Genomic DNA, 120,968 nt, shown 5'->3' on the forward strand with positions numbered 1-120,968 from the left:
AGACAGTATCACACTGGATAGGATTAGATACACGGCTCAGCAGACAGCATCACACAGGATAGGATTAGATACAGCAGCTCAGCATCACACAGGATAGGATTAGATACACAGTTCAGAAGACAGTATCACACAGGATAGGATTAGATACACGGCTCAGCAGACAGTATCACACAGGAGAGGATTAGACACACGGCTCAGCAGACAGTATCACACAGGATAGGATTAGATACATAGCTCAGCAGACAGTATCACAGAGGATTGGATACACTGCTCAGCAGACAGTATCACACAGGATAGGATTAGATACACGGCTCAGGAGACAGTATCACACAGAATAGGATTAGATACACGGCTCAGCAGACAGTATCACACAGGATAGGATTAGATACACGGCTCAGCAGACAGTATCACACAGGATAGGATTAGATACACGGCTCAGCAGGCAGCATCACACTGGATAGGATTAGATACAGCAGCTCATCAGACAGTATCACACAGGATAGGATTAGATACACGGCTCAGCAGACAGTATCACACAGGATAGGATTAGATACACGGCTCAGCAGACAGTATCACAGGATAGGATTAGATACACTGCTCAGCAGACAGTATCACACAGGATAGGATGAGATACACGGCTCAGCAGACAGTATCACACAGGATAGGATTAGATACACGGCTCAGCAGACAGTATCACACAGGATAGGATTAGATACACGGCTCAGCAGACAGTATCACACAGGATAGGATTAGATACACGGCTCAGCAGACAGTATCACAGAGGATAGGATTAGATACACGGCTCAGCAGACAGTATCACACAGGATAGGATTAGATACACGGCTCAGCAGACAGTATCACACATGATAGGATTAGATACACGGCTCAGCAGACAGTATCACACAGGATAGGATTAGATACACGGCTCAGCAGGCGGTATCACAGAGGATAGGATTAGATACACGGCTCAGCAGACGGTATCACACAGGATAGGATTAGATACACGGCTCAGCAGACGGTATCACACAGGATAGGATTAGATACACGGCTCAGCAGACAGTATCACACAGGATATGATTAGATACACGGCTCAGCAGACAGTATCACACAGGATAGGATTAGATACACGGCTCAGCAGACAGTATCACACAGGATAGGATTAGATACATGGCTCAGCAGACAGTATCACACAGGATAGGATTAGATACACGGCTCAGCAGACAGTATCACAGAGGATAGGATTAGATACACGGCTCAGCAGACAGTATCACACAGGATAGGATTAGATACACGGCTCAGCAGGCAGTATCACACAGGATAGGATTAGATACACGGCTCAGCAGGCAGTATCACACAGGATAGGATTAGATACATGGCTCAGCTGGCAGTATCACACAGGATAGGATTAGATATACGGCTCAGCAGACAGTATCACACAGAATAGGATTAGATACACGGCTCAGCAGACAGTATCACACAGGATAGGATTAGATACACGGCTCAGCAGACAGTATCACACAGGAGAGGATTAGATACACGGCTCAGCAGGCAGCATCACACTGGATAGGATTAGATACAGCAGCTCATCAGACAGTATCACACAGGATAGGATTAGATACACGCTCAGCAGACAGTATCACACAGGATAGGATTAGATACACGGCTCAGCAGACAGTATCACACAGGATAGGATTAGATACACGGCTCAGCAGACAGTATCACACAGGATAGGATTAGATACACGGCTCAGCAGACAGTATCACACAGGATAGGATTAGATACACGGCTCAGCAGACAGTATCACACAGGATAGGATTAGATACATGGCTCAGCAGACAGTATCACACAGGATAGGATCAGATACACGCTCAGCAGACAGTATCACACAGCATAGGATTAGATACATGGCTCAGCAGACAGTATCACAGGATAGGATTAGATACACGGCTCAGCAGATAGTATCACACAGGAGAGGATTAGATACACGGCTCAGCAGACAGTATCACACAGGAGAGGATTAGATACACGCTCAGCAGACAGTATCACAGGATAGGATTAGATACACGGCTCAGTAGACAGTATCACACAGGATAGGATTAGATACAGGGCTCAGCAGACAGTATCACACAGGATAGGATTAGATACACGGCTCAGCAGGCAGTATCACACAGGATAGGATTAGTTACACGGCTCAGCTGGCAGTATCACACAGGATAGGATTAGATACACGGCTCAGCAGATAGTATCACACAGGAGAGGATTAGATACACGGCTCAGCAGACAGTATCACACAGGAGAGGATTAGATACACGCTCAGCAGACAGTATCACACAGGATAGGATTAGATACACGGCTCAGCAGGCAGCATCACACTGGATAGGATTAGATACAGCAGCTCATCAGACAGTATCACACAGGATAGGATTAGATACACGCTCAGCAGACAGTATCACACAGGATAGGATTAGATACACGGCTCAGCAGACAGTATCACACAGGATAGGATTAGATACACGGCTCAGCAGACAGTATCACACAGGATAGGATTAGATACACGGCTCAGCAGACAGTATCACACAGGATAGGATTAGATACACGGCTCAGCAGACAGTATCACACAGGATAGGATTAGATACATGGCTCAGCAGACAGTATCACACAGGATAGGATCAGATACACGCTCAGCAGACAGTATCACACAGCATAGGATTAGATACATGGCTCAGCAGACAGTATCACAGGATAGGATTAGATACACGGCTCAGCAGATAGTATCACACAGGAGAGGATTAGATACACGGCTCAGCAGACAGTATCACACAGGAGAGGATTAGATACACGCTCAGCAGACAGTATCACACAGGATAGGATGAGATACATGGCTCAGCACACAGTATCACACAGGATAGGATTAGATACACGCTCAGCAGACAGTATCACACAGGATAGGATTAGATACATGGCTCGGCAGACAGTATCACAGGATAGGATTAGATACACGGCTCAGCAGATAGTATCACACAGGAGAGGATTAGATACACTGCTCATCAGACAGTATCACACAGGATATGATTAGATACACAGCTCAGAAGACAGTATCACACTGGATAGGATTAGATACACGGCTCAGCAGACAGTATCACACAGGATAGGATTAGATACAGCAGCTCAGCATCACACAGGATAGGATTAGATACACGGTTCAGAAGACAGTATCACACAGGATAGGATTAGATACACGGCTCAGCAGACAGTATCACACAGGAGAGGATTAGATACACGGCTCAGCAGACAGTATCACACAGGATAGGATTAGATACACGGCTCAGCAGACAGTATCACACAGGATAGGATTAGATACACGGCTCAGCAGGCAGCATCACACTGGATAGGATTAGATACACGGCTCAGCAGACAGTATCACAGAGGATTGGATTAGATAGAGCAGCTCAGCAGACAGTATCACACAGGATAGGATTAGATACACGGCTCAGCAGACAGTATCACACAGAATAGGATTAGATACACGGCTCAGCAGACAGTATCACACAGGATAGGATTAGATACACGGCTCAGCAGGCAGCATCACACTGGATAGGATTAGATACAGCAGCTCATCAGACAGTATCACACAGGATAGGATTAGATACACGCTCAGCAGACAGTATCACACAGGATAGGATTAGATACACGGCTCAGCAGACAGTATCACACAGGATAGGATTAGATACACGGCTCAGCACACAGTATCACACAGGATAGGATTAGATACATGGCTCAGCAGACAGTATCACACAGGATAGGATTAGATACACGGCTCAGCAGACAGTATCACAGAGGATAGGATTAGATACACGGCTCAGCAGACAGTATCACACAGGATAGGATTAGATACACGGCTCAGCAGACAGTATCACACAGGATAGGATTAGATACACGGCTCAGCAGACAGTATCACACAGGATAGGATTAGATACACGGCTCAGCAGGCAGTATCACACAGGATAGGATTAGATACACGGCTCAGCAGGCAGTATCACAGAGGATAGGATTAGATACACGGCTCAGCAGACAGTATCACACAGGATAGGATTAGATACACGGCTCAGCAGACAGTATCACACAGGATAGGATTAGATACACGGCTCAGCAGACAGTATCACACAGGATATGATTAGATGCACGGCTCAGTAGACAGTATCACACAGGATAGGATTAGATACACGGCTCAGCAGACAGTATCACACAGGATAGGATTAGATACACGGCTCAGCAGACAGTATCACACAGGATAGGATTAGATACACGGCTCAGCAGACAGTATCACAGAGGATAGGATTAGATACACGGCTCAGCAGACAGTATCACACAGGATAGGATTAGATACACGGCTCAGCAGGCAGTATCACACAGGATAGGATTAGTTACATGGCTCAGCAGTCAGTATCACACAGGATTGGATTAGATACACGGCTCAGCAGACAGTATCACACAGGATAGGATTAGATACACGGCTCAGCAGGCAGTATCACACAGGATAGGATTAGATACACGGCTCAGCAGACAGTATCACACAGGATAGGATTAGATACACGGCTCAGCAGACAGTATCACACAGGATAGGATTAGATACAGGGCTCAGCAGACAGTATCACACAGGATAGGATTAGATACACGGCTCAGCAGACAGTATCACACAGGATAGGATTAGTTACACGGCTCAGCTGGCAGTATCACACAGGATAGGATTAGATACACGGCTCAGCAGACAGTATCACACAGAATAGGATTAGATACACGGCTCAGCAGACAGTATCACACAGGATAGGATTAGATACACGGCTCAGCAGACAGTATCACACAGTATAGGATTAGATACACGGCTCAGCAGGCAGCATCACACTGGATAGGATTAGATACAGCAGCTCATCAGACAGTATCACACAGGATAGGATTAGATACACGCTCAGCAGACAGTATCACACAGGATAGGATTAGATACACGGCTCAGCAGACAGTATCACACAGGATAGGATTAGATACACGGCTCAGCAGACAGTATCACACAGGATAGGATTAGATACACGGCTCAGCAGACAGTATCACACAGGATAGGATCAGATACACGCTCAGCAGACAGTATCACACAGGATAGGATTAGATACATGGCTCAGCAGACAGTATCACAGGATAGGATTAGATACACGGCTCAGCAGATAGTATCACACAGGAGAGGATTAGATACACGGCTCAGCAGACAGTATCACACAGGAGAGGATTAGATACACGCTCAGCAGACAGTATCACACAGGATAGGATGAGATACATGGCTCAGCACACAGTATCACACAGGATAGGATTAGATACACGCTCAGCAGACAGTATCACACAGGATAGGATTAGATACATGGCTCAGCAGACAGTATCACAGGATAGGATTAGATACACGGCTCAGCAGACAGTATCACACAGAATAGGATTAGATACAGCAGCTCAGCATCACACAGGATAGGATTAGATACACGGTTCAGAAGACAGTATCACACAGGAGAGGATTAGATACACGGCTCAGCAGACAGTATCACACAGGATAGGATTAGATACATAGCTCAGCAGACAGTATCACAGAGGATTGGATTAGATAGAGCAGCTCAGCAGACAGTATCACATAGGATTGGATACACTGCTCAGCAGACAGTATCACACAGGATAGGATTAGATACACGGCTCAGCAGACAGTATCACACAGAATAGGATTAGATACACGGCTCAGCAGACAGTATCACACAGGATAGGATTAGATACACGGCTCAGCAGGCAGCATCACACTGGATAGGATTAGATACAGCAGCTCATCAGACAGTATCACACAGGATAGGATTAGATACACGCTCAGCAGACAGTATCACACAGGATAGGATTAGATACACGGCTCAGCAGACAGTATCACACAGGATAGGATTAGATACACGGCTCAGCACACAGTATCACACAGGATAGGATTAGATAAATGGCTCAGCAGACAGTATCACACAGGATAGGATTAGATACACGGCTCAGCAGATAGTATCACAGGATAGGATTAGATACACGGCTCAGCAGATAGTATCACACAGGATAGGATTAGATACACTGCTCAGCAGACAGTATCGCACAGGATAGGATTAGATACACGATCAGCAGACAGTATCACAGGATAGGATTAGATACACGGCTCAGCAGACAGTATCACACAGGATAGGATTAGATACATGGCTCAGCACACAGTATCACACAGGATAGGATTAGATACACGCTCAGCAGACAGTATCACACAGGATAGGATTAGATACATGGCTCAGCAGACAGTATCACAGGATAGGATTAGATACACGGCTCAGAAGATAGTATCACACAGGATAGGATTAGATACACTGCTCAGCAGACAGTATCACACAGGATAGGATTAGATACACGGCTCAGCAGACAGCATCACACAGGATAGGATTAGATACAGCAGCTCAGCATCACACAGGATAGGATTAGATACACGGTTCAGAAGACAGTATCACACAGGATAGGATTAGATACACGGCTCAGCAGACAGTATCACACAGGAGAGGATTAGATACACGGCTCAGCAGACAGTATCACACAGGATAGGATTAGATACACAGCTCAGCAGACAGTATCACACAGGAGAGGATTAGATACATAGCTCAGCAGACAGTATCACAGAGGATTGGATTAGATAGAGCAGCTCAGCAGACAGTATCACATAGGATTGGATTAGATACACGGCTCAGCAGACAGTATCACACAGGATAGGATTAGATACACGGCTCAGCAGACAGTATCACACAGAATAGGATTAGATACACGGCTGAGCAGACAGTATCACACAGGATAGGATTAGATACACGGCTCAGCAGACAGTATCACACAGGATAGGATTAGATACACGGCTCAGCAGGCAGCATCACACTGGATAGGATTAGATACAGCAGCTCATCAGACAGTATCACACAGGATAGGATTAGATACACGGCTCAGCAGACAGTATCACACAGGATAGGATTAGATACACGGCTCAGCAGACAGTATCACAGGATAGGATGAGATACACGGCTCAGCAGACAGTATCACACAGGAGAGGATTAGATACACGGCTCAGCAGACAGTATCACATAGGATTAGATACACGGCTCAGCAGACAGTATCACACAGGATAGGATTAGATACACGGCTCAGCAGACAGTATCACACATGATAGGATTAGATACACAGCTCAGCAGACAGTATCACACAGGATAGGATTAGATACACAGCTCAGCAGACAGTATCACACAGGATAGGATTAGATACACGGCTCAGCAGACAGTATCACACAGGATATGATTAGATACACGGCTCAGCAGACAGTATCACACAGGATAGGATAAGATACACGGCTCAGCAGACAGTATCACAGAGGATAGGATTAGATACACGGCTCAGCAGACAGTATCACACACGATAGGATTAGATACACGGCTCAGCAGACAGTATCACACAGGATAGGATTAGATACACGGCTCAGCAGACAGTATCACACACGATAGGATTAGATACACGGCTCAGCAGACAGTATCACACAGGATAGGATTAGATACACGGCTCAGCAGACAGTATCACACAGGATAGGATTAGATACACGGCTCAGCAGACAGTATCACACAGGATAGGATTAGATACACGGCTCAGCAGACAGTATCACACAGGATAGGATTAGATACACGGCTCAGCAGACAGTATCACACAGGATAGGATTAGATACACGGCTCAGCAGACAGTATCACACAGGATAGGATTAGATACACGGCTCAGCAGACAGTATCACAGAGGATAGGATTAGATACACGGCTCAGCAGACAGTATCACAGAGGATAGGATTAGATACACGGCTCAGCAGACAGTATCACACATGATAGGATTAGATACACGGCTCAGCAGACAGTATCACACAGGATAGGATTAGATACACGGCTCAGCAGGCAGTATCACACAGGATAGGATTAGTTACATGGCTCAGCAGTCAGTATCACACAGGATAGGATTAGATACACGGCTCAGCAGACAGTATCACACAGGATAGGATTAGATACACGGCTCAGCAGGCAGTATCACACAGGATAGGATTAGATACACGGCTCAGCAGACAGTATCACACAGGATAGGATTAGATACACGGCTCAGCAGACAGTATCACACAGGATAGGATTAGATACAGGGCTCAGCAGACAGTATCACACAGGATAGGATTAGATACACGGCTCAGCAGACAGTATCACACAGGATAGGATTAGTTACACGGCTCAGCTGGCAGTATCACACAGGATAGGATTAGATACACGGCTCAGCAGACAGTATCACACAGAATAGGATTAGATACACGTCTCAGCAGACAGTATCACACAGGATAGGATTAGATACACGGCTCAGCAGACAGTATCACACAGTATAGGATTAGATACACGGCTCAGCAGGCAGCATCACACTGGATAGGATTAGATACAGCAGCTCATCAGACAGTATCACACAGGATAGGATTAGATACACGGCTCAGCAGACAGTATCACACAGGATAGGATTAGATACACGGCTCAGCAGACAGTATCACACAGGATAGGATTAGATACACGGCTCAGCAGACAGTATCACACAGGATAGGATTAGATACACGGCTCAGCAGGCAGCATCACACTGGATAGGATTAGATACAGCAGCTCATCAGACAGTATCACACAGGATAGGATTAGATACACGGCTCAGCAGACAGTATCACACAGGATAGGATTAGATACACGGCTCAGCAGACAGTATCACAGGATAGGATTAGATACACTGCTCAGCAGACAGTATCACACAGGATAGGATGAGATACACGGCTCAGCAGACAGTATCACACAGGATAGGATTAGATACACGGCTCAGCAGACAGTATCACACAGGATAGGATTAGATACACGGCTCAGCAGACAGTATCACACAGGATAGGATTAGATACACGGCTCAGCAGACAGTATCACAGAGGATAGGATTAGATACACGGCTCAGCAGACAGTATCACACAGGATAGGATTAGATACACGGCTCAGCAGACAGTATCACACATGATAGGATTAGATACACGGCTCAGCAGACAGTATCACACAGGATAGGATTAGATACACGGCTCAGCAGGCGGTATCACAGAGGATAGGATTAGATACACGGCTCAGCAGACGGTATCACACAGGATAGGATTAGATACACGGCTCAGCAGACGGTATCACACAGGATAGGATTAGATACACGGCTCAGCAGACAGTATCACACAGGATATGATTAGATACACGGCTCAGCAGACAGTATCACACAGGATAGGATTAGATACACGGCTCAGCAGACAGTATCACACAGGATAGGATTAGATACATGGCTCAGCAGACAGTATCACACAGGATAGGATTAGATACACGGCTCAGCAGACAGTATCACAGAGGATAGGATTAGATACACGGCTCAGCAGACAGTATCACACAGGATAGGATTAGATACACGGCTCAGCAGGCAGTATCACACAGGATAGGATTAGATACACGGCTCAGCAGGCAGTATCACACAGGATAGGATTAGATACATGGCTCAGCTGGCAGTATCACACAGGATAGGATTAGATATACGGCTCAGCAGACAGTATCACACAGAATAGGATTAGATACACGGCTCAGCAGACAGTATCACACAGGATAGGATTAGATACACGGCTCAGCAGACAGTATCACACAGGAGAGGATTAGATACACGGCTCAGCAGGCAGCATCACACTGGATAGGATTAGATACAGCAGCTCATCAGACAGTATCACACAGGATAGGATTAGATACACGCTCAGCAGACAGTATCACACAGGATAGGATTAGATACACGGCTCAGCAGACAGTATCACACAGGATAGGATTAGATACACGGCTCAGCAGACAGTATCACACAGGATAGGATTAGATACACGGCTCAGCAGACAGTATCACACAGGATAGGATTAGATACACGGCTCAGCAGACAGTATCACACAGGATAGGATTAGATACATGGCTCAGCAGACAGTATCACACAGGATAGGATCAGATACACGCTCAGCAGACAGTATCACACAGCATAGGATTAGATACATGGCTCAGCAGACAGTATCACAGGATAGGATTAGATACACGGCTCAGCAGATAGTATCACACAGGAGAGGATTAGATACACGGCTCAGCAGACAGTATCACACAGGAGAGGATTAGATACACGCTCAGCAGACAGTATCACAGGATAGGATTAGATACACGGCTCAGTAGACAGTATCACACAGGATAGGATTAGATACAGGGCTCAGCAGACAGTATCACACAGGATAGGATTAGATACACGGCTCAGCAGATAGTATCACACAGGAGAGGATTAGATACACGGCTCAGCAGACAGTATCACACAGGAGAGGATTAGATACACGCTCAGCAGACAGTATCACACAGGAGAGGATTAGATACACGGCTCAGCAGGCAGCATCACACTGGATAGGATTAGATACAGCAGCTCATCAGACAGTATCACACAGGATAGGATTAGATACACGCTCAGCAGACAGTATCACACAGGATAGGATTAGATACACGGCTCAGCAGACAGTATCACACAGGATAGGATTAGATACACGGCTCAGCAGACAGTATCACACAGGATAGGATTAGATACACGGCTCAGCAGACAGTATCACACAGGATAGGATTAGATACACGGCTCAGCAGACAGTATCACACAGGATAGGATTAGATACATGGCTCAGCAGACAGTATCACACAGGATAGGATCAGATACACGCTCAGCAGACAGTATCACACAGCATAGGATTAGATACATGGCTCAGCAGACAGTATCACAGGATAGGATTAGATACACGGCTCAGCAGATAGTATCACACAGGAGAGGATTAGATACACGGCTCAGCAGACAGTATCACACAGGAGAGGATTAGATACACGCTCAGCAGACAGTATCACACAGGATAGGATGAGATACATGGCTCAGCACACAGTATCACACAGGATAGGATTAGATACACGCTCAGCAGACAGTATCACACAGGATAGGATTAGATACATGGCTCGGCAGACAGTATCACAGGATAGGATTAGATACACGGCTCAGCAGATAGTATCACACAGGAGAGGATTAGATACACTGCTCATCAGACAGTATCACACAGGATATGATTAGATACACAGCTCAGAAGACCGTATCACACTGGATAGGATTAGATACACGGCTCAGCAGACAGTATCACACAGGATAGGATTAGATACAGCAGCTCAGCATCACACAGGATAGGATTAGATACACGGTTCAGAAGACAGTATCACACAGGATAGGATTAGATACACGGCTCAGCAGACAGTATCACACAGGAGAGGATTAGATACACGGCTCAGCAGACAGTATCACACAGGATAGGATTAGATACACGGCTCAGCAGACAGTATCACACAGGATAGGATTAGATACACGGCTCAGCAGGCAGCATCACACTGGATAGGATTAGATACACGGCTCAGCAGACAGTATCACAGAGGATTGGATTAGATAGAGCAGCTCAGCAGACAGTATCACACAGGATAGGATTAGATACACGGCTCAGCAGACAGTATCACACAGAATAGGATTAGATACACGGCTCAGCAGACAGTATCACACAGGATAGGATTAGATACACGGCTCAGCAGGCAGCATCACACTGGATAGGATTAGATACAGCAGCTCATCAGACAGTATCACACAGGATAGGATTAGATACACGCTCAGCAGACAGTATCACACAGGATAGGATTAGATACACGGCTCAGCAGACAGTATCACACAGGATAGGATTAGATACACGGCTCAGCACACAGTATCACACAGGATAGGATTAGATACATGGCTCAGCAGACAGTATCACACAGGATAGGATTAGATACACGGCTCAGCAGACAGTATCACAGAGGATAGGATTAGATACACGGCTCAGCAGACAGTATCACACAGGATAGGATTAGATACACGGCTCAGCAGACAGTATCACACAGGATAGGATTAGATACACGGCTCAGCAGACAGTATCACACAGGATAGGATTAGATACACGGCTCAGCAGGCAGTATCACACAGGATAGGATTAGATACACGGCTCAGCAGGCAGTATCACAGAGGATAGGATTAGATACACGGCTCAGCAGACAGTATCACACAGGATAGGATTAGATACACGGCTCAGCAGACAGTATCACACAGGATAGGATTAGATACACGGCTCAGCAGACAGTATCACACAGGATATGATTAGATGCACGGCTCAGTAGACAGTATCACACAAGATAGGATTAGATACACGGCTCAGCAGACAGTATCACACAGGATAGGATTAGATACACGGCTCAGCAGACAGTATCACACAGGATAGGATTAGATACACGGCTCAGCAGACAGTATCACAGAGGATAGGATTAGATACACGGCTCAGCAGACAGTATCACACAGGATAGGATTAGATACACGGCTCAGCAGGCAGTATCACACAGGATAGGATTAGTTACATGGCTCAGCAGTCAGTATCACACAGGATTGGATTAGATACACGGCTCAGCAGACAGTATCACACAGGATAGGATTAGATACACGGCTCAGCAGGCAGTATCACACAGGATAGGATTAGATACACGGCTCAGCAGACAGTATCACACAGGATAGGATTAGATACACGGCTCAGCAGACAGTATCACACAGGATAGGATTAGATACAGGGCTCAGCAGACAGTATCACACAGGATAGGATTAGATACACGGCTCAGCAGACAGTATCACACAGGATAGGATTAGTTACACGGCTCAGCTGGCAGTATCACACAGGATAGGATTAGATACACGGCTCAGCAGACAGTATCACACAGAATAGGATTAGATACACGGCTCAGCAGACAGTATCACACAGGATAGGATTAGATACACGGCTCAGCAGACAGTATCACACAGTATAGGATTAGATACACGGCTCAGCAGGCAGCATCACACTGGATAGGATTAGATACAGCAGCTCATCAGACAGTATCACACAGGATAGGATTAGATACACGCTCAGCAGACAGTATCACACAGGATAGGATTAGATACACGGCTCAGCAGACAGTATCACACAGGATAGGATTAGATACACGGCTCAGCAGACAGTATCACACAGGATAGGATTAGATACACGGCTCAGCAGACAGTATCACACAGGATAGGATCAGATACACGCTCAGCAGACAGTATCACACAGGATAGGATTAGATACATGGCTCAGCAGACAGTATCACAGGATAGGATTAGATACACGGCTCAGCAGATAGTATCACACAGGAGAGGATTAGATACACGGCTCAGCAGACAGTATCACACAGGAGAGGATTAGATACACGCTCAGCAGACAGTATCACACAGGATAGGATGAGATACATGGCTCAGCACACAGTATCACACAGGATAGGATTAGATACACGCTCAGCAGACAGTATCACACAGGATAGGATTAGATACATGGCTCAGCAGACAGTATCACAGGATAGGATTAGATACACGGCTCAGCAGACAGTATCACACAGAATAGGATTAGATACAGCAGCTCAGCATCACACAGGATAGGATTAGATACACGGTTCAGAAGACAGTATCACACAGGAGAGGATTAGATACACGGCTCAGCAGACAGTATCACACAGGATAGGATTAGATACATAGCTCAGCAGACAGTATCACAGAGGATTGGATTAGATAGAGCAGCTCAGCAGACAGTATCACATAGGATTGGATACACTGCTCAGCAGACAGTATCACACAGGATAGGATTAGATACACGGCTCAGCAGACAGTATCACACAGAATAGGATTAGATACACGGCTCAGCAGACAGTATCACACAGGATAGGATTAGATACACGGCTCAGCAGGCAGCATCACACTGGATAGGATTAGATACAGCAGCTCATCAGACAGTATCACACAGGATAGGATTAGATACACGCTCAGCAGACAGTATCACACAGGATAGGATTAGATACACGGCTCAGCAGACAGTATCACACAGGATAGGATTAGATACACGGCTCAGCACACAGTATCACACAGGATAGGATTAGATACACGGCTCAGCAGATAGTATCACACAGGATAGGATTAGATACACTGCTCAGCAGACAGTATCGCACAGGATAGGATTAGATACACGATCAGCAGACAGTATCACAGGATAGGATTAGATACACGGCTCAGCAGACAGTATCACACAGGATAGGATTAGATACATGGCTCAGCACACAGTATCACACAGGATAGGATTAGATACACGCTCAGCAGACAGTATCACACAGGATAGGATTAGATACATGGCTCAGCAGACAGTATCACAGGATAGGATTAGATACACGGCTCAGAAGATAGTATCACACAGGATAGGATTAGATACACTGCTCAGCAGACAGTATCACACAGGATAGGATTAGATACACGGCTCAGCAGACAGCATCACACAGGATAGGATTAGATACAGCAGCTCAGCATCACACAGGATAGGATTAGATACACGGTTCAGAAGACAGTATCACACAGGATAGGATTAGATACACGGCTCAGCAGACAGCATCACACAGGATAGGATTAGATACAGCAGCTCAGCATCACACAGGATAGGATTAGATACACGGTTCAGAAGACAGTATCACACAGGATAGGATTAGATACACGGCTCAGCAGACAGTATCACACAGGAGAGGATTAGATACACGGCTCAGCAGACAGTATCACACAGGATAGGATTAGATACACAGCTCAGCAGACAGTATCACACAGGAGAGGATTAGATACATAGCTCAGCAGACAGTATCACAGAGGATTGGATTAGATAGAGCAGCTCAGCAGACAGTATCACATAGGATTGGATACACTGCTCAGCAGACAGTATCACACAGGATAGGATTAGATACACGGCTCAGCAGACAGTATCACACAGAATAGGATTAGATACACGGCTGAGCAGACAGTATCACACAGGATAGGATTAGATACACGGCTCAGCAGACAGTATCACACAGGATAGGATTAGATACACGGCTCAGCAGGCAGCATCACACTGGATAGGATTAGATACAGCAGCTCATCAGACAGTATCACACAGGATAGGATTAGATACACGGCTCAGCAGACAGTATCACACAGGATAGGATTAGATACACGGCTCAGCAGACAGTATCACAGGATAGGATGAGATACACGGCTCAGCAGACAGTATCACACAGGAGAGGATTAGATACACGGCTCAGCAGACAGTATCACATAGGATTAGATACACGGCTCAGCAGACAGTATCACACAGGATAGGATTAGATACACGGCTCAGCAGACAGTATCACACATGATAGGATTAGATACACAGCTCAGCAGACAGTATCACACAGGATAGGATTAGATACACAGCTCAGCAGACAGTATCACACAGGATAGGATTAGATACACGGCTCAGCAGACAGTATCACACAGGATATGATTAGATACACGGCTCAGCAGACAGTATCACACAGGATAGGATAAGATACACGGCTCAGCAGACAGTATCACAGAGGATAGGATTAGATACACGGCTCAGCAGACAGTATCACACACGATAGGATTAGATACACGGCTCAGCAGACAGTATCACACAGGATAGGATTAGATACACGGCTCAGCAGACAGTATCACACACGATAGGATTAGATACACGGCTCAGCAGACAGTATCACACAGGATAGGATTAGATACACGGCTCAGCAGACAGTATCACACAGGATAGGATTAGATACACGGCTCAGCAGACAGTATCACACAGGATAGGATTAGATACACGGCTCAGCAGACAGTATCACACAGGATAGGATTAGATACACGGCTCAGCAGACAGTATCACACAGGATAGGATTAGATACATGGCTCAGCAGACAGTATCACACAGGATAGGATTAGATACACGGCTCAGCAGACAGTATCACAGAGGATAGGATTAGATACACGGCTCAGCAGACAGTATCACAGAGGATAGGATTAGATACACGGCTCAGCAGACAGTATCACACATGATAGGATTAGATACACGGCTCAGCAGACAGTATCACACAGGATAGGATTAGATACACGGCTCAGCAGGCAGTATCACACAGGATAGGATTAGTTACATGGCTCAGCAGTCAGTATCACACAGGATAGGATTAGATACACGGCTCAGCAGACAGTATCACACAGGATAGGATTAGATACACGGCTCAGCAGGCAGTATCACACAGGATAGGATTAGATACACGGCTCAGCAGACCGTATCACACAGGATAGGATTAGATACACGGCTCAGCAGACAGTATCACACAGGATAGGATTAGATACAGGGCTCAGCAGACAGTATCACACAGGATAGGATTAGATACACGGCTCAGCAGACAGTATCACACAGGATAGGATTAGTTACACGGCTCAGCTGGCAGTATCACACAGGATAGGATTAGATACACGGCTCAGCAGACAGTATCACACAGAATAGGATTAGATACACGTCTCAGCAGACAGTATCACACAGGATAGGATTAGATACACGGCTCAGCAGACAGTATCACACAGTATAGGATTAGATACACGGCTCAGCAGGCAGCATCACACTGGATAGGATTAGATACAGCAGCTCATCAGACAGTATCACACAGGATAGGATTAGATACACGGCTCAGCAGACAGTATCACACAGGATAGGATTAGATACACGGCTCAGCAGACAGTATCACACAGGATAGGATTAGATACACGGCTCAGCAGACAGTATCACACAGGATAGGATTAGATACACGGCTCAGCACACAGTATCACACAGGATAGGATTAGATAAATGGCTCAGCAGACAGTATCACAGAGGATAGGATTAGATACACGGCTCAGCAGATAGTATCACAGGATAGGATTAGATACACGGCTCAGCAGATAGTATCACAGGATAGGATTAGATACACGGCTCAGCAGATAGTATCACACAGGATAGGATTAGATACACTGCTCAGCAGACAGTATCGCACAGGATAGGATTAGATACACGATCAGCAGACAGTATCACACAGGATAGGATTAGATACACGGCTCAGCAGACAGTATCACACAGGATAGGATTAGATACATGGCTCAGCACACAGTATCACACAGGATAGGATTAGATACACGCTCAGCAGACAGTATCACACAGGATAGGATTAGATACATGGCTCAGCACACAGTATCACACAGGAGAGGATTAGATACAGCAGCTCAGAAGATAGTATCACACAGGATAGTATTAGATACACTGCTCAGCAGACAGTATCACACAGGATAGGATTAGATACACGGCTCAGCAGACAGCATCACACAGGAGAGGATTAGATACAGCAGCTCAGCATCACACAGGATAGGATTAGATACACGGTTCAGAAGACAGTATCACACAGGATAGGATTAGATACACGGCTCAGCAGACAGTATCACACAGGAGAGGATTAGATACACGGCTCAGCAGACAGTATCACACAGGATAGGATTAGATACATAGCTCAGCAGACAGTATCACAGAGGATTGGATTAGATACAGCAGCTCAGCAGACAGTATCACATAGGATTGGATACACTGCTCAGCAGATAGTATCACACAGGATAGGATTAGATACACGGCTCAGCAGACAGTATCACAGAGGATAGGATTAGATACACAGCTCAGCAGACAGTATCACAGAGGATAGGATTAGATACACGGCTCAGCAGACAGTATCACACAGGATGGGATTAGATACACAGCTCAGCAGACAGTATCACATAGGATTAGATACACGGCTCAGCAGACAGTATCACACAGGACAGGATTAGATACATGGCTCAGCAGACAGTATCACACAGGATAGGATTAGATACACGGCTCAGCAGACAGTATCACACAGGATAGGATTAGATACACGGCTCAGCAGACAGTATCACACAGGATAGGATTAGATACACGGCTCAGCACACAGTATCACACAGGATAGGATTAGATAAATGGCTCAGCAGACAGTATCACAGAGGATAGGATTAGATACACGGCTCAGCAGATAGTATCACAGGATAGGATTAGATACACGGCTCAGCAGATAGTATCACAGGATAGGATTAGATACACGGCTCAGCAGATAGTATCACACAGGATAGGATTAGATACACTGCTCAGCAGACAGTATCACACAGGATAGGATTAGATACACGGCTCAGCAGACAGCATCACACAGGAGAGGATTAGATACAGCAGCTCAGCATCACACAGGATAGGATTAGATACACGGTTCAGAAGACAGTATCACACAGGATAGGATTAGATACACGGCTCAGCAGACAGTATCACACAGGAGAGGATTAGATACACGGCTCAGCAGACAGTATCACACAGGATAGGATTAGATACATAGCTCAGCAGACAGTATCACAGAGGATTGGATTAGATACAGCAGCTCAGCAGACAGTATCACATAGGATTGGATACACTGCTCAGCAGATAGTATCACACAGGATAGGATTAGATACACGGCTCAGCAGACAGTATCACACAGGATAGGATTAGATACACGGCTCAGCAGACAGTATCACAGAGGATAGGATTAGATACACAGCTCAGCAGACAGTATCACACAGGATAGGATTAGATACACGGCTCAGCAGACAGTATCACACAGGATGGGATTAGATACACAGCTCAGCAGACAGTATCACATAGGATTAGATACACGGCTCAGCAGACAGTATCACACAGGACAGGATTAGATACATGGCTCAGCAGACAGTATCACACAGGATAGGATTAGATACACGGCTCAGCAGACAGTATCACACAGGATAGGATTAGATACACGGCTCAGCAGACAGTATCACACAGGATAGGATTAGATACACAGCTCAGCAGACAGTATCACACAGGATAGGATTAGATACACGGCTCAGCAGACAGTATCACATAGGATAGGATTAGATACACGGCTCAGCAGACAGTATCACAGAGGATAGGATTAGATACACGGCTCAGCAGACAGTATCACACAGGATAGGATTAGATACACGGCTCAGCACACAGTATCACACAGGATAGGATTAGATAAATGGCTCAGCAGACAGTATCACAGAGGATAGGATTAGATACACGGCTCAGCAGACAGTATCACACAGGATAGGATTAGATACACGGCTCAGCAGACCGTATCACACAGGACAGGATTAGATACACCGGTTACGTGCGTACTTGACATTTGTGGGGTCACCTCCCTTCTTTTTCGTGCCCCCCCGGTCCCTGTACGTTGTGGGCAGCGGCGGCTCCTCTGCTTTTCCTGGGCCGGTCTCGGCTCTGCAATGTTGGATGGCACCGGCCTGCGGCCCTCCAGACTCAGTCATGTAGTTGCGGTGTCGGCGCAGTGTGACGGCAGACAGGACGCTTCCTGTGTGACTCCAGGTTCTACACTTGGACATTTCTTGATAATTTATAAATCCTTATGGTATAATATTTTGTTGCGATTTTATTTTGGGTTAAAGTTGCAGGACTTCTGCACCTCTGATAACACCTACTGAGAACAGGGACAGGAAGTGTTATCAGGGCTGTGGAGTCGGTAAGCCAAACTGCCTCCACAGCCCAGGGTGTTATTATACCGATACGAGTCTTCTCACAAATATAATTCTGATTTTATTTCTTTCTGTGCTGGAAAAATTGAACCTGCTCCACTGAAGTCAAAGCGGCTGTGAAGGAAAGCAAACGACTCGAGGCGTGACCGCAGCTGATCCAGGAACCTTCAGCGATCACTCGATCGGCAGCCGAACATGTGCGCTGCTACGTGATGTGAAGTGTGTGGGTGGCATTTATCCACAGGATCAGCAGGGGGTCTGACCACTGACTGCCAGAACACAGCTCCCCCGAGTGCCGAGAGTGATGGTCACTGCTGCTCTGCCCAATCTCTAAAAGGCTGCTGTTACCCATAGACTGAGCACCATAGGCGGATTATAATGAGGGCAATCTGGGCTACCACCCGGGGCTCCGGGGGGCCCATGGCCAAATTGCCCTCATTATAATATGTGCGGCGCCGTTGCCAATGCGGCACATACCGGCAGGCAGAGGCGGGGGGGCCCCTGGACCGCTCCCCAGCAGCTGCGCAGGGCCGCTGCTTCTTCTTCGGCCGGGCCAGCACTACACCTGTTAACTTCCATGTGTGCTGGCCCAGCAGCGTCATAGCTAGGAGACACGGCCCTGTGCGCGACCGTGTCTGCTAGCATGACGTCACCCAGTGTGCGCCCTGCACTGCTGCACCGGAGAGGAGCTGGACGACTGGAGCCGAGCCGGGGGATGGTGAGTGTGTGTGTGCAGGCAGATATCATTGTGTGATGTCTGTTTATATGTATTTTTGTGTTTCAAATGTGTTTATGCGTGTATGTATATGTCTGTATATGTTTGTATGTGTGCGTGACTGCGTGCGGCCTCCCGCTGTGTTTAGATGGCTACGTGCAGCCTCCCGCTGTATCTGGGGGGCGCCGTGAGGCCTCCCGCTGTGTATAGATGGCTACGTGCTGCCTCCCGCTGTGTATAGATGGCTACGTGAGGCCCCCCGCTGTGTATAGATGGCGTCGTGCGGCCCCCCGCTGTGTATAGATGGCTACGTGCGGCCCCCCGCTGTGTATAGATGGCTACGTGAGGCCCCCCGCTGTGTATAGATGGCTACGTGAGGCCCCCCGCTGTGTATAGATGGCTACGTGAGGCCCCCCGCTGTGTATAGATGGCTACGTGAGGCCCCCCGCTGTGTATAGATGGCTACGTGTGGCCTCCCGCTGTGTATAGATGGCGCCGTGAGGCCCCCCGCTGTGTATAGATGGCGCCGTGAGGCCCCCCCGCTGTGTATAGATGGCGCCGTGAGGCCCCCCCGCTGTGTATAGATGGCTACGTGCGGCACCCCGCTGTGTATAGATGGCTACGTGAGGCCCCCCGCTGTGTATAGATGGCGCCGTGAGGCCCCCCGCTGTGTATAGATGGCGCCGTGAGGCCCCCCGCTGTGTATAGATGGCGCCGTGAGGCCCCCCGCTGTGTATAGATGGCTACGTGCGGCACCCCGCTGTGTATAGATGGCTACGTGCGGCACCCCGCTGTGTATAGATGGCTACGTGCAGCCTCCCGCTGTATCTGGGGGGCGCCGTGCGGCCTCCCGCTGTGTATAGATGGCTACGTGCGGCCCCCCGCTGTGTATAGATGGCTACGTGAGGCCCCCCGCTGTGTATAGATGGCTACGTGAGGCCCCCCGCTGTGTATAGATGGCTACGTGAGGCCCCCCGCTGTGTACAGATGGCTACGTGAGGCCCCCCGCTGTGTATAGATGGCTACGTGAGGCCCCCCGCTGTGTATAGATGGCGCCGTGAGGCCCCCCGCTGTGTATAGATGGCGCCGTGAGGCCCCCCGCTGTGTATAGATGGCGCCGTAAGGCCCCCCCGCTGTGTATAGATGGCTACGTGCGGCCCCCCGCTGTGTATAGATGGCTACGTGCGGCCCCCCGCTGTGTATAGATGGCTACGTGCGGCCCCCCGCTGTGTATAGATGGCTACGTGAGGCCCCCCGCTGTGTATAGATGGCTACGTGAGGCCCCCCGCTGTGTATAGATGGCTACGTGAGGCCCCCCGCTGTGTATAGATGGCTACGTGAGGCCCCCCGCTGTGTATAGATGGCTACGTGAGGCCCCCCGCTGTGTACAGATGGCTACGTGAGGCCCCCCGCTGTGTATAGATGGCTACGTGAGGCCCCCCGCTGTGTATAGATGGCGCCGTGAGGCCCCCCGCTGTGTATAGATGGCGCCGTGAGGCCCCCCGCTGTGTATAGATGGCGCCGTGAGGCCCCCCGCTGTGTATAGATGGCGCCGTAAGGCCCCCCCGCTGTGTATAGATGGCTACGTGCGGCCCCCCGCTGTGTATAGATGGCTACGTGCGGCCCCCCGCTGTGTATAGATGGCTACGTGCGGCCCCCCGCTGTGTATAGATGGCTATGTGCGCCCCCCCGCTGTGTATAGATGGCTACGTGCGCCCCCCCGCTGTGTATAGATGGCTACGTGAGGCTTCCTGCTGTGTATAGATGGCGTATTGCTATTATAATTAATATTGTGGCAAATTAATTTTACGTGAACTATCACATGATCGATCACAGGGGATCATGTGACATGTCACGTGATACATCAGGTGTGTGTGTCTTTGTGAGGGGGGCCGCGCCTTCTAAACTGCCCTGGGCCCTTGCTACTCTTAATCCACCCCTGCTGAGGACTCATTGCATTCCCACCCCTCATTCCTGTGATTGACCCCCATGGATGGATCCTAACCTCTGAGCAGGTACTACATGTGTTGGTGGAATACCCCTTTTGTATTTTATGGCACTGCTTTGATTAAAGGGGTAGTCCCTGCCCGGCCGGACATCCTCTATCCATTAGACAACTCCGTAAGACACCAGTCCGCGCTCAATAATCCCTTGCCGATTAGTGAAAAGATAAAATTAGCTCTTTATTTTGTGTAGAGTGCTCTGTAAGACAACACACAAAAGAGGAATATGTGGGGGATACAGCACCGTCACCAGGAGGGGACCCCCTCATGTGAGTATATGGTCCTGGCAGAGAGGGGTTAATAAAGGGATGCTCTGGCGCCGCTCACTCCTGGCAGAACAAGTGCAGAGCAGGCGCCTGCTGACGGGACGTTACCAGCTCTGCACGTCGGGAGGCTCAGTTGAGTGGCGTCAGAGCGTCCCTTAATCAGGAACGTATTGTTCACAGCGGCCATGCCAGATGAGTGGTCGGAGTGACACCCTGGAGTCTCAAAATAATAATAATCGGCCAATGGAGCGAAGCAAAAACATCAGATGGAGCTCAGGACAAATCGCACAGGGTCTATGCATGTTCTTAAAGTGGTACACCTCTCTCATTATTGACGATTCCTTTAAAGGGGCGCTCACCTCTACCCTTAGATATGCTAAACCCACTTTAGTAAAATGCAATTGGGCCACAGACTTACTGCAGTGCCCTGTCCTGATTACTGTCCTATAAGGACGAAGCTTCTGATACGTGGGGAACGTTTTTACCTCTATGGCCGACTTTAAGGGGGAAGGGTTTGTGCTTTGGTCATGTGACGTTCCGTCAGAAAGGGGGAGGAGGCGGCTGCAGAAGAAACGCTGCTCCGGTGGTGAAGAATGAGTAATGGACGCACACGGACACGTTTAAAAAGACATTCATAAAAGCATCAAATATCCAAAGCTGCCGCCGGTCCGGACGATATATTCAGTATGTACATCCTCGATATCTGCAGGACGAGCGGCGGCGGCTCACACAGGACACGCTACAGTGGACGGGCCGCAGCTCAGTGGTCATTTGTCTTGGTATTCAGACTTGGTCCCACCAGTGTCCAGAGACATTTTCATGGCAGCTCTAAGCATGTCATCTTCACTCATCACAGAATCTGCAGAAGGAAAGGAAATCTACCTGTAACATCACAAGCCAATCATCCAGCCTAAATGTCACCAGAGATCAGCGGTGACATCACTGAGAATGCCGCCTATCCATCACCAGAGATCAGCGGTGACATCACTGAGAATGCCGCCTATCCATCACCAGAGATCAGCGGTGACATCACTGAGAATGCCGCCTATCCATCACCAGAGATCAGCGGTGACATCACTGAGAATGCCGCCTATCCATCACCAGAGATCAGCAGAGACATCACTGAGAATGCCGCCTATCCATCACCAGAGATCAGCGGTGACATCACTGAGAATGCCACCTATCCATCACCAGAGATCAGCAGAGACATCACTGAGAATGCCGCCTATCCATCACCAGAGATCAGCGGTGACATCACTGAGAATGCCGCCTATCCATCACCAGAGATCAGCAGTGACATCACTGAGAATGCCGCCTATCCATCACCAGAGATCAGCGGTGACATCACTGAGAATGCCGCCTATCCATCACCAGAGATCAGCGGTGACATCACTGAGAATGCTGCCTATCCATCACCAGAGATCAGCGGTGACATCACTGAGAATGCCGCCTATCCATCACCAGAGATCAGCAGTGACATCACTGAGAATGCCGCCTATCCATCACCAGAGATCAGAGGTGACATCACTGAGAATACCGCCTATCCATCACCAGAGATCAGCGGTGACATCACTGAGAATGCTGCCTATCCATCACCAGAGATCAGCGGTGACATCACTGAGAATGCCGCCTATCCATCACCAGAGATCAGCGGTGACATCACTGAGAATGCCGCCTATCCATCACCAGAGATCAGCAGTGACATCACTGAGAATGCCGCCTATCCATCACCAGAGATCAGCAGTGACATCACTGAGAATGCCGCCTATCCATCACTAGAGATCAGCCGTGACATCACTGAGAATGCCGCCTATCCATCACTAGAGATCAGCGGTGACATCACTGAGAATGCCGCCTATCCATCACCAGAGATCAGCAGTGACATCACTGAGAATGCCGCCTATCCATCACTAGAGATCAGCGGTGACATCACTGAGAATGCCGCCTATCCATCACCAGAGATCAGCAGTGACATCACTGAGAATGCCGCCTATCCATCACCAGAGATCAGCCGTGACATCACTGAGAATGCCGCCTATCCATCACTAGAGATCAGCGGTGACATCACTGAGAATGCCGCCTATCCATCACCAGAGATCAGCGGTGACATCACTGAGAATGCCGCCTATCCATCACTAGAGATCAGCGGTGACATCACTACGGATGCACAGTGGCTGACACTGGTTACCTGTGCCTGCAGATACGGCGGCATCCGTCGTTGCGTTGTTGACATCAGAGGAGTGTTGGTGTTTTATCTGCTGTTGTCTATAAGAGAGATTTGCGCTGTTAGTTTCCTCCATGAAGCTGCAATAATTTCTCCGTTTTATGATACAATGTAATGAATGAAATGAAAGTGGTTCGTTACTTTTCAAAATACATCTGTCGTCTTTGGCGCAGTTCCTCCTGTGAGAGCGATGCTGTGGAGGTCCCTGATGTCTGTGGCACGATGGGGGCTGAGGTTCCTGTGTATTCGCTGCGTTGTCCGCCTGCAATGAAACACATGGATCATATTATAGATGGGGGGGGGGGTTTAGTGTCAGAGGAGCACATGCAAAAAAGTGCTGCCTTAGAAATTGTAGAATCCCATACACATTAAAACTGAGGCTGGAGATAAGCAGGATTATAGTTTGTTAGATTTTATTAATTTATTACATAATTTTCCCCTTTGTTCACTTTTTTCAGAAATTCCTTCCCTTATCAGGTAAATTTTTCAACCTCCAGTAATTTGCATTCATTCTCAGTTAGCAGAGATATTAAAAATGACTAGGAATTGATACGCTAAGGTGCACATCTCTATGGCGGTGCAGTACCTTGCATGCTGAGCCGAATCGCTCTACGGAGATCGGCCTCCTCGTCCTCCATGTCTATCTGCTGCCTACTGAGGGCCAGCGCCCTCTGCAGGTTCTCTTCATCTTCGTCCATCATGGGTGATCCATCGTACACCTGAGAATCCTCCATGCCGGGAACCGTCCTCTGTGAACTAACCGCGAATTACAGATCAAATCTAGAAAATCCCTTGTGAGAGGGCAGTGACAGGTTCCTCCCTGGATCCTCCTACAGGTCTCCGCCACGTATGGGGTATGGTATGGGGTCTGTGGCGCGCCCTAGTAGTGGGGTCAATATCACCCCCTACTTCCTGCCTGAGCCCATACAGCACCTTCATCTGATCCAGTAAATCTCTGATAACCGCCCTGTTATAAGGACTGTTTGGCAGGTTCCAGGTCCAGGGGCCGAGTTGATAGTCCACGACCACCGGATGGGTCCTCCTAGCTGCCGGAATCTGCCGTTCCTCTTCTGATTTATAGGCCCAGCATTGTGGCATGTTCACACATGACATCTGGACCTACTAATCAGAAGCGGTGGTGGGAGGGCTCCCATCTGACAGTCACAGACTGCTGACGTGGCGGCTGGACCAGGGATCTTTGAATCGATCCCCTGTGACACAACTTGATCTGGTCAGATCCCACCCGCGCTACCTTTGGTCTCTTAGTGCTGCATCCTCTCCAATGAGCCGCGGTCGCTGCGTCTGCTGCACGCGGACCATTTGTAGGATCTGGTCGGCTTCACAGTCGGGTAGATCTCCTTTTACTACAAATATGGAGTAACCTAAAAAAAAAGGATTTACAATGTCATAGATTTATCGCACACGTCATATCCTCCTCCCCCATCGGAATAAATTTAAACTTTAATAGAGAAATCGGTCCTATCACGGTTGGATCTTCCTTGGACCCAGCTGTAGACCGGAGACCCAGGCAGACAGCACAAAATCCAGTGATCGGTCCAGTGTGAATCCACATTATGATGGGAAAATACAGCGATCAGGGCTACTTGGAACGAGGTTTGGTCATAGATGCTAGACTAGCCACGGCTAGGACTTCGCTGCCAACCTTTACAGGTGTTGCCGTGTGGATTGTATACTAAGAATGGTGTGATCAAGGAAAAGAGATCTCGAGAGAGAGGACCTTGTGGACTTTATGAAGCATTAAGGAAAAATGTGAAGAATCATTCTGATTAAAAGATCAGAGAAGAATATGATGACTTGTTCAGATTACAGAGGTCTGAGGATGTAAATACTCGTTCTGATGAAAGATCAGGGTAGGACGTGAAGAATCAATCAGATGAAAAGAGTCAGAGAAGGATGTGATGAATCGTTCTGATGTAAGGGGGAGTGGAGGATGTGAACAATCGTTCTTATGTAAAAATGAATGAAAGGTTCAGAGAAGGATGTGAAGAATCTTTCTGATGAATGGAGCAGAGGAGGATGTGAATAACTGTTCTGATGCAAAAAGCCTTAGTTACTTACCGGTAACGGGATTTTTCGGAGCCTGTGACAGCACCACGAGAGAGAGGATCCGCCCATCAAGGACAGGAAACCTACAGGTTAAAAAGGGCGGCACCTCTCTCCCGCCTCAGTTTAGTTAACAGAGCATGAGCGGACCGCCAAGGTTAATAACAACACAAATTCATTTTAAGCCAATTACTTTAAGTAACTTCTCCCGAAGGTGCAAAAAAGAAGAAAACAACTCTACGGGAGTGCAATAACACAACCAGTGTAGGGAGAGAATACAAGGGTGCTGTCATGGGCTCCGAAAAATCCTGTTACCGGTAAGTAACTAAGGCTTTATTCGTACTCCCATGACAGCACCACGAGAGAATTACAGAGACGAAAGGAGATTAGGGAGGGACCACAGCTTGAAGCACCCTTCTCCCAAAGGTGAGGTCAGAAGAGACACCCAAGTCCAATCTATAATGCCTATAGAAGGTGGAGGGAGAAGACCAGGTGGCAGCCTTACATATGTCCTCGATGGAAACCCCCGTCTTCTCGGCCCAGGAAGTCGCTACCGCTCTGGTGGAGTGTGCCCTCAACCCTTCCGGTACTTCCTTCTCCCCCGAGGAGTAGGCGAGGGAGATGGCCTCTCTAATCCACCTTGCGATTGTGGATTTTGAAGCTTTACAACCTTTTCTGGTCCCCTGATGGCATATAAATAGGGAACTATCTTTCCTAAATTTGTGTGAAACCTCCAGATATTTAAGCACGCACCTTCTAACATCTAATGTATGTAGTTTCTCCTCTTTCTGATTTTTAGGGGAGAAACAAAAGGTTGGAAGATTTACCTCTTGAGTTCTATGAAACCGCGAGACTACTTTTGGGAGAAAAGCTGGATCAGGCTTTAACACAATTCTATCATCCATAATTTGGGTAAATGGAGGGGATATAGAAAAGGCCTGTATGTCACTTACTCTTCTGGCCGAAGTTAGGGTCACTAACAGGGCTGTTTTAAGAAATATAATTTTATGGGTGGCTGAATCTAGAGGTTCGAAGGGGGGGGGGGGGGGGGGGGTTAGTCAAGGCATTTAAGACTAGGTTTAGATCCCAGGGAGAGGGTTTGGATTTAATGATAGGTCTACATCTGAAAGAGGCCTTTATAAACCGTGCTACCCAATAATTTGCTGCTATATCAGATGCAAATAAGGCCCCTAAAGCCGACACCTGTACCTTCAAGGTACTAGTGGTTAGACCCTGTTCTAACCCCCGTTGTAGGAACTCTAGCATCTTCCCAATAGGGATCCCATCCTCCAGCTTGAATTCTGTAAAAGATAGGAATTTTCTCCAAGTTCTGGCATAGATGCGGGTAGTAAAGGGCTTTCTGCTACTTAAGAGAGTGTTTACCAAATTTGAGGAAAACCCTTTGCTGGCTAACAGTGCCCTCTCAAATTCCATGCCGTCAAATGGAGATTTGAGGCTGGAGGATGGGAAACTGGGCCCTGAGTAAGAAGGTCCGGGATTTCCGGAAGGATCCAGGGGTCTGATACGGACATCCTGCGGAGACAAGAGAACCATGGCCTCTTGGGCCAAAAGGGGCATATGAGGATCACCCTGGCTTCGTCTGTCCTGATCTTTCTTAGGACTGACGGAAGCAGGACCATGGGAGGGAAGGCGTACGCCAAAGGAAACTCCCAGGGTATCATGAGGCCATCCACTGCCAGGGGCTTTTCTCTGGGGTCTAGAGAACAAAATGCTGTCACTTTCCGGTTGGACTTCGTTGCAAACAAGTCCACTGCTGGAAGACCCCACATTGCCACGATCCTGGAGAATACTCGAGGGTTCAAAGACCATTCTCCTTCCTTTAGGGAATTGCGGCTGAGAAAATCTGCCCTGATGTTTTCTTTTCCTCTTAGATGAACCGCGGAAAGGGAGAGAAAATGATCTTCTGCTTTCTGAAGAAGTCTGTCTGCTACTCTCACCAAGTCTCTTGAACGGGTCCCCCCTTGATGGTTTATATACGCTACCGAGACTTGATTGTCGGAGAGTATACGGACATCCTGGCCCTGTAAATATACAAGGAACCCATTGAGTGCATATTCAACCGCCAAAAGTTACTTAACATTTGAGGAAAACCGTACCTCATTTTCTGACCAGGTTCCCTGAATTGAGCTGTTTTCAAAATGAGCTCCCCAACCTGTAGCACTTGCGTCTGTAGTTACCACTGCCGTAGGTTTATTTTCCCAAGGGACTCCCCTAGAAAGATTAGTGTAAACTAACCACCAGCGAAGGGATTGTAAGGAGCAAGGGCCCAAGGTAAACTCCCGGTCTAGATGACCATCTAGGAGTGAATCGTTATACAAGACATCCCATTGAAGAGCCCTTGAATGAAATTGGGACCAGCGTACCACCGAAAAACTTGAGGTCAGGGTCCCCAATAAGGACATGGCTTTGCGCAGTGTCATGGAGGGATTATATATACAGTGTTTCACTAGCCCCTGAATTTTAGTAATTTTCTCATCTGATAAATTACATATCTGTTTGTCTGAATCTAAAATGACCCCCAGGAACTGTTGGGCTTTTTGTGGAATTAATCTAGATTTTTCTAAATTTAGGAACCAACCTAGTCTTTGTAGGATAGAAATTGTTACCTGAAGGTGGGCTTCGCATTGCGCAAAGGAGTCCCACACTATCAGGAAATCATCGAGGTACGGGATTATTAAAATATCTTTTCCTCTTATGTGGGCCATCACTTCTGCCACCAGTTTAGTAAAAACTCTTGGGGCTATAGCTAATCCAAAGGGAAGGGCGGTGTACTGGTAGTGTTTTATCACCCCTTTGATTTTGATGGCTAATCTTAAATACTTTTGATAATCCTTATGAATGGGGACATGGTAGTAAGCGTCTTTAAGATCCAGGACAACCATAAAACAGTGGGGGAAAAGTAATTTTATTATTGTTTTTAACGATTCCATTTTGAAGGTGTCTATTCTAAGAAACCTATTTAAGGATTTTAAATTTCTGATAGTCCTGAAACAGCCATCCGGCTTGGGAACCAAGAAGAGCGAGGAGTAGAATCCGTCTCCCTCTTCTGTTTTCGGAACCTCAATCAAGACGTTTTTCTTTGTTAGGTCTTGTATTTCCGATACGAGGGCAGCATGCCGCTCTGGGGAGGAACTAGAGGGAACAATTACAAATCTCCTGTAAGGAAGGGTTTGGAATTGAAATTTAAGACCAAATCTAATTAGGCCCAAAATCCAACCGCTATGTGAGATACGTTCCCAAGCCGGGAAAAACAATGACAATGCCCCCCCCCCTCACCTGGGTGGATTGTGGTTCCCCTGGCTTCCGCTCATCTCTGGAAGAAGAACCAAAGAGTAGGCCTCTACCTTTGCGACCCCTTTCCTCGAATTTCTCCTGTTCTCTAAAGAATTGCCTACGGACAAACTTCTTTCTCCGAAAGGATCTTTTAAAAGAGGGTAGAGTTACAGATGGAAAGCCCTTCTTAGGATCTCCTGCTTTTTCCAACAGATCATCCATAGTCTGGCCAAAAAGATATTCACCCTCACAAGGAATTGTACAGAGTCTAGACTTTGTTTGTACATCTCCCGGCCAGCATTTTAGCCAAAGGGCTCGCCGAGCAGCGTTTGAAAGAGCTGACGATTTTGCTGCTAGTCTGACTGAGTCCGCAGATGCGTCAGCAAGAAAGGCCGCTGCACCCTGGACTAGGGGGAGAGAAGAAATGATTTCCTTCCTGGGGACACCTTCTTTCAATTGGTTGTCCAGCTGTTCCAGCCAGACCATCAGGGCCCTGGATGTGCAGGTGGCAGCCACTGCTGGTTTCAGGGCTCCTGTAGTGGTCTCCCAGGTACCTTTTAAAAAGGTATCTGCTCGTCTGTCCAAGGGATCTCTTAAAGCTCCCATGTCGTCGAAGGGGAGGGAAGCCTTTTTTGAAGCTTTGGCAATGGCTACATCAAGCCTTGGCGCCTTTGACCAGGAGGAGCATGCGGAATCGTCAAAAGGATACCTCCTTTTGAAAGAGGGGGGGATGCTGCCCTTTCTGTCCGGTTTCTGCCACTCTCTTTCAATAAGATCCTTAATTTTTGTGTTCATGGGAAAGGATCTTTTCTTTCTTTGACCTAAACCTCCAAACATAACATCTTCCCGGGACCTCTCTGGTTTAGCGTCCACAATGCCCATAGTAGAACGGACAGCTTTCACCAAGGCATCCACCTCATTTAAAGGGAAACATGGTCTCTCAGATTCGCTATCAGAGGAGGATAGGGAAGAGGAAGAAATGTCCGAGATGTCGGCGTCTGAGCCCGGTCAAGGGTCCTGAGGGGAATGCCTGACCTCAGAATTCTCACGCAAGGCCTTGCCTACTTCTTCTTTAATTAAGGTTTTAAGGCCTAAAGAAAACCCCGGCGTCTCTTCCACCATCACCTTGTCAATACAAGGCTGGCACAATTTTTTAGTATATGCATCAGGGAGCGGGCTGCTACATAGGCACATTCTTTATGCCTTGCTTTAAACGTACATTTCTTGCTCTGAAAAAAAAATTCCATAGACAGAGAAGAAAAAAAGAGGAGCAATTAGTAGAACTTTCATGGAGAGTCCACTTACCCCCTGGCATATGTGGTACCGTAGAAGCAGAGGAATCCTTCTTAACCGGCGGAGGATCACGCCGAACGACAGGACCTTCCTTCCTGCTCTTAGCGGTAAACTTCTTAGTAGAACGGCTGGACCCGGTTCGGGAACGACGTTGCACCGCCTGTTGTGAGGGCTCCCCAGAGGGCTGCTCCTGCAGCAGTTGTTCTTGCTGAGGTGAAAGCTCCTGTGTATCTCTCATTGTATACGAGAAAACAAAGGGCTGGGAAGCACCTCTGCATGTAGCCAGCCTTCTTATATACTGGCCATGCAGGTACCTTTTTTTTTTTTTACATGGGGGGGGGCCTCTTTTTCCTCCTGCCCCCTACCCCCTCCCCAGGCTGGGCAGAACACCTGCGGGCTCATCCATTCCGGGACGCCCCTACTGTTCCGGCATCCCCACTGCTTGCATGCGGCCCGCACTTCCGGGCCGCACGCGAGCTGCGTCCACTTCCGGTGGAGGCCCGCACACCGGAAGTACGTCATAGGCCCGCCCCAACATGGCCGCACCTGTACATTCTACAGGCCAGGGACCGACCAGGGGAGGAACCTCATCGCTCCAGGTACCCTGTCTATCCCCCTGGGCAAGAGACCGCTCCAATATTCCTCCTGCAGTAACCTGATAGGTCTCCCATCATGGACAGGAAACCTAAACTGAGGCGGGAGAGAGGTGCCGCTCTTTTTAAGCTGTAGGTTTCCTGTCCATGATGGGTGGATCCTCTCTCTCGTGGTGCGGTCATGGGAGTAGGAATAAATGAAAGGTTCAGAGGACAATGTGAAAAATCGTTCAGATGAAAAGGATCAGCGATGGAAGTGATGATTGTTCAGATTAAGGAGGTCTGAGCAGGATATAAATTGTTCAGAAAAAAGGAGCAGAGAAGGATGTGAAAAAATTGTTTTAATATAAAGATGTGAAAAATCGTTCAGATGAAAAGAATCAGAAGAATGTTATGAATCCTTCAGAGTAAAAAGGTCTGAGCAGGATAAGAAGAATGGTTTACATAAGAAAGATCAAAAGGAGGAAGAATTGTTACGTTGAAAAAAAATCAGGAGGATGTGAAGAATCATTTAGAAAAAAAGGATCAGAGGAGGATGTGCAAAATCGTTTTGATAAAAAGATCAAAAGGCAATTTTGAAAAATCGTTCAAAATAAAAAGGTCTGAGGATGAAAATAACTGTTTAGTTGAAAGATCGGAGGAGGATGTGAAGAATCATTTTGATGAAAAGGGTTAGAGGAGGAATGTGAAAATCTATGAGATGAAAAGATCAGAGAAGGATGTGAGGAATCATTATGATGCAAGGAGCAGAGGAGGATGTAATAAGCTGTCATGATTTAAGAATCAATGGAAAATGTGAAGAATTGTTCAGATGAAGAGGATCAGAGAAGGATGTGAAAAATCATTCTAAGGAAAGGATGTGAAAAACAGTATAGACGAAAGAATCAGATAAGGATGTGAAGAATTGTTCTTATACAAAAAAGGTCAGAGGAAGATATGAGGGATTGTTCTGATGAACAGGCGGGGCAGACCAAACAACTCCTCATTTCGTAATACAGATTTGCTATCACATTAATTGTCCAGTTCTTGTGCTATTATTAAGGAAAACGGAAAGATAAACCCAAAGAAGAAACGAGCGTAAATTGTATCGCTGAGAAGAGGAAACCACTGACCGGTCAGATGGACCCTGATTCTGTGCTAATGGGTGGACAAGCGGCTCCAATGGACGACCCCTTCCAATCAGGCTGGCGGAGGAGGTGTATTGTGTGGCGGATGTCCACATGGACCGATCTTCCTGCAGAACGATCTCATCTAGTGAGATCTAGGCCACCACGAATGGTGCAACGCCCGACTAGAGGCTCTAATACAGCGGCCATTCTGACCGTCATCTGCTCTTTCTGGAGGAGAACAGCTTATGGTGTAAATTAGGATAAGGCTGGACTCGACGCTCGGCGTATGATAGGGGTTATACATATTAACAGGAGGCGATGCGTTCACCCCTTCAGATGTAGGAGACATAGACACAATATGGAGCGTTACCTTCCTGTTGCAGCTGAGCTAAGAAGAGTGCAAGATAGGTGTCTGATATGAGCTCGGGGCCGGTCAGCAGGGAATTCAAGTTGAACCACTGCAAAAAGTGTAAAAAAAAAAAAAAATTGTAAAAAAAAAAAAAAATGAACACACACACATGACATGTATATGACCGCCACCATCTGCTGTCACGCACGGACTATCAGCAGCTTCCCAGGTATCCAAATCCCAGGATAAAAAGCGCATTATAGATATATAGGGGCAGGATGAATATAATCAAGACGAAAAGTCACAGTATAACATGAACTCCCCAGTTCTAGGAGCCCCCAGTGTAAAGAATGGAGGTTTTCATGCCAATTATCAAGGGACAAGGACAGACTGTTCTACTATAAAAGGTATTTTTCTTTACAAAATATGTGAGTAAATACAAAACAGAGGGAAATACTCTATGCAAATGCACAAAAGCCATCAAAATCAGGATGAAAACCGTCATGCTTTACACTGCAGGCTGCAGCTATAAACTATAAAATCTTGCAAATTACAAACAAGGTTTATGTTACAGAGAGTGCATGTAATATTAGATGTAGTTCCCTGTGTTCTTCCGCATCCGGGCAGTGACTTACCTGTTTACCGAGCTTCCGTACAGTGAACCAATGCTCCTTGTAATTACAAATGAAGGCGTGCTCATTTCTGGAGAAGAAGAAAGACGCAACGATTTATTAGATAAAATGGACTCAAACATCCTGCATCAGTCACTCGTCATTCAGCAAACGTAAAATAACGGAAATGTTCAAAAATCCGGAGTCTCACATGGGATCGATGCCGAGCGTCTGATACTCAGGACTGTTAAAGAGAATGAGTTCTAGTCCCCAAACCCTGAGGGCGTCACTGATAACCTGCAGAAAGGAAGAAAGCGAGAAAAGCCGAGATAGGAGACAGTATTGTAGTGGACGGAGAATTCAGAACATATTTCTATATTTCCAAAGAAAATGCATACATTACTCATCCTGTACTAATCCTAAATTACATCCTGTATTACTCTCCAGAGCTGCACTCACTATTCTGCTGGTGCAGTCACTGTGTACATACATTACATTATTGATCCTGTACTGATCCTGAGTTACATCCTGTATTATACTCCAGAGCTGCACTCACTATTCTGCTGGTGGAGTCACTGTGTACATACATTACATTATTGATCCTGTACTGATCCTGAGTTACATCCTGTATTATACTCCAGAGCTGCACTCACTATTCTGCTGGTGCAGTCACTGTATACATACATTACATTACTGATCCTGAGTTACCTCCTGTATTATACTCCAGAGCTGCACTCACTATTCTGCATGTGCAGTCACTGTGTACATACATTACATTACTGATCCTGAGTTACCTCCTGTATTCTACTCCAGAGCTGCACTCACTATTCTGCTGGTGCAGTCACTCTGTACATACATTACATTACTGATCCTGAGTTACCTCCTGTATTATACCCCAGAGCTGCACTCACTATTCTGCTGGTGCAGTCACTGTGTACATACATTACATTACTGATCCTGAGTTACATCCTATATTATACTCCAGAGCGGCACTCACTATTCTGCTGGTGCAGTCACTGTGTACATACATTACTGATCCTGAGTTACATCCTGTATTATACTCCAGAGCTGCACTCACTATTCTGCTGGTGCAGTCACTGTGTACATACATTACATTACTGATCCTGAGTTACATCCTGTATTATACTCCAGAGCTGCACTCACTATTCTGCTGGTGCACTCACTGTATACATACATTACATTACTGATCCTGAGTTACATCCTGTATTATACTCCAGAGCTGCACTCACTATTCTGCTGGTGCAGTCACTGTGTACATACATTACTGATCCTGAGTTACATCCTGTATTATACTCCAGAGCTGCACTCACTATTCTGCTGGTGCAGTCACTGTATACATACATTACATTACTGATCCTGAGTTACATCCTGTATTATACTCCAGAGCTGCACTCACTATTCTGCTGGTGCACTCACTGTATACATACATTACATTACTGATCCTGAGTTACATCCTGTATTATAGTCCAGAGCTGCACTCACTATTCTGCTGGTGCAGTCACTGTGTACATACATTACATTACTGATCCTGAGTTACATCCTGTATTATACTCCAGAGCTGCACTCACTATTCTGCTGGTGCAATCACTGTGTACATACATTACATTACTGATCCTGAGTTACCTCCTGTATTATACTCCAGAGCTGCACTCACTATTCTGCATGTGCAGTCACTGTGTACATACATTACATTACTGATCCTGAGTTACCTCCTGTATTATACTCCAGAGCTGCACTCACTATTCTGCTGGTGCAGTCACTGTGTACATACATTAAATTACTGATCCTGAGTTACCTCCTATATTATACGCCAGAGCTGCACTCACTATTCTGCTGGTGCAGTCACTGTGTACATACATTACATTATTGATCCTGTACTGATCCTGAGTTACATCCTGTATTATACTCCAGAGCTGCACTCACTATTCTGCTGGTGCAGTCACTGTGTACATACATTACATTATTGATCCTGTACTGATCCTGAGTTACATCCTGTATTATACTCCAGAGCTGCACTCACTATTCTGCTGGTGGAGTCACTGTGTACATACATTACATTATTGATCCTGTACTGATCCTGAGTTACATCCTGTATTATACTCCAGAGCTGCACTCACTATTCTGCTGGTGCAGTCACTGTGTACATACATTACATTACTGATCCTGAGTTATCTCCTGTATTATACTCCAGAGCTGCACTCACTATTCTGCTGGTGCAGTCACTGTGTACATACATTACATTATTGATCCTGTACTGATCCTGAGTTACATCCTGTATTATACTCCAGAGCTGCACTCACTATTCTGCTGGTGCAGTCACTGTGTACATACATTACATTACTGATCCTGAGTTATATCCTGTATTATCCTCCAGAGCTGCACTCACTATTCTGCTGGTGCAGTCACTGTGTACATACATTACATTACTGATCCTGAGTTACATCCTGTATTATACCCCAGAGCTGCACTCACTATTCTGCTGGTGCAATCACTGTGTACATACATTACATTACTGATCCTGAGTTACCTCCTGTATTATACTCCAGAGCTGCACTCACTATTCTGCATGTGCAGTCACTGTGTACATACATTACATTACTGATCCTGAGTTACCTCCTGTATTATACTCCAGAGCTGCACTCACTATTCTGCTGGTGCAGTCACTGTGTACATACATTAAATTACTGATCCTGAGTTACCTCCTATATTATACGCCAGAGCTGCACTCACTATTCTGCTGGTGCAGTCACTGTGTACATACATTACATTATTGATCCTGTACTGATCCTGAGTTACATCCTGTATTATACTCCAGAGCTGCACTCACTATTCTGCTGGTGCAGTCACTGTGTACATACATTACATTATTGATCCTGTACTGATCCTGAGTTACATCCTGTATTATACTCCAGAGCTGCACTCACTATTCTGCTGGTGGAGTCACTGTGTACATACATTACATTATTGATCCTGTACTGATCCTGAGTTACATCCTGTATTATACTCAAGAGCTGCACTCACTATTCTGCTGGTGCAGTCACTGTGTACATACATTACATTACTGATCCTGAGTTATCTCCTGTATTATACTCCAGAGCTGCACTCACTATTCTGCTGGTGCAGTCACTGTGTACATACATTACATTATTGATCCTGTACTGATCCTGAGTTACATCCTGTATTATACTCCAGAGCTGCACTCACTATTCTGCTGGTGCAGTCACTGTGTACATACATTACATTACTGATCCTGAGTTATATCCTGTATTATCCTCCAGAGCTGCACTCACTATTCTGCTGGTGCAGTCACTGTGTACATACATTACATTACTGATCCTGAGTTACATCCTGTATTATACTCCAGAGCTGCACTCACTATTCTGCTGGTGCAGTCACTGTGTACATACATTACATTACTGATCCTGAGTTACATCCTGTATTATACTCCAGAGCTGCACTCACTATTCTGCTGGTGCAGTCACTGTGTACATACATTACTGATCCTGAGTTACATCCTGTATTATACTCCAGAGCTGCACTCACTATTCTACTGGTGCAGTCACTGTGTACATACATTACATTACTGATCCTGAGTTACATCCTGTATTATACTCCAGAGCTGCACTGACTATTCTGCTGGCGGAGTCACTGTATACATACATTACATTACTGATCCTGAGTTACATCCTGTATTATACTCCAGAGCTGCACTCACTATTCTGCTGGTGCAGTCACTGTGTACATACATTACATTACTGATCCGGAGTTACATCCTGTATTATACTCCAGAGCTGCACTCACTATTCTGCTGGGGCAGTCACTGTGTACATACATTACATTACTGATCCTGAGTTACATCCTGTATTATACTCCAGAGCTGCGCTCACTATTCTGCTGGTGCAGTCACTGTGTACATACATTACATTACTGATCATGAGTTACCTCCTGTATTATACTCCATAGCTGCAGTCACTATTCTGCTGGTGCAGTCCCTGTGTACATACATTACATTACTGATCCTGAGTTACATCCTGTATTATACCCCAGAGCTGCACTCACTATTCTGCTGGTGCAGTCACTGTGCACATACCTTACATTACTGATCCTGAGTTACCTCCTGTATTATACTCCAGAGATGCACTCACTATTCTGCTGGTGCAGTCACTGTGTACATACATTACATTACTGATCCTTTGTTACATCCTGTATTATACTCCAGAGCTGCACTCACTATTCTGCTGGTGCAGTCACTGTGTACATACATTACATTACTGATCCCGAGTTACATCCTGTATTATACTCCAGAGCTGCACTCACTATTCTGCTGGTGCAGTCACTGTGTACATACATTACATTACTGATTCTTTGTTACATCCTGTATTATACTCCAGAGCTGCACTCACTATTCTGCTGGTGCAGTCACTGTGTACATACATTACATTACTGATCATTTGTTACATCCTGTATTATACTCCAGAGCTGCACTCACTATTCTGCTGGTGCAGTCACTGTGTACATACATTACATTACTGACACTGAGTTACATCCTGCATTATACTCCAGAGCTGCACTCACTATTCTGCTGGTGCAGTCACTGTGTATATACATTACATTACTGATCCTGAGTTACATCCTGTATTATACTCCAGAGCTGCACTCAGTATGCTGCTGGTGCAGTCACTGTGTACATACATTACATTACTGATCCTTTGTTACATCCTGTATTATACTCCAGAGCTGCACTCAGTATGCTGCTGATGCAGTCACTGTGTACATGCATTACATTACTGATCCTGAGTTACATCCTGTATTATACTCCAGAGCTGCACTCACTATTCTGCTGGTGCAGTCACTGTGTACATACATTACATTACTGATCCAGAGTTACATCTTGTATTATACCCCAGAGCTGCACTCACTATTCTACTGGTGCAGTCACTGTGTACATACATTACATTACTGATCCTGAGTTACATCCTGTATTATACTCCAGAGCTGCACTCACTATTCTGCTGGTGCAGTCACTGTGTACATACATTACATTACTGATCCAGAGTTACATCTTGTATTATACCCCAGAGCTGCACTCACTATTCTGCTGGTGCAGTCCCTGTGTACATACATTACTGATCCTGTCTTTGGGTGGGGGGGGTGAGTTGGGATGTCACTGGCAGACCCCTGTGATCTCAATGTACAAGACTCACCTGGATGGAGAAGAACCCGCTGTCGTCCATGTTTCCTGACGGCTGCTGCAAAAAGCCAACAGTGGAGTAATCAGTGATGACATTATTCCTGCGCAGACACGAGGGGTCGGACCCTCCTTACATATTCTAATGGTCTACAGGTTTGCAGAAGAAACCCCAGTCCTGCTCACAGACCTGAGGATTTGTTACAGTGTATCAGTCCAGGACAGGGAGAAGGGGGATGTGCTGTGAGACTGCTGATGTGGATTACTTACAATTATAAACACTGATACATTGTACCAAACACCCAGAGAGAAGAATTTGGTCGGTGCAGGTTATATGAGGATGTAACCACAATGTTTCCTTGCACTGAAAACAAGCAGAGATCCATCCAGCTTACACGCAGGTCTGTGGAGAGCCAGACACAGCCCCCCGTCCAGCGCACCATCCCTTTAACATGCGTTCAGGTGGGACAACCGTACCTCCACGAAGGTGCGGTACTCAGCAGTGGCCAGGCCGCCCTCCGCCATCCTCATCCTCTCCTGCTCGTCCAGCTGCATGGCGATGGTGGACAGCTCCACAGGACTGAAGTACTCCCCCTGCAGGAGGTTATTCAGGCAGTGCTGGGCGCAAAGCGAGCCTTCTTGCTGAAAAAGACGACATTATATACAACAGTGACATCACATCCTTTGTATAATAACATTATATACTGCGCTGTGACGTCACATCCTCTGTATAATAACATTATATACTGCGCTGTGACGTCACATCCTCTGTATAATAACATTATATACTGCGCTGTGACGTCACATCCTCTGGATAATAACATTATATACTGCGCTGTGACGTCACATCCTCTGTATAATAACATTATATACTGCGCTGTGACGTTACATTCCCTGTATAATAACATTATATACTGCGCTGTGACGTCACATCCTCTGTATAATAACATTATATACTGCGCTGTGACGTCACATCCCCTGTATAATAACATTATATACTGCGCTGTGACGTCACATCCTCTGTATAATAACATTATATGCTGCGCTGTGACGTCACATCCTCTGTATAATAACATTATATACTGCGCTGTGACGTCACATCCTCTGTATAATAACATTATATACTGCGCTGTGACGTCACATCCTCTGTATAATAACATTATATGCTGCGCAGTGACGTCACATCCTCTGTATAATAACATTATATGCTGCGCTGTGAAGTCACATCCTCTGTATAATAACATTATATGCTGCGCTGTGACGTCACATCCCCTGTATAATAACATTATACACTGCGCTGTGACGACACATCCTCTGTATAATAACATTATATACTGCGCTGTGACGTCACATCCCCTGTATAATAACATTATATACTGCGCTGTGACGTCACATCCCCTGTATAATAACATTATATACTGCGCTGTGACGTCACATCCTCTGTATAATAACATTATACACTGCGCTGTGACGTCACATCCCCTGTATAATAACATTATATACTGCGCTGTGACGTCACATCCCCTGTATAATAACATTATATACTGCGCTGTGACGTCACATCCCCTGTATAATAACATTATATACTGCGCTGTGACGTCACATCCTCTGTATAATAACATTATACACTGCGCTGTGACGTCACATCCCCTGTATAATAACATTATATACTGCGCTGTGAAGTTACATCCCCTGTATAATAACATTATATACTGCGCTGTGACGTCACATCCTCTTTATAATAACATTATATACTGCGCTGTGACGTCACATCCTCTGTATAATAACATTATACACTGCGCTGTGACGTCAAATCCCCTGTATAATAACATTATATGCTGAGCTGTGACGTCACATCCTCTGTATAATAACATTATATGCTGAGCTGTGACGTCACATCCTCTGTATAATAACATTATATACTGCGCTGTGACGTCACATCCTCTGTATAATAACATTATATACTGCGCTGTGACGTCAAATCCCCTGTATAATAACATTATATACTGCGCTGTGACGTCACATCCCCTGTATAATAACATTATATACTGCGCTGTGACGTCACATCCTCTGTATAATAACATTATACACTGCGCTGTGACGTCACATCCCCTGTATAATAACATTATATGCTGAGCTGTGACGTCACATCCCCTGTATAATAACATTATATACTGCGCTGTGACGTCACATCCTCTGTATAATAACATTATACACTGCGCTGTGACGTCAAATCCCCTGTATAATAACATTATATGCTGAGCTGTGACGTCACATCCTCTGTATAATAACATTATATGCTGAGCTGTGACGTCACATCCCCTGTATAATAACATTATACACTGCGCTGTGACGTCAAATCCCCTGTATAATAACATTATATACTGCGCTGTGACGTCACATCCCCTGTATAATAACATTATATGCTGAGCTGTGACGTCACATCCTCTGTATAATAACATTATATGCTGAGCTGTGACGTCACATCCTCTGTATAATAACATTATATGCTGAGCTGTGACGTCACATCCTCTGTATAATAACATTATATACTGCGCTGTGACGTCAAATCCCCTGTATAATAACATTATATACTGCGCTGTGACGTCACATCCCCTGTATAATAACATTATATACTGCGCTGTGACGTCACATCCTCTGTATAATAACATTATATGCTGAGCTGTGACGTCACATCCCCTGTATAATAACATTATATACTGCGCTGTGACGTCACATCCCCTGTATAATAACATTATATACTGCGCAGTGACATCACATCCTCTGTATAATAACATTATATACTGCGCTGTGACGTCACATCCCCTGTATAATAACATTATATACTGCGATGTGACGTCACATCCTCTGTATAACAACATTATATACTGCGCTGTGAAGTCACAACCTCTGTATAATAACATTATATACTGCGCTGTGACGTCACATCCTCTGTATAATAACATTATATACTGCGCTGTGACGTCACATCCTCTGTATAATAACATTATATACTGCGCTGTGACGTCACATCCTCTGTATAATAACATTATATACTGCGCTGTGACGTCACATCCTCTGTATAACATTATATACTGCGCTGTGACGTCACATCCCCTGTATAATAACATTATATACTGCGCTGTGACGTCACATCCCCTGTATAATAACATTATATACTGCGCTGTGATGTCACATCCCCTGTATAATAACATTATATACTGCGCTGTGACGTCACATCCCCTGTATAATAACATTATATACTGCGCTGTGACGTCACATCCTCTGTATAACATTATATACTGTGACGTCACATCCTCTGTATAATAACATTATATACTGTGCTGTGACGTCACATCCTCTGTATAACATTATATACTGTGACGTCACATCCTCTGTATAACATTATATACTGTGACGTCACATCCTCTGTATAATAACATTATATGCTGTGCTGTGACATCACATCCTCTGTATAATAACATTATATACTGCGCTGTGACGTCACATCCCCTGTATAATAACATTATATGCTGCGCTGTGACGTCACATCCCCTGTATAATAACATTATATGCTGCGCTGTGATGTCACATCCCCTGTATAATAACATTATATACTGCGCTGTGACGTCACATCCTCTGTATAATAACATTATATACTGCGCTGTGACATCACATCCCCTGTATAACATTATATACTGCGCTGTGACGTCACATCCCCTGTATAATAACATTATATACTGTGCTGTGAGGTCACATCCCCTGTATAACAATATTATATACTGCGCTGTGACGTCACATCCCCTGTATAATAACATTATATACTGTGCTGTGATGTCACATCCCCTGTATAATAACATTATATACTGCGCTGTGAGGTCACATCCCCTGTATAATAACATTATATACTGCGCTGTGAGGTCACATCCCCTGTATAATAACATTATATACTGTGCTGTGATGTCACATCCCCTGTATAATAACATTATATACTGCGCTGTGAGGTCACATCCCCTGTATAATAACATTATATACTGCGCTGTGACGTCACATCCCCTGTATAATAACATTATATACTGTGCTGTGATGTCACATCCCCTGTATAATAACATTATATACTGCGCTGTGACGTCACATCCCCTGTATAACATTATATACTGCGCTGTGACGTCACATCCCCTGTATAATAACATTATATACTGCGCTGTGACGTCACATCCTCTGTATAATAACATTATATACTGCGCTGTGACGTCACATCCTCTGTATAATAACATTATATACTGCGCTGTGACGTCACATCCTCTGTATAATAATATTATATACTGCGCTGTGACGTCACATCCCCTGTATAATAACATTATATACTGCGCTGTGACGTCACATCCCCTGTATAATAACATTATATACTGTGCTGTGACGTCACATCCTCTGTATAACATTATATACTGTGACGTCACATCCTCTGTATAATAACATTATATACTGCGCTGTGACGTCACATCCCCTGTATAATAACATTATATACTGCGCTGTGACGTCACATCCCCTGTATAATAACATTATATACTGCGCTGTGACGTCACATCCCCTGTATAATAACATTATACACTGCGCTGTGACGTCACGTCCTCTGTATAATAACATTATATACTGCGCTGTGACGTCACATCCCCTGTATAATAACATTATATACTGCGCTGTGACGTCACATCCCCTGTATAATAACATTATATACTGCGCTGTGACGTCACATCCCCTGTATAATAACATTATATACTGCGCTGTGACGTCACATCCCCTGTATAATAACATTATATACTGCGCTGTGACGTCACATCCCCTGTATAATAACATTATATACTGCGCTGTGACGTCACATCCCCTGTATAATAACATTATATACTGCGCTGTGACATCACATCCCCTGTATAATAACATTATATACTGCGCTGTGACGTCACATCCCCTGTATAATAACATTATATACTGCGCTGTGACGTCAGAGCCGTCCTATAATAACAGTATATACTGTGCTGTGACGTCACATCCCCTGTATAATAACATTATATACTGTGCTGATGTGACATCCCCTGTATAATAACATTATATACTGCGCTGTGACGTCACAACCTCTGTATAATAACATTATATGCTGCGTTGTGACGTCACATCCCCTGTATAATAACATTATATACTGCGCTGTGACGTCACATCCCCTGTATAACAAAATTATATACTGCGCTGTGACGTCACATCCCCTGTATAATAACATTATATACTGCGCTGTGACGTCACATCCCCTGTATAACAACATTATATGCTGCGCTGTGACGTCACATCCCCTGTATAACAACATTATATGCTGCGCTGTGACGTCACATCCCCTGTATAATAACATTATATACTGCGCTGTGACGTCACATCCCCTGTATAATAACATTATATACTGCGCTGTGACGTCACATCCTCTGTATAATAACATTATATACTGTGCTGATGTCACATCCCCTGTATAATAACATTATATACTGCGCTGTGACGTCACATCCTCTGTATAATAACATTATATAATGCGCTGTGACGTCACATCCTCTGTATAATAACATTATATACTGCGCTGTGACGTCACATCCTCGGTATAATAACATTATATACTGCGCTGTGACGTCACATCCTCTGTATAATAACATTATATACTGCGCTGTGACGTCACATCCCCTGTATAATAACATTATATACTGCGCTGTGACGTCACATCCTCTGTATAATAACATTATACACTGCGCTGTGACGTCACATCCCCTATATAATAACATTATATACTGCGCTGTGACGTCACATCCCCTGTATAATAACATTATATACTGCGCTGTGACGTCACATCCTCTGTATAATAACATTATACACTGCGCTGTGACGTCACATCCTCTGTATAATAACATTATATACTGCGCTGTGACGTCACAACCTCTGCATAATAACATTATATACTGCGCTGTGATGTCACATCCTCTGTATAACATTATATACTGCGCTGTGACGTCACATCCCCTGTATAATAACATTATATACTGCGCTGTGACGTCACATCCCCTGTATAATAACATTATATACTGCGCTGTGATGTCACATCCCCTGTATAATAAAATTATATACTGCGCTGTGACGTCACATCCCCTGTATAATAACATTATATACTGCGCTGTGACGTCACATCCCCTGTATAATAACATTATATACTGTGCTGTGACGTCACATCCTCTGTATAACATTATATACTGTGACGTCACATCCTCTGTATAATAACATTATATACTGCGCTGTGACGTCACATCCCCTGTATAATAACATTATATACTGCGCTGTGACATCACATCCTCTGTATAATAACATTTTATACTGCGCTGTGACGTCACATCCCCTGTATAATAACATTATATACTGCGCTGTGACATCACATCCCCTGTATAATAACATTATATACTGCGCTGTGACGTCAGAGCCGTCCTATAATAACAGTATATACTGTGCTGTGACGTCACATTCCCTGTATAACATTATATACTGCGCTGTGACGTCACATCCCCTGTATAACAAAATTATATACTGCGCTGTGACGTCACATCCCCTGTATAATAACATTATATACTGCGCTGTGACGTCACATCCCCTGTATTACAACATTATATGCTGCGCTGTGACGTCACATCCCCTGTATAACAACATTATATGCTGCGCTGTGACGTCACATCCCCTGTATAATAACATTATATACTGCGCTGTGACGTCACATCCCCTGTATAACATTATATACTGCGCTGTGACGTCACATCCTCTGTATAATAACATTATATACTGCGCTGTGACGTCATATCCCCTGTATAATAACATTATATACTGCGCTGTGACGTCACATCCCCTGTATAATAACATTATAAACTGCGCTGTGACATCACATCCCCTGTATAATAACATTATATACTGCGCTGTGACGTCACATCCCCTGTATAATAACATTATATACTGCGCTGTGACGTCAGAGCCGTCCTATAATAACAGTATATACTGTGCTGTGACGTCACATCCCCTGTATAATAACATTATATACTGTGCTGATGTGACATCCCCTGTATAATAACATTATATACTGCGCTGTGACGTCACAACCTCTGTATAATAACATTATATGCTGCGTTGTGACGTCACATCCCCTGTATAATAACATTATATACTGCGCTGTGACGTCACATCCCCTGTATAACAAAATTATATACTGCGCTGTGACGTCACATCCCCTGTATAATAACATTATATACTGCGCTGTGACGTCACATCCCCTGTATAACAACATTATATGCTGCGCTGTGACGTCACATCCCCTGTATAATAACATTATATACTGCGCTGTGACGTCACATCCTCTGTATAATAACATTATATACTGTGCTGATGTCACATCCCCTGTATAATAACATTATATACTGCGCTGTGACGTCACATCCTCTGTATAATAACATTATATACTGCGCTGTGACGTCACATCCTCTGTATAATAACATTATATACTGCGCTGTGACGTCACATCCTCTGTATAATAACATTCTATACTGCGCTGTGACGTCACATCCTCGGTATAATAACATTATATACTGCGCTGTGACGTCACATCCTCTGTATAATAACATTATATACTGCGCTGTGACGTCACATCCCCTGTATAACAACATTATATACTGCGCTGTGACGTCACATCCCCTGTATAATAACATTATATACTGCGCTGTGACGTCACATCCTCTGTATAATAACATTATACACTGCGCTGTGACGTCACATCCCCTGTATAATAACATTATATACTGCGCTGTGACGTCACATCACCTGTATAATAACATTATATACTGCGCTGTGACGTCACATCCTCTGTATAATAACATTATATACTGCGCTGTGACGTCACATCCTCTCTATAATAACATTATATACTGCGCTGTGACGTCACAACCTCTGCATAATAACATTATATACTGCGCTGTGATGTCACATCCTCTGTATAACATTATATACTGCGCTGTGACGTCACATCCCCTGTATAATAACATTATATACTGCGCTGTGACGTCACATCCCCTGTATAATAACATTATATACTGCGCTGTGATGTCACATCCCCTGTATAATAACATTATATACTGCGCTGTGACGTCACATCCCCTGTATAATAACATTATATACTGCGCTGTGACGTCACATCCCCTGTATAATAACATTATATACTGTGCTGTGACGTCACATCCTCTGTATAACATTATATACTGTGACGTCACATCCTCTGTATAACATTATATACTGTGACGTCACATCCTCTGTATAATAACATTAGATACTGCGCTGTGACGTCACATCCCCTGTATAATAACATTATATACTGCGCTGTGACATCACATCCTCTGTATAATAACATTATATACTGCGCTGTGACGTCACATCCCCTGTATAATAACATTATATACTGCGCTGTGACATCACATCCCCTGTATAATAACATTATATACTGCGCTGTGACGTCAGAGCCGTCCTATAATAACAGTATATACTGTGCTGTGACGTCACATTCCCTGTATAACATTATATACTGCGCTGTGACGTCACATCCCCTGTATAACAAAATTATATACTGCGCTGTGACGTCACATCCCCTGTATAATAACATTATATACTGCGCTGTGACGTCACATCCCCTGTATTACAACATTATATGCTGCGCTGTGATGTCACATCCCCTGTATAACAACATTATATGCTGCGCTGTGACGTCACATCCCCTGTATAATAACATTATATACTGCGCTGTGACGTCACATCCCCTGTATAACATTATATACTGCGCTGTGACGTCACATCCTCTGTATAATAACATTATATACTGCGCTGTGACGTCACATCCCCTGTATAATAACATTATATACTGCGCTGTGACGTCACATCCCCTGTATAATAACATTATATACTGCGCTGTGACGTCACATCCTCTGTATAATAACATTATATACTGTGCTGATGTGACATCCCCTGTATAATAACATTATATACTGCGCTGTGACGTCACATCCTCTGTATAATAACATTATATACTGCGCTGTGACGTCACATCCTCTGTATAACAACATTATATACTGCGCTGTGACATCACATCCTCTGTATAACAACATTATATACTGCGCTGTGACGTCACATCCCCTGTATAATAACATTATATACTGCGCTGTGACGTCACATCCCCTGTATAATAACATTATATACTGCGCTGTGACGTCACATCCCCTGTATAATAACATTATATACTGCGCTGTGACGTCACATCCCCTGTATAACAACATTATATACTGCGCTGTGACGTCACATCCCCTGTATAATAACATTATATGCTGCGCTGTGACGTCACATCCCCTGTATAATAACATTATATACTGCGCTGTGACGTCACATCCTCTGTATAATAACATTATATACTGTGACGTCACATCCCCTGTATAATAACATTATATACTGCGCTGTGACGTCACATCCCCTGTATAATAACATTATATACTGCGCTGTGACGTCACATCCTCTGTATAAGAACATTATATGCTGCGCTGTGACGTCACATCCCCTGTATAATAACATTATATACTGCGCTGTGACGTCACATCCCCTGTATATTAACATTATATACTGCGCTGTGACGTCACATCCCCTGTATAATAACATTATATACTGCGCTGTGACGTCACATCCCCTGTATAATAACATTATATACTGCGCTGTGACGTCACATCCTCTGTATAATAACATTATATACTGTGACGTCACATCCCCTGTATAACATTATATACTGCGCTGTGACGTCACATCCTCTGTATAATAACATTATATACTGAGCTGTGACGTCACATCCTCTGTATAATAACATTATATACTGCGCTGTGACGTCACATCCCCTGTATAATATCATTATATACTGCACTGTGACGTCACATCCCCTGTATAATAACATTATATACTGCGCTGTGACGTCACATCCTCTGTATAATAACATTATATACTGCGCTGTGACGTCACATCCTCTGTATAATAACATTATATACTGTGACGTCACATCCCCTGTATAATAACATTATATACTGCGCTGTGACGTCACATCCTCTGTATAATAACATTATATACTGCGCTGTGACGTCACATCCCCTGTATAATAACATTATATACTGCGCAGTGACGTCACATCCTCTGTATAACATTATATACTGCGCTGTGACGTCACATCCCCTGTATAATAACATTATATACTGCGCTGTGACGTCACATCCCCTGTATAATAACATTATATACTGCGCTGTGACGTCACATCCCCTGTATAATAACATTATATACTGCGCTGTGACGTCACATCCCCTGTATAATAACATTATATACTGCGCTGTGACGTCACATCCCCTGTATAATAACATTATATACTGCGCTGTGACGTCATATCCCCTGTATAATAACATTATATACTGCGCTGTGACGTCACATCCCCTGTATAATAACATTATATACTGCGCTGTGACGTCACATCCCCTGTATAATAACATTATATACTGCGCTGTGACGTCACATCCTCTGTATAATAACATTATATACTGCGCTGTGACGTCACATCCCCTGTATAATAACATTATATACTGCGCTGTGACGTCACATCCTCTGTATAATAACATTATATACTGTGACGTCACATCCTCTGTATAATAACATTATATGCTGCGCTGTGACGTCACATCCCCTGTATAATAACATTATATACTGCGCAGTGACGTCACATCCTCTGTATAATAACATTATATACTGCGCTGTGACGTCACATCCCCTGTATAATAACATTATATACTGCGCTGTGACGTCACATCCCCTGTATAATAACATTATATACTGCGCTGTGACGTCACATCCTCTGTATAATAACATTATATGCTGCGCTGTGACGTCACATCCCCTGTATAATAACATTATATACTGCGCTGTGACGTCACATCCCCTGTATAATAACATTATATACTGCGCTGTGACGTCACATCCCCTGTATAATAACATTATATACTGCGCTGTGACGTCACATCCCCTGTATAATAACATTATATACTGCGCTGTGACGTCACATCCTCTGTATAATAACATTATATGCTGCGCTGTGACGTCACATCCCCTGTATAATAACATTATATACTGCGCTGTGACGTCACATCCCCTGTATAATAACATTATATACTGCGCTGTGACGTCACATCCCCTGTATAATAACATTATATACTGAGCTGTGACGTCACATCCTCTGTATAATAACATTATATACTGCGCTGTGACGTCACATCCTCTGTATAATAACATTATATACTGTGACGTCACATCCCCTGTATAACATTATATACTGCGCTGTGACGTCACATCCTCTGTATAATAACATTATATACTGCGCTGTGACGTCACATCCCCTGTATAATAACATTATATACTGCGCTGTGACGTCACATCCTCTGTATAATAACATTATATACTGTGACGTCACATCCCCTGTATAACATTATATACTGCGCTGTGACGTCACATCCTCTGTATAATAACATTATATACTGCGCTGTGACGTCACATCCCCTGTATAATATCATTATATACTGCGCTGTGACGTCACATCCCCTGTATATCATTATATACTGCGCTGTGACGTCACATCCCCTGTATAATAACATTATATACTGCGCTGTGACGTCACATCCCCTGTATAATAACATTATATACTGCGCTGTGACGTCACATCCCCTGTATAATAACATTATATACTGCGCTGTGACGTCACATCCTCTGTATAATAACATTATATACTGCGCGGTGACGTCACATCCTCTGTATAATAACATTATATACTGCGCTGTGACGTCACATCCTCTGTATAATAACATTATATACTGCGCTGTGACGTCACATCCCCTGTATAATAACATTATATACTGCGCTGTGACGTCACATCCCCTGTATAATAACATTATATACTGCGCTGTGACGTCACATCCCCTGTATAATAACATTATATACTGCGCTGTGACGTCACATCCTCTGTATAATAACATTATATGCTGCGCTGTGACGTCACATCCCCTGCATAACAACATTATATGCTGCGCTGTGACGTCACATCCCCTGTATAATAACATTATATACTGCGCTGTGACGTCACATCCCCTGTATAATAACATTATATACTGCGCTGTGACGTCACATCCTCTGTATAATAACATTATATACTGCGCTGTGACGTCACATCCCCTGTATAATAACATTATATGCTGCGCTGTGACGTCACATCCCCTGTATAATAACATTATATACTGCGCTGTGACGTCACATCCCCTGTATAATAACATTATATACTGCGCTGTGACGTCACATCCTCTGTATAATAACATTATATGCTGCGCTGTGACGTCACATCCTCTGTATAATAACATTATATACTGCGCTGTGACGTCACATCCTCTGTATAATAACATTATATACTGCGCTGTGACGTCACATCCTCTGTATAATAACATTATATACTGCGCTGTGACGTCACATCCCCTGTATAATAACATTATATACTGCGCTGTGACGTCACATCCTCTGTATAATAACATTATATACTGCGCTGTGACGTCACATCCTCTGTATAATAACATTATATACTGCGCTGTGACGTCACATCCTCTGTATAATAACATTATATACTGCGCTGTGACATCACATCCCCTGTATAATAACATTATATACTGCGCTGTGACGTCACATCCCCTGTATAATAACATTATATACTGCGCTGTGACGTCACATCCCCTGTATAATAACATTATATACTGCGCTGTGACGTCACATTCCCTGTATAATAACATTATATACTGCGCTGTGACGTCACATCCCCTGTATAACAACATTATATACTGCGCTGTGACGTCACATCCCCTGTATAATAACATTATATGCTGCGCTGTGACGTCACATCCCCTGTATAATAACATTATATACTGCGCTGTGACGTCACATCCCCTGTATAATAACATTATATACTGCGCTGTGACGTCACATCCTCTGTATAATAACATTATATACTGTGACTTCACATCCCCTGTATAATAACATTATATACTGCGCTGTGACGTCACATCCCCTGTATAATAACATTATATACTGCGCTGTGACGTCACATCCCCTGTATAATAACATTATATACTGCGCTGTGACGTCACATCCTCTGTATAATAACATTATATACTGCGCTGTGACGTCACATCCCCGGTATAATAACATTATATACTGTGACGTCACATCCCCTGTATAACATTATATGCTGCGCTGTGACGTCACATCCCCTGTATAATAACATTATATACTGTGACGTCACATCCCCTGTATAACATTATATACTGCGCTGTGACGTCACATCCCCTGTATAATAACATTATATACTGCGCTGTGACGTCACATCCCCTGTATAATATCATTATATACTGTGACGTCACATCCCCTGTATAATAACATTATATACTGCGCTGTGACGTCACATCCCCTGTATAATAACATTATATACTGCGCTGTGACGTCACATCCTCTGTATAATAACATTATATACTGCGCTGTGACGTCACATCCCCTGTATAATAACATTATATACTGCGCTGTGACGTCACATCCTCTGTATAATAACATTATATACTGCGCTGTGACGTCACATCCCCTGTATAATAACATTATATACTGCGCTGTGACGTCACATCCCCTGTATAATAACATTATATACTGCGCTGTGACGTCACATCCCCTGTATAATAACATTATATACTGCGCTGTGACGTCACATCCCCTGTATAACAACATTATATACTGCGCTGTGACGTCACATCCCCTGTATAATAACATCATATACTGCGCTGTGACGTCACATCCCCTGTATAATAACATCATATACTGCGCTGTGACGTCACATCCCCTGTATAATAACATCATATACTGCGCTGTGACGTCACATCCCCTGTATAATAACATCATATACTGCGCTGTGACGTCACATCCTCTGTATAATAACATTATATACTGAGCAGTGACGTCACATCCTCTGTATAATAACATTATACATTGCGCTGTGACGTCACATCCCCTGTATAACATTATATACTGCGCAGTGACGTCACATCCTCTGTATAATAACATTATATACTGCGCTGTGACGTCACATCCTCTGTATAATAACATTATATACTGCGCTGTGACGTCACATCCTCTGTATAATAACATTATATACTGCGCTGTGACGTCACATCCCCTGTATAATAACATTATATACTGCGCTGTGACGTCACATCCCCTGTATAATAACATTATATACTGCGCTGTGACGTCACATCCCCTGTATAATAACATTATATACTGCGCTGTGACGTCACATCCTCTGTATAATAACATTATATACTGCGCTGTGACGTCACATCCCCTGTATAATAACATTATATACTGCGCTGTGACGTCACATCCCCTGTATAATAACATTATATACTGCGCTGTGACGTCACATCCTCTGTATAATAACATTATATACTGCGCTGTGACGTCACATCCCCTGTATAATAACATTATATACTGCGCTGTGACGTCACATCCCCTGTATAATAACATTATACACTGCGCTGTGACGTCACATCCCCTGTATAACATTATATACTGCGCAGTGACGTCACATCCTCTGTATAATAACATTATATACTGCGCTGTGACGTCACATCCTCTGTATAATAACATTATATACTGCGCTGTGACGTCACATCCCCTGTATAATAACATTATATACTGCGCTGTGACGTCACATCCCCTGTATAATAACATTATATACTGCGCTGTGACGTCACATCCTCTGTATAATAACATTATATACTGCGCTGTGACGTCACATCCTCTGTATAATAACATTATATACTGCGCTGTGACGTCACATCCCCTGTATAATAACATTATATACAGCGCTGTGACGTAACATCCTCGGTATAATAACATTATATACTGCGCAGTGACGTCACATCCTCTGTATAATAACATTATATACTGCGCTGTGACATCACATCCTCTGTATAATAACATTATATACTGCGCTGTGACGTCACATCCTCTGTATAATAACATTATACATTGCGCTGTGACGTCACATCCCCTGTATAATAACATTATATGCTGCGCTGTGACGTCACATCCCCTGTATAATAACATTACATGCTGCGCTGTGACGTCACATCCCCTGTATAACATTATATACTGCGCTGTGACGTCACATCCTCTGTATAATAACATTATATACTGCGCTGTGACGTCACATCCCCTGTATAATAGCATTATATACTGCGCTGTGACGTCACATCCCCTGTATAATAACATTATATACTGCGCTGTGACGTCACATCCCCTGTATAATAACATTATATACTGCGCTGTGACGTCACATCCTCTGTATAATAACATTATATACTGCGCTGTGACGTCACATCCCCTGTATAATAACATTATATACTGCGCTGTGACGTCACATCCTCTGTATAATAACATTATATACTGCGCTGTGACGTCACATCCTCTGTATAATAACATTATATACTGCGCTGTGACGTCACATCCTCTGTATAATAACATTATATACTGCGCTGTGACGTCACATCCCCGGTATAATAACATTATATACTGCGCTGTGACGTCACATCCCCTGTATAATAACATTATATACTGCGCTGTGACGTCACATCCTCTGTATAAAATTATATACTGCGCTGTGAAGTCACATCCTCTGTATAATAACATTATATACTGCGCTGTGACGTCACATCCTCTGTATAATAACATTATATACTGCGCTGTGACGTCACATCCCCTGTATAATAACATTATACGCTGCGCTGTGACGTCACATTCCCTGTATAATAACATTATATACTGCGCTGTGACGTCACATCCCCTGTATAATAACATTATATACTGCGCTGTGACGTCACATCCCCTGTATAATAACATATACTGCGCTGTGACGTCACATCCCCTGTATAATAACATTATATGCTGCGCTGTGACGTCACATCCTCTGTATAATAACATTATATGCTGCGCTGTGACGTCACATCCTCTGTATAATAACATTATATACTGCGCTGTGACGTCACATCCCCTGTATAATAACATTATATACTGCGCTGTGACGTCACATCCTCTGTATAATAACATTATATACTGCGCTGTGACGTCACATCCCCTGTATAATAACATTATATACTGCGCTGTGACGTCACATCCCCTGTATAATAACATTATATACTGCGCTGTGACGTCACATCCCCTGTATAATAACATTATATACTGCGCTGTGACGTCACATCCCCTGTATAATAACATTATATACTGCGCTGTGACGTCACATCCCCTGTATAATAACATTATATACTGCGCTGTGACGTCACATCCTCTGTATAATAACATTATATACTGCGCTGTGACGTCACATCCTCTGTATAATAACATTAGATGCTGCGCTGTGACGTCACATCCCCTGTATAATAACATTATATACTGCGCTGTGACGTCACATCCCCTGTATAATAACATTATATACTGCGCTGTGACGTCACATCCCCTGTATAATAACATTATATACTGCGCTGTGACGTCACATCCCCTGTATAATAACATTATATACTGCGCTGTGACGTCACATCCTCTGTATAATAACATTATATACTGCGCTGTGACGTCACATCCTCTGTATAATAACATTATATACTGCGCTGTGACGTCACATCCTCTGTATAATAACATTATATACTGCGCTGCAACGTCACATCCTCTGTATAATAACATTATATACTGCGCTGTGACGTCACATCCTCTGTATAATAACATTATATACTGCGCTGTGACGTCACATCCCCTGTATAATAACATTATATGCTGCGCTGTGACGTCACATCCTCTGTATAATAACATTATATACTGCGCTGTGACGTCACATCCTCTGTATAATAACATTATACACTGCGCTGTGACGTCACATCCCCTGTATAATAACATTATATACTGCGCTGTGACGTCACATCCCCTGTATAATAACATTATATACTGCGATGTGACGTCACATCCTCTGTATAACAACATTATATACTGCGCTGTGACGTCACAACCTCTGTATAATAACATTATACGCTGCGCTGTGACGTCACATCCTCTGTATAATAACATTATATACTGCGCTGTGACGTCACATCCTCTGTATAATAACATTATATACTGCGCTGTGACGTCACATCCTCTGTATAACATTATATACTGCGCTGTGACGTCACATCCCCTGTATAATAACATTATATACTGCGCTGTGACGTCACATCCCCTGTATAATAACATTATATACTGCGCTGTGATGTCACATCCCCTGTATAATAACATTATATACTGCGCTGTGACGTCACATCCCCTGTATAATAACATTATATACTGCGCTGTGACGTCACATCCTGTGTATAGTAACATTATATACTGTGCTGTGACGTCACATCCTCTGTATAACACTATATACTGTGACGTCACATCTTCTGTATAATAACATTATATGCTGCGCTGTGACATCACATCCTCTGTATAATAACATTATATACTGCGCTGTGACGTCACATCCCCTGTATAATAACATTATATGCTGCGCTGTGACGTCACATCCCCTGTATAATAACATTATATACTGCGCTGTGACGTCACATCCCCTGTATAATAACATTATATACTGCGCTGTGACGTCACATCCCCTGTATAATAACATTATATACTGCGCTGTGACGTCACATCCCCTGTATAATAACATTATATACTGCGCTGTGACGTCACATCCCCTGTATAATAACATTATATACTGCGCTGTGACGTCACATCCTCTGTATAATAACATTATATACTGCGCTGTGATGTCACATCCCCTGTATAATAACATTATATACTGCGCTGTGATGTCACATCCCCTGTATAATAACATTATATACTGCGCTGTGAGGTCACATCCCCTGTATAACATCATTATATACTGCGCTGTGACGTCACATCCCCTGTATAATAACATTATATACTGCGCTGTGACGTCACATCCCCTGTATAATAACATTATATACTGCGCTGTGATGTCACATCCCCTGTATAATAACATTATATACTGCGCTGTGACGTCACATCCTCTGTATAATAACATTATATACTGCGCTGTGATGTCACATCCCCTGTATAATAACATTATATACTGCGCTGTGATGTCACATCCCCTGTATAATAACATTATATACTGCGCTGTGACGTCACATCCTCTGTATAATATCATTATATACTGCGCTGTGACGTCACATCCTCTGTATAATAACATTATATACTGTGACGTCACATCCCCTGTATAATAACATTATATACTGCGCTGTGACGTCACATCCCCTGTATAATAACATTATATACTGCGCTGTGACGTCACATCCCCTGTATAATAACATTATATACTGCGCTGTGACGTCACATCCCCTGTATAATAACATTATATACTGCGCTGTGACGTCACATCCCCTGTATATCATTATATACTGCGCTGTGACGTCACATCCCCTGTATAATAACATTATATACTGCGCTGTGACGTCACATCCTCTGTATAATAACATTATATACTGAGCTGTGACGTCACATCCTCTGTATAATAACATTATATACTGCGCTGTGACGTCACATCCCCTGTATAATATCATTATATACTGCGCTGTGACGTCACATCCCCTGTATAATAACATTATATACTGCGCTGTGACGTCACATCCCCTGTATAATAACATTATATACTGCGCTGTGACGTCACATCCCCTGTATAATAACATTATATACTGCGCTGTGACGTCACATCCCCTGTATAATAACATTATATACTGCGCTGTGACGTCACATCCCCTGTATAACAACATTATATACTGCGCTGTGACGTCACATCCCCTGTATAATATCATTATATACTGCGCTGTGACGTCACATCCCCTGTATAATAACATTATATACTGCGCTGTGACGTCACATCCCCTCTATAATAACATTATATACTGCGCTGTGACGTCACATCCCCTGTATAATATCATTATATACTGCGCTGTGACGTCACATCCCCTGTATATCATTATATACTGCGCTGTGACGTCACATCCCCTGTATAATAACATTATATACTGCGCTGTGACGTCACATCCCCTGTATAATAATATTATATACTGCGCTGTGACGTCACATCCCCTGTATAATAACATTATATACTGTGCTGTGACGTCACATCCCCTGTATAACAACATTATATACTGCGCTGTGACGTCACATCCTCTGTATAATAACATTATATACTGCGCTGTGACGTCACATCCCCTGTATAATAACATTATATACTGCGCTGTGACGTCACATCCCCTGTATAATAACATTATATACTGCGCTGTGACGTCACATCCCCTGTATAATAACATTATATACTGCGCTGTGACGTCACATCCCCTGTATAATAACATTATATACTGCGCTGTGACGTCACATCCCCTGTATAATAACATTATATACTGCGCTGTGACGTCACATCCCCTGTATAATAACATTATATACTGCGCTGTGACGTCACATCCTCTGTATAATAACATTATATACTGTGACGTCACATCCCCTGTATAATAACATTATATACTGCGCTGTGACGTCACATCCCCTGTATAATAACATTATATACTGCGCTGTGACGTCACATCCCCTGTATAATAACATTATATACTGCGCTGTGACGTCACATCCCCTGTATAATAACATTATATACTGCGCTGTGACGTCACATCCCCTGTATAATAACATTATATACTGCGCTGTGACGTCACATCCTCTGTATAATAACATTATATGCTGCGCTGTGACGTCACATCCCCTGTATAATAACATTATATACTGCGCTGTGACGTCACATCCCCTGTATAATAACATTATATACTGCGCTGTGACGTCACATCCCCTGTATAACAACATTATATACTGCGCTGTGACGTCACATCCCCTGTATAATAACATTATATACTGCGCTGTGACGTCACATCCCCTGTATAATAACATTATATACTGCGCTGTGACGTCACATCCTCTGTATAATAACATTATATACTGTGACGTCACATCCCCTGTATAACATTATATACTGCGCTGTGACGTCACATCCTCTGTATAATAACATTATATACTGAGCTGTGACGTCACATCCTCTGTATAATAACATTATATACTGCGCTGTGACGTCACATCCCCTGTATAATATCATTATATACTGCGCTGTGACGTCACATCCCCTGTATAATATCATTATATACTGCGCTGTGACGTCACATCCCCTGTATAATAACATTATATACTGAGCTGTGACGTCACATCCCCTGTATAATAACATTATATACTGCGCTGTGACGTCACATCCCCTGTATAACAACATTATATGCTGCGCTGTGACGTCACATCCCCTGTATAATAACATTATATACTGCGCTGTGACGTCACATCCCCTGTATAATAACATTATATACTGCGCTGTGACGTCACATCCTCTGTATAACATTATATACTGCGCTGTGACGTCACATCCTCTGTATAATAACATTATATACTGCGCTGTGACGTCACATCCTCTGTATAATAACATTATATACTGCGCTGTGACGTCACATCCCCTGTATAATAACATTATATACTGTGCTGTGAGGTCACATCCCCTGTATAATAACATTATATACTGCGCTGTGACGTCACATCCCCTGTATAATAACATTATATACTGCGCTGTGACGTCACATCCCCTGTATAATAACATTATATACTGCGCTGTGACGTCACATCCTCTGTATAATAACATTATATACTGCGCTGTGACGTCACATCCCCTGTATAATAACATTATATACTGTGCTGTGACGTCACATCCTCTGTATAACATTATATACTGTGACGTCACGTCCTCTGTATAATAACATTATACACTGCGCTGTGACGTCACATCCTCTGTATAATATCATTATATACTGCGCTGTGACGTCACATCCCCTGTATAATAACATTATATACTGCGCTGTGACGTCACATCCCCTGTATAATAACATTATATACTGCGCTGTGACGTCACATCCCCTGTATAATAACATTATATACTGCGCTGTGACGTCACATCCCCTGTATAATAACATTATATACTGCGCTGTGACGTCACATCCCCTGTATAATAACATTATATACTGCGCTGTGACATCACATCCCCTGTATAATAACATTATATACTGCGCTGTGACGTCACATCCCCTGTATAATAACATTATATACTGCGCTGTGACGTCACATCCTCTGTATAATAACATTATATACTGCGTTGTGACGTCACATCCCCGGTATAATAACATTATATACTGCGCTGTGACGTCACATCCCCTGTATAATAACATTATATACTGTGACGTCACATCCCCTGTATAATAACATTATATACTGCGCTGTGACGTCACATCCCCTGTATAACAAAATTATATACTGCGCTGTGACGTCACATCCCCTGTATAATAACATTATATACTGCGCTGTGACGTCACATCCCCTGTATAATAACATTATATACTGCGCTGTGACGTCACATCCTCTGTATAATAACATTATATACTGCGCTGTGACGTCACATCCTCTGTATAATAACATTATATACTGCGCTGTGACGTCACATCCTCTGTATAATAACATTATATACTGCGCTGTGACGTCACATCCCCGGTATAATAACATTATATACTGCGCTGTGACGTCACATCCCCTGTATAATAACATTATATACTGCGCTGTGACGTCACATCCCCTGTATAATAACATTATATACTGCGCTGTGACGTCACATCCCCTGTATAATAACATTATATACTGCGCTGTGACGTCACATCCCCTGTATAATAACATTATATACTGCGCTGTGACGTCACATCCTCTGTATAATAACATTATATACTGTGACGTCACATCCCCTGTATAATAACATTATATACTGCGCTGTGACGTCACATCCCCTGTATAATAACATTATATACTGCGCTGTGACGTCACATCCCCTGTATAATAACATTATATACTGCGCTGTGACGTCACATCCCCTGTATAATAACATTATATACTGCGCTGTGACGTCACATCCTCTGTATAATAACATTATATGCTGCGCTGTGACGTCACATCCCCTGTATAATAACATTATATACTGCGCTGTGACGTCACATCCCCTGTATAATAACATTATATACTGCGCTGTGACGTCACATCCCCTGTATAATAACATTATATACTGCGCTGTGACGTCACATCCCCTGTATAATAACATTATATACTGCGCTGTGACGTCACATCCCCTGTATAATAACATTATATACTGCGCTGTGACGTCACATCCTCTGTATAATAACATTATATACTGTGACGTCACATCCCCTGTATAATAACATTATATACTGCGCTGTGACGTCACATCCTCTGTATAATAACATTATATACTGAGCTGTGACGTCACATCCTCTGTATAATAACATTATATACTGCGCTGTGACGTCACATCCCCTGTATAATATCATTATATACTGCGCTGTGACGTCACATCCCCTGTATAATATCATTATATACTGCGCTGTGACGTCACATCCCCTGTATAACAACATTATATGCTGCGCTGTGACGTCACATCCCCTGTATAACAACATTATATACTGCGCTGTGACGTCACATCCTCTGTATAATAACATTATATACTGCGCTGTGACGTCACATCCCCTGTATAATAACATTATATACTGCGCTGTGACGTCACATCCCCTGTATAATAACATTATATACTGCGCTGTGACGTCACATCCCCTGTATAATAACATTATATACTGCGCTGTGACGTCACATCCCCTGTATAACAACATTATATGCTGCGCTGTGACGTCACATCCCCTGTATAATAACATTATATACTGCGCTGTGACGTCACATCCCCTGTATAATAACATTATGTACTGCGCTGTGACGTCACATCCTCTGTATAATAACATTATATACTGCGCTGTGACGTCACATCCTCTGTATAATAACATTATATACTGCGCTGTGACGTCACATCCTCTGTATAATAACATTATATACTGCGCTGTGACGTCACATCCCCTGTATAATAACATTATATACTGTGCTGTGATGTCACATCCCCTGTATAATAACATTATATACTGCGCTGTGACGTCACATCCCCTGTATAATAACATTATATACTGCGCTGTGACGTCACATCCCCTGTATAATAACATTATATACTGCGCTGTGACGTCACATCCTCTGTATAATAACATTATATACTGCGCTGTGACGTCACATCCCCTGTATAATAACATTATATACTGTGCTGTGACGTCACATCCTCTGTATAACATTATATACTGTGACGTCACGTCCTCTGTATAATAACATTATATACTGCGCTGTGACGTCACATCCCCTGTATAACAACATTATACACTGCGCTGTGACGTCACATCCTCTGTATAATATCATTATATAGTGCGCTGTGACGTCACATCCCCTGTATAATAACATTATATACTGCGCTGTGACGTCACATCCCCTGTATAATAACATTATATACTGCGCTGTGACGTCACATCCCCTGTATAATAACATTATATACTGCGCTGTGACGTCACATCCCCTGTATAATAACATTATATACTGCGCTGTGACATCACATCCCCTGTATAATAACATTATATACTGCGCTGTGACGTCACATCCCCTGTATAATAACATTATATACTGCGCTGTGACGTCACATCCTCTGTATAATAACATTATATACTGCGTTGTGACGTCACATCCCCTGTATAATAACATTATATACTGCGCTGTGACGTCACATCCCCTGTATAATAACATTATATACTGCGATGTGACGTCACATCCTCTGTATAATAACATTATATACTGCGCTGTGACGTCACATCCTCTGTATAATAACATTATATACTGCGCTGTGACGTCACATCCTCTGTATAACAAAATTATATACTGCGCTGTGACGTCACATCCCCTGTATAATAACATTATATACTGCGCTGTGACGTCACATCCCCTGTATAACAAAATTATATACTGCGCTGTGACGTCACATCCCCTGTATAATAACATTATATACTGCGCTGTGACGTCACATCCCCTGTATAATAACATTATATACTGCGCTGTGACGTCACATCCTCTGTATAATAACATTATATACTGCGCTGTGACGTCACATCCCCTGTATAATAACATTATATACTGCGCTGTGACATCACATCCTCTGTATAATAACATTATATACTGCGCTGTGACGTCACATCCTCTGTATAATAACATTATATACTGCGCTGTGACGTCACATCCCCTGTATAATAACATTATATACTGCGCTGTGACATCACATCCTCTGTATAATAACATTATATACTGCGCTGTGACGTCACATCCTCTGTATAATAACATTATATACTGCGCTGTGACGTCACATCCCCTGTATAATAACATTATATACTGCGCTGTGACGTCACATCCCCTGTATAATAACATTATATACTGCGCTGTGACGTCACATCCTCTGTATAATAACATTATATACTGCGCTGTGACGTCACATCCCCTGTATAATAACATTATATACTGCGCTGTGACGTCACATCCTCTGTATAATAACATTATATACTGCGCTGTGACGTCACATCCTCTGTATAATAACATTATATACTGCGCTGTGACGTCACATCCCCGGTATAATAACATTATATACTGCGCTGTGACGTCACATCCCCTGTATAATAACATTATATACTGCGCTGTGACGTCACATCCTCTGTATAACATTATATACTGCGCTGTGAAGTCACATCCTCTGTATAATAACATTATATACTGCGCTGTGACGTCACATCCTCTGTATAATAACATTATATACTGCGCTGTGACGTCACATCCCCTGTATAATAACATTATATACTGCGCTGTGACGTCACATCCTCTGTATAATAACATTATACACTGCGCTGTGACGTCACATCCTCTGTATAATAACATTATACGCTGCGCTGTGACGTCACATCCCCTGTATAACATTATATGCTGCGCTGTGACGTCACATCCCCTGTATAATAACATTATATGCTGCGCTGTGACGTCACATCCCCTGTATAATAACATTATATGCTGCGCTGTGACGTCACATCCCCTGTATAATAACATTAGATGCTGCGCTGTGACGTCACATCCCCTGTATAATAACATTAGATGCTGCGCTGTGACGTCACATCCCCGGTATAATAACATTAGATGCTGCGCTGTGACGTCACATCCCCTGTATAATAACATTATATACTGCGCTGTGACGTCACATCCCCTGTATAACATTATATACTGCGCTGTGACGTCACATGCCCTGTATAATAACATTATATACTGCGCTGTGACGTCACATCCCCTGTATAATAACATTATATACTGCGCTGTGACGTCACATCCCCTGTATAATAACATTATATACTGCGCTGTGACGTCACATCCTCTGTATAATAACATTATATACTGCGCTGTGACGTCACATCCTCTGTATAATAACATTATATACTGCGCTGTGACATCACATCCTCTGTATAATAACATTATATACTGCGCTGCGACGTCACATCCTCTGTATAATAACATTATATACTGCGCTGTGACGTCACATCCTCTGTATAATAACATTATATACTGCGCTGTGACATCACATCCTCTGTATAATAACATTATATACTGCGCTGTGACGTCACATCCTCTGTATAATATTATATACTGCGCTGTGACGTCACATCCTCTGTATAATAACATTATATGCTGCGCTGTGACGTCACATCCTCTGTATAATAACATTATATACTGCGCTGTGACGTCACATCCTCTGTATAATAACATTATACACTGCGCTGTGACGTCACATCCCCTGTATAATAACATTATATACTGCGCTGTGACGTCACATCCTCTGTATAATAACATTATACACTGCGCTGTGACGTCACATCCCCTGTATAATAACATTATATACTGCGCTGTGACGTCACATCCCCTGTATAATAACATTATATACTGCGCTGTGACGTCACATCCCCTGTATAATAACATTATATACTGCGCTGTGACGTCACATCCCCTGTATAATAACATTATACACTGCGATGTGACGTCACATCCTCTGTATAACAACATTATATACTGCGCTGTGACGTCACAACCTCTGTATAATAACATTATACGCTGCGCTGTGACGTCACATCCTCTGTATAATAACATTATATACTGCGCTGTGACGTCACATCCTCTGTATAACAACATTATATACTGCGCTGTGACGTCACATCCTCTGTATAATAACATTATATACTGCGCTGTGACGTCACATCCTCTGTATAATAACATTATATACTGCGCTGTGACGTCACATCCCCTGTATAATAACATTATATACTGCGCTGTGACGTCACATCCTCTGTATAATAACATTATACGCTGCGCTGTGACGTCACATCCCCTGTATAATAACATTATATGCTGCGCTGTGACGTCACATCCCCTGTATAATAACATTATATGCTGCGCTGTGACGTCACATCCCCTGTATAATAACATTAGATGCTGCGCTGTGACGTCACATCCCCTGTATAATAACATTAGATGCTGCGCTGTGACGTCACATCCCCTGTATAATAACATTATATACTGCGCTGTGACGTCACATCCCCTGTATAATAACATTATATACTGCGCTGTGACGTCACATCCCCTGTATAATAACATTATATACTGCGCTGTGACGTCACATCCTCTGTATAATAACATTATATACTGCGCTGTGACGTCACATCCCCTGTATAATAACATTATATACTGCGCTGTGACGTCACATCCCCTGTATAATAACATTATATACTGCGCTGTGACGTCACATCCTCTGTATAATAACATTATACACTGCGCTGTGACGTCACATCCCCTGTATAATAACATTATATACTGCGCTGTGACGTCACATCCTCTGTATAATAACATTATACACTGCGCTGTGACGTCACATCCCCTGTATAATAACATTATATACTGCGCTGTGACGTCACATCCCCTGTATAATAACATTATATACTGCGCTGTGACGTCACATCCCCTGTATAATAACATTATATACTGCGATGTGACGTCACATCCTCTGTATAACAACATTATATACTGCGCTGTGACGTCACAACCTCTGTATAATAACATTATACGCTGCGCTGTTACGTCACATCCTCTGTATAATAACATTATATACTGCGCTGTGACGTCACATCCTCTGTATAACAACATTATATACTGCGCTGTGACGTCACATCCTCTGTATAATAACATTATATACTGCGCTGTGACGTCACATCCTCTGTATAATAACATTATATACTGCGCTGTGACGTCACATCCCCTGTATAATAACATTATATACTGCGCTGTGACGTCACATCCTGTGTATAGTAACATTATATACTGTGCTGTGACGTCACATCCTCTGTATAACATTATATACTGTGACGTCACATCCTCTGTATAACACTATATACTGTGACGTCACATCTTCTGTATAATAACATTATATGCTGCGCTGTGACATCACATCCTCTGTATAATAACATTATATACTGCGCTGTGACGTCACATCCCCTGTATAATAACATTATATGCTGCGCTGTGACGTCACATCCCCTGTATAATAACATTATATACTGCGCTGTGACGTCACATCCCCTGTATAATAACATTATATACTGCGCTGTGACGTCACATCCCCTGTATAATAACATTATATACTGCGCTGTGACGTCACAACCTCTGCATAATAACATTATATACTGCGCTGTGACGTCACATCCTCTGTATAATAACATTATATACTGCGCTGTGATGTCACATCCCCTGTATAATAACATTATATACTGCGCTGTGACGTCACATCCCCTGTATAATAACATTATATACTGCGCTGTGACGTCACATCCTCTGTATAATAACATTATATACTGCGCTGTGATGTCACATCCCCTGTATAATAACATTATATACTGCGCTGTGATGTCACATCCCCTGTATAATAACATTATATACTGCGCTGTGATGTCACATCCCCTGTATAATAACATTATATACTGCGCTGTGAGGTCACATCCCCTGTATAATAACATTATATACTGCGCTGTGACGTCACATCCCCTGTATAATAACATTATATACTGCGCTGTGACGTCACATCCCCTGTATAATAACATTATATACTGCGCTGTGACGTCACATCCCCTGTATAATAACATTATATACTGCGCTGTGACGTCACATCCCCTGTATAATAACATTATATACTGCGCTGTGACGTCACATCCTCTGTATAATAACATTATATACTGCGCTGTGACGTCACATCCCCTGTATAATAACATTATATACTGTGCTGTGACGTCACATCCTCTGTATAACATTATATACTGTGACGTCACGTCCTCTGTATAATAACATTATATACTGCGCTGTGACGTCACATCCCCTGTATAACAACATTATACACTGCGCTGTGACGTCACATCCCCTGTATAATAACATTATATACTGCGCTGTGACGTCACATCCCCTGTATAATAACATTATATACTGCGCTGTGACGTCACATCCTCTGTATAATAACATTATATACTGCGCTGTGACGTCACATCCTCTGTATAATATCATTATATACTGCGCTGTGACGTCACATCCCCTGTATAATAACATTATATACTGCGCTGTGACGTCACATCCCCTGTATAATAACATTATATACTGCGCTGTGACGTCACATCCCCTGTATAATAACATTATATACTGCGCTGTGACGTCACATCCCCTGTATAATAACATTATATACTGCGCTGTGACATCACATCCCCTGTATAACATTATATACTGCGCTGTGACGTCACATTCCCTGTATAATAACATTATATACTGCGCTGTGACGTCACATCCTCTGTATAATAACATTATATACTGCGTTGTGACGTCACATCCCCTGTATAATAACATTATATACTGCGCTGTGACGTCACATCCCCTGTATAACAAAATTATATACTGCGCTGTGACGTCACATCCCCTGTATAATAACATTATATACTGCGCTGTGACGTCACATCCCCTGTATAATAACATTATATACTGCGCTGTGACGTCACATCCTCTGTATAATAACATTATATACTGCGCTGTGACGTCACATCCTCTGTATAATAACATTATATACTGCGCTGTGACGTCACATCCTCTGTATAATAACATTATATACTGCGCTGTGACGTCACATCCCCGGTATAATAACATTATATACTGCGCTGTGACGTCACATCCCCTGTATAATAACATTATATACTGCGCTGTGACGTCACATCCTCTGTATAACATTATATACTGCGCTGTGAAGTCACATCCTCTGTATAATAACATTATATACTGCGCTGTGACGTCACATCCTCTGTATAATAACATTATATACTGCGCTGTGACGTCACATCCCCTGTATAATAACATTATACACTGCGCTGTGACGTCACATCCTCTGTATAATAACATTATACGCTGCGCTGTGACGTCACATCCCCTGTATAATAACATTATATGCTGCGCTGTGACGTCACATCCCCTGTATAATAACATTATATGCTGCGCTGTGACGTCACATCCCCTTTATAATAACATTAGATGCTGCGCTGTGACGTCACATCCCCTGTATAATAACATTAGATGCTGCGCTGTGACGTCACATCCCCTGTATAATAACATTATATACTGCGCTGTGACGTCACATCCCCTGTATAATAACATTATATACTGCGCTGTGACGTCACATCCCCTGTATAATAACATTATATACTGCGCTGTGACGTCACATCCTCTGTATAATAACATTATATACTGCGCTGTGACGTCACATCCCCTGTATAATAACATTATATACTGCGCTGTGACGTCACATCCCCTGTATAATAACATTATATACTGCGCTGTGACGTCACATCCTCTGTATAATAACATTATATACTGCGCTGTGACGTCACATCCTCTGTATAATAACATTATATACTGCGCTGTGACGTCACATCCTCTGTATAATAACATTATATACTGCGCTGCGACGTCACATCCTCTGTATAATAACATTATATACTGCGCTGTGACGTCACAACCTCTGTATAATAACATTATACGCTGCGCTGTGACGTCACATCCTCTGTATAATAACATTATATACTGCGCTGTGACGTCACATCCCTTGTATAATAACATTATATACTGCGCTGTGACATCACATCCCCTGTATAATAACATTATATACTGCGCTGTGACATCACATCCCCTGTATAATAACATTATATACTGCGCTGCGACGTCACATCCTCTGTATAACAACATTATATACTGCGCTGTGACGTCACAACCTCTGTATAATAACATTATACGCTGCGCTGTGACGTCACATCCTCTGTATAATAACATTATATACTGAGCTGTGACGTCACATCCTCTGTATAATAACATTATATACTGCGCTGTGACGTCACATCCTCTGTATAACATTATATACTGCGCTGTGACGTCACATCCCCTGTATAATAACATTATATACTGCGCTGTGACGTCACATCCCCTGTATAATAACATTATATACTGCGCTGTGATGTCACATCCCCTGTATAATAACATTATATACTGCGCTGTGACGTCACATCCCCTGTATAATAACATTATATACTGCGCTGTGACGTCACATCCTGTGTATAGTAACATTATATACTGTGCTGTGACGTCACATCCTCTGTATAACATTATATACTGTGACGTCACATCCTCTGTATAACACTATATACTGTGACGTCACATCTTCTGTATAATAACATTATATGCTGCGCTGTGACATCACATCCTCTGTATAATAACATTATATACTGCGCTGTGACGTCACATCCCCTGTATAATAACATTATATGCTGCGCTGTGACGTCACATCCCCTGTATAATAACATTATATACTGCGCTGTGACGTCACATCCCCTGTATAATAACATTATATACTGCGCTGTGACGTCACATCCCCTGTATAATAACATTATATACTGCGCTGTGATGTCACATCCCCTGTATAATAACATTATATACTGCGCTGTGACGTCACATCCCCTGTATAATAACATTATATACTGCGCTGTGACGTCACATCCTCTGTATAATAACATTATATACTGCGCTGTGATGTCACATCCCCTGTATAATAACATTATATACTGCGCTGTGATGTCACATCCCCTGTATAATAACATTATATACTGCGCTGTGAGGTCACATCCCCTGTATAATAACATTATATACTGCGCTGTGACGTCACATCCCCTGTATAATAACATTATATACTGCGCTGTGACGTCACATCCCCTGTATAATAACATTATATACTGCGCTGTGATGTCACATCCCCTGTATAATAACATTATATACTGCGCTGTGACGTCACATCCTCTGTATAATAACATTATATACTGCGCTGTGATGTCACATCCCCTGTATAATAACATTATATACTGCGCTGTGATGTCACATCCCCTGTATAATAACATTATATACTGCGCTGTGAGGTCACATCCCCTGTATAATAACATTATATACTGCGCTGTGACGTCACATCCTCTGTATAATATCATTATATACTGCGCTGTGACGTCACATCCTCTGTATAATAACATTATATACTGCGCTGTGACGTCACATCCCCTGTATAATAACATTATATACTGCGCTGTGACGTCACATCCCCTGTATAATAACATTATATACTGCGCTGTGACGTCACATCCCCTGTATATCATTATATACTGCGCTGTGACGTCACATCCCCTGTATAATAACATTATATACTGCGCTGTGACGTCACATCCTCTGTATAATAAAATTATATACTGAGCTGTGACGTCACATCCTCTGTATAATAACATTATATACTGCGCTGTGACGTCACATCCCCTGTATAATATCATTATATACTGCGCTGTGACGTCACATCCCCTGTATATCATTATATACTGCGCTGTGACGTCACATCCCCTGTATAATAACATTATATACTGCGCTGTGACGTCACATCCCCTGTATAATAACATTATATACTGCGCTGTGACGTCACATCCCCTGTATAATAACATTATATACTGCGCTGTGACGTCACATCCCCTGTATAACAACATTATATACTGCGCTGTGACGTCACATCCCCTGTATAATATCATTATATACTGCGCTGTGACGTCACATCCCCTGTATATCATTATATACTGCGCTGTGACGTCACATCCCCTGTATAATAACATTATATACTGCGCTGTGACGTCACATCCCCTGTATAATAACATTATATACTGCGCTGTGACGTCACATCCCCTGTATAATAACATTATATACTGCGCTGTGACGTCACATCCCCTGTATAATATCATTATATACTGCGCTGTGACGTCACATCCCCTGTATAATAACATTATATACTGCGCTGTGATGTCACATCCCCTGTATAATAACATTATATACTGCGCTGTGACGTCACATCCCCTGTATAATATCATTATATACTGCGCTGTGACGTCACATCCCCTGTATAATAACATTATATACTGCGCTGTGACGTCACATCCCCTGTATAATAATATTATATACTGCGCTGTGACGTCACATCCCCTGTATAATAACATTATATACTGCGCTGTGACGTCACATCCTCTGTATAATAACATTATATACTGCGCTGTGACGTCACATCCCCTGTATAATAACATTATATACTGCGCTGTGACGTCACATCCCCTGTATAATAACATTATATACTGCGCTGTGACGTCACATCCTCTGTATAATAACATTATATACTGCGCTGTGACGTCACATCCCCTGTATAATAACATTATATACTGCGCTGTGACGTCACATCCCCTGTATAATAACATTATATACTGCGCTGTGACGTCACATCCCCTGTATAATAACATTATATACTGCGCTGTGACGTCACATCCCCTGTATAATAACATTATATACTGCGCTGTGACGTCACATCCTCTGTATAATAACATTATATACTGTGACGTCACATCCCCTGTATAATAACATTATATACTGCGCTGTGACGTCACATCCCCTGTATAATAACATTATATACTGCGCTGTGACGTCACATCCCCTGTATAATAACATTATATACTGCGCTGTGACGTCACATCCTCTGTATAATAACATTATATACTGCGCTGTGACGTCACATCCTCTGTATAATAACATTATATACTGCGCTGTGACGTCACATCCCCTGTATAATAACATTATATACTGCGCTGTGACGTCACATCCCCTGTATAATAACATTATATACTGCGCTGTGACGTCACATCCCCTGTATAATAACATTATATACTGCGCTGTGACGTCACATCCCCTGTATAATAACATTATATACTGCGCTGTGACGTCACATCCCCTGTATAATAACATTATATACTGCGCTGTGACGTCACATCCTCTGTATAATAACATTATATACTGTGACGTCACATCCTCTGTATAACATTATATACTGCGCTGTGACGTCACATCCTCTGTATAATAACATTATATACTGAGCTGTGACGTCACATCCTCTGTATAATAACATTATATACTGCGCTGTGACGTCACATCCCCTGTATAATATCATTATATACTGCGCTGTGACGTCACATCCCCTGTATAATATCATTATATACTGCGCTGTGACGTCACATCCCCTGTATAATAACATTATATACTGCGCTGTGACGTCACATGCCCTGTATAATAACATTATATACTGCGCTGTGACGTCACATCCTCTGTATAACATTATATACTGCGCTGTGACGTCACATCCCCTGTATAATAACATTATATACTGCGCTGTGACGTCACATCCTCTGTATAATATCATTATATACTGCGCTGTGACGTCACATCCCCTGTATAATAACATTATATACTGCGCTGTGACGTCACATCCTCTGTATAATAACATTATATACTGCGCTGTGACGTCACATCCTCTGTATAATAACATTATATACTGCGCTGTGACGTCACATCCCCTGTATAATAACATTATATACTGCGCTGTGACGTCACATCCTCTGTATAATAACATTATATACTGCGCTGTGACGTCACATCCTCTGTATAATAACATTATATACTGCGCTGTGACGTCACATCCTCTGTATAATAACATTATATACTGCGCTGTGACATCACATCCTCTGTATAATAACATTATATACTGCGCTGTGACGTCACATCCCCTGTATAATAACATTATATACTGCGCTGTGATGTCACATCCCCTGTATAATAACATTATATACTGCGCTGTGAGGTCACATCCCCTGTATAATAACATTATATACTGCGCTGTGACGTCACATCCCCTGTATAATAACATTATATACTGCGCTGTGACGTCACATCCCCTGTATAATAACATTATATACTGCGCTGTGACGTCACATCCTCTGTATAATAACATTATATACTGCGCTGTGACGTCACATCCCCTGTATAATAACATTATATACTGTGCTGTGACGTCACATCCTCTGTATAACATTATATACTGTGACGTCACGTCCTCTGTATAATAACATTATATACTGCGCTGTGACGTCACATCCCCTGTATAACAACATTATACACTGCGCTGTGACGTCACATCCTCTGTATAATATCATTATATACTGCGCTGTGACGTCACATCCCCTGTATAATAACATTATATACTGCGCTGTGACGTCACATCCCCTGTATAATAACATTATATACTGCGCTGTGACGTCACATCCCCTGTATAATAACATTATATACTGCGCTGTGACGTCAGAGCCGTCCTATAATAACAGTATATACTGTGCTGTGACGTCACATCCCCTGTATAATAACATTATATACTGTGCTGATGTGACATCCCCTGTATAATAACATTATATACTGCGCTGTGACGTCACAACCTCTGTATAATAACATTATATGCTGCGTTGTGACGTCACATCCCCTGTATAATAACATTATATACTGCGCTGTGACGTCACATCCCCTGTATAACAAAATTATATACTGCGCTGTGACGTCACATCCCCTGTATAATAACATTATATACTGCGCTGTGACGTCACATCCCCTGTATAACAACATTATATGCTGCGCTGTGACGTCACATCTCCTGTATAATAACATTATATCCTGCGCTGTGACGTCACATCCCCTGTATAATAACATTATATCCTGCGCTGTGACGTCACATCCTCTGTATAATAACATTATATACTGTGCTGATGTCACATCCCCTGTATAATAACATTATATACTGCGCTGTGACATCACATCCCCTGTATAATAACATTATATACTGCGCTGTGACGTCACATCCTCTGTATAACATTATATACTGCGCTGTGACGTCACATCCCCTGTATAATAACATTATATACTGCGCTGTGACGTCACATCCCCTGTATAATAACATTATATACTGCGCTGTGACGTCACATCCCCTGTATAATAACATTATATACTGCGCTGTGACGTCACATCCCCTGTGTAATAACATTATATACTGCGCTGTGACGTCACATCCCCTGTATAATAACATTATATACTGCGCTGTGACGTCACATCCCCTGTATAATAACATTATATACTGCGCTGTGACGTCACATCCTCTGTATAATAACATTATATACTGCGCTGTGACGTCACATCCTCTGTATAATAACATTATATACTGCGCTGTGACGTCACATCCTCTGTATAATAACATTATATACTGCGCTGTGACATCACATCCCCTGTATAATAACATTATATACTGCGCTGTGACGTCACATCCCCTGTATAATAACATTATATACTGCGCTGTGACGTCACATCCCCTGTATAATAACATTATATACTGCGCTGTGACGTCACATCCCCTGTATAATAACATTATATACTGCGCTGTGACGTCACATCCCCTGTATAATAACATTATATCCTGCGCTGTGACGTCACATCCCCTGTATAATAACATTATATCCTGCGCTGTGACGTCACATCCTCTGTATAATAACATTATATACTGTGCTGATGTCACATCCCCTGTATAATAACATTATATACTGCGCTGTGACATCACATGCCCTGTATAATAACATTATATACTGCGCTGTGACGTCACATCCTCTGTATAACATTATATACTGCGCTGTGACGTCACATCCCCTGTATAATAACATTATATACTGCGCTGTGACGTCACATCCCCTGTATAATAACATTATATCCTGCGCTGTGACGTCACATCCCCTGTATAATAACATTATATCCTGCGCTGTGACGTCACATCCTCTGTATAATAACATTATATACTGTGCTGATGTCACATCCCCTGTATAATAACATTATATACTGCGCTGTGACATCACATCCCCTGTATAATAACATTATATACTGCGCTGTGACGTCACATCCTCTGTATAACATTATATACTGCGCTGTGACGTCACATCCCCTGTATAATAACATTATATACTGCGCTGTGACGTCACATCCCCTGTATAATAACATTATATACTGCGCTGTGACGTCACATCCCCTGTATAATAACATTATATACTGCGCTGTGACGTCACATCCCCTGTATAATAACATTATATACTGCGCTGTGACGTCACATCCCCTGTATAATAACATTATATACTGCGCTGTGACGTCACATCCCCTGTATAATAACATTATATACTGCGCTGTGACGTCACATCCCCTGTATAATAACATTATATACTGCGCTGTGACGTCACATCCCCTGTATAATAACATTATATACTGCGCTGTGACGTCACATCCCCTGTATAATAACATTATATACTGCGCTGTGACGTCACATCCCCTGTATAATAACATTACATACTGCGCTGTCACGTCACATCCTCTGTATAATAACATTATATACTGCGCTGTGACGTCACATCCTCTGTATAATAACATTATATACTGCGCTGTGACGTCACATCCTCTGTATAATAACATTATATACTGCGCTGTGACGTCACATCCTCTGTATAATAACATTATATACTGCGCTGTGACGTCACATCCTCTGTATAATAACATTATATACTGCGCTGTGACGTCACATCCTCTGTATAATAACATTATATACTGCGCTGTGACGTCACATCCCCTGTATAATAACATTATATACTGCGCTGTGACGTCACATCCCCTGTATAATAACATTATATACTGCGCTGTGACGTCACATCCCCTGTATAATAACATTATATACTGCGCTGTGACGTCACATCCCCTGTATAATAACATTATATACTGCGCTGTGACGTCACATCCCCTGTATAATAACATTATATACTGCGCTGTGACGTCACATCCCCTGTATAATAACATTATATACTGCGCTGTGACGTCACATCCCCTGTATAATAACATTATATACTGCGCTGTGACGTCACATCCTCTGTATAATAACATTATATACTGCGCTGTGACGTCACATCCTCTGTATAATAACATTATATACTGCGCTGTGACGTCACATCCTCTGTATAATAACATTATATACTGCGCTGTGACATCACATCCCCTGTATAATAACATTATATACTGCGCTGTGACGTCACATCCCCTGTATAATAACATTATATACTGCGCTGTGACGTCACATCCCCTGTATAATAACATTATATACTGCGCTGTGACGTCACATCCCCTGTATAATAACATTATATACTGCGCTGTGACGTCACATCCCCTGTATAATAACATTATATCCTGCGCTGTGACGTCACATCCCCTGTATAATAACATTATATCCTGCGCTGTGACGTCACATCCTCTGTATAATAACATTATATACTGTGCTGATGTCACATCCCCTGTATAATAACATTATATACTGCGCTGTGACGTCACATCCTCTGTATAACATTATATACTGCGCTGTGACGTCACATCCCCTGTATAATAACATTATATACTGCGCTGTGACGTCACATCCCCTGTATAATAACATTATATCCTGCGCTGTGACGTCACATCCCCTGTATAATAACATTATATCCTGCGCTGTGACGTCACATCCTCTGTATAATAACATTATATACTGTGCTGATGTCACATCCCCTGTATAATAACATTATATACTGCGCTGTGACATCACATCCCCTGTATAATAACATTATATACTGCGCTGTGACGTCACATCCTCTGTATAACATTATATACTGCGCTGTGACGTCACATCCCCTGTATAATAACATTATATACTGCGCTGTGACGTCACATCCCCTGTATAATAACATTATATACTGCGCTGTGACGTCACATCCCCTGTATAATAACATTATATACTGCGCTGTGACGTCACATCCCCTGTATAATAACATTATATACTGCGCTGTCACGTCACATCCTCTGTATAATAACATTATATACTGCGCTGTGACGTCACATCCTCTGTATAATAACATTATATACTGCGCTGTGACGTCACATCCTCTGTATAATAACATTATATACTGCGCTGTGACGTCACATCCTCTGTATAATAACATTATATACTGCGCTGTGACGTCACATCCTCTGTATAATAACATTATATACTGCGCTGTGACGTCACATCCTCTGTATAATAACATTATATACTGCGCTGTGACATCACATCCTCTGTATAATAACATTATATACTGCGCTGTGACGTCACATCCCCTGTATAATAACATTATATACTGCGCTGTGACGTCACATCCCCTGTATAATAACATTATATACTGCGCTGTGACGTCACATCCCCTGTATAATAACATTATATACTGCGCTGTGACGTCACATCCCCTGTATAATAACATTATATACTGCGCTGTGACGTCACATCCCCTGTATAACAACATTATATACTGCGCTGTGACGTCACATCCCCTGTATAATAACATTATATGCTGCGCTGTGACGTCACATCCCCTGTATAATAACATTATATACTGCGCTGTGACGTCACATCCCCTGTATAATAACATTATATACTGCGCTGTGACGTCACATCCTCTGTATAATAACATTATATACTGTGACGTCACATCCCCTGTATAATAACATTATATACTGCGCTGTGACGTCACATCCCCTGTATAATAACATTATATACTGCGCTGTGACGTCACATCCCCTGTATAATAACATTATATGCTGCGCTGTGACGTCACATCCCCTGTATAATAACATTATATACTGCGCTGTGACGTCACATCCCCTGTATAATAACATTATATACTGCGCTGTGACGTCACATCCTCTGTATAATAACATTATATACTGTGACGTCACATCCCCTGTATAATAACATTATATACTGCTCTGTGACGTCACATCCCCTGTATAATAACATTATATACTGCGCTGTGACGTCACATCCCCTGTATAATAACATTATATACTGCGCTGTGACGTCACATCCCCTGTATAATAACATTATATGCTGCGCTGTGACGTCACATCCCCTGTATAATAACATTATATACTGCGCTGTGACGTCACATCCCCTGTATAATAACATTATATACTGCGCTGTGACGTCACATCCCCTGTATAATAACATTATATACTGCGCTGTGACGTCACATCCCCTGTATAATAACATTATATACTGCGCTGTGACGTCACATCCCCTGTATAATAACATCATATACTGCGCTGTGACGTCACATCCCCTGTATAATAACATCATATACTGCGCTGTGACGTCACATCCTCTGTATAATAACATTATATACTGAGCAGTGACGTCACATCCTCTGTATAATAACATTATACATTGCGCTGTGACGTCACATCCCCTGTATAACATTATATACTGCGCAGTGACGTCACATCCTCTGTATAATAACATTATATACTGCGCTGTGACGTCACATCCTCTGTATAATAACATTATATACTGCGCTGTGACGTCACATCCTCTGTATAATAACATTATATACTGCGCTGTGACGTCACATCCCCTGTATAATAACATTATACACTGCGCTGTGACGTCACGTCCTCTGTATAATAACATTATACACTGCGCTGTGACGTCACATCCTCTGTATAATAACATTATATACTGCGCTGTGACGTCACATCCCCTGTATAATAACATTATATACTGCGCTGTGACGTCACATCCCCTGTATAATAACATTATATACTGCGCTGTGACGTCACATCCCCTGTATAATAACATTATATACTGCGCTGTGACGTCACATCCTCTGTATAATAACATTATATACTGCGCTGTGACGTCACATCCTCGGTATAATAACATTATATGCTGCGCTGTGACGTCACATCCTCTGTATAACATTATATACTGCGCTGTGACGTCACATCCTCTGTATAATAACATTATATACTGCGCAGTGACGTCACATCCCCTGTATAATAACATTATATACTGCGCAGTGACGTCACATCCTCTGTATAATAACATTATACACTGCGCTGTGACGTCACATCCCCTGTATAATAACATTATATACTGCGCTGTGACGTCACATCCTCTGTATAATAACATTATATACTGCGCTGTGACGTCACATCCTCTGTATAATAACATTATATACTGCGCTGTGACGTCACATCCCCTGTATAATAACATTATATACTGCGCTGTGACGTCACATCCCCTGTATAATAACATTATATACTGCGCAGTGACGTCACATCCTCGGTATAATAACATTATATACTGCGCTGTGACGTCACATCCCCTGTATAATAACATTATATACTGCGCTGTGACGTCACATCCTCGGTATAATAACATTATATACTGCGCTGTGACGTCACATCCTCGGTATAATAACATTATATACTGCGCTGTGACGTCACATCCTCGGTATAATAACATTATATACTGCGCAGTGACGTCACATCCTCTGTATAATAACATTATATACTGCGCTGTGACGTCACATCCTCTGTATAATAACATTATATACTGTGACGTCACATCCCCTGTATAATAACATTATATACTGCGCTGTGATGTCACATCCCCTGTATAATAACATTATATACTGCGCAGTGACGTCACATCCTCTGTATAATAACATTATATACTGCGCTGTGACGTCACATCCTCTGTATAATAACATTATATACTGCGCTATGACGTCACATCCTCTGTATAATAACATTATATACTGCGCTGTGACGTCACATCCTCTGTATAATAACATTATATACTGCGTTGTGACGTCACATCCCCTGTATAATAACATTATATACTGCGCTGTGACGTCACATCCCCTGTATAACATTATATACTGCGCTGTGACGTCACATCCTCTGTATAATAACATTATATACTGCGCTGTGACGTCACATCCCCTGTATAATAACATTATATACTGCGCTGTGACGTCACATCCTCTTTATAATAACATTATATACTGCGCTGTGACGTCACATCCCCTGTATAATAACATTATATACTGCGCTGTGACGTCACATCCCCTGTATAATAACATTATATACTGCGCTGTGACGTCACATCCTCTGTATAATAACATTATACATTGCGCTGTGACGTCACATCCCCTGTATAATAACATTATATGCTGCGCTGTGACGTCACATCCTCTGTATAATAACATTATATGCTGCGCTGTGACGTCACATCCCCTGTATAATAACATTATATACTGTGACGTCACATCCCCTGTATAATAACATTAGATGCTGCGCTGTGACGTCACATCCCCTGTATAATAACATTATATACTGCGCTGTGACGTCACATCCCCTGTATAATAACATTATATACTGCGCAGTGACGTCACATCCCCTGTATAATAACATTATATACTGCGCTGTGACGTCACATCCTCTGTATAATAACATTATATACTGCGCTGTGACGTCACATCCCCTGTATAATAACATTATATACTGCGCTGTGACGTCACATCCTCTGTATAATAACATTATATACTGCGCTGTGACGTCACATCCTCTGTATAATAACATTATATACTGCGCTGTGACGTCACATCCTCTGTATAATAACATTATATACTGCGCTGTGACGTCACATCCTCTGTATAATAACATTATATACTGCGCTGTGACGTCACATCCCCGGTATAATAACATTATATACTGCGCTGTGACGTCACATCCCCTGTATAATAACATTATATACTGCGCTGTGACGTCACATCCTCTGTATAACATTATATACTGCGCTGTGAAGTCACATCCTCTGTATAATAACAATATATATTGCGCTGTGATGTCACATCCCCTGTATAATAACATTATATACTGCGCTGTGACGTCACATCCTCTGTATAATAACATTATATGCTGCGCTGTGACGTCACATCCTCTGTATAATAACATTATATACTGCGCTGTGACGTCACATCCTCTGTATAATAACATTATATACTGCGCTGTGAAGTCACATCCCCTGTATAATAACATTATATGCTGCGCTGTGACGTCACATCCTCTGTATAATAACATTATATACTGCGCTGTGAAGTCACATCCCCTGTATAATAACATTATATGCTGCGCTGTGACGTCACAACCTCTGTATAATAACATTATACGCTGCGCTGTGACGTCACATCCTGTGTATAATAACATTATATACTGTGCTGTGACGTCACATCCTCTGTATAACATTATATACTGTGACGTCACATCCTCTGTATAACATTATATACTGTGACGTCACATCCTCTGTATAATAACATTATATGCTGCGCTGTGACATCACATCCTCTGTATAATAACATTATATACTGCGCTGTGACGTCACATCCCCTGTATAATAACATTATATGCTGCGCTGTGACGTCACATCCCCTGTATAACAACATTATATACTGCGCTGTGACGTCACATCCCCTGTATAATAACATTATATACTGCGCTGTGATGTCACATCCCCTGTATAATAACATTATATACTGCGCTGTGACGTCACATCCTCTGTATAATAACATTATATACTGCGCTGTGACGTCACATCCCCTGTATAATAACATTATATACTGCGCTGTGTCGTCACATCCTCTGTATAACATTATATACTGCGCTGTGACGTCACATCCTCTGTATAATAACATTATATACTGCGCTGTGACGTCACATCCTCTGTATAATTACATTATATACTGCGCTGTGAGGTCACATCCCCTGTATAATAACATTATATACTGCGCTGTGACGTCACATCCCCTGTATAATAACATTATATACTGCGCTGTGACGTCACATCCTCTGTATAATAACATTATATACTGCGCTGTGACGTCACATCCTCTGTATAATAACATTATATACTGCGCTGTGATGTCACATCCCCTGTATAATAACATTATATACTGCGCTGTGATGTCACATCCCCTGTATAATAACATTATATACTGCGCTGTGACGTCACATCCTCTGTATAATAACATTATATACTGCGCTGTGACGTCACATCCCCTGTATAATAACATTATATACTGCGCTGTGTCGTCACATCCTCTGTTTAACATTATATACTGCGCTGTGACGTCACATCCTCTGTATAATAACATTATATACTGCGCTGTGACGTCACATCCTCTGTATAATAACATTATATACTGCGCTGTGAGGTCACATCCCCTGTATAATAACATTATATACTGCGCTGTGACGTCACATCCCCTGTATAATAACATTATATACTGCGCTGTGAGGTCACATCCCCTGTATAACAACATTATATACTGCGCTGTGACGTCACATCCCCTGTATAATAACATTATATACTGCGCTGTGACGTCACATCCCATGTATAACAACATTATATGCTGCGCTGTGACGTCACATCCCCTGTATAACAACATTATATGCTGCGCTGTGACGTCACATCCCCTGTATAATAACATTATATACTGCGCTGTGACGTCACATCCCCTGTATAACAACATTATATGCTGCGCTGTGACGTCACATCCTCTGTATAATAACATTATATACTGCGCTGTGACGTCACATCCCCTGTATAATAACATTATATACTGCGCTGTGACGTCACATCCTCTGTATAATAACATTATATACTGCGCTGTGACGTCACATCCTCTGTATAATAACATTATATACTGCGCTGTGACGTCACATCCTCTGTATAATAACATTATATACTGCGCTGTGACATCACATCCTCTGTATAATAACATTATATACTGCGCTGTGACATCACATCCTCTGTATAATAACATTATATACTGCGCTGTGACGTCACATCCTCTGTATAATAACATTCTATACTGCGCTGTGACGTCACATCCTCGGTATAATAACATTATATACTGCGCTGTGACGTCACATCCCCTGTATAATAACATTCTATACTGCGCTGTGACGTCACATCCTCGGTATAATAACATTATATACTGCGCTGTGACGTCACATCCCCTGTATAATAACATTATATACTGCGCTGTGACGTCACATCCTCTGTATAATAACATTATATACTGCGCTGTAACGTCACATCCCCTGTATAATAACATTATATACTGCGCTGTGACGTCACATCCTCGGTATAATAACATTATATGCTGCGCTGTGACGTCACATCCCCTGTATAATAACATTATATACTGCGCTGTGACGTCACATCCCCTGTATAATAACATTATATACTGCGCTGTGACGTCACATCCCCTGTATAATAACATTATATACTGCGCTGTGACGTCACATCCTCGGTATAATAACATTATATACTGCGCTGTGACGTCACATCCTCTGTATAATAACATTATATACTGCGCTGTGACGTCACATCCTCTGTATAATAACATTATACACTGCGCTGTGACGTCACATCCCCTGTATAATAACATTATATACTGCGCTGTGACGTCACATCCCCTGTATAGTAACATTATATACTGCGCTGTGACGTCACATCCTCTGTAAAATAACATTATATACTGCGCTGTGACGTCACAACCTCTGCATAATAACATTATATACTGCGCTGTGACGTCACATCCTCTGTATAACATTATATACTGCGCTGTGACGTCACATCCCCTGTATAATAACATTATATACTGCGCTGTGACGTCACATCCCCTGTATAATAACATTATATACTGCGCTGTGACGTCACATCCCCTGTATAATAACATTATATACTGCGCTGTGACGTCACATCCCCTGTATAATAACATTATATACTGCGCTGTGACGTCACATCCCCTGTATAATAACATTATATACTGCGCTGTGACGTCACATCCCCTGTATAATAACATTATATACTGAGCTGTGACGTCACATCCTCTGTATAACATTATATACTGTGACGTCACATCCTCTGTATAACATTATATACTGTGACGTCACATCCTCTGTATAATAACATTATATACTGCGCTGTGACGTCACATCCCCTGTATAATAACATTATATACTGCGCTGTGACATCACATCCTCTGTATAATAACATTATATACTGCGCTGTGACGTCACATCCCCTGTATAATAACATTATATACTGCGCTGTGACATCACATCCCCTGTATAACATTATATACTGCGCTGTGACGTCAGAGCCGTCCTATAATAACAGTATATACTGCGCTGTGACGTCACATCCTCTGTATAATAACATTATATACTGCGCTGTGACGTCACATCCCCTGTATAATAACATTATATACTGCGCTGTGACGTCACATCCTCTGTATAACAACATTATATACTGCGCTGTGACGTCATATCCCCTGTATAATAACATTATATACTGCGCTGTGACGTCACATCCCCTGTATAATAACATTATATACTGCGCTGTGACGTCACATCCCCTGTATAATAACATTATATACTGTGACGTCACATCCCCTGTATAACAACATTATATACTGCGCTGTGACGTCACATCCCCTGTATAATAACATCATATACTGCGCTGTGACGTCACATCCCCTGTATAATAACATCATATACTGCGCTGTGACGTCACATCCCCTGTATAATAACATTATATACTGAGCAGTGACGTCACATCCTCTGTATAATAACATTATATACTGAGCAGTGACGTCACATCCTCTGTATAATAACATCATATACTGCGCTGTGACGTCACATCCTCTGTATAATAACATTATATACTGCGCTGTGACGTCACATCCTCTGTATAATAACATTATATACTGCGCTGTGACGTCACATCCCCTGTATAATAACATTATACACTGCGCTGTGACGTCACGTCCTCTGTATAATAACATTATACACTGCGCTGTGACGTCACATCCTCTGTATAATAACATTATACACTGCGCTGTGACGTCACATCCTCTGTATAATAACATTATATACTGCGCTGTGACGTCACATCCTCTGTATAATAACATTATATACTGCGCTGTGACGTCACATCCTCTGTATAATAACATTATATACTGCGCTGTGACGTCACATCCTCTGTATAATAACATTATATACTGCGCTGTGACGTCACATCCCCTGTATAATAACATTATATACTGCGCTGTGACGTCACATCCCCTGTATAATAACATTATATACTGCGCTGTGACGTCACATCCCCTGTATAATAACATTATATACTGCGCTGTGACGTCACATCCCCTGTATAATAACATTATATACTGCGCTGTGACGTCACATCCCCTGTATAATAACATTATATACTGCGCTGTGACGTCACATCCCCTGTATAATAACATTATATACTGCGCTGTGACGTCACATCCCCTGTATAATAACATTATATACTGTGACGTCACATCCCCTGTATAACAACATTATATACTGCGCTGTGATGTCACATCCCCTGTATAATAACATCATATACTGCGCTGTGACGTCACATCCCCTGTATAATAACATCATATACTGCGCTGTGACGTCACATCCCCTGTATAATAACATTATATACTGAGCAGTGACGTCACATCCTCTGTATAATAACATTATATACTGAGCAGTGACGTCACATCCTCTGTATAATAACATCATATACTGCGCTGTGACGTCACATCCTCTGTATAATAACATTATATACTGCGCTGTGACGTCACATCCTCTGTATAATAACATTATATACTGCGCTGTGACGTCACATCCCCTGTATAATAACATTATACACTGCGCTGTGACGTCACGTCCTCTGTATAATAACATTATACACTGCGCTGTGACGTCACATCCTCTGTATAATAACATTATACACTGCGCTGTGACGTCACATCCTCTGTATAATAACATCATATACTGCGCTGTGACGTCACATCCTCTGTATAATAACATTATATACTGAGCAGTGACGTCACATCCTCTGTATAATAACATTATATACTGCGCTGTGACGTCACATCCTCTGTATAATAACATTATACATTGCGCTGTGACGTCACATCCCCTGTATAATAACATTATATACTGCGCTGTGACGTCACATCCTCTGTATAATAACATTATATACTGCGCAGTGACGTCACATCCTCTGTATAATAACATTATATACTGCGCTGTGACGTCACATCCCCTGTATAATAACATTATATACTGCGCTGTGACGTCACATCCCCTGTATAATAACATTATATACTGCGCTGTGACGTCACATCCCCTGTATAATAACATTATATACTGCGCTGTGACGTCACATCCCCTGTATAATAACATTATATACTGCGCAGTGACGTCACATCCTCTGTATAATAACATTATATACTGCGCAGTGACGTCACATCCTCTGTATAATAACATTATATACTGCGCTGTGACGTCACATCCCCTGTATAATAACATTATATACTGCGCTGTGACGTCACATCCTCTGTATAATAACATTATATACTGCGCAGTGACGTCACATCCTCTGTATAATAACATTATATACTGCGCTGTGACGTCACATCCCCTATATAATAACATTATATACTGCGCTGTGACGTCACATCCCCTGTATAATAACATTATATACTGCGCTGTGACGTCACATCCTCTGTATAATAACATTATACATTGCGCTGTGACGTCACATCCCCTGTATAATAACATTATATACTGCGCTGTGACGTCACATCCCCTGTATAATAACATTATATACTGCGCTGTGACGTCACATCCTCTGTATAATAACATTATATACTGCGCTGTGACGTCACATCCTCTGTATAATAACATTATATACTGCGCTGTGACGTCACATCCTCTGTATAATAACATTATATACTGCGCTGTGACGTCACATCCCCTGTATAATAACATTATACACTGCGCTGTGACGTCACGTCCTCTGTATAATAACATTATACACTGCGCTGTGACGTCACATCCTCTGTATAATAACATTATATACTGCGCTGTGACGTCACATCCCCTGTATAATAACATTATATACTGCGCTGTGACGTCACATCCCCTGTATAATAACATTATATACTGCGCTGTGACGTCACATCCCCTGTATAATAACATTATATACTGCGCTGTGACGTCACATCCCCTGTATAATAACATTATATACTGCGCTGTGACGTCACATCCTCGGTATAATAACATTATATGCTGCGCTGTGACGTCACATCCTCTGTATAATAACATTATACACTGCGCTGTGACGTCACATCCCCTGTATAACATTATATACTGCGCAGTGACGTCACATCCTCTGTATAATAACATTATATACTGCGCTGTGACGTCACATCCTCTGTATAATAACATTATATACTGCGCTGTGACGTCACATCCCCTGTATAATAACATTATATACTGCGCTGTGACGTCACATCCCCTGTATAACATTATATACTGCGCTGTGACGTCACATCCTCTGTATAATAACATTATATACTGCGCTGTGACGTCACATCCTCTGTATAATAACATTATATACTGCGCAGTGACGTCACATCCTCTGTATAATAACATTATACACTGCGCTGTGACGTCACATCCCCTGTATAATAACATTATATACTGCGCTGTGACGTCACATCCTCTGTATAATAACATTATATACTGCGCTGTGACGTCACATCCTCTGTATAATAACATTATATACTGCGCTGTGACGTCACATCCCCTGTATAATAACATTATATACTGCGCTGTGACGTCACATCCTCTGTATAATAACATGATATACTGCGCTGTGACGTCACATCCTCGGTATAATAACATTATATACTGCGCTGTGACGTCACATCCTCGGTATAATAACATTATATACTGCGCAGTGACGTCACATCCTCTGTATAATAACATTATATACTGCGCTGTGACGTCACATCCTCTGTATAATAACATTATATACTGTGACGTCACATCCCCTGTATAATAACATTATATACTGCGCTGTGATGTCACATCCCCTGTATAATAACATTATATACTGCGCAGTGACGTCACATCCTCTGTATAATCACATTATATACTGCGCTGTGACGTCACATCCCCTGTATAATAACATTATATACTGCGCTGTGTTGTCACATCCTCTGTATAATAACATTATATACTGCGCTGTGACGTCACATCCCCTGTATAATAACATTATATACTGCGCTGTGACGTCACATCCCCTGTATAATAACATTATATACTGCGCTGTGACGTCACATCCCTTGTATAATAACATTATATACTGCGCTGTGACGTCACATCCTCTGTATAATAACATTATATACTGCGCTGTGACGTCACATCCCCTGTATAATAACATTATATACTGCGCTGTGACGTCACATCCTCGGTATAATAACATTATATACTGCGCTGTGACGTCACATCCCCTGTATAATAACATTATATACTGCGCTGTGACGTCACATCCTCGGTATAATAACATTATATACTGCGCAGTGACGTCACATCCTCGGTATAATAACATTATATACTGCGCTGTGACGTCACATCCTCTGTATAATAACATTATATACTGTGACGTCACATCCCCTGTATAATAACATTATATACTGCGCTGTGATGTCACATCCCCTGTATAATAACATTATATACTGCGCAGTGACGTCACATCCTCTGTATAATAACATTATATACTGCGCTGTGACGTCACATCCCCTGTATAATAACATTATATACTGCGCTGTGACGTCACATCCCCTGTATAATAACATTATATACTGCGCTGTGACGTCACATCCTCTGTATAATAACATTATATACTGCGCTGTGACGTCACATCCTCTGTATAATAACATTATATACTGCGCTGTGACGTCACATCCCCTGTATAATAACATTATATACTGCGCTGTGACGTCACATCCTCTGTATAATAACATTATATACTGCGCTGTGACGTCACATCCCCTGTATAATAACATTATATACTGCGCTGTGACGTCACATCCCTTGTATAATAACATTATATACTGCACTGTGACGTCACATCCTCTGTATAATAACATTATATACTGCGCTGTGACGTCACATCCCTTGTATAATAACATTATATACTGCGCTGTGACGTCACATCCTCTGTATAATAACATTATATACTGCGCTGTGACGTCACATCCTCTGTATAATAACATTATATACTGCGCTGTGACGTCACATCCCCTGTATAATAACATTATATACTGCGCTGTGATGTCACATCCCCTGTATAATAACATTATATACTGCGCAGTGACGTCACATCCCCTGTATAATAACATTATATACTGCGCTGTGACGTCACATCCCCTGTATAATAACATTATATACTGCGCTGTGACGTCACATCCTCTGTATAATAACATTATATACTGCGCTGTGACGTCACATCCCCTGTATAATAACATTATATACTGCGCTGTGACGTCACATCCTCTGTATAATAACATTATATACTGCGCTGTGACGTCACATCCTCTGTATAATAACATTATATACTGCGCTGTGACGTCACATCCTCTGTATAATATCATTATATACTGCGCTGTGACGTCACATCCCCTGTATAATAACATTATACACTGCGCTGTGACGTCACATCCCCTGTATAATAACATTATATACTGCGCTGTGACGTCACATCCTCTGTATAATAACATTATATGCTGCGCTGTGACGTCACATCCTCGGTATAATAACATTATATACTGCGCTGTGACGTCACATCCTCTGTATAATAACATTATATACTGCGCTGTGACGTCACATCCCCTGTATAATAACATTATATACTGCGCTGTGACGTCACATCCTCTGTATAATAACATTATATACTGTGACGTCACATCCCCTGTATAATAACATTATATACTGCGCTGTGACGTCACATCCCCTGTATAATAACATTATATACTGCGCTGTGACGTCACATCCCCTGTATAATAACATTATATACTGCGCTGTGACGTCACATCCTCTGTATAATAACATTATATACTGCGCTGTGACGTCACATCCTCTGTATAATAACATTATATACTGCGCTGTGACGTCACATCCCCTGTATAATAACATTATATACTGCGCTGTGACGTCACATCCCCTGTATAATAACATTATATACTGCGCTGTGACGTCACATCCCCTGTATAATAACATTATACACTGCGCTGTGACGTCACATCCCCTGTATAATAACATTATATACTGCGCTGTGACGTCACATCCCCTGTATAATAACATTATATACTGCGCTGTGACGTCACATCCCCTGTATAATAGCATTATACACTGCGCTGTGAAGTCACATCCTCTGTATAATAACATTATATACTGCGCTGTGACGTCACATCCCCTGTATAATAACATTATATACTGCGCTGTGAGGTCACATCCTCTGTATAATAACATTATATACTGCACTGTGAGGTCACATCCTCTGTATAATAACATTATATACTGCGCTGTGACATCACATCCCCTGTATAATAACATTATATACTGCACTGTGACGTCACATCCTCTGTATAATAACATTATATACTGCGCTGTGACGTCACATCCCCTGTATAATAACATTATATACTGCGCTGTGACGTCACATCCCCTGTATAATAACATTATATACTGCGCTGTGACGTCACATCCCCTGTATAATAACATTATATACTGCGCTGTGACGTCACATCCCCTGTATAATAACATTATATACTGCGCTGTGACATCACATCCCCTGTATAATAACATTATATACTGCGCTGTGATGTCACATCCCCTGTATAATAACATTATATACTGCGCTGTGACGTCACATCCTCTGTATAATAACATTATATACTGCGCTGTGACGTCACATCCCCTGTATAATAACATTATACACTGCGCTGTGACGTCACATCCCCTGTATAATAACATTATATACTGCGCTGTGACGTCACATCCTCTGTATAATAACATTATATACTGCGCTGTGACGTCACATCCCCTGTATAATAACATTATATACTGCGCTGTGACGTCACATCCCCTGTATAATAACATTATATACTGCGCTGTGACGTCACATCCCCTGTATAATAACATTATATACTGCGCTGTGACGTCACATCCCCTGTATAATAACATTATATACTGCGCTGTGACGTCACATCCCCTGTATAATAACATTATATACTGCGCTGTGACGTCACATCCCCTGTATAACAACATTATATGCTGCGCTGTGACGTCACATCCCCTGTATAATAACATTATATGCTGCGCTGTGACGTCACATCCCCTGTATAATAACATTATATACTGCGCTGTGACGTCACATCCCCTGTATAATAACATTATATACTGCGCTGTGACGTCACATCCTCTGTATAATAACATTATATACTGCGCTGTGACGTCACATCCTCTGTATAATAACATTATATACTGCGCTGTGACGTCACATCCCCTGTATAATAACATTATACACTGCGCTGTGACGTCACATCCCCTGTATAATAACATTATATACTGCGCTGTGACGTCACATCCTCTGTATAATAACATTATATACTGCGCTGTGACGTCACATCCTCTGTATAATAACATTATATACTGCGCTGTGACGTCACATCCTCTGTATAATAACATTATATACTGCGCTGTGACGTCACATCCCCTGTATAACATTATATACTGCGCTGTGACGTCACATCCCCTGTATAATAACATTATATACTGCGCTGTGACGTCACATCCTCTGTATAATAACATTATATACTGCGCTGTGACGTCACATCCTCTGTATAATAACATTATATACTACGCTGTGACGTCACATCCTCGGTATAATAACATTATATACTGCGCTGTGACGTCACATCCTCGGTATAATAACATTATATACTGCGCTGTGACGTCACATCCCCTGTATAATAACATTATATACTGCGCTGTGACGTCACATCCCCTGTATAATAACATTATATACTGCGCTGTGACGTCACATCCTCTGTATAATAACATTATATACTGCGCTGTGACGTCACATCCTCGGTATAATAACATTATATACTGCGCTGTGACGTCACATCCCCTGTATAATAACATTATATACTGCGCTGTGACGTCACATCCCCTGTATAATAACATTATATACTGCGCTGTGACGTCACATCCCCTGTATAATAACATTATATACTGCGCTGTGACGTCACATCCTCTGTATAATAACATTATATACTGCGCTGTGACGTCACATCCCCTGTATAATAACATTATATACTGCGCTGTGACGTCACATCCCCTGTATAATAACATTATATACTGCGCTGTGACGTCACATCGACTGTATAATAACATTATATACTGCGCTGTGACGTCACATCCTCTGTATAATAACATTATATACTGCGCTGTGAAGTCACATCCTCTGTATAATAACATTATATACTGCGCTGTGACGTCACATCCCCTGTATAATAACATTATATACTGCGCTGTGACGACACATCCTCTGTATAATAACATTATATACTGCGCTGTGACGACACATCCCCTGTATAATAACATTATATACTGCGCTGTGACGTCACATCCTCTGTATAATAACATTATATACTGCGCTGTGACGTCACATCCCCTGTATAATAACATTATATACTGCGCTGTGACGTCACATCCTCTGTATAATAACATTATATACTGCGCTGTGACGTCACATCCCCTGTATAATAACATTATATACTGCGCTGTGACGACACATCCTCTGTATAATAACATTATATACTGCGCTGTGATGTCACATCCCCTGTATAATAACATTATATACTGCGCTGTGACGTCACATCCTCTGTATAATAACATTATATACTGCGCTGTGACGTCACATCCTCTGTATAACATTATATACTGCGCTGTGACGTCACATCCCCTGTATAATAACATTATATACTGCGCTGTGACGTCACATCCCCTGTATAATAACATTATATACTGCGCTGTGACGTCACATCCTCTGTATAATAACATTATATACTGCGCTGTGACGTCACATCCCCTGTATAATAACATTATATACTGCGCTGTGACGTCACATCCTCTGTATAATAACATTATATACTGCGCTGTGACGTCACATCCCCTGTATAATAACATTATATACTGCGCTGTGACGTCACATCCTCTGTATAATAACATTATATACTGCGCTGTGACGTCACATCCCCTGTATAATAACATTATATACTGCGCTGTGACGTCACATCCTCTGTATAATAACATTATACACTGCGCTGTGACGTCACATCCTCTGTATAATAACATTATATACTGCGCTGTGACGTCACATCCCTTGTATAATAACATTATATACTGCGCTGTGACGTCACATCCCCTGTATAATAACATTATACAGTCATGGCCAAAAGTTTTGAGAATGACACCAAAATTATATTTTCCCATGATCTGCTGGCCTCTGGTTTTTATTAGTGTTTGTCAGATGTTTATATCACATATAGAAATATAATTGCAATCATATTATGAGTACCAATAGGTTATATTGACAGTTAGAATGAGTTAATGCAGCAAGTCAATATTTGCAGTGTTGCCCCTTCTTCTTCAAGACCTCTGTAATTCTCCCTGGCATGCTCTCAATCAACTTTTGGACCAAATCCTGACTGATAGCAGTCCATTCTTGCATAATCAATGCTTGCATTTTGCCAGAATTTGTTGGTTTTTGTTTGTCCACCCGTCTCTTGATGATTGACCACAAGTTCTCAATGGGATTAAGATCTGGGGAGTTTCCAGGCCATGGACCCAAAATCTCTATGTTTTGTTCCATGAGCCATTTAGTTATCACCTTTGCTTTATGGCAAGGTGCTCCATCATGCTGGAAAAGGCATTGTTGGGCGCCAAACTGCTCTTGGACGGTTGGGAGAAGTTGCTCTTGGAGGACATTCTGGTACCATTCTTTATTCATGGCTGTGTTTTTAGGCAAGACTGAGTGAGCCGATTCCCTTGGCTGAGAAGCAACCCCACACATGAATGGTTTCAGGATGCTTTACAGTTGGCATGAAACAAGACTGGTGGTAGCGCTCACCTCTTCTTCTCCGAATAAGCTGTTTTCCAGATGTCCCAAACAATCGAAAAGGGGATTCATCAGAGAAAATGACTTTGCCCCAGTCCTCAGCAGTCCACTCCCTGTACCTTTTGCAGAATATCAGTCAGTCCCTGATGATTTTTCTGGAGAGAAGTGGCTTCTTTTCTGCTCTCCTTGAAACCAGCCCTTGCTCAAAGAGTCTTCACCTCACAGTGCGTGCAGAAGCACTCACACCAGCCTGCTGCCATTCCTGAGCAAGCTCGGCACTGCTGGTAGTCCCATCCCACAGCTGAAACAGTTTTAAGATACGGTCCTGGCGCTTGCTGGTCTTTCTTGGGCGCCCTGGAGCCTTGTTGACAACAATGGAAGCTCTCTCCTTGAAGTTCTTGATGATGCGATAGATTGTTGACTGAGGTGCAATCTTTGTAGCTGCGATACTCTTCCCTGTTAGGCCATTTTTGTGCAGTGCAATGATGGCTGCACGTGTTTCTTTAGAGATAACCATGGTTAACTGAAGAGAAACAATGATACCAAGAACCAGCCTCCTTTTAAAGTGTCCAGTGATGTCATTCTTACTTAATCATGACTGATTGATCGCCAGCCCTGTCCTCATCAACACCCACACCTGTGTTAATGGATCAATCACTAAAACGATGTTAGCTGCTCCTTTTAAGGCAGGACTGCAATGATGTTGAAATGTGTTTTGGGGGTTAAAGTTCATTTTCTGGGCAAATATTGACTTTGCAAGTACAGTAATTGCTGTTAAGCTGATCACTCTTTGACATTCAGGAGTATATGCAAATTGCCATTACAAAAAATGAGGCAGTAAACTTTGGAAAAATTACTATTTGTCTCATTCTCAATACTTTTGGCCATGACTGTATACTGCACTGTGACGTCACATCCCCTGTATAATAACATTATATACTGCGCTGTGACGTCACATCCCCTGTATAATAACATTATATACTGCGCTGTGTCGTCACATCCTCTGTATAATAACATTATATACTGTGAAGTCACATCCTCTGTATAATAACATTATATACTGTGCTGTGACGTCACATCCCCTGTATAATAACAGTATATGCTGCGCTGTGACGTCACAACCTCTGTATAATAACATTATATACTGTGAAGTCACATCCTCTGTATAATAGCATTATATACTGCGCAGTGACATCACATCCTCTGTATAATAACATTATATACTGTGCTGTGACGTCACATCCTCTGTATAATAACATTATATACTGCGCTGTGACGTCACATCCTCTGTATAATAACATTATACGCTGCGCTGTGACGTCACATCCCCTGTATAATAACATTATATACTGCGCTGTGACGTCACATCCCCTGTATAATAACATTATATACTGCGCTGTGACGTCACATCCTCTGTATAATAACATTATATACTGCGCTGTGACGTCACATCCCCTGTATAATAACATTATATACTGCGCTGTGACGTCACATCCCCTGTATAATAACATTATATACTGCGCTGTGACGTCACATCCCCTGTATAATAACATTATACACTGCGCTGTGACGTCACATCCCCTGTATAATAACATTATATGCTGCGCTGTGACGTCACATCCCCTGTATAATAACATTATATACTGCGCTGTGACGTCACATCCTCTGTATAATAACATTATATACTGCGCTGTGACGTCACATCCTCTGTATAATAACATTATATACTGCGCTGTGACGTCACATCCCCTGTATAATAACATTATATACTGCGCTGTGACGTCACATCCTCTGTATAATAACATTATATGCTGCGCTGTGACGTCACATCCTCTGTATAATAACATTATATACTGCGCTGTGACGTCACATCCTCTGTATAATAACATTATATGCTGCGCTGTGACGTCACATCCTCTGTATAAGAACATTATATACTGCGCTGTGACGTCACATCCTCTGTATAATAACATTATATGCTGCGCTGTGACGTCACATCCTCTGTATAATAACATTATATGCTGCGCTGTGACGTCACATCCTCTGAATAATAACATTATATGCTGCGCTGTGACGTCACATCCCCTGTATAATAACATTATACACTGCGCTGTGACGTCACATCCCCTGTATAATAACATTATACACTGCGCTGTGACGTCACATCCTCTGTATAATAACATTATATACTACACTGTGACGTCACATCCTCTGTATAATAACATTATATACTGCGCTGTGACATCACATCCCCTGTATAATAACATTATATACTGCGCTGTGACGTCACATCCCCTGTATAATAACATTATATACTGCGCTGTGATGTCACATCCCTGTATAATAACATTATATACTGTGACATCACATCCCCTGTATAATAACATTATATACTGCGCTGTGACGTCACATCCTCTGTATAATAACATTATATACTGCGCTGTGACGTCACATCCTCTGTATAATAACATTATATACTGCGCTGTGACATCACATCCTCTGTATAATAACATTATATACTGCGCAGTGACATCACATCCTCTGTATAATAACATTATATGCTGCGCTGTGACGTCACATCCTCTGTATAATAACATTATATACTGCGCTGTGACATCACATCCTCTGTATAATAACATTATATGCTGCGCTGTGACGTCACATCCTCTGTATAATAACATTATATACTGCGCTGTGACGTCACATCCCCTGTATAATAACATTATATACTGCGCTGTGACGTCACATCCCCTGTATAATAACATTATATACTGTGACATCACATCCCCTGTATAATAACATTATATACTGCGCTGTGACGTCACATCCTCTGTATAATAACATTATATACTGCGCTGTGACGTCACATCCTCTGTATAATAACATTATATACTGCGCTGTGACGTCACATCCCCTGTATAATAACATTATATACTGCGCAGTGACGTCACATCCCCTGTATAATAACATTATATACTGCGCAGTGACATCACATCCTCTGTATAATAACATTATATGCTGCGCTGTGACGTCACATCCCCTGTATAATAACATTATACACTGCGCTGTGATGTCACATCCCCTGTATAATAACATTATATACTGCGCTGTGACGTCACATCCTCTGTATAATAACATTATATACTGCGCTGTGACGTCACATCCCCTGTATAATAACATTATATACTGTGACGTCATATCCCCTGTATAATAACATTATATACTGCGCTGTGACGTCACATCCTCTGTATAATAACAATATATACTGCGTTGTGACGTCACATCCCCTGTATAATAACATTATATACTGTGACATCACATCCCCTGTATAATAACATTATATACTGCGCAGTGACATCACATCCTCTGTATAATAACATTATATGCTGCGCTGTGACGTCACATCCCCTGTATAATAACATTATATGCTGCGCTGTGACGTCACATCCCCTGTATAATAACATTATATACTGCGCTGTGACGTCACATCCTCTGTATAATAACATTATATGCTGCGCTGTGACGTCACATCCCCTGTATAATAACATTATATGCTGCGCTGTGACGTCACATCCCCTGTATAATAACATTATATACTGCGCTGTGACGTCACATCCCCTGTATAATAACATTATATACTGCGCTGTGACATCACATCCTCTGTATAATAACATTATATACTGTGCTGAGATGTCACATCCCCTGTATAATAACATTATATACTGCGCTGTGAAGTCACATCCCCTGTATAATAACATTATATACTGTGCTGTGACGTCACATCCTCTGTATAACATTATATACTGTGACATCACATCCTCTGTATAATAACATTATATGCTGCGCTGTGACGTCACATCCCCTGTATAATAACATTATATGCTGCGCTGTGACGTCACATCCCCTGTATAATAACATTATATACTGCGCTGTGACGTCACATCCTCTGTATAATAACATTATATGCTGCGCTGTGACGTCACATCCCCTGTATAATAACATTATATACTGCGCTGTGACGTCACATCCCCTGTATAATAACATTATATACTGCGCTGTGACGTCACATCCCCTGTATAATAACATTATATACTGCGCTGTGACGTCACATCCCCTGTATAATAACATTATATACTGCGCTGTGAAGTCACATCCCCTGTATAATAACATTATATACTGCGCTGTGACGTCACATCCCCTGTATAATAACATTATATACTGTGCTGTGACGTCACATCCCCTGTATAATAACATTATATACTGCGCTGTGACGTCACATCCCCTGTATAATAACATTATATACTGCGCTGTGACGTCACATCCCCTGTATAATAACATTATATACTGCGCTGTGACGTCACATCCCCTGTATAATAACATTATATACTGCGCTGTGAAGTCACATCCCCTGTATAATAACATTATATACTGCGCTGTGACGTCACATCCCCTGTATAATAACATTATATACTGTGCTGTGACGTCACATCCTCTGTATAACATTATATACTGTGACATCACATCCCTTGTATAATAACATTATATACTGCGCTGTGACGTCACATCCCCTGTATAATAACATTATATACTGCGCTGTGACGTCACATCCCTTGTATAATAACATTATATACTGCGCTGTGACGTCACATCCTCTGTATAGTAACATTATATGCTGCGTTGTGACGTCACATCCCCTGTATAATAACATTATATGCTGCGCTGTGACGTCACATCCTCTGTATAATAACATTATATACTGCGCTGTGACGTCACATCCCCTGTATAATAACATTATATACTGCGCTGTGACGTCACATCCTCTGTATAACATTATATACTGTGACATCACATCCCTTGTATAATAACATTATATACTGCGCTGTGACGTCACATCCCCTGTATAATAACATTATATACTGCGCTGTGACGTCACATCCCTTGTATAATAACATTATATACTGCGCTGTGACGTCACATCCTCTGTATAGTAACATTATATACTGCGCAGTGACATCACATCCTCTGTATAATAACATTATATACTGTGCTGTGACGTCACATCCTCTGTATAACATTATATACTGTGACATCACATCCCCTGTATAATAACATTATATACTGCGCTGTGACGTCACATCCCCTGTATAATAACATTATATACTGTGCTGTGACGTCACATCCTCTGTATAACATTATATACTGTGACATCACATCCCTTGTATAATAACATTATATACTGCGCTGTGACGTCACATCCCCTATATAATAACATTATATACTGCGCTGTGACGTCACATCCCCTGTATAATAACATTATATACTGCGCTGTGACGTCACATCCTCTGTATAATAACATTATATACTGCGCTGTGACGTCACATCCTCTGTATAATAACATTATATACTGCGCTGTGACGTCACATCCCCTGTATAATAACATTATATACTGCGCTGTGACGTCACATCCTCTGTATAATAACATTATATACTGCGCTGTGACGTCACATCCTCTGTATAATAACATTATATACTGCGCTGTGACGTCACATCCCCTGTATAATAACATTATATACTGCGCTGTGACGTCACATCCCTTGTATAATAACATTATATACTGCGCTGTGACGTCACATCCCCTGTATAATAACATTATATACTGCGCTGTGACGTCACATCCCCTGTATAGTAACATTATATACTGCGCAGTGACATCACATCCTCTGTATAATAACATTATATACTGTGCTGTGACGTCACATCCTCTGTATAACATTATATACTGTGACATCACATCCCCTGTATAATAACATTATATACTGCGCAGTGACATCACATCCTCTGTATAATAACATTATATGCTGCGCTGTGACGTCACATCCCCTGTATAATAACATTATATACTGCGCTGTGACGTCACATCCCCTGTATAATAACATTATATACTGTGCTGTGACGTCACATCCTCTGTATAACATTATATACTGTGACATCACATCCCTTGTATAATAACATTATATACTGCGCTGTGACGTCACATCCCCTGTATAATAACATTATATACTGCGCTGTGACGTCACATCCCTTGTATAATAACATTATATACTGCGCTGTGACGTCACATCCCTTGTATAATAACATTATATACTGCGCTGTGACGTCACATCCCCTGTATAATAACATTATATACTGCGCTGTGACGTCACATCCCCTGTATAATAACATTATATACTGCGCTGTGACGTCACATCCCTTGTATAATAACATTATATACTGCGCTGTGACGTCACATCCCCTGTATAATAACATTATATACTGCGCTGTGACGTCACATCCCCTGTATAATAACATTATATACTGCGCTGTGACGTCACATCCTCTGTATAATAACATTATATACTGCGCTGTGACGTCACATCCCCTGTATAATAACATTATATACTGCGCTGTGACGTCACATCCCTTGTATAATAACATTATATACTGCGCTGTGACGTCACATCCCTTGTATAATAACATTATATACTGCGCTGTGACGTCACATCCCCTGTATAATAACATTATATACTGCGCTGTGACGTCACATCCCCTGTATAATAACATTATATACTGCGCTGTGACGTCACATCCCTTGTATAATAACATTATATACTGCGCTGTGACGTCACATCCCTTGTATAATAACATTATATACTGCGCTGTGACGTCACATCCCCTGTATAATAACATTATATACTGCGCTGTGACGTCACATCCTCTGTATAATAACATTATATACTGCGCTGTGACGTCACATCCTCTGTATAATAACATTATATACTGCGCTGTGACGTCACATCCCCTGTATAATAACATTATATACTGCGCTGTGACGTCACATCCCCTGTATAATAACATTATATACTGCGCTGTGACATCACATCCTCTGTATAATAACATTATATACTGCGCTGTGACGTCACATCCCTTGTATAATAACATTATATACTGCGCTGTGACGTCACATCCCCTGTATAATAACATTATATACTGCGCTGTGACGTCACATCCCCTGTATAATAACATTATATACTGCGCTGTGACGTCACATCCCCTGTATAGTAACATTATATACTGCGCAGTGACATCACATCCTCTGTATAATAACATTATATACTGTGCTGTGACGTCACATCCTCTGTATAACATTATATACTGTGACATCACATCCCCTGTATAATAACATTATATACTGCGCAGTGACATCACATCCTCTGTATAATAACATTATATACTGTGCTGTGACGTCACATCCTCTGTATAACATTATATACTGTGACATCACATCCTCTGTATAATAACATTATATGCTGCGCTGTGACGTCACATCCCCTGTATAATAACATTATATGCTGCGCTGTGACGTCACATCCCCTGTATAATAACATTATATACTGCGCTGTGACGTCACATCCCCTGTATAATAACATTATATACTGTGCTGTGACGTCACATCCTCTGTATAACATTATATACTGTGACATCACATCCCTTGTATAATAACATTATATACTGCGCTGTGACGTCACATCCCCTGTATAATAACATTATATGCTGCGCTGTGACGTCACATCCCTTGTATAATAACATTATATGCTGCGCTGTGACGTCACATCCTCTGTATAATAACATTATATACTGTGCTGTGACGTCACATCCTCTGTATAACATTATATACTGTGACATCACATCCCTTGTATAATAACATTATATACTGCGCTGTGACGTCACATCCCCTGTATAATAACATTATATACTGCGCTGTGACGTCACATCCCTTGTATAATAACATTATATACTGCGCTGTGACGTCACATCCCCTGTATAATAACATTATATACTGCGCTGTGACGTCACATCCCCTGTATAATAACATTATATACTGCGCTGTGACGTCACATCCCCTGTATAATAACATTATATACTGCGCTGTGACGTCACATCCCTTGTATAATAACATTATATACTGCGCTGTGACGTCACATCCCCTGTATAATAACATTATATACTGCGCTGTGACGTCACATCCCCTGTATAATAACATTATATACTGCGCTGTGACGTCACATCCCTTGTATAATAACATTATATACTGCGCTGTGACGTCACATCCCCTGTATAATAACATTATATACTGCGCTGTGACGTCACATCCCCTGTATAATAACATTATATGCTGCGCTGTGACGTCACATCCTCTGTATAATAACATTATATACTGCGCTGTGACGTCACATCCCCTGTATAATAACATTATATGCTGCGCTGTGACGTCACATCCTCTGTATAATAACATTATATACTGCGCTGTGACGTCACATCCCTTGTATAATAACATTATATGCTGCGCTGTGACGTCACATCCTCTGTATAATAACATTATATACTGTGCTGTGACGTCACATCCTCTGTATAACATTATATACTGTGACATCACATCCCTTGTATAATAACATTATATACTGCGCTGTGACGTCACATCCTCTGTATAATAACATTATATACTGCGCTGTGACGTCACATCCCCTGTATAATAACATTATATGCTGCGCTGTGACGTCACATCCTCTGTATAATAACATTATATACTGCGCTGTGACGTCACATCCTCTGTATAATAACATTATATACTGCGCTGTGACGTCACATCCTCTGTATAATAACATTATATACTGAGCTGTGACGTCACATCCTCTGTATAATAACATTATATACTGCGCTGTGACGTCACATCCCCTGTATAATAACATTATATGCTGCGCTGTGACGTCACATCCTCTGTATAATAACATTATATACTGCGCTGTGACGTCACATCCCCTGTATAATAACATTATATGCTGCGCTGTGACGTCACATCCTCTGTATAATAACATTATATACTGCGCTGTGACGTCACATCCCCTGTATAATAACATTATATACTGCGCTGTGACGTCACATCCTCTGTATAATAACATTATATACTGCGCTGTGACGTCACATCCCCTGTATAATAACATTATATATTGCGCTGTGACGTCACATCCTCTGTATAATAACATTATATACTGCGCTGTGACGTCACATCCCCTGTATAATAACATTATATACTGTGACGTCACATCCTCTGTATAATAACATTATATACTGCGCTGTGACGTCACATCCCCTGTATAATAACATTATATGCTGCGCTGTGACGTCACATCCCCTGTATAATAACATTATATACTGCGCTGTGACGTCACATCCTCTGTATAATAACATTATATACTGCGCTGTGACGTCACATCCCCTGTATAGTAACATTATATACTGCGCTGTGACGTCACATCCCCTGTATAATAACATTATATACTGCGCTGTGACGTCACATCCTCTGTATAATAACATTATATACTGCGCTGTGACGTCACATCCTCTGTATAATAACATTATATACTGCGCTGTGACGTCACATCCCCTGTATAATAACATTATATACGGCGCTGTGACGTCACATCCCCTGTATAATAACATTATATACTGCGCTGTGACGTCACATCCCCTGTATAATAACATTATATGCTGCGCTGTGACGTCACATCCCCTGTATAATAACATTATATGCTGCGCTGTGACGTCACATCCTCTGTATAATAACATTATATACTGCGCTGTGACGTCACATCCTCTGTATAATAACATTATATACTGCGCTGTGACGTCACATCCCCTGTATAATAACATTATATACTGCGCTGTGACGTCACATCCCCTGTATAATAACATTATATGCTGCGTTGTGACGTCACATCCCCTGTATAATAACATTATATGCTGCGCTGTGACGTCACATCCTCTGTATAACATTATATGCTGCGCTGTGACGTCACATCCTCTGTATAATAACATTATATACTGCGCTGTGACGTCACATCCTCTGTATAATAACATTATATACTGCGCTGTGACGTCACATCCCCTGTATAATAACATTATATACTGCGCTGTGACGTCACATCCCCTGTATAATAACATTATATACTGCGCTGTGACGTCACATCCTCTGTATAATAACATTATATGCTGCGCTGTGACGTCACATCCTCTGTATAATAACATTATATGCTGCGCTGTGACGTCACATCCTCTGTATAATAACATTATATACTGCGCTGTGACGTCACATCCCCTGTATAATAACATTATATACTGCGCTGTGACGTCACATCCCCTGTATAATAACATTATATGCTGCGCTGTGACGTCACATCCTCTGTATAATAACATTATATACCGCGCTGTGACGTCACATCCTCTGTATAATAACATTATATACTGCGAAGCCACATCCCCTGTATAATAACATTATATACTGCGCTGTGATGTCACATCCCCTGTATAACAACATTATATACTGCGCTGTGACGTCACATCCCCTGTATAATAACATTATATACTGCGCTGTGACGTCACATCCTCTGTATAATAATATTATATACTGCGCTGTGACGTCACATCCTCTGTATAACAACATTATATACTGCGCTGTGACGTCACATCCTCTGTATAATAACATTATATACTGCGACGTCACATCCCCTGTATAATAACATTATATACTGCGCTGTGACGTCACATCCCCTGTATAATAACATTATATACTGCGCTGTGACGTCACAACCTCTGTATAATAACATTATATACTGCGCTGTGACGTCACATCCTCTGTATAATAACATTATATACTGCGCTGTGACGTCACATCCTCTGTATAATAACATTATATACTGCGCTGTGACGTCACATCCTCTGTATAACATTATATACTGCGAAGCCACATGGTCTGTATAATAACATTATATACTGCGCTGTGACGTCACATCCCCTGTATAATAACATTATATACTGCGCTGTGACGTCACATCCTCTGTATAATAACATTATATACTGTGACGTCACATCCTCTGTATAATAACATTATATACTGCGCTGTGACGTCACATCCCCTGTATAATAACATTATATACTGCGCTGTGACGTCACATCCCCTGTATAATAACATTATATACTGCGCTGTGACGTCACATCCTCTGTATAACATTATATACTGCGCTGTGACGTCACATCCTCTGTATAATAACATTATATACTGCGCTGTGACGTCACATCCTCTGTATAATAACATTATATGCTGCGCTGTGACGTCACATCCTCTGTATAATAACATTATATACTGCGACGTCACATCCCCTGTATAATAACATTATATACTGCGCTGTGACGTCACATCCTCTGTATAATAACATTATATACTGCGCTGTGACGTCACATCCCCTGTATAATAACATTATATACTGCGCTGTGACGTCACATCCTCTGTATAATAACATTATATACTGCGACGTCACATCCCCTGTATAATAACATTATATACTGCGCTGTGACGTCACATCCTCTGTATTATAACATTATATACTGCGCTGTGACGTCACATCCTCTATATAATAACATTATATACTGCGCTGTGACGTCACATCCCCTGTATAATAACATTATATACTGCGCTGTGACGTCACATCCTCTGTATAACATTATATACTGCGCTGTGACGTCACATCCCCTGTATAATAACATTATATAGTGCGACGTCACATCCCCTATATAATAACATTATATACTGCGCTGTGACATCACATCCCCTGTATAACAACATTATATACTGCGCTGTGACGTCACATCCCCTGTATAACAACATTATATACTGCGCTGTGACGTCACATCCCCTGTATAACAACATTATATACTGCGCTGTGACGTCACATCCCCTGTATAATAACATTATACGCTGCGCTGTGACGTCACATCCCCTGTATAATAACATTATACGCTGCGCTGTGACGTCACATCCCCTATATAATAACATTATATACTGCGCTGTGACGTCACATCCCCTATATAATAACATTATATACTGCGCTGTGACGTCACATCCTCTGTATAATAACATTATATACTGCGCTGTGACGTCACATCCTCTGTATAATAACATTATACACTGCGCTGTGACGTCACATCCCCTGTATAATAACATTATATACTGCGCTGTGACGTCACATCCTCTGTATAATAACATTATATACTGCGCTGTGACGTCACATCCCCTGTATAATAACATTATATGCTGCGCTGTGACGTCACATCCCCTGTATAATAACATTATATGCTGCGCTGTGACGTCACATCCTCTGTATAATAACATTATATACTGCGCTGTGACGTCACATCCCCTGTATAATAACATTATATGCTGCGCTGTGACGTCACATCCTCTGTATAATAACATTATATACTGCGCTGTGACGTCACATCCCCTGTATAATAACATTATATGCTGCGCTGTGACGTCACATCCTCTGTATAATAACATAATATACTGCGCTGTGACGTCACATCCCCTGTATAATAACATTATACACTGCGCTGTGACGTCACATCCCCTGTATAACATTATATGCTGCGCTGTGACGTCACATCCTCTGTATAATAACATTATATGTTGCGCTGTGACGTCACATCCCCTGTATAATAACATTATATACTGCGCTGTGACGTCACATCCCCTGTATAATAACATTATATACTGCGCTGTGACGTCACATCCCCTGTATAATAACATTATATGCTGCGTTCTGACGTCACATCCCCTGTATAATAACATTATATGCTGCGTTCTGACGTCACATCCCCTGTATAATAACATTATATACTGCGCTGTGACGTCACATCCCCTGTATAATAACATTATATACTGCGCTGTGAAGTTACATCCCCTGTATAATAACATTATATACTGCGCTGTGACGTCACATCCCCTGTATGATAACATTATATACTGCGCTGTGACGTCACATCCCCTGTATAATAACATTATATACTGCGCTGTGACGTCACATCCCCTGTATAATAACATTATATGCTGCGCTGTGACGTCACATCCTCTGTATAATAACATTATATACCGCGCTGTGACGTCACATCCTCTGTATAATAACATTATATACTGCGAAGCCACATCCCCTGTATAATAACATTATATACTGCGCTGTGATGTCACATCCCCTGTATAACAACATTATATACTGCGCTGTGACGTCACATCCCCTGTATAATAACATTATATACTGCGCTGTGACGTCACATCCTCTGTATAATAATATTATATACTGCGCTGTGACGTCACATCCTCTGTATAACAACATTATATACTGCGCTGTGACGTCACATCCTCTGTATAATAACATTATATACTGCGACGTCACATCCCCTGTATAATAACATTATATACTGCGCTGTGACGTCACATCCCCTGTATAATAACATTATATACTGCGCTGTGACGTCACAACCTCTGTATAATAACATTATATACTGCGCTGTGACGTCACATCCTCTGTATAATAACATTATATACTGCGCTGTGACGTCACATCCTCTGTATAATAACATTATATACTGCGCTGTGACGTCACATCCTCTGTATAACATTATATACTGCGAAGCCACATCCTCTGTATAATAACATTATATACTGCGCTGTGACGTCACATCCCCTGTATAATAACATTATATACTGCGCTGTGACGTCACATCCTCTGTATAATAACATTATATACTGTGACGTCACATCCTCTGTATAATAACATTATATACTGCGCTGTGACGTCACATCCCCTGTATAATAACATTATATACTGCGCTGTGACGTCACATCCCCTGTATAATAACATTATATACTGCGCTGTGACGTCACATCCTCTGTATAACATTATATACTGCGCTGTGACGTCACATCCTCTGTATAATAACATTATATACTGCGCTGTGACGTCACATCCTCTGTATAATAACATTATATGCTGCGCTGTGACGTCACATCCTCTGTATAATAACATTATATACTGCGACGTCACATCCCCTGTATAATAACATTATATACTGCGCTGTGACGTCACATCCTCTGTATAATAACATTATATACTGCGCTGTGACGTCACATCCCCTGTATAATAACATTATATACTGCGCTGTGACGTCACATCCTCTGTATAATAACATTATATACTGCGACGTCACATCCCCTGTATAATAACATTATATACTGCGCTGTGACGTCACATCCTCTGTATAATAACATTATATACTGCGCTGTGACGTCACATCCTCTGTATAATAACATTATATACTGCGCTGTGACGTCACATCCCCTGTATAATAACATTATATACTGCGCTGTGACGTCACATCCTCTGTATAACATTATATACTGCGCTGTGACGTCACATCCCCTGTATAATAACATTATATAGTGCGACGTCACATCCCCTATATAATAACATTATATACTGCGCTGTGACATCACATCCCCTGTATAACAACATTATATACTGCGCTGTGACGTCACATCCCCTGTATAACAACATTATATACTGCGCTGTGACGTCACATCCCCTGTATAATAACATTATACGCTGCGCTGTGACGTCACATCCCCTATATAATAACATTATATACTGCGCTGTGACGTCACATCCCCTATATAATAACATTATATACTGCGCTGTGACGTCACATCCTCTGTATAATAACATTATATACTGCGCTGTGACGTCACATCCTCTGTATAATAACATTATACACTGCGCTGTGACGTCACATCCCCTGTATAATAACATTATATACTGCGCTGTGACGTCACATCCTCTGTATAATAACATTATATACTGCGCTGTGACGTCACATCCCCTGTATAATAACATTATATGCTGCGCTGTGACGTCACATCCCCTGTATAATAACATTATATGCTGCGCTGTGACGTCACATCCTCTGTATAATAACATTATATACTGCGCTGTGACGTCACATCCCCTGTATAATAACATTATATGCTGCGTTCTGACGTCACATCCCCTGTATAATAACATTATATGCTGCGTTCTGACGTCACATCCCCTGTATAATAACATTATATACTGCGCTGTGACGTCACATCCCCTGTATAATAACATTATATACTGCGCTGTGAAGTTACATCCCCTGTATAATAACATTATATACTGAGCTGTGACGTCACATCCCCTGTATGATAACATTATATACTGCGCTGTGACGTCACATCCCCTGTATAATAACATTATATACTGCGCTGTGACGTCACATCCCCTGTATAATAACATTATATACTGCGCGGTGACGTCACATCCTCGGTATAATAACATTATATACTGCGCTGTGACGTCACATCCTCGGTATAATAACATTATATACTGCGCTGTGACGTCACATCCTCTGTATAATAACATTATATACTGCGCTGTGACGTCACATCCTTTGTATAACATTATATACTGCGCTGTGACATCACATCCTCTGTATAATAACATTATATACTGCGCTGTGACATCACATCCTCTGTCTAATAACATTATATACTGCGCTGTGACGTCACATCCTCTGTATAATAATATTATATACTGCGCTGTGACGTCACATCCTCTGTATAATAACATTATATACTGCGCTGTGACGTCACATCCTCTGTATAATAACATTATATACTGTGACGTCACATCCCCTGTATAATAACATTATATACTGCGCTGTGACGTCACATCCTCTGTATAATAACATTATATACTGCGCTGTGACGTCACATCCCCTGTATAATAACATTATATACTGCGCTGTGACGTCACATCCTCTGTATAATAACATTATATAGTGTGACGTCACATCCTCTGTATAATAACATTATATACTGAGCTGTGACGTCACATCCTCTGTATAATAACATTATATACTGCGCTGTGACGTCACATCCTCTGTATAATAACATTATATACTGTGACGACACATCCTCTGTATAATAACATTATATACTGAGCTGTGACGTCACATCCCCTGAATAATAACATTATATACTGCGCTGTGACGTCACATCCTCTGTATAATAACATTATATACTGCGCTGTGACGTCACATCCCCTGTATAATAACATTATATACTGCGCTGTGACGTCACATCCCCTGAATAATAACATTATATACTGCGCTGTGACGTCACATCCTCTGTATAATAACATTATATACTGCGCTGTGACGTCACATCCCCTGTATAATAACATTATATACTGCGCTGTGACGTCACATCCTCTGTATAATAACATTATATACTGTGACGTCACAACCTCTGTATAATAACATTATATACTGCGCTGTGACATCAAATCCTCTGTATAATAACATTATATACTGCGCTGTGACGTCGCATCCTCTGTATAATAACATTATATACTGCGCTGTGACGTCACATCCTCTGTATAATAACATTATATACTGTGACGTCACAACCTCTGTATAATAACATTATATACTGCGCTGTGACGTCACATCCCCTGTATAATAACATTATATACTGCGCTGTGACGTCGCATCCTCTGTATAATAACATTATATACTGCGCTGTGACGTCACATCCCCTGTATAATAACATTATATACTGCGCTGTGACGTCACATCCCCTGTATAATAACATTATATACTGCGCTGTGACGTCACATCCTCTGTATAATAACATTATATACTGTGACGTCACAACCTCTGTATAATAACATTATATACTGCGCTGTGACGTCACATCCCCTGTATAATAACATTATATACTGCGCAGTGACGTCACATCCTCTGTATAATAACATTATACACTGCGCTGTGACGTCACATCCCCTGTATAATAACATTATATACTGCGCTGTGACGTCACATCCTCTGTATAATAACATTATATACTGCGCTGTGACGTCACATCCTCTGAATAATAACATTATATACTGCGCTGTGACGTCACATTCTCTGTATAATAACATTATATACTGCGCTGTGACGTCACATCCTCTGTATAATAACATTATATACTGCGCTGTGATGTCACATCCTCTGTATAATAACATTATATACTGTGACGTCACATCCCCTGAATAATAACATTATATACTGCGCTGTGACGTCACATCCTCTGTATAATAACATTATACACTGCGCTGTGACGTCACATTCTCTGTATAATAACATTATATACTGCGCTGTGACGTCACATCCTTTGTATAATAACATTATACACTGCGCTGTGACGTCACATCCCCTGTATAATAACATTATATACTGCGCTGTGACGTCACATCCTTTGTATAATAACATTATACACTGCGCTGTGACGTCACATCCCCTGTATAATAACATTATATACTGCGCTGTGACGTCACATCCTTTGTATAACATTATACACTGCGCTGTGACGTCACATCCCCTGTATAATAACATTATATACTGCGCTGTGACGTCACATCCCCTGTATAATAACATTATACGCTGCGCTTTGACGTCACATCCCCTGTATAATAACATTATATACTGCGCTGTGACGTCACATCCCCTGTATAATAACATTATATACTGCGCTGAGACGTCACATCCCCTGTATAATAACATTATATACTGCGCTGTGACATCACATCCCCTGTATAATAACATTATATACTGCGCTGTGACGTCACATCCCCTGTATAATAACATTATACGCTGCGCTTTGACGTCACATCCCCTGTATAATAACATTATATACTGCGCTGTGACGTCACATCCCCTGTATAATAACATTATATACTGCGCTGTGACGTCACATCCTCTGTCTAATAACATTATATACTGCGCTGTGACGTCACATCCCCTGTATAATAATATATACTGTGCTGTGACGTCACATCCTCTGTATAATAACATTATATACTGCGCTGTGACGTCACATCCTCTGTATAATAACATTATATACTGTGACGTCACATCCCCTGTATAATAACATTATATATTGAGCTGTGACGTCACATCCTCTGTATAATAACATTATATACTGAGCTGTGACGTCACATCCTCTGTATAATAACATTATATACTGCGCTGTGACGTCACATTCTCTGTATAATAACATTATATACTGCGCTGTGACGTCACATCCTCTGTATAATAACATTATATACTGTGACGTCACAACCTCTGTATAATAACATTATATACTGCGCTGTGACGTCGCATCCTCTGTATAATAACATTATATACTGCGCTGTGACGTCACATCCCCTGTATAATAACATTATACGCTGCGCTGTGACGTCACATCCCCTGTATAATAACATTATATACTGCGCTGTGACGTCACATCCTCTGTATAATAACATTATATACTGCGCTGTGACGTCACATCCTCTGTATAATAACATTATATACTGCGCTGTGACGTCACATCCTCTGTATAATAACATTATATACTGTGACGTCACATCCCCTGAATAATAACATTATATACTGCGCTGTGACGTCACATTCTCTGTATAATAACATTATACACTGCGCTGTGACGTCACATCCCCTGTATAATAACATTATATACTGCGCTGTGACGTCACATCCCCTGTATAATAACATTATATGCTGCGCTGTGACGTCACATCCCCTGTATAATAACATTATATGCTGCGCTGTGACGTCACATCCCCTGTATAATAACATTATATACTGCGCTGCGACGTCACATCCCCTGTATAATAACATTATATACTGCGCTGTGACGTCACATCCCCTGTATAATAACATTATATACTGCGCTGTGACGTCACATCCCCTGTATAATAACATTATATGCTGCGCTGTGACGTCACATCCCCTGTATAATAACATTATATACTGCGCTGTGACGTCACATCCCCTGTATAATAACATTATATACTGCGCTGTGACGTCACATCCCCTGTATAATAACATTATACACTGCGCTGTGACGTCACATCCCCTGTATAATAACATTATACACTGCGCTGTGACGTCACATCCCCTGTATAATAACATTATATGCTGCGCTGTGACGTCACATCCCCTGTATAATAACATTATATGCTGCGCTGTGACGTCACATCCCCTGTATAATAACATTATACACTGCGCTGTGACGTCACATCCCCTGTATAATAACATTATATACTGCGCTGTGACGTCACATCCCCTGTATAATAACATTATATGCTGCGCTGTGACGTCACATCCCCTGTATAATAACATTATATGCTGCGCTGTGACGTCACATCCTCTGTATAACATTATATACTGTGACGTCACATCCCCTGAATAATAACATTATATACTGCGCTGTGACGTCACATCCTCTGTATAATAACATTATATACTGCGCTGTGACGTCACATCCTCTGTATAATAACATTATATACTGCGCTGTGACGTCACATCCTCTGTATAATAACATTATATACTGCGCTGTGACGTCACATCCCCTGAATAATAACATTATATACTGCGCTGTGACGTCACATTCTCTGTATAATAACATTATATACTGCGCTGTGACGTCACATCCTCTGTATAATAACATTATATACTGTGACGTCACAACCTCTGTATAATAACATTATATACTGCGCTGTGACGTCGCATCCTCTGTATAATAACATTATATACTGCGCTGTGACGTCACATCCTCTGTATAATAACATTATATACTGCGCTGTGACGTCACATCCTCTGTATAATAACATTATATACTGCGCTGTGACGTCACATCCCCTGTATAATAACATTATACGCTGCGCTGTGACGTCACATCCCCTGTATAATAACATTATATACTGCGCTGTGACGTCACATCCTCTGTATAATAACATTATATACTGCGCTGTGACGTCACATCCTCTGTATAATAACATTATATACTGTGACGTCACATCCTCTGTATAATAACATTATATACTGTGACGTCACATTCTCTGTATAATAACATTATATACTGCGCTGTGACGTCACATCCCCTGTATAATAACATTATATACTGCGCTGTGACGTCACATCCCCTGTATAATAACATTATATGCTGCGCTGTGACGTCACATCCTCTGTATAACATTATATACTGTGACGTCACATCCCCTGAATAATAACATTATATACTGCGCTGTGACGTCACATCCCCTGAATAATAACATTATATACTGCGCTGTGACGTCACATCCTCTGTATAATAACATTATATACTGCGCTGTGACGTCACATCCTCTGTATAATAACATTATATACTGCGCTGTGACGTCACATCCCCTGTATAATAACATTATATACTGCGCTGTGACGTCACATCCTCTGTATAATAACATTATATACTGCGCTGTGACGTCACATCCTCTGTATAATAACATTATATACTGCGCTGTGACGTCACATCCCCTGTATAATAACATTATATACTGCGCTGTGACGTCACATCCCCTGTATAATAACATTATATACTGCGCTGTGACGTCACATCCTCTGTATAATAACATTATATACTGCGCTGTGACGTCACATCCTCTGTATAATAACATTATATACTGTGACGTCACATCCCCTGTATAATAACATTATATACTGCGCTGTGACGTCACATCCCCTGAATAATAACATTATATACTGCGCTGTGACGTCACATCCTCTGTATAATAACATTATATACTGCGCTGTGACGTCACATCCCCTGTATAATAACATTATATACTGCGCTGTGACGTCACATCCCCTGTATAATAACATTATATACTGCGCTGTGACGTCACATCCCCTGAATAATAACATTGTATACTGCGCTGTGACGTCACATCCTCTGTATAATAACATTATATACTGCGCTGTGACGTCACATCCTCTGTATAATAACATTATATACTGCGCTGTGACGTCACATCCTCTGTATAATAACATTATATACTGCGCTGTGACGTCACATCCTCTGTATAATAACATTATATACTGCGCTGTGACGTCACATCCTCTGTATAATAACATTATATACTGCGCTGTGACGTCACATCCTCTGTATAATAACATTATACACTGCGCTGTGACGTCACATCCCCTGTATAATAACATTATATACTGCGCTGTGACGTCACATCCCCTGTATAATAACATTATATACTGCGCTGTGACGTCACATCCCCTGTATAATAACATTATATGCTGCGCTGTGACGTCACATCCCCTGTATAATAACATTATATACTGCGCTGTGAAGTCACATCCTCTGTATAATAACATTATATACTGCGCTGTGACGTCACATCCTCTGTATAATAACATTATATCCTGCGCTGTGACGTCACATCCTCTGTATAATAACATTATACACTGCGCTGTGACGTCACATCCCCTGTATAATAACATTATACACTGCGCTGTGACGTCACATCCCCTGTATAATAACATTATATACTGCGCTGTGAAGTCACATCCTCTGTATAATAACATTATACACTGCGCTGTGACGTCACATCCTCTGTATAATAACATTATACACTGCGCTGTGACGTCACATCCCCTGTATAATAACATTATATACTGCGCTGTGACGTCACATCCCCTGTATAATAACATTATATACTGCGCTGTGACGTCACATCCCCTATATAATAACATTATATACTGCGCTGTGACGTCACATCCCCTGTATAATAACATTATATGCTGCGCTGTGACGTCACATCCCCTGTATAATAACATTATATACTGCGCTGTGAAGTCACATCCTCTGTATAATAACATTATATACTGCGCTGTGACGTCACATCCCCTGTATAATAACATTATATACTGCGCTGTGACGTCACATCCCCTATATAATAACATTATATACTGCGCTGTGACGTCACATCCCCTGTATAATAACATTATATACTGCGCTGTGACGTCACATCCTCTGTATAATAACATTATATACTGCGCTGTGACGTCACATCCCCTGTATAATAACATTATATACTGCGCTGTGACGTCACATCCTCTGTATAATAACATTATATACTGCGCTGTGATGTCACATCCCCTGTATAATAACATTATATACTGCGCTGTGACGTCACATCCCCTGTATAATAACATTATATACTGCGCTGTGACGTCACATCCCCTGTATAATAACATTATATACTGCGCTGTGACGTCACATCCTCTGTATAATAACATTATACATTGCGCTGTGACGTCACATCCTCTGTATAATATCATTATATACTGCGCTGTGACATCACATCCCCTGTATAATAACATTATATACTGCGCTGTGACGTCACATCCTCTGTATAATATCATTATATACTGCGCTGTGACATCACATCCCCTGTATAATAACATTATATACTGCGCTGTGACGTCACATCCTCTGTATAATAACATTATATACTGCGCTGTGACATCACATCCCCTGTATAATAACATTATATACTGCGCTGTGACGTCACATCCTCTGTATAATATCATTATATACTGCGCTGTGACATCACATCCCCTGTATAATAACATTATATACTGCGCTGTGACGTCACATCCCCTGTATAATAACATTATATACTGCGCTGTGACGTCACATCCTCTGTATAATATCATTATATACTGCGCTGTGACATCACATCCCCTGTATAATAACATTATATACTGCGCTGTGACGTCACATCCTCTGTATAATAACATTATATACTGCGCTGTGACGTCACATCCCCTGTATAATAACATTATATACTGCGCTGTGACGTCACATCCTCTGTATAATAACATTATATACTGCGCTGTGACATCACATCCCCTGTATAATAACATTATATACTGCGTTGTGACGTCAGAGCCGTCCTATAATAACATTATATACTGCGCTGTGACGTCACATCCCCTGTATAATAACATTATATACTGCGCTGTGATGTCACATCCCCTGTATAATAACATTATATACTGCGCTGTGACGTCACATCCTCTGTATAATAACATTATATACTGCGCTGTGACATCACATCCCCTGTATAATAACATTATATACTGCGCTGTGACGTCACATCCTCTGTATAATAACATTATATACTGCGCTGTGACGTCACATCCTCTGTATAATAACATTATATACTGCGCTGTGACGTCACATCCTCTGTATAATATCATTATATACTGCGCTGTGACATCACATCCCCTGTATAATAACATTATATACTGCGCTGTGACGTCAGAGCCGTCCTATAATAACATTATATACTGCGCTGTGACGTCACATCCCCTGTATAATAACATTATATACTGCGCTGTGATGTCACATCCCCTGTATAATAACATTATATACTGCGCTGTGACGTCACATCCTCTGTATAATAACATTATATACTGCGCTGTGACGTCACATCCTCTGTATAATATCATTATATACTGCGCTGTGACATCACATCCCCTGTATAATAACATTATATACTGCGCTGTGACGTCACATCCTCTGTATAATAACATTATATACTGCGCTGTGACGTCACATCCTCTGTATAATAACATTATATACTGCGCTGTGACGTCACATCCTCTGTATAATAACATTATATACTGCGCTGTGACGTCACATCCTCTGTATAATATCATTATATACTGCGCTGTGACATCACATCCCCTGTATAATAACATTATATACTGCGCTGTGACGTCAGAGCCGTCCTATAATAACATTATATACTGCGCTGTGACGTCACATCCCCTGTATAATAACATTATATACTGCACTGTGATGTCACATCCCCTGTATAATAACATTATATACTGCGCTGTGACGTCACATCCCCTGTATAATAACATTATATACTGCGCTGTGACGTCACATCCTCTTTATAATAACATTATATACTGCGCTGTGACGTCACATCCCCTGTATAATAACATTATATACTGCGCTGTGACGTCACATCCTCTGTATAATAACATTATATACTGCGCTGTGACATCACATCCCCTGTATAATAACATTATATACTGCGCTGTGATGTCACATCCCCTGTATAATAACATTATATACTGCGCTGTGACGTCACATCCCCTGTATAATAACATTATATACTGCGCTGTGACGTCACATCCCCTGTATAATAACATTATATACTGCGCTGTGACGTCACATCCCCTGTATAATAACATTATATACTGCGCTGTGACGTCACATCCTCTTTATAATAACATTATATACTGCGCTGTGACATCACATCCCCTGTATAATAACATTATATACTGCGCTGTGACGTCACATCCCCTGTATAATAACATTATATGCTGCGCTGTGACGTCACATCCTCTTTATAATAACATTATATACTGCGCTGTGACGTCACATCCTCTGTATAATAACATTATATACTGCGCTGTGACGTCACATCCCCTGTATAATAACATTATATACTGCGCTGTGACGTCACATCCCCTGTATAATAACATTATATACTGCGCTGTGACATCAGAGCCGTCCTATAATAACATTATATACTGCGCTGTGACGTCACATCCCCTGTATAATAACATTATATACTGCGCTGTGACGTCACATCCTCTGTATAATAACATTATATACTGCGCTGTGACGTCACATCCCCTGTATAATAACATTATATACTGCGCTGTGACATCACATCCCCTGTATAATAACATTATATACTGCGCTGTGACGTCACATCCCCTGTATAATAACATTATATACTGCGCTGTGACATCACATCCCCTGTATAATAACATTATATACTGCGCTGTGACGTCACATCCTCTGTATAATAACATTATATACTGCGCTGTGACGTCACATCCTCTTTATAATAACAGTATATACTGTGCTGTGACGTCAGAGCCGTCCTATAATAACAGTATATACTGTGCTGTGACGTCAGAGCCGTCCTATAATAACAGTATATACTGTGCTGTGACGTCAGAGGCGACCTATAATAGCACCTTGTGCCTGTGTCTTCCTCTTGCTCAGGTGTTTGCTGTCTTTGGCTCCCGGTGATCACGTATCATCGCCATAACAGCCCCCTCCGCCCCCGGTATCCCCTCCTCCCGCCTCCCACGATCACAGACGAGAACTTACTTTTTCGTGGAAGATCACCTCCATGTTTATTTGTCTCAGCTGCCGGCCACACCCCTCCCGCCTACGTCACGGAAGTGCCGGTAACGTACTGACCAATTGTCGACTTAGATTCAGAATCACGTGCAATTGCTGATCAGGTGACCTGCTATGGGTCACATGATATTTTTGCGCATGCGTGTTTGATGTCATCTGGGTAAGATCCGGAAGCTGCCATCTTTCTATCTGGAAGCTCACCTGTAGTCACGTGTTCTGCTCTGAGCTGTGATAACTATGGAGCCAGCAGAGATGGGAATTAAAGAAACGCACCGGTATCACTGATTGGTTAGGCAGAAGAGTTCTCCATGTGCTTATGAATGAGAGTTTCCATTCATTTCTCTGGAAGGAGCAGATTTCCATTGAGTTTCATGGTGATGGATGTGCTGAGCTCCTGGAGTTGCAGTCATGTGTTACAGAGCGCTGATGCTTCTGCCACATTTATTACATTCTGCACCTTACATTCTTCCAGTTGGATGAATGTCTCTAGTGCGGTACCACAAGGCTCTGTCCGGGGCCCTGTGTTGTTCAACATCTTTATCAACAATTTAAATGAAGGAATTGAGGGTAAACTGATTAC

The 120,968-nt window shown here is 42.0% G+C and overlaps 1 protein-coding gene across 2 annotated transcripts; it reads right to left on the reverse strand.

Moving 5' to 3' along the window:
* Positions 1 to 22,601: 22,601 nt before the first annotated feature.
* On the reverse strand, positions 22,602 to 120,486 carry ATXN3 (ataxin 3). 2 transcript variants are annotated; one of them, XM_073638264.1, is made up of 11 exons: positions 120,356 to 120,486; positions 39,936 to 40,100; positions 39,475 to 39,519; positions 34,461 to 34,546; positions 34,274 to 34,340; positions 33,660 to 33,747; positions 26,189 to 26,318; positions 25,523 to 25,692; positions 25,078 to 25,198; positions 24,901 to 24,977; positions 22,602 to 23,571 (listed from the first exon to the last, which is right to left on the reverse strand). In XM_073638264.1, exons 1-11 carry the CDS (start codon positions 120,377 to 120,379, stop codon positions 23,480 to 23,482), a joined length of 1,065 nt encoding a protein of 354 aa, XP_073494365.1. In that variant the 5' UTR covers positions 120,380 to 120,486; the 3' UTR covers positions 22,602 to 23,479. The 2 variants fall into 2 exon arrangements, with proteins under 2 accessions (XP_073494365.1, XP_073494366.1); XM_073638265.1 differs by having other exon boundaries at positions 39,936 to 40,096; positions 120,356 to 120,445.
* Positions 120,487 to 120,968: the final 482 nt, after the last annotated feature.

The sequence above is a fragment of the Phyllobates terribilis genome, unplaced genomic scaffold, assembly GCF_046119375.1.
Source record: "Phyllobates terribilis strain yellow unplaced genomic scaffold, ASM4611937v1 Scaffold_7__3_contigs__length_470593459, whole genome shotgun sequence".
Classification (NCBI taxonomy): Eukaryota; Metazoa; Chordata; class Amphibia; order Anura; family Dendrobatidae; genus Phyllobates; species Phyllobates terribilis.

Excerpts from the sequence above, each read along its gene's own strand:
- ATXN3 (XM_073638264.1), bottom strand. The coding sequence starts at position 120,379 with ATGGAGGTGATCTTCCACGAAAAA. Across the intron at positions 26,319-33,659 it reads AGCTCAGCTGCAACAGGAAG|GTTACTCCATATTTGTAGTA; the intron begins GTAACGCTCCAT and ends CTTTTTTTTTAG. Across the intron at positions 23,572-24,900 it reads CGCCGTATCTGCAGGCACAG|ATTCTGTGATGAGTGAAGAT; the intron begins GTAACCAGTGTC and ends TTCCTTCTGCAG.